This window comes from Ursus americanus, chromosome 15 (assembly GCF_024610735.1).
Source record: "Ursus americanus isolate L20-20 chromosome 15, mUrsAme1.1.p, whole genome shotgun sequence".
NCBI classification, from domain to species: domain Eukaryota; kingdom Metazoa; phylum Chordata; class Mammalia; order Carnivora; family Ursidae; genus Ursus; species Ursus americanus.
The window spans coordinates 13505689-13649867 of record NC_142141.1 but is presented as its reverse complement, the minus strand read 5'-3'; the positions used below and the strand labels follow the sequence as shown (position 1 = coordinate 13649867).

General features: G+C 37.8%; 4 protein-coding genes across 5 annotated transcripts; 3 read left to right on the top strand and 1 right to left on the bottom strand.

Moving 5' to 3' along the window:
* Positions 1 to 24263: 24263 nt before the first annotated feature.
* On the top strand, positions 24264 to 31524 carry CCNG1 (cyclin G1). Its single transcript, XM_045792055.2, has 7 exons — positions 24264 to 24489; positions 25627 to 25890; positions 27498 to 27751; positions 28593 to 28671; positions 28751 to 28849; positions 29270 to 29464; positions 30280 to 31524. Exons 2-6 carry the CDS (start codon positions 25627 to 25629, stop codon positions 29459 to 29461), a joined length of 888 nt encoding a protein of 295 aa, XP_045648011.1. The 5' UTR covers positions 24264 to 24489; the 3' UTR covers positions 29462 to 29464; positions 30280 to 31524.
* Positions 31525 to 40094: 8570 nt separating this feature from the next.
* NUDCD2 (NudC domain containing 2) lies at positions 40095 to 45085 on the bottom strand. The gene is made up of 4 exons (XM_045792056.2): positions 44833 to 45085; positions 42911 to 42959; positions 42541 to 42692; positions 40095 to 40202 (listed from the first exon to the last, which is right to left on the bottom strand). Exons 1-4 carry the CDS (start codon positions 45019 to 45021, stop codon positions 40119 to 40121), a joined length of 474 nt encoding a protein of 157 aa, XP_045648012.1. The 5' UTR covers positions 45022 to 45085; the 3' UTR covers positions 40095 to 40118.
* Positions 45086 to 45588: 503 nt separating this feature from the next.
* Positions 45589 to 85937, top strand: HMMR (hyaluronan mediated motility receptor). Its single transcript, XM_045792057.2, has 18 exons — positions 45589 to 45736; positions 50258 to 50356; positions 50822 to 50901; positions 54477 to 54524; positions 58576 to 58764; positions 59960 to 60046; positions 60137 to 60237; positions 62299 to 62373; positions 62506 to 62681; positions 63093 to 63241; positions 67099 to 67313; positions 69366 to 69482; positions 76428 to 76574; positions 76859 to 77011; positions 77115 to 77214; positions 77895 to 78071; positions 83201 to 83363; positions 84270 to 85937. Exons 1-18 carry the CDS (start codon positions 45691 to 45693, stop codon positions 84287 to 84289), a joined length of 2142 nt encoding a protein of 713 aa, XP_045648013.2. The 5' UTR covers positions 45589 to 45690; the 3' UTR covers positions 84290 to 85937.
* A 16840-nt stretch (positions 85938 to 102777) lies between these two features.
* Positions 102778 to 120786, top strand: MAT2B (methionine adenosyltransferase 2 non-catalytic beta subunit). 2 transcript variants are annotated; one of them, XM_045792061.2, is made up of 7 exons: positions 102778 to 103150; positions 112149 to 112343; positions 114206 to 114320; positions 114508 to 114660; positions 117194 to 117387; positions 118403 to 118516; positions 118857 to 120786. In XM_045792061.2, the coding sequence occupies exons 1-7, from the start codon at positions 103121 to 103123 to the stop codon at positions 119025 to 119027; spliced, it is 972 nt and encodes a 323-aa protein (XP_045648017.1). In that variant the 5' UTR covers positions 102778 to 103120; the 3' UTR covers positions 119028 to 120786. The 2 variants fall into 2 exon arrangements, with proteins under 2 accessions (XP_045648017.1, XP_045648015.1); XM_045792059.2 differs by lacking the exon at positions 102778 to 103150 and adding an exon at positions 105273 to 105555.
* Positions 120787 to 144179: the final 23393 nt, after the last annotated feature.

Sequence of the window (144179 nt, the reverse complement as noted above, 5' to 3'; positions counted from 1 at the left end):
CCTCTTCAGCTATCCAATTTTTCTGAAGCTCATCCCTTGAATTGAGTGCATTAATATTAAAGCTTGCAAAATAGTGACCTTGGGGGAAAAAATGTATGCGCTGACTTTTCCCCTTTCAAAAGTGACTTCATCAGTGGCTGCAGCCCTCTTACGCCCCAACTAGCTGAATCACGATGATGATAATTAATATTTATTGAGTACATGTAATATGCCAAGGCTGTGCTTTACATACATTACTTCATTTAATTTCCACAGCAGTACTATGAGACAGATACTATCTCCATTCTAAAGATGACAGAACTGAGACTCGAAGTCTAAGCAAGCTAGAAAAGTCTCACAACTGGCAAACAGCGCCATCCGCATTGAAAGCCAAGCAGTCTGACCCAAGAGCTATCACTCTTACCCTCCAGACTACAGTTGTTCTTCTCTTAAAGGGATAATTTAATTCAACGGATTATTTAACAGGCCCAGGCAAAATTCTAAAAGAGAATGGAATTTTTCTTCTTTTACTAGACCAACATTCCTGACATGGTGATATAAAAACACTACAGCCTGAATTCCTGAAAACTAAACTGATTCTTTCTTGTTGTCAATTATTCAATAAGATTTAATTGATAGTGAATGCAGACAGAACATTTCTGGGTATGGTGGGGGGGGGGCGGAGGGAGGATCCAGGCATCCTCATATCGACAGCATCAGCTTAAAGGATGTACTCTAAGAAAGCTACAGCTTTTAATCTTCAAAGTAAATATTGATTGACCTCTTTTTTTTCCTCCAACTTTTGAAAAAGATGTGGAAAGAAAATAAAACTGTGAGCTAAGCTGAGAACATGATCAAGGAGGAGAGGGAAAAAAAATACCTCCATTATTGCTCCCTGGCTTCACATTCTTCCAAAGAACTAATCTACCCTGATAGCTATTTGAATAACTCCACTTGACTTGGGCGATTTGTCAGGGAAACCGATAGTCGTAGAACTGGGAATATCCTTTTCAACTTGCAAAGGTCTGCACTATCTTCTTGAAGACTTCTTTTGTGGTCTTTATTAAAGGCAAGCAAGGGAAGCACAAAAAGGTTCACTGGAATTCAGTGGAACTCCTCATTTACCTGGGTGTTAGTTCTTTCAAGCTGCTCTCACAAATACCACAGGCTGGTGCCTTAGCAACAACAGATACTAATTTCTCTTGAGGCTGGAGGTCCGAGGTAGGGTGCCCACGTGGTCAGATTCTGGTGAAGTCCTCTTCTGGTTGCGGATTGCCAACTTCTCACTGTGTCCACACAAGGCAGAAGAGGCAAGCCAGCTCTCGAGAGCCTCCTTTTTAGGGGCATAGATCTCACTCCTGAGGGCAGAGCCCTCCTCACCGAATCCCAAAGGCCCCACCTCCTCATACAATCACAGGGGGCATTAGGATTTCAACATATGAATTTTGGGGGACACAAGCATCAGACCATAGTACTTTCCTAGATAGGTATAATCTCTCTGTCTCTCCCTCTCTCTCTCTCTGTCACACACACGAACACACACACACACAATAACCTTTATTTACTTCACACTTGGAGGCACGCCTCAGCAATTTAAGGGCTTTTATGATCCTAATACATAAACATTTCTACATGCTTTCATCAAACATTTACTGAGCACCTATTATGTCCTAGACACTATGAACAACACCAAGTATACAAACGAATCATTTATAGCTCCTATTGGATTTTGAAGAGTCTTTAGTTAAGGAGACAGACATTGGAGAAAAAGAAAAATAAAGCTAATTTTTTTAAGCACTTACATGTCCAGTGGAGCGATTTCCATTTATTCTCTCACTTAGTCATCCCAAGAGCCTCATGATGTAGATAACTACTATTTTTTTTCCATTTGCCAGTCGAGGTGGTTGAAGCTTGCATAAGGCAAGTGACTACAGGATCACCGTGATGGAACTACTGCCACTATTACTAGTGGAAACTCACGTATGTATTAAGCACTTACTGTGTACCAAGAATTGTTCCAAGCACCTTACATAGATTGTAAAAAAAAAAAAAAATTTACTATTTTTTTAAGGATTTTATTTATTTACTTGAGAGTGCGCGCTCGCGTAAGAGAGCGAAAGAGAGTGCGCGCACGCGCAAAAGAGAGAAAGAGAGCACGCAAGCGCGCGAGAGAGAAAGAGAGCGCGGCACAAGCAGGGGGAGTGACAGAGGAAGAGGGAAATGACATGAGGCTAGATCCCAGGATCATGACCTGAGCGGAAGGCAAACGCTTAACCGACACGGAGCCACCCAGGCACCCCACTTATTTACTCTTATCACCTCCCTTCTACCAATAAGGAATCAGTAGCACAGAGATAGATGTTCAATAAGCTCTCCAGAGTTACCCAATTAGCAGATGGTCAAGCTGGGAGGCAAACCCTCACCTTATGATACCAGTTGTTCTTAATAACTCCCAGACTGAAGTCTGATCATCCCCAAATCCATGCTCAACACCTTATGAAACTGAAAAGCAATGTAGGATGTCCCCAATTACAGTAATGTATTCCTGGTTGAAATACTAATGAAAGAAAAGGACTGAAGGACAACAGTTTACTGCAACACATCAAATATCTTTTGGAATGTTTTCTGATCTCAATCTGCAAACAGTACTCGGAAGTTATAAAATTCAGCAAAAAAACAAAAACCCAGGGCTCCATTAAAGAGCCATTACATGGCTCAGTTTGCCACCTTATTTTCCTGTTTATAACAAAGGAGTGAGTGACTGATAGTCATTTACTATATAATAATGCTTTCCAACTATGAGTGGGGTATTCCATAAGCTCCATGAAAGCAAAATTAGCTCCATTTTTACTCATCATTTTATTAGCTAAGTGGGCATCATGATTAGCACATAGTAGTCACTCAATAAATTTTTTGGGGATATATGTTGAGAAAACCTGTCTGAAAAAGCACTTCAGAGTATTTCCAGGGCTGGGACTAGTGTAGGGCAAGTGAGGCACCCATCTTGACTGCAAAATCCAAGGAGGCACCAAAAAAAACAAAAAAACAACAAAAAAAAACCTTTTGCCTCAGACTCTAAGATGGCTTAGCACGGTATTTAACAGATCTGGTCTTTACAAAAAAGTTTGGTATTTTGTTCATGTGGTTACTTTACATTTATTTTTTTCTCTGCCCTTATTACATTCTATACACACACTCAATAAAGGCAATATAAGGCAAGAATATAAAGAAATGACTGAGACATGGATCCTGTCTTCCTTGAAGCAAAAGGGTTAGAATTCTAACATCTAGTTGGAATGAAAATTTTTTATTTCTGAATCCTAATTAAACTGATTTCTTTTCTGTAATAAATCTAGAAAAGACTCAAATGCCATCCTGCAAATAAAACCAGTGAAAATTCTTTTCTTTCTTCTTTTCAATGAAACTTCTAATGTTGGAATATGGAGAACAGTTATTTTAAACCTTATGTGTGATTCCTATCTTAGAAAACTCGGGGCTGAATCTAGCTGTAATTTACTGAGAATGTAAAAACCCTACTAATTCTCACGGGTTTAGTGAGCATGATTTACCATCCAGTTAAGCTACCCTGGGCTCCAAAATCAGTTCTCCCTTTCAGCTGGGAGGTCTTGAGCTAATTGCTAAACCTCTCTGACCCTCAGTTTTCTCAACGTAAAATGAGAAGTAATAATATTTAGTTCATAGGGGCGTTATGAGAATGAAATGAAACAATTTATGTAGAGTGCTTCGCACGTGGTAGTTACCAAGGCAGTGCCCCCACGGGTTTAATTAAAACTTTGGCTCTCTGCCTCTCAGTGAATAAAAAACTTTGAGTGTCATAATTAATGGAAGAAGTCCAAAAGAATAGAATGTCAAAACCATGCGCCAGATAGAAACGAATGAACTGGCATCCTTTCCAAACTCTTGGCTTTTTTTTTCCCTCCTAAATTTAGACTTTTCTGATTGCTTGAAAAATGGCACGGGTCTGCCATCTAGTGGTACAATGAAGGAAAACCAAACTCTTGTATTTAAGAACGAGAGCCACGAATCTTTCAAAAGGGGCTTTAAAAAAAAAAAAAAAAAACACCTCCTCAACACAAGATTTGATTGGCAGCAAAGTAACAACTTCCTTAAGCACAGCAGCAAAGCTACTGACACAAACACTTCCCTTGAGTTCTCTTCAACTCTGTCCCCCATATTTCCAGCGGTCTTGGCCCCACCATCTTGTCAAAACCTGGGTCAGCCACCTATCATTGTGAAAAGACTGATTAATTTACACTGTTATTTTATTCTAAAAATTCCTAATGCAAGGTCATTCTGTGAGAGATTTGTATTTTAATTTTTATTTAATTTGGATTTTTTTCTATTTTGCATTTCATTTTATTTTACATTCAGTTAAGGACGCAATTGCTTTAAGGCAGTGACTCTCAAACTATGGTAGGCATCATAATCATCCTCAGGGCTTTTTAAAACACAGAATTTTGGACTCCATTGCTACAATTTTGGAAACGTGGGTTTTGTTTTAAAGATTTTATTTATTTATTTATTTATTTATTTATTTATTTATTTATTTATTTGAATGAGAGCATGAGTTGGGGGAAGAAGCAGAGGGAGAGGGAGAAGCAGACTCCCTGCTGAGCAAGGAGTCTGATTGGGGGCTCAATCCCAGGACTCTGTGATCACGACCTGAGCCGAAGGCAGATGCTCAACCGACTGAGCCACCCAGGCACCCCAGAAATGTGGATTTCTAATGAGTTCCCAGATGATACAATGTCATTGGTCTGGGGGGCCAGTTTGGTCCCCAATTTCTTTTTTTTTTTTTTTTTTAAGATTCTGTTTATTCATTTGACAGAGAGAGAAAGCACAAGCAGGGGGAGGGAAAGAAGAAGAGGGAAAAGTAGGCTCCCCACTAAGGACCCTGGGATCATGACCTCAGCTGAAGGCAGACACTTAACTGACTGAGCCACCCAGGTGCCCCTGGTCCTCAATTTCTAATGGCAGAAATTCATAATGGTATACCTGGTGAGGGAGAAAATTTTTAAAGGAGCACCTTTGCAGACTTTACCATGCTGTCTTGTATTTCTGAAATCCATCCATTCTCTCCATCCCCCCAGCCACCTCTGCACTTGTGACCACTGTCTCCTCCATTCTTGAAATAGCCTCCGTCAGTTTTGCCCCCTCCAGTAGATTCTTCATATGTGGACTGAAGTGACCAAAAGTATATCATCATCCAGCCTCATCAAAGGTTTCCAGTGGACCTTAGGACCCAATTCAAACATATCTTTTAAGACCTTTTATAATCTAGACCCTGTTAGATTAATTAATAATTAATTATATTATTATTATATTATTAATCTAGCCCCTGCTAGATTAATTATAATTAATTATAATCCAGCTCCCTCTGGCCAATCCTGCACCTTACTCGTGCTCGTTTTGACCCAGTGGTTCTCGAAGTATGGTCCCCAAGACCATCAGCATCAGCATCAACTCAGAACTTGTTAGAGATGCAAATTCTTCAGCCTTCCCAGACCTGCTGATTCAGAAACTCTCGGGGTAAGTCCCAGCTCTCCGTATTTAACAAGCCTCCAAGGGGATTCTTATGCAGCCAAAGTTTAAGCACCACTGCCCCTGCCATCCTCAACCATTTGTCAAGCATGTCATACCTTCTCTCTCACTGCCAGAGTTTTGCACCTGCCTCTCCCGGAAGACTCCAGCCCTACCCCCTAGCCATGAAAACTCCTCACTGCTCCTCCAGTCTCAGCATTTATATCAATCACTTCTTCTCGGATAATTTCCCCATCCAGCAGTCTAGGCTCATGTTAGGAATTTCACAGCACCCTGCACTTGCCTCAGCACCCAAGTCATTACCATAATAGAATGTAAATTGAGTGTTCACAGGTCCCAATCCTTGTCCAGGTGCTGACTGCTTTTCATCATATGCACATTGTATCTCAATGCGTAGGGCAGGGCCTGGCTCAGGACAGGTGTTCAGTATTTGTCAAATGAGTAAGTATCACATGAACAGTTGCGCTCTCCACTCAGCACCATGTGTAAGACATAAAAGAGATGAGTAGCCATGAGTAAGATATTTTCTCAGAAAAGATATCTAGCCTTCATAGGAGCTCATTGATTTCATAGTGAACCATAAGCAGCTCTGGTCTGAATAACATTTTGTTGTTATAAGTCAGCCTCAGAATAACAATGTGGCATAAGTAATGCTTTGTTTAAGTTCAACACACTGAGATCTTTGAGGTCTTATGATATGTCAGGCACTGAGCTAGGAACACCAAGTCTAAGGAGCACCTAATCTCTCATGTGAGATAGGCACACAAACAGAATAGTGCCACAGGATCACAGAGGAGGTAGAAGCCGTGTGGGCCACTCAGGAAAGCCTTCAGCAAGAAAAGTGAGTTAAGCCATTGTAGTGAGTTGAATAATAGCCCCCCAAAAGATATATTTAAGTCCTAAGTTCCAGTATCAATGAATGTGATACTATTTGGACAAGGGGTCTTTGCAGATATAATTAAGGATCGTGAGATGAGATCACCCTGGATTTAGGGGGGGCCTAAATTCAATGAGTAGTAGTGTCCTTATAAGAGAGATTTGATAAGTGGAAAAACCAGGAGAAGACCATGTGAGGATGGAGGCAGAGATTGGAGCGACAGAGAAAGGAATGGCAAGGATTGTCGGCCACCACCAGAAGCTGGGAGAGGGACTCAGAGTCTCCCTCAGAGTCTCCAAAAGACACCAGTTCTGCCAATATCTTGATTTTGGACTTCTGGCCTCCAGAAAGGTGAGAGCATAAATATCTGTTGTCTTATGCCACCAAGTTTGTGGTAATTTGTTACAGCGGCCCTAGGAAACTAATACAGGCTTGAAGGATGAATTGAAAGTAAGCTGTTAGCCAATGAAAATCAAAAGCACAAAAGTACAATCTCATGAAATCATGTGTTCTGGAGACAGCAAGAGATCTAAAGATAGAACTCAAAAGGTAGGCTATCACCAGGTTGTGCAGGGCTGGGAATCTTGTACTGTGTTAGAAACTGAAATCATATTAAGAGGTATTTGGGGGGCGCCTGGGTGACTCAGTCATTAAGCATCTGCCTTCGGCTCAGGGTGTGATCCCCGAGTCCTGGGATCGAGCCCGGCATCGGGCTCCCTGCTCTGCTGGTAGACTGCTTCTTCCTCTCCCACTCCCCCTGGTTGTGTTCCCTCTCTTGCTGGCTGTCTCTCTCTCTCTGTCAAATAAATAAATAAAATCTTAAAAAAAAAAAAAAAAGAGGTATTTGGATGTCATTATGGCCCGCAAACTCAGGAAGAAGGGAATTATCTTAGCTATTATCATTGCTCTTACCCAGACATAGAAGTAAGGAGCACTTTAATACCAGCCAGGCCTCGAACCCGATCTCAAGAGCAGAAATCTAATAATGAGGTTGAACCAGGTAGAAGCTTTCTTTCTCCTAAGCCTCAAACCAAAACAGATCTGAGGCCCGTTCTCCCTATGCACTCCCCCAACTTCCAGTGCTCTTTACCACCATGTTGCCGTAAAAGCAAACTGTTGAAATCTGCACTGAGGCACATTAACATTTTCAAAAGTTTAGCTGAGCACACACCAACAGGAATCAGGCAGCACCAAACAGTTCGTGGCTAGGAGGGCTCCACCGACCAGCACAAGGAGAGAGGTTTTTAGAGAGACTTGGAAGCAAAGCAAGGAAATTATTTGAATGGTTATAGTTTAAGTGGTTGCCTTATTTGGGAAAGTCTGATCGGCTGTTTGTGATTGTTCTTCCGTTTGATTTTCTCAGATTCCAGGGCATTGGTTCCGGCTGAGGTTTTGGTTTGCTCAGTAGGCTACCAAGCATGAGAGCCATCCCAGTCTAATGGCCTCCTTGCTTAATTACTTTAACAAAAGCAAGCCCACATGCTGTGGCATCACCAGAAATGAAGTTAGAGAGTTCCAGGAGGATTGTGTTTACTCCCCCACACTCAGTGCCTTGCCCTGGGGCACCTGGGCCATTGTTCTGTGACCAGCTTCAAGGTGGAAAAGAGATGGGGCGCCTGGGTGGCACAGCGGTTAAGCGTCTGCCTTCGGCTCAGGGCGTGATCCCGGCGTTATGGGATCAAGCCCCACATCAGGCTCCTCCGCTGGGAGCCTGCTTCTTCCTCTCCCACTCCCCCTGCTTGTGTTCCCTCTCTCACTGGCTGTCTCTATCTCTGTCAAATAAATAAATAAAATCTTTAAAAAAAAAAAAAAAGGTGGAAAAGAGATGGGTAAGAACAGTTACACCCACTCCAGGACAGGTCACTTCCTCTCAAACTTGCCACAGCCTGCCTGTTGTAAATTTTATATAAATAAATAAATAAATAAATAAACAAATAAATAAATATATATATATATACACACCATGTACATACTCACAGATATAAACATACACACATAGATACATATATAAAAAGCAAATACGATTTGCACTAAAGAATTTTTTTATTATTTCCTATTCACCGAAGGGTTCTTTTCTTTTTCTCTTTTTACCTAAAATCACAGTTACTTCATTGCTAGCATGTAGTATGGTATCTAAATGGTTGAATCCCAGGTTTTTGAACACATTCGGTTGTTAGTAAGATACTCTCTGTCTTCTTTGACAGATCCGGTAAAGTACTTAATTGTGAAATGGTGTTTGCTCATAGCATCTTTTCATAAATAACTCTGCAAAATAAGCTATTTCAAATGAAAAGAAAATAAACAGCTATATTTTTAACCCAAAGAACACTTCAGTCTACTTACTTTGAAACACCTGATATGCCTTAGCTAAGATCTAACTTTATTTTGAGGGTGGTCCTTCTCGGTCTCCAAACCACATGCCCCCCCATCATCCTACCCTCAGAAACTTCACACATACTACACTGAGGCCCCAGAACTCGTCAGTCAGGATTTGATCCATTTCCCACGCCAAGTCATGTGGAGCTCACACACCCATGCTCCTTCTTCCTCTGTGACACCTATCAGCACAGCACTTGATCAATACAAGACCTCAGAGGCGAGAGAAGTGGGCCCTGTCTGAGCCAGTTCCTATAATTACAATGTAGAGCCAAACTAAAATGAGTCGCTTGTGTCAGGGAGATCATCAACACAGATGCATAAAGAACAAAACTTAACTTCACCGAACAGGAATTTACAGCTGTCCTCAGAGATCAGCAGAGGATGTCAGCCAGTTCTCAAACACCAAGTCTGTTCACAACATCTCTGGACTTCCTTGTTGCCCTGACTCAGGTCCCTGATCCAAATAAGAAGGCCACTAGGCAACCAATCAGATAAAAAAGCCAAATAGCTTCTGTATTTACCCTATAAAAAACCCTTTGCTTGTGAGCAACTTGGAACTCCCTGCTCTGTAGCCTTGAGTTTCCCAGCTTGCAGGTCAAAACTGTTGCAATAAACTCATCTTTCTGCTTTGTTTTACTCAGTATGCAGAGTTTGGTTTTGCACAATAACCTGATCCCTGGAGAGAGCAGAGACCATAAGGAGAGAGTATGTATTCCATTAGTCTTCGCCTGCCCCATACTAGTCCATATCATCTAGATTCAGCTTGCTCTTACCCCCTTTCCAATTGTGCTGCTTAAACTTACTTCTACTTCTTTATCACTGTAATGTCCCCCCTTAGTTCTAAACATCGAGGGACCTACACACTAAAGTTTTCATAGCAATAGTCTGCATAGTCTTTGCAGCGAAAAAGAGCAAGTCTATTTTAGTCCAACAAGCCTTGAAAACATCCCAGTTGCTTATTAATTTATGTCAGGCCATGGTGAGAGAGTGGGACAACATGTCAAGCACACATAGCATATGTGACACTTAATTCACCAATTCAAGTGTGTAAGAAATTTCACATTTACTTCCCTTTAACCAATTCTGTTATTATTTCCTTCTCCAGAGTTACATGGGGATCTGGGGAGCTTACCAGCACCTGAAAAATCAACGAAAGTCCATCTAATCTGCATCGTGATTGCTGTCACTCTCCTCACTGTCTGCTTTTCAGGGCCCCTTGAAGTGAGCATTCCCACTGTTGCCTTGTCAGTGCAACACAGGGGACTTTGCCTAGCTGAGTCGCCCCAGAATTCAGCTTCCTGGGCACATAGACAGCAGTTCCTTCTGAGATTATTCCATTCTTTACATGGGCACTAGGGTTGCAGCCAAGATTCAAGATTATATCACATCACACCGTTCTCGTACCTTGGCCTCTTACCACTCTAGGAGAGGGGCAAGTGCTTTCCTAATCACGCAGATGGAAGTCTCTCTCATGCAATCTGATGTCTGACTTTGCTAGACCTCTGTACTGCACTAGAATGAATGGACAAAAGGTACCCACCTGCCTCTACTTCTGTCTCTATGAATTTTCTCCAATGAACACTGCTATCTCAGATCCGATGTGTGTGCTCTCCGGTTACCTGCCTTGACTTGCACATCATACACCCTATGCCAGAAAAAGAGAAAAAATGAATCTCTAGATTAAGAATCACTTCATTCTTTTTTTTTTTTTTTTTTTGAGAAAGAGAAAGAGAGCAGGGGTGGGGTGGGGGAGAGAGAGAGAGAGAGAATCTGACCTGAGAGAGAGAAATGACCCTGAGATCATGCCCTGAGCTAAAATTAAGAGTCAGACATTTAGTGGACTAAGCCACCCAGGCTCTCTGAAACTTTTTTAAATTCTGCAAACAGAGTATTAGAGGATCTCTTGGTCGAGAAAATGAATGCCTACCAAGAAGGTCTATAAATAATACTTTTTGAAAAAGACTTGTGGGTATCTCCACATTTGTCTTACTAAGAGCAGAGGTCATTATGCCAAATTACTTTGGTATAATTGACATTTTGGACCATTATGATTCTTTGTTGTGGGACCTGTCCTGGGCATATAGTATGTTTGGCAGTATCCCTGAACTCTACCACTCAAAGACGTAGCTCTTCTCTGGTGGAGACAATCAAACATGTCTCCAGACATTGTCCCGAGGTAAAATCACCCTCGGATGCATGACTGCAGTCCATTTAGAAATATGAAGGTAAAGGCAAGAAGCAGTAGCTACAATGTTAAGTGCTTTGTCTCTAATGAACATAAGTAAGGGATGAGAAGTGGGGTAGGGGATTTGAGTCATAGGGGTAGGTATGGAATTAGCTGTTACTATTAGTGCTAAGAAGAGAAAAGGGGATAACTGCCAAATGTATCAGATAAATAATGTAAAAACTTAGAAAAAATGTTTTTCTTTGGAAAATGGGGAGTTCTTCACTGAAGAAGCTGCGTTTGAAAACTATCTTCAAGAGCCGTAATGATTGAGAAGGGTGGAGAAAGGAGGGGGGAAGACATTTCAGACAGAGGAATCTATGTTTAGGTGAGATCAAACATGCAATCAGGGAAAACCCTAGAGCACAGAGGGCTGCAGAGTGCAGTAGCACCCATATAGTGACCGGATAGTCATGGTAGACCCTAGCATTCTAGGAAACTGCTGGAACTAAAATATTTAAGAAGGGAATGTCAATCCAATATTTGGGATAAGGAAGTGTCTACAGGGTTCTAGTCTTAGAGAGGGAATTAATGTGTTAATGTCCAGGTTTTAGAAAACTACCAAGATGAAGAGTATTGATTTAGGATGTCCTCATTATCTGAGGATAATTAATAACAGGAAAATTAAATCTATTGAAAAAGGGACTATCAGTTCATATTAAATAATGAGAAAAAATTTTATAGGGACATTTATAATGAGAAGAGAAACCAAAGATTATAAAACAATTTTGTTATACTTAAAAGTTAGTTTATAATTACAAATATGTCCTAGTACAACAAACAAAAAATGGATTAAGGGTTGATTTTGTTTTCATTTTGGCATGATTCTTTCGATAAAGTTGATTAGAGTCATAAGTCAGTATTTCCTTCATACTCAATTTTCAGATTTTTGCAAAATATTCTAGAGCTTCATCAGTTTTCCCAAGGGCCTCTCCTTTGATATTCAAATCATTCCCTTCTGAATTATCTATCCTGTCATCATCCTTTTTACAAGGTTTGCAACTTCATTTTGTAATCCATTTGTGTCCTATTTACATTATATATTCTGCCTGACAAAGACATTGACCTGACGGGTGGGCTAGACACAAGTGCTAATGAGGGAAAGAATCTCTGAGATCAGACTAATTTTACAAGTGTTTGGTCCATTAGTGAGTATGTTCATATTATGTCTACTATTGTTAACTGTGGGGTAACTTGCGTCAGCATTTATGTAACAAGAACTCCCAGTACCTACCACAATAGTCTAGAACTTACCTATAAAAAAAAAAAAGCTCTGTTGTCAGGGAGAATGACAAGGGAGAGTTAGTCAAACATTCTGGTTAAGCGATAGTTTTAGGGTTTATTTAACCTTTAACCTAAAACTCATGGGAGTAAACAGGGAAACAACATCTCACTATGACAGCCCATGAATAAGAGAACAAAGCAAAGACTCCTTCTCCAGTCAGAATAACGAACTGTCACAACCCAATAGTCACTTAATGCCCTGTTCCCATGAGTGTCAGCATTTGGTACCAATAATTAGACTAGAGTTTGCAAAAAATATCAAATGTTTCCATTCGTAAAACTTTCTGATTGGCAGGGTGACAAACAATACAATTTTGGGGCAGCTCTTGTTCTCCCAGTTATGAGTAACTTTCTCAACGGGCACATGTAGATCGTGGAAACCACAAGACCTAGTTACCAAATGTAAATCACTCAGACTTTTAGTTCAAAAACAGCATGAATAAGGCACTGCTGATATTCTCAGCACTCAACTGCATCAAAATCACTCTTTCTCCATAGAATTCTAAATGACCTTCAAATCCATGTCCTTTTCTGACTTTCCTTGACATAATACTATTTTCAGCATTCATCTTTCAAATGGCCTAATCTTTATTAATTTTATAATTAGGTGGTTTCAGAGTTTAAAAAAAGAACCCAAACTGATAACATCCTGACCATTCTGGATGACAATATTTCAATACGAGTTTAAGCAGCAACGATAAGGAAACTTATTAGGACATTCCCTCAAATCCTGGGATTAGTGAGTTTTCAAAAATAAATTCTACTTTGCAAGACTTTGCATGAACAGCTTGACTCATTTAATCCTTGGAAAATTTGTTCATTGTTCCCTTTTAGAACTGGCCCGTGCATTGCAGAATATGTGGTTGCCTAATGTTATTATAAGGGCTGTCTAACTGTCCCTGCCAGGGTTGTGTTTTATTGCCCAAAATGCCCACTTTGGCAATCATTTCTTTAGATTTTGATATTGCTTTTTCAAAATTTGTATATTGCCATTGGTAGGTATGAAGATTGTATTTCCAAAAATAGCCACAACAATATTTTTTGGTCTTAAATGCTCTTCCAGAAACTTGCAGCTGTCTGTCAGAAAGTGGAGACTATTTTCCCTGCCCCTGAACTGGACTAGGCTACTTGGCCAATAGAGAACAACAGAAGGAATGTGGCATGACTTCTGAAACCAGTTCGTACGGACCAGATGGCTTCTGCCTGCTCTCTTTCTCTATCTCTCTTTGTACGTGCTTGCCCTTGGAACCCAGCCACCATGCTATAAGAAAGCCCAGCACCCACATGGAAAGGTCACATGCAATAATTCTGGCCACAGCCAAAGCTAAAATCCCAGATAGCATTAAGGCCACACAGGTGAGTGAGTGGGTGAGTGAGTGAGTGAGTGAGTGACCCTTCAGAGAATTCCAGCTACCAGTCTTCAAGCCACTCTAGTCTACTCTCAGTGCGGATTTGTTAGTAAGCAAATGGCATCACTGCTTTATAAGTCACTTGGCTTTGAGGTAGTTGTTGTTGTTGATTTTAATGTAGCCATACATAACCACCAGGAATAACACATTAATATTGGTACAGGTTAATTTCTCAGATTAGCTAGCACTTCGTGGTAGAGATAAGGACCATGAGGGATTACAACACAAAAAGAAAAAGGAAGAAGAGAGATAATGTATCTAAAGCAAAACTGTTTCTGCTTATGTTGGAAACTAAACTTTAAAATTCTTAAAAGAAAACACAGGGGAAAAACTTCATAACATTGGATTTGACAATGACTTCTTAGATATGACACCAAAAGCATAGGCAACAAAAGAAACAAAATAGAAAATTGGATTGCATCAAAATGAAAAACTTTTGTGCACCAAAAGACACTATCAACAGAGTGAAAATGCAACCTATGGAATGGGAGAAAATGTTTGCCAACCATATATATGATAAGGGGTTAATATCCAAAATATATAAAGAATACCTACAACTCAACAACAACAACAACCTGCTTTAAAAATGGGCATAAGATTTGAAGAGATATTTTTCCAAAGAACACACACAAATGTCCAATAAGAATGTGAAAAGACACAATATCCCCATTCAGAACACAACATTCTGAAAAGAATGTTCGCTATTACTTTTAGGCAGAAGAGAGAATGGGTGCTCAGACAAGTTAGTAATGTTCCCAACATCACAAATCTAGAGCTAGTCTGAATCCAAAGAAGTTTAAGCACCAGACTACACTCTGTTAAGAAGAGCTTCTTGAGATCCCAGATCATGTATTTTGTTTCTATGTGCCCAGACCTAGGTCTTAGAAGACACTTAATAAACATCAGTTGAACAAAGAAGAAGAAGAAGAAGAAGAAGAAGAAGAAGAAGAAGAAGAAGAAGAAGAAGAGGAAGAAGAAGAAGAAGAAAAATAACATAAAAAATGCCTAGCATCACTAATCATTAGAAAAATGCAAATTAAAACCACAGAAATAGTATTTCACACCCATTAGGTTGGCTATTATCAAAAAAAGAAAAAGAAATTCACAAGTGTTGGCAAGGATGTGTAGAAATTAGAGCCATTGTGCAATGTTGGTGGAAATGTAAAATGGTGCAACCACTGTAGAAAACAGTATGGCAGTTCCTCAAAAAAATTAAAAATAGAATTATAATATGATCCAGTAATCCCACTTTAGTATACCCAAAATACTTGAAAGCAGAGTCTTAAAGAAACATTTGTGTACCAATGTTCATGGCAGCATTATTCACAATGGCCAAAATATGGAAACAACCCCCGTGTCCTTTGACTGATAAATGGGTAAACAAAATAGAGTACGTACATACAATTACTCACCCTTAAAAAGTAAAGAAATTCTGACACATGCTATAACATGGGTGAACCTTGAGGACATCATGCTATGTGAAATAAGCCAGTCACAAACAAGACAAATACTGCATGATTACATTTTTTTAAAGATGTTATTTATTCATTTGTCAGAGAGAGAAACAGCACAAGCAGGGAGAGTGGCAGGCAGAGGGAGAGGCAGGTTCCCCATGGAGCAGGGAGCCTGATGTGGGGCTGGATCCCAGGACCTTGGGATCACAATCTGAGCCGAAGGCAGACTCTTAACCGATTGAGCCACCCAGGCACCCCTGTATGATTACATTTATATGAAATACCTAGAATAGTCAAATTCATAGACAAAAAGGAAAATAGTAGTTGCCAGGGGCTGAGGATCAAAGGGGACTTATTGTTTAATGGGTACAGAGTTTCAGTTTGGGAAGATGAAAAAGTTCTGGAGATGGATGGTGGCAATGGTTGCACAACAATGTGAATATACTTGATGCCACTGAACTATACACTTAAAAATGGTTACAGTGGTAAATTTTACCTGATAAATATTTTCTACAATTAAAAAAAATGGGCAAAGCATTTTCCAAATAAGATATTAAAATAACCAATAAGCACATGAAAAGATGCTCGATGTTATTGGTCATTACACAAATGCAAAACAAAACCATGAGATAACCACTAGGTTATCATAGCCACTAGGATGGCAATCATCAAAACAACAGATAATTACAAGTGTTGACAAGGATGTGGAGCAATTGGAACCTTCATACATTGTTGGTGGGAAGGTACATGGTGCAGCTACTTTGGAAAACAGCTTGGCAATTACTCAAAATGTTAAATATAGAGCTGCCATATGACCTATCAATTCCACTGCTAAGTAAATACCCCACAGAAATAAAAATATATACCCACACAAAAACATGTGCATGAATATAGCATTATTCATAACAACCAAAAAGTAGAAACAACCTTGCTATGGAGTGAACGTGCCCCCCCCAAATTCATATGTTGAAGCCCTAAACCCCAATGTGATGGGATTTGGAGGTGGGGCGGTCTGTGGGAGATTAGATTTGGATGAGGGTGGGGCCCACCTGATGGGATTAGGGAGCTCTCCTTTCCATCCTCCCACCCGTGGGACCCCCCTCCCCCCCTGCTATATGAAGATAGAGCCAAAAGGTAGCTATATGCACACCAGAAAGAGGGCTCTCACCAGGAACCAAATCCGCCAGCTCCTTAACCTTGGATTCCCCAGCCTCCAGAACTGTGGAGAGAGGACAGACTTTGTTCCACAGTGGATGTGTCATTTGTTTTGATACTCATAAGATGTCCGTATTAATTCCACTGTTTAAAAAAAAATGGAAATCTGGAACAGCAATAATTAATTCATAGCTCAAAAGAGGTTCTTAACATCATATCCCTTGCTAGCAATTTCATAATAGGTTCTTACCCTTTTTTAAGTGCTTATTGTTAAAGGGTTTGTGAGTTAGACAGTAGTACAATAAGCTAGCATTAATTTCTCAAGCTAATCCAAAAGCTATTGTGAAATGACCATCTAAAAATTAAAAATAGTGATGTCTAAGACAGTGAGTTCAGTTGAACAGACCAAAGTATAGTTGAACAATGAAATTCTGAACTTGGGTTTCAGGTGTGGATAAAACATCATTCTTTTGTCCATGAACTTCAAATCATTTCATAAGTACATGCTATCAAGAAAGCATTTCTGGAGGGCCACCTGGGTGGCTCAGTCAGTTAAGCATCCGACTCTTGATCTCAGCTCAGGTCTTGATCTCAGGGTCATGAGTTTCAAGCCCCATATGGGGCTCATGACCAGCATGGAGCCTACTAAACAAACAAAGGAAGGAAGGAAGGAAGGAAGGAAGGAAGGAAGGAAGGAAGGAAGGAAGGAAAGAGAAAAGAAAAGAAAAGAAAAGAAAAGAAAAGAAAAGAAAAGAAAAGAAAAGAAAAAGAAAAGGAAAAGAAAAGAAAGCATTTCTGGAGAAGTAATTTCAGCAGGGAATATGAGATGTGTGATGGGGGAAAACAGAAGAATGAAGAGTTAACCACAAGCCAGGTGACCCTGAAAAATCTCTGGCCTTACTGCCCTCTCCAAGAAAATATGGATCACAACCCATTCTGAACTAAACTGTGTCCCCCTTAAAATTCATATGTTGAAGCCCTAATCCCACTATCACTATATTTAGAAATAGAGCCTTTAAAGAGAGAAAGCTAAATGGGGTCCTAAGGGTATGGCCCTAAACCAATATGACGGTTGTCATTATAAGAAAAGGAAGAGGGGCACCTCTCTGGCTCAGACAGTAGAGCATGTGACTCTGGATCGCAGAGTCATGAGTTTAAGCCCCACATTGGGCCTGGGGCCTATTTAATTAAAAGGAGGAGGAGGTGGAGGTGGAGGTGGAGGAGGAGGAGGAGAAGAGAAGAGAAACCAGCAAGACGCAAGCATACAGAAAAGTCCATGTGAAGACACAGCAAGAAGGTGGCCATCTGTAGACCAAGAAGAGGGCTTAGGAGAGTCCAAACCTACTGACACCTTCATCTTGGATTTCAGCCTCCAGAATATGAGAAAATACGTTTTGGTCATTTAAGCCACTCAGTCTGTGATATTTTATTACGGCAGCCTAGCAAACCAAAACAATTTTTGTCCTGAAAATCTGGCAAGGATTCTAGGAAGAGTGGATGAGAAAATACATATGAAATTCCTTTGTCAATGATGAAGTGTACTAAAAACAGAAGATGCCATTGCCTCTTGATTGGAATCATCTCACACTTTCATATTAAGGGAAGGTTCACTTAAGGAAAAGTTTTAACAGGAGGAAGTCTAAGGAAAAACCTAAAATATTGGTTTATGTTTATTTGATTTGTATTAAGCCAACTCCTCCCAGTTTTTGAGCTCTTTTATCTGGCATATTAGGAAATAAATTCTTAGTTCAAGGTTAAAACAATTGGAAGACTAACTTATTATTGTAAGTAATGAAGGGCAAAGTCTTGATAACATTGCTCAGTTTAAATATACTCAGTCACTGATGTCAGCAGTGCTATGGGTTATAATTTATCTCTCAGAAGGTTACTTATATCTACAGATAATAATATTTAACACTTACTGAACTCTTACATGTTCTCCTTCCATGTATTAGTTCAATTAATCCTCACAACTTTTGACGTACTGTTAAAAAAGTACCAAGGCTATGAACTAGTAAGGAGGGAAACTGAGATCCAGACAGTAGTCTGACCATTGACATCTCAACCAAACCAGTTTTTAATTATTGGAAGTTCTTCTACAGGGCAAGGATTGGCAGGAAATGTCTTTTTTTTTTTTTTTAAGATTTACTTATTTATTTTAGAAAGGAGGGAAGGGGCAGAATGAAAGAGAAAATCTCAAGCAGACTCTGCATGGAACACAGAGCCTGACACAGGGCTCAATCTCACGACCCTGAGATCATGACCTGAGCCGAAATCAAGAGTTGGATGCTCAACCAACTGAACTACCCAGGTGCCCTGGCAGGAAATGTCTTATAGAAAGAGCTGTATCAATGCTATTTGGCAGTATTATTTACCACATCCAATTATTTTCATGCTCACATACACTGTATTTATGGTTACATGATGTAAATATATGCATATTTCCATTAAAAATAGAAACATCCATAATGTCCCTAAAGTCGTTATTCTATTTGAGCTAAATCTATGCATGGGTGGCTTCCAACAAAAAGCTAGCTATTTTAGAAGGCTTAAGCAAATTGAAGCTTTGTTCTATTATATTTTAACTACACATGTGTGCATAGAAATGCATGTTTTTATTTATTACTCTAACTTCAACACTGATATAAAGTTCCTAAACTTGACAAGCCAAAATATTTTAAATCAAGAAGAGTCCTTTAAATAATTTCAAACTGCAAATTATGAACATAAAGTAGCTATAGAAAACATAAACATGCATAAAGCATTTAGTGATCTTTCTTCACATTTAGAGAATTTTAAGCATGCTAAGTATATAGAATCTCTGTTCCTTTGTGTTGTTCCCTTCCATTGTAATCTGTGAGTATTTGACTAGAAGCGTCTATAACAGTACAGCTGACCAAATGTTAGTTGACTAGTGTCATAGGAGGCTTTAGATTGTTCCAGTAGTCAGACGCTTCTTTTTCTCTGCTGGCTTTTTCCTGTCATTATTTAAACATGCGCAAATCTAGCTCAGCTTTGAAAAGCAAAATCTCTCTCTCAATATCATCCACCCCTCACAGTCAAGCTCCCTGAAGGAGTACTTTATATACCCATGGATTTAATTTTCTCTCTTTCTTATTCACACATCATTTTATCCTCTTTACAGCATCAAGTACTGGTGCTCCCTCTGTCCTTGAAACACTTTCTCTTGATTCCTATAACACATCCTCTCCTATATCTCTTGTCTCTAACTGATTTACTTCCACAACTCAAATCCATCCCCCCCTCCCATATTCTGATGAGTCCCAAAGAGATCTACAGCACCAAAGGTTTCTCTAGGTGCCTTTTGCACATCCCTACCTGGAAGTTCCTCAGGCATCACTAGCTCAAAGACTTCCCCCACAAACCTGGTGTTTTTCCTGTATTCCCTGATTTGAGCATATAAACAGAATCTCCATTCAACCTGTTGCTTAAACCAGAAATCTGAACATCATTACTGACTCCTCCTTCTTCCTGATCCCCTAACCAATCAAATCTAATCAGACTCCATAATCCATCAGCTGTACCCTGAAATGTCCCTTGAATCCATCTCCTTCTTTGCATTCCCACACTTAGTCCCTTGATTGAATCTCATCACTTTTTTCCTAGGTTAAGGCAATGGTCTCTCAACTACTCTTCCCAATTCCACTCTTGGCCCCCTCTTCACAGTCTTCATGCGATGCCCAGTAGTCATTCTAAATCACAATCCAATTGTGGCAATCCTTTAAGTTCCATGGTTGGTTCCCTAAAACCTGTAGAATAAAGTCCAAAATAGTATACATGGTCTACGTAGGCCTTTAGGATAAACAAATGCTTCTCTCCCCATCTCACTGTTAGACATCCCCCCCCAACATCCTCCATGCTTTAGCCAGAGTAATCTATATTCCATTTGTAGAAATCAACTCACTCTCCTTTCCTCTGTGCCTTTCCACATACTGTTACTTTTGTCTAGAATGCCCTTTGCACCAGCCTCTTCCGTTGGCTACATCTTTCAAAACTCAGATCAGGAGTTAGAGTGAAGAGGCTAAAGAAACAAGGGGCATGGTGACATAAAGCAAGGAAGGCCCTGGCCAATTTTAGGCTAAGGTAGAAAACAAAAGTTCTGACCTATGACATAACCTTATTCAGTGCAACAGAACAAAAAAGCAAGATTAGAAAATATAATATTACTTCATTTTCCAAATCTCAACTCTGACAAAACCTTTTGTGTAGATGAATATGTGTGTGCGTGCACATGCGCTTTTGGTAAAAAAGGGTAGCAGCCAAGGCAGAAACCTGAATAAGGGAGGGAACTGTTCTTCCTCCCCATTCCCACCTTCTCCTACCAAAGCAGCAGACGACAGAGAACCCCCCAGTGTGGCCTTCAGACTAAAGACATGTACCTGGATGACAATGACCCAGCTTATCCTTCCAACTCCTTATTGTTACAGAGAATAATAACCAACACACCCTCGGCTCAAAAGTTATAATATTTTTCGTCTGGAACACCAACATACAAAATACTTTTAGTCTGGCACTTCCAATGTCCTCAACAAATATTTGTTGAATGGTCAAAGTAAATAGGCAACATGGTCAAAATGTCGATAGCTACTGAAGCTGGGTAAGGAGTTTGAAATGTTCCAAAATAAAAACTTTTTTTTTAATGCAGTAAAATCCAAATTCAAGTTATGTTTAAAGTATATTTAGTTAACAGTAAATGGTAGCTACCAAACAGAAAATATACACTTCCGAATAATAATAATACCAAAGTTCTTAGAGAACTTAGTAAGATCATGTGGGTTTAAGTTCAGCACACGCCCTGCCACGTGGGAAGTACAGAACAAATACAAACTCTTGTTATTATTGGCTGATCTTGGCTTTGAGCCCTGCACTCAACAGAGTCTATGTCGATTGGACTAAATGCTAGCAGATCTTCCCCTAATGTCTCCCAGTGCCTTTATGTGGCAGTGGTTACTTGACAAAGTATAGTTTTGCATTCAATGTAGTAAAACCCCAATTAGCTGGAAGGGGTTACCTTATCTAAGGTAGAATCTCTGAATGGCATGATATACCTGACATTACTAAACTATTTTCTATGTATCCTTCCTCCTGCCTCCCCACCACCACCCAGACTATACACAATTTCTCTCGTACCCAGGAGCTAATAAATACTCGAAAAAGCCACTGCCAAGCAAGCTCTCTTCATATGAATAAGACTGAGCAGAGGCTGTAGTGAACAGCTGGAGAGGTGGAAGGCATTGTATATTAACTAGTTCCAGGAAGGATCAGAAAGCAGAGTGCAAGGTACTTAGCTGAAATCCTTTTGATCCTCACTTCTTGGTCCCTTATCTCAATTGGAAAAATTAGCATACAAAAGTCCCAGACATTTGTCAGGGAGCATAAACAGAGGGTGAGGTGCAAAACCTCCTCCAATCTCCAGGGTGAAGACAGAACCAATGAGGAATTTCCCTGTGAGTCAGGGCAGCATTTGACACAGGACCACTGCTAATACCTGCTTGTTATAATGTTTGTTGCTCAAAGGCACTTCTGCAGTCTACAATGTAGAAAATATGATTAAATCTTCCTGGGACTGCCTGGGATTCTTGCCCAGGCTCAAGGCCATTATTCTGAGCTTTGGTTCTTGCTGCACTTAACTGTTGATGGAGAAGAAAGTATGAAGATGGCAGCTGCATATATCATTGAGCCTCAGAAATCCCTGAGAAGCCAGTCATTTGAAATATTCCTGAAACTCATTACTAAATCTACACATCTTTACAAATAATTTCATAGCTAATGAATGGCTCATTTTCTTTCTTTTATAGGAGTACATAGTTGAATCTTACATTTGCACATTTTTCTAATCAGGTCTCTTCAGTTATTTAAGTTATAGTCTGTATTCTAATATTATGGAATAAAAATGACAGCGGGGGTAAGGGAAAGAAGAGGCAATGAATGTCCACTTGACTTGATTTATATTTAATCAATGTTTCTTCAGAGCTACTGAAACAATTACTTTCATGTAGGGAATTTCAGATTTTAAAAAATAATAACAAGATTCTAACATGAGAGAAACATTTTTATCACGTGAATACTGATACACTACCTAAAGCCTCACGTGAAAATTTCAAGTATAAAAGATGTAGAAATTAATACATGCTATTTAGATACTTTTATTAGTTTTAACTAAACAATTCTAATACTCTGATTCTAGGCTGAGAAGACTAAATGTGACAATTGAGAAACCCAATCAAATGTATGTTTAAGCAAGACATTTCAAAAGAAATGTTAGTAATTTAATACTAAAGGCTGCCATTTAGCAAGTATTTACTGTGTTCTGGGCATAGTGCCTATCTCTTTATGTACTTTGCGGTATTTAATCCTCTCAATAACCCTATGAATAGGGTACTTTGACTTGCCAATTTTGAGAAAAGAATGGAAACCAATGTGATTTAATAACTTGCTAAAAGTCACCTAGCTAGTTGGTAGCCTAAGATTTGAAAATAAGTTTTATTCCAAAGTCTATGTGTTTATAGTGTTCACAAGAGTACACATTCCACCAGGACAGGGACCAATATATTTTGTTCTCCACTGGCACATATTATGTGTTCAATAGATATGAGTAAATGAATGTATGTATGTGAATATATATATATGTGTGTGTGTGTGTGTGTGTGTGTGTGTATTCCTAATTCTGTAACTAAAAGCCGAAACAGAAACATGTACATTTGTAAACTTACGCGTTATTGTAGTGAGTACTTTGTAAATGTTTTAAATTGTCCATTTATACTCATTATGAAAGTTTGTTTTCAAGGAGGACCAAAGCCCCTTCCCCATTTGAAAAGCTGAGTTTTGTCAACTAACCTGATTTTGTGGCTGAGGTGTTATTTTGAGTTATTAACTTTTCTCCCCAGTTTTCCCTCCCCTTTCCTCTCCACAATTCTGCCCCCATTTCAGGGCTTGTTTCTGTGACATTGCCTCAAGAAAATACACCTCAGAGAAAAGAGTAGAGATACCAGCAAATCTTTCAGATTTTCACTTTTCATAGATCAGCCAGCCACTAACCAGGACGAGGTCATAAGAGAGATACCCAAGTACAGTCCATGAGAACTGATAACTGACTCTCTGCTCACCAGTCCTCAAGCCCTTTTAATGTAGGCCCTTCTCATTTGTGACAGTGAGGGAGAGAAAAAGGGAGGGAGTCCAAGAGGCTTTAGGCTAATTATTTTCCCAACATAGCATGGACTCACATTTTCCCATGTACTTTCCACTTGAGTCAACCACACACCTTCCATTTTAAGCCATTCAAAAACTACCAACTTTTCTCTCAGTTTGCTCAAAAATAAAATTCAGAAAATTGGTAAAGACCAAGAATTTACCTAGTCCAACTCCATTCTTCGATAAATTATAAGGCAATAATTAAACTGATATCCAAAGCTCACAAGGAGAAACCCACGGAATACACCACCGCATAGAAAATTCACCACCTCTCAATGCGTAATGAAAAATCAATGCTTTACTTTGTGTTTTGTAACTAGACACTGTATTTTTACAAAGAGGAGGCCGAACAACTCTACTAAACCGCAGGGAACAAAAACTCCCAGTACATTCTGGAATGATATTCTGGCCAATCCGGCTGCCAGAAGAGACCTTAGCCTGGACAGGCTGCCTGCAACGTTCAGTTCGATCTCCTCTTCATTGAAGACACTTTCGGAAATTCTCCAATGAGAGACGCTTAGAGGTAGGGGGCGTGGCTTTAAGGGGCGGAGAATTTGTCTCCGGATAATAGGAAGTGTGTGCTGATTGGCTGGACTTCCTCCCTCCCAAACCAGCCCTCTTTGGACCGCTGGGGCCATCCATCAAAAGAACTACACCAATCAGGAGCTAAAAGCCCCCCTTCCCTTCCCACCAGGGTAAAGCCCCGCCCTCCAATATATTACCCTGGCGCTCAGGCGCGGCCCCTTCGGCTCCGATCTGACCCTGTGGTGGGCAGTGTCGTCTGGGCGGCGCTGCGGACACCTCCACCCAGGACGGCTCCCCCTCCCCGGGCCTCTCCCCTTTTACCCGCGAGTGCCCTCGCCTCGTGGGCCTATCGAATCTGATATCGTGGGGTGAGGTGAGAGCAGGCCCGGGGAGGGTGGTTACCGCTGAAGAGCCGCAGTCGCAGTCAAGGTGAGCTGGGACTTCGGGGTTGACTTCGTGGTGCGGCTTAGGGAGCAGGGTTGGGGGCGTGAGGTGAGGGATAGGTCCGGCCCGGGGTCTTTTCTTCGATTAACTCTCCCGTTGCTGTAAGCAACAAGTCCAGGCTAGTCCGAGCTTGGAGGGGCGGGGCCAGATCCGACCTCTTGAGAGTCTTACTGTCAGGTCGGCCGGGTCCCAGGGACCGGCCCAGGACAAAAAGAGTTGGACCCATAAAGTTAGAGGTTCCTCATCTGCCCACCCCTTCCGTCACACAACTTTAAAGATCCCCTGCCTACCTGTCTTTCATTTGGTGTGGGAGGTATCCATGTATCCAGGGTTTAGCTTGTGGCCGGGACGTAGTAGCTGTGGAATACCGACTCTTAATTAATGACACTCCCAGGTTCATTTTGCAACCTGAATTAGCCTCCCGCCCTCACTATGTGTTCCCGTAGCACCCTTTAAGCTTCCTTTCCTGACACCAATAAAAGTTAACAATTATTGAGCACCGTGTGTCAAGCACTGTGCAAAACTCTACGCGAATCATGTTGTCTAATTTTAGCTGCCATTCAGAGACGTAGAAACATCTACGTCGTTTCACAGATGTAGAAATAAATTCATTATTATTGTCCAGCGTTTCTTAGGTACCTATGTGCTAAGCACTATACCTAAGTGATCTCATTTTTCCACACAAGCCTATGAGGTAGGTAGTAACCTCATACCCACTTTACAGATGAGGAAATAGGGATGAAGTAAAATTAACTAACGTTAACAGTTCATATTGTTAATATATGGCAGAATTACATACTACCATCTAATTTCAAAGTTTTGGCACCCCATCTTACAGCATCTATATTGTTATCTTTTGACAATGAATGACTTGAACAAGTATTTCTTGAGGAGTTGCAATTTCTTAAGGCATGGCTCCTGCCCTCTAGGAATTCAGAATTTAGGATGTGACCAACTGGTGGGATGGGGGGCGGAGGGCCATTGTAACAGATGGCACTTTGCAAGGACTTAGATTCACTAGCAGCATTGGGGAGGGGAGACTTGTGTAATAAAGTACTTGGCATGATACAAGGCAGGAAGGGCTTTTCTTAAACTCCTTTCTGGGCCTTGTTCTATATATAGATGATAGAGGTACTGACAACAACTGACTCTCAGAAACTGCTACACCAGCTGAATGCCCTGTTGGAACAGGAGTCGAGATGTCAGCCAAAGGTCTGCGGCTTGAGACTAATTGAATCTGCACACGATAATGGCCTCAGAATGACTGCAAGGCTAAGGGACTTTGAAGTAAAAGATCTTCTTAGCCTAACTCAGTTCTTTGGCTTCGACTCGGAGACATTTTCTCTAGCTGTGAATTTACTGGACAGATTCCTGTCCAAAATGAAGGTATGTTTGAAGCTACATTACACTGAGTATTTCTTAGTTTTGCTCAGTGTGTTTTGGAGATGGAATTGCTCTAGCTTGGGGCTAGCATTCATAACTTGACCTTTTTTATTTTCTTCAAGTGGCCAAAACATTGTGATGATTCTGTATACTATAGCATTGATGAATACTCTTCCTTATAATCAGGAATAATGCATCATTAGATTTAACTTCTGACACTGAAAAATAGTCTAATAGCAAATAATTGCAGACTCTCCCAATATGAGTTGGCTGTTATTTTTAAAATCTTTCTTGATAGGTTGGGTATTTTTATTTATCTACTGTTGTTTTTAAATTGAAAGAAAGGTGTTAGGTGCAGAATGCTTGACTGTGATTAAGAATTAGAGGTTTGTTTTTTGGTGGGGTATTTTTTCCTTAGATGCCATGAACCAGTTGGTCATTAGAGTGTATTTCTTAATCTCCAGTCATATATAAAGTTCTGTTTTAGCCTTAGGCCTATTCAGATCTTGCTTATGCTTGCCATTTTTAACATCAGTTGGCATACAGTTGAGAAGAGAGTATCTTCTGAAGGAGGAGCATTTATGTAATTATTTCCCTATACTGGATAAGCAGGACATCCACGGAACTTTCAGAGCTTGCTTAACTGTTAAAAATACATCTGCCTTCTCTATGCCCATGGTCATTAGTAGATGAGATGATGTGACAATTGGAATAGAACTCATCTTTTAGTACCTAAGTACCTAACACAACACGTCATATACAGAAGAAACTCCCTATTTGTTGAATTGGATGGTTCAAGAAACTTGCTCAACAACTAATTAAACTATTCTTTAGACACCTGTGCAAGCACTACCTTTGAATCTATACATGTTGCACAGATTAATAATATATATCTGTCCCTTAAGTATATTATAATCTTATATGAAAATAATATTTGTACCAATAACTCAAACAATGCAAGGCATAATATAATTAAACCCCTAAAAAAGAATATGTTGCTGAAGAGGTTCCAAGAAAAGGAGGGTACAAACACTGGTTAAAGCTTCTTAAAGTTTCATTTAACTTGGAACTTAGGATGGATAGAAGTTTGACTCTGTCACATTGTAGACATTCAGGAAATGATATTAAATAAGATTGGTAGTGGATAGAGCTTTACAGGCAGAGTAAACAGTGTGTGCTAAAGTATTTTAAAATGATTTTATGTGTTACTACAAAGGAAACAGCTTGGAAAAACACCACATCCTAGAAAGAAATTTTGTGGATAAGCCGTAAGGAGTTTTAGTCCTTCTATAAGCCTTGGACCAGTTAATTTATTTGGTCCAACTAGAACATAGTGCTTACAGTTCTACAATGATTTAGGAAGAAAAAAAAAATTTTTTTATGGGCTGAAGGCAAACATTATACTAAAACTTAGTCCAGTTTCTCCAAAATTGGTGACAAGTGGGTACCTGGCGTTGACACCCTGCAGTTGAGGTATGATTGGATCTCGTTAAGTCTTTCACCGTTTAGAAATAGACCTCAAAGATACATTTTCATAATGATGGATCTGATTATCCTTTATGTTTTTTTAATTGAAATAAGCTAAAAACATGGGTTTATTGTCTTTTTAGGTACAGCCCAAGCACCTTGGGTGTGTGGGGCTGAGCTGCTTCTATTTGGCTGTTAAATCAGTAGAAGAGGAAAGGAATGTCCCATTGGCAACTGACTTGATCCGAATAAGCCAGTATAGGTTCACGGTTTCAGACTTGATGAGAATGGAAAAGATTGTACTGGAGAAGGTGTGTTGGAAAGTCAAAGCTACTACTGCCTTTCAATTTCTGCAACTCTACTATTCACTCATTCAAGAGAACTTACCAATTGAAAGGTATGTAATCTTTGTTTTGACCAAAAGAGATTTGGAAATCAGAATGGTATTCTGGGTGTTGCATAAAAATCAGTATCTTGGGATAATTCCAATCAAAATAAATAAAATGAGAGAAAAAAAAGTCACAGCTGCAGCTCTTTGGATTTCACTTCACTGTCCAGCAGAACTGAGACTTTCAGTTTTCAACAGCTTTTTGAAGTCTGAAGGCTAATTCTTGGGATTAAAGAACATTTCAACAGTTTTTTTATTACATTTTCCACTTACAGTCTACTTAACTCATAGAACCTAGTAAGTAACCATCTAACAGATTTATGGAAAAAGAACTTTAGTAGCTGCAGAAATAGAATAAAATGAAAAGAAAAAAAGACTTGATAGTTGTGATACAATACTTTTTTGGCGGGGGGGGACAAATTATTTAAAATTCATGTATGGTTATCTTTAAGAAGTTAATGCCCCTGAAGGAAGGGGACTTCTTCAAATAATTTATTTTCTGTGATAAGTGTGCATAAACTTCATTTTATTTATTTATTTATTTATTTTAAAGATTTTATTTATTTATTTATTTATTTGACAGAGAGAGAGACAGCCAGCGAGAGAGGGAACACAAGCAGGGGGAGTGGGAGAGGAAGAAGCAGGCTCCTAGTGGAAGAGCCTGATGTGGGGCTTGATCCCAAAACGCCGGGATCACGCCCTGAGCCGAAGGCAGATGCTTAACGACTGCGCCACCCAGGCGCCCCCATAAACTTCATTTTAAAATGACTTCAGTGTTGTTCTAAACATCTGGCTTTTGACTACATGTAAAATTACCTACATAAAATTAATCTCATTTTCCTTTTTAAAGGAGGAATAGCCTTAATTTTGAAAGACTAGAAGCTCAACTTAAGGCATGCCACTGCAGGATCATATTTTCTAAAGCAAAGGTAAATATTTTATAAAGATTAAACCTATTTATATACCTATTTTCTTTTCAACACTTACTTTAAAATTTATCTCTTTTAGCCTTCTGTGTTGGCATTGTCTATCATTGCACTGGAGATCCAAGCACAGAAGTGTGTAGAGTTAACAGAAGGAATAGAATGTCTTCAGACACATTCCAAGGTACGTCAAGGTCATAGCCTAAATGGTGTTAAGGGCTGTAAAAGAAACTAAACCACTTGTACTATCTCCTAAAGTACAATGAGATGTCATGTGTATTTGAAATTTGAGTAGCTTATCCTCAAATTTATTTAACAAGGAAAGACACATGTTAGTAAGATCACAATTATTGCTGTGGTTAAATACTATAGGACTTTTTATTTTAGAGAGAGAGAGCACAGGTTGGGGGATGGGAGAGGAGAGAGAGAGCATCTCAAGCCAACTCCCCACTGAGCTTGGAGCCTGACATGGGGCTCTATTCCATAACCATGAGATCATGACCTGAGCTGAAATCAAGAGTTGGATCTTTAACCATCTGAGCCACCCAGGCCCCCCATGTAGGACTTTTTATTGACTAATAATTTTTTTTTAATTTGTGTACAGATAAATGGCAGAGATTTGACCTTCTGGCAAGAACTTGTATCCAAGTGTTTAACTGAATATTCATCAAACAAGTGTTCCAAACCAAATGTTCAGAAGTTAAAATGGATTGTTTCTGGACGTACTGCACGGCAACTGAAGCATAGTTACTACAGAATAACCCACCTTCCAACAATTCCTGAAATGGTCCCTTAATTGGTAAATGTGGTTCATAGTTACTCTCCATATAAAGAAAATTTTGTGATGCTATAGTTTTATTCTATAATTCAAGAATTAAAATCTGAATTATTCTCAAAGTAAACAAGATGGAGTTGGAATAGCAATGGGGAAAATGACTTCACTGATCTAGGCAGTTAATATTTTGAGGGCATTTGCTATATTCAAGATACAAAACCCTTAGAGTAAGGAATTATCCAACCTTTGATAGTACATTAGCCATTTCATTAAATTATCAGCTTAGAAAATCACATCCTCCTTAATAACCTAAATTTTAAAAGAAGCACTAAGACACTATTTTTCGCATCATTTTGCTATATGTAGACTCAAGTTCTGGCACATTTAAAGTTAACACAAGCCTGAGCAGGACAACAGGACCAAAAGTTTGAACCATAAATGAACTAATTTGAGACTGTTAGCTTATGAGCAAAATCAGCATGAACTTGGATGTTACACTTAGAGTAAGTTATGGCAGGTGGTCTCCATACTGGGTATCTGCAAACTGCCAGGGTATCTCAACACTATATTTGTATATCATTGCTATAGCAGTTGGAACACGGGAAAGTAGTTAAATGCATAAAAAATGAAAATCTCATCACTAATAATATAGGATATACATTCTCGCCATCTGAATTTAACTGAGTGGTGATTTAACTTTTTCCTTCTCCAAACTAAATGTTAACACATCTACATATGACATGATTATAAATCTTTGATTAAAGAGTTCATTTTTAACAGTTAATAATATTTATATTTGGCAGAATTCTAACAACTTGGTTTTTTGTTTGTTTAAATAGGATTGTTACAGCAACAAAAAGCTCTTCTCTGAAGCCTTTCTTCACAATCCTGAGCTATGGATTCTGTAATGTTACAGTGGATTTAAGCTGTGAAGCCTCAGAATATCACAACTAGATTAGCATTGATGTTCTCAGATTTGGAAAAACTACCTAATTAACAAGCTATAGTGGAATTAAATTCATCTGTGAGGCATACAAATCAAAGCTAAGAGCATAAATGTGAAATGTTAGTAACAAGCCTAGGAAGGTAAACTGTGAATCTTCATTTCTAACACTGGCCTAACCTTCTATATTGGGTCAGTATATTGTATTTAGGTGGTATTAAAAGTGGTAACCTAATTAAATTCTAAATTAGGAGTTATACATCAAAACCGACATTTCACAAATGCACTTTTAAGGCATAACAAGGGTCACTATTCCAGGCAGTGAAAATGGTTTCTTGGTACCTGTAGTGCAAGTAATAGATAATCCAGAGATTGGAGTTTATTGAAATTTGGGAATTACACTTAAATTGGAAGGCATTTTATAAAAGTAAAACTACAGGCCTAGTCATTTTGGCATATTAAGTTATCTTTAATATTTTTTCTAAAAAACAGGTGATATTTGTATCCATGATAAAATTTACACAGTATCTACTGCCTCCATGTAATCCCATCAAGAAAATTTGGTTTTTTGGTGTGTGTTAGTAATTCAAACTAACTTCCCTCCAAAAACTTGCTGATTCAACACTCCAGTTTTTACTAAGGGCTGTTTTATAAAAACTGCTATTGCTTCTAATTTAGAATTTTTAAAGGAAGAGAATATACTTTCACTAATTTCCCCTCCTGTGCCAAAAGAAAGTCTTTAAAAAAGTAAGTAGGCATCTTCATAATTATGAAGTTGCCAAGGTAGTATTCGAGATTTTTCTATTAAGTTAGTGACTATAAGGAGATCTACAGCATTAAAAGTGTTGTAAACAGTTACTCAGTGCAGCAAGTGGCCTGAGTCCATCCACAATGGCTGTACCCAATTTTGACATCATGCTATGGGTAAATGTGCACTGGAAAATAAACCAAAGAACCACAATGTATCTCATACTTTTGTGAACTGTATTTTGTGGATAACTTCAGTTTTCCCAAAAGGCTGATATATTTCAATAATTTGACTACATCGGTGTTAATTCTGAGTTGGCAGAGGTAGCCTAACCAACTACCGTTATGTTTTGGTACTAAGGGATACACCTTTCAATAAAGTTATTGAAATGCATTCTTTTGCTGGGTAGTTTGTTTGTTTCTGTTCTGATTTAACTGGTTTGGCAATATGATACCAGAACTACAATGAAGAGCTATCTCCACTCAGTATATTTAAATTTAGCAGGAAGATGCATGATAGCAGAAACAAAATCTCTATTAATAGTATGGCTATTACCCAATTCATGCTTTACTTTCTAATGGCTTTTCAGAAGACACAAAATTAGGACAAATATGTTTAATGTGCATTAAAAAGTTGGTGTTGATGCAGTATTGGTAACGTGTCATTTAGATTCATCACTACTATGGATATTCTCAATACAAATTCACCCTTGTATTCCACCCACCTGAAGTTCTGTGCAAACTGTCTTACCTTAAATGGCATCCCAGCAAGGTGGTTGGTAATGACAGATAACTACCAGGTATTGTGTTAGTCTGCTTAGATTGGCAATTAGAACTGAAACAGGATTTTGAAGTGTTCATGTTTAATTAAACGAAGAAGGCAAAGTGAACATTGCAAAAAGTTACTGAAACAAAAACTTATAAAGGAAAATCCCTTTTGCCCTTGACTAGGATTAGATACACTTAATAATCCCTCTTTTTAGTGTAATTTTTAAAAAGGGCACTTGAGCCTTAATGTATTTCTAATTATGTAGCACACTATCTAAAACAACAGACAGGTACCTGGATGGCATAGTCAGTTGAGCATCTGACTCTTGGTTTTGGCCCAGGTGGTGATCTCAGGGTTGTGGGATCAAGCCCCGCATCAGGCTCTGCAGGCAGCATGGGGTCTGCTGGAGATTCTCCTCTCCCGTTCCCCCTCCTGTTCGTGCCCTCTCTTTCTCAAATAAATCTTTAAAAACAAAATACAAAACAAAACAAAAAAAAACCCAGACATTTCTGGGGTGCCTAGCTGGCTCAGTCTGAAGAGCATGCAACTCTTGATCTTGGGGGTCTTAAATTTAAGCTCCATGTTGGGCACAGAGCTTACTTAAAAAAAAATAACACATTTCTCATCTAACATTTGTGATTAGCAATAATGATTTTTTACTGTCAGGTACTACTGTCGTGTTTTATATGAATCCTCTCATCTAATCCTCCAAAGTGAATGAGGATATCCAAATTTACAAATGAACTGGATTCACACAGAAGGTGACATTAGCCCAAGGTCACATACCTGGTACTTGGAGTTAGGATTCAAATTCAGGCAAAGGCTTTGTTCTTAGCCACTCTGCACATTACCTTACAAAATAGAAAATTAAATGGATTGATGAAATTGAATAATTTCCAAACAAAAACTATATTCTGGCCACATTAATTTCAGTGCTACCATCATGATCATAAAAGAATAACACCTTGGAATTTATTTTCCCTATTTTATAATAGAATAGTTTTTATAAAATGTGTTATGGCTTACTAAGTATAAAATCTTTAAATTTTCATAAGCCAAAACCAGTAAACATTAGTCAAATGAGATGGATTAAGATAAGCCAATTTTGGTGCCCCTGGCTGGCTCAGCTAGTAGAGCATGCAACTCTATATCAGGGATGTGAGTTTGAATCCCACACTGGGGGTAGAGAATCTGTAAAAAAAAAAATTAAATAAAATCCTAAAGAAAAAAAAAAAAAGATAAGCCAATGTTTTACATTAATTTGACAAAGCAGATTTTGGAGCAATTAAAATGATCAGGAACAAAAAGGGACCATTAAATAATGATAAAAGAATCAATTCACCAGGAATACTTGACAATCCTAAATTTGTATGCATCTAACATCAGAGCTCCAAATACAAGAAGCAGAAACTGACAGCATTGAAAAGAAAAATGGACAAAGCTTCAACTACAGTTGGAGATTTAAATGCTCTTCTCAGTAATCTATAGAACTACTAGGAAATCAGAAAGAACATAGAAAAATTTGAGTAATACTGATAACCAACTGGATCTACTTGACATAAAAAACTTCATCCTAAAACAACAGAATAAGCATTCTTTTAAAATACACATGGAGGGGCGCCTGGGTGGCACAGCGGTTGATCGTCTGCCTTCGGCTCAGGGCGTGATCCCGGCATTATGGGATCGAGCCCCACATCAGGCTCTTCCGCTGTGAGCCTGCTTCTTCCTCTCCCACTCCCCCTGCTTGTGTTCCCTCTCTCGCTGGCTGTCTCTCTCTGTCGAATAAATAAATAAAATCTTTAAAAAAAATAAAAAATAAAAATAAATAAATAAATAAATAAAATAAAATACACATGGAATATTCACCAAGACAGACCATATCCTGGGTCACAAAACAACCCTGAAGAAATTTAAAAGAACTAAAATTATAAAGTGTGTTCTCTGATCATAAGCTAGAAATTAATATCAGATAACAGGAAAATCTATGAACACTTGGAGATAAAATAACAAGACTTCTGAATAATTCAGGGCTCTAAAAGGAATTTTAAGAGTAAAATATTTTTAACTGAATTAAAATATCAAAATGTATGAAATTTAGCTAAACCAGTGCTTAGAGTAATTCACATTATCAATTGGCTTTTACTAAGAGAAAAAAGTCTCAAAGCTTCCACATAAGAAAACTAGAAAAAGAACAGAATAAACCCACAAAGCAAGTAGATGGGAAAAGGTCATAAAAAAAGGGAGGGGTTTAAAAATCAATGAAACTGAAAATAAGGAAAACCAACAAAACCAAAAATTAATTCTTTAAAAAAAGCAATAAAATTGATGAATCTCTACCAAGAATGACAAAAGAAATGACAAATCTCAGGCCTGAAAGGCATAACGCTATGTTAAAAGGACACTAAAGAAACAACACATACAACTATGCACATCAAGTTAAATGAATCAATTCCTTGAAAGACAAGAACTACCAGAACTTAATTAAAATAAACCAAACTAAAAATAAAGTAGGTAATCTGAGTAAGTTCTATTTTTAAAAACTGAATTTATTTAAAATCTTACTGGCGAATCCCATAAAATGCTGAAAGAAGACAACACAAATTCTACACATCTAAGAAGTAGAAGAATCACTTCCCAATTCATTTTATAAGGCTAGCATTACCCTGGTACCAAGCCAAGATAAACATAACACAAAATCTCAACGAATAGGCCTATATTTCAAATGAACCAATGAGACCAATCAATATCTCAAATCAACAGACACAAAAATCTTCAACAAACAAATGCAGAAACATAAATGGCAGTAACATGCCATGACCAAGTTTGGGATGTGTGAAAATATAAGCAGGTTCAAAACTTGAGAATCAATCAAATCAAAATTTGAAAACCAAACAAGACAGACACGGCCACTTCCACCACTTCTATTCTTCTAGCAAGTGCAGTGAAGCAAGAAAAAATAAAGACCTATGGAATAGTACAGACTAAATAAAACCTGTTTGTGGTTTATGAAGAAAATCCCAGGAATTCATAACAAAAAACTCCTAGAATAAACAAGTTTAGGAAGGTCACAGGATACAAGGTCAACAAACAAAAATCAAACATTTCTATGTACTAGCTATGTACAACTGAAAATAAATTTCAAAAAATATATCATTTACAACAGTTCCAGAAAATGAACACTTAGGAATAAATCTAAGAAAAGATATAAATATTCTATAAGCTGAAAATCACAAAATGCTTATAACTGAAATCAAAGAGATCCTAAATAGAGATATGCCCCACGTTCAAGGATTGGAAGACTTAATGCTATTCCAGTGAAAATCCTAGCAGGACTTTTTGTAGATACAGACTGAATATAGCTGATTCTAAACTTTATACAGAAAGGCAAAGAAAGTTAAAACAGCCAAAACAATTTCGAAAAAGAATTAAGTTGAAGCAATCATGCTGTCCAATTTTAAGACGTACCATAAAGCTACAATTATCAATGCAGTGTGGTATCTGTGAAGGGAGAGACACATGGATCAATGGAATAGAACATAAAGACCAAAAACAGACCCATATAAACAACAATTGATTTTTGACAAAAGTGCAAAAGCAACTTAATGAAGAATGGACAGTCTTTTCAACAAATTATTTTGAAACAAATAGACATCCACATGGGAAAAAGTGAAGTTCCACCTATGTTACACAGCTTACACAAAAAATAACTTAAAATGGGTCATAGATCTAAAAGTAAAACATACAATAATAAAACTTTTGGAAGAAAACATTGGAAAAAAATCCTCATAACCTGGGATTACACAGTTCTTAGATATGATACCAAAAGCATGGTCCACCAAAAGCATGATGAACTAGAATACATCAAAATTTAAAACATTTATGCTTGAAAAGACACCATCAAGAAAATGAAAAAGCCTACACAACAGAAGAAAATGTATGCAAATAATATATATGAGACTCGTGTATAGAATATATAAAGAACTCTAACAACTCAATAATAGATAACCCAAAAAAAAATGGGCAAAAGATTTGAATAAACATTTCTCCAAGAAAAATACATAAATGGTCATTAAGCATAAGAAAAGATGCTCAACATAATCAGTGATCAGGGAAACACAAAACAAAACCACAGTGTGATACCACTTCATATCCACTAGAATGGCTAAAATTTAAAATATCATGTAACAAGTGTCAGCAAAGATGTGGAGATACTAGAAATTTCATACACTACTGGTGGGAATGTAAAATGGTGCAGCCACTTTGGAAAACAATCTAGAAATTCTTCAAATGATCAGACATAGTTTCCATATAACTCAAAATTCCATTCCTAGTTAAGAAATAAAAATATACATATACATAAAAACTCGTACTTGAATGTTTATTTTTTTTTAAAGATTTTATTTATTTATTCGACAGAGATAGAGACAGCCAGCGAGAGAGGAAACACAAGCAGGGGGAGTGGGAGAGGAAGAAACAGGCTCATAGCGTAAGAGCCTGATGTGGGGCTCAATCCGATAACGCCGGGATCACGCCCTGAGCCGAAGGCAGATGCTTAACCGCTGTGCCACCCAGGCGCCCCTGAATGTTTATTTTTTTTAAAGATTTTATTTATTTGAGAGACAGAGCTCACGCACAAGCTCATGGAGGGGAGGGGCAGGGAGGGAGAGGGAGAAGCAGGCTCCCTGCTGAGCAGGGAGCCCAACTTGGTGCTTGATCCAGGGACTCCAGGATCATGACCTGAGCCGAAAGCAGACACCCCAGCTGAGCCACCCAGCTGTCCCTACTTGAATGTTTATAGCAGCATTATTCATAATAGCCAAAAGGTAGAAACCTCCCAAATATCCATCAACTGACAAATGGGTGTGTGGCAATTATACAAGGGAATATTATCCAGCCATACAGAAAGAATGAAATACTGACATACTAGAACATGGACGAACCACTAAAACATTGTGCTAAGTGAAAGAAGCCAATAACAAGAAACCACATATTATGATTCAATGTATATGAAATGTCCAGAAGAGGAAAATTTATGATATAGAAAACAAATTAGTGGTTACTTGGTTGGTGGTGTAGGGGGAGGGAGTTGATAGCTAAAATGTACAGGGTTTCTTGAGGTGATGAGAATGAAAACTGACTACGGTGATGGTTGACTAGATGACTATACTAAAAATCTGAATTATATATTTTAAATGAGTAAAATTTATGGCATCTAAATTATATCTCAATAAAAGCTGTTTTTTAAAAAACATAGGGTGCCTGGGTGGCTCAGTCAGTTGGGCATCTGATGCTTGGTTTCCGCTCAGGTCGTGGTCTCATGGGTCAAGGGATTGAGCCCCACGTTGGGCTCCATGCTTGGTAGGGAGTCTGCTTGAGGATTTGCTCCCTCTGCCCCTCCACCCCACCTCCCCACGTTCGCTCGCTCTCTCTCGAGTGGATAAACCTTTAAGAAAAAAAGATTACATATGATTCCACTGATGAACATTCTTGAAAAGACAAAACTATAGGCAGTCTTAATCACTGGTTTCCAGGGTTTGAGGCTAGGAGTGGGATATGACTACAAAGAGAGAGCGTTAAGTTTTTGTAGTGATTAAACTGTTAAATCTCTTGGAGTGCCTGGCTGGCTCAGTTGGTAGAGCAAGCAACACTTGATCTCAGGGTCATGAGTCTGAGCCCAACATGGGATGTAGAGTCCACTTAAAAAAAAAAAAAAAAAAAAAAAAAACTTATCTGTTCAATCTCCTGATTTTGAAAGTGCTTAGAGATACCTTTACGTGTTAAAATTTATAAAACTATGAACAGAATCTACATGCTAAAAATTCACAAAACTATTAACAGAAGAGTTAATTTTACTGTACTTATTCAAAATATGAATTTCTTTGAAAGTCAAGAAGTCAATTAAAAGAAAAAAGCCTCTTCCCCAACAATTTATTCCTAAAGTTATTGGTTAAAGTGAACAAGATAGCCATTTTGCCAAAGGGTATGGCAGGAATTCAGTGGCCCACAATGGGGTGTGTTCGGGTCCAAGCAGGTGAGGATATCCCTGCTTGCCGCAGGGTGTCGGAGCCTGAGCAGAGTAAGAAAGGCATACATGTGAGATGACCTAGAATAGGGAACCAAATATACTGAGGATAATAGGAAGTAGACTTCTCACTGTTGTTATAAATAAAGAAAGGGAGAAAAGAAAAATGAGCCCCATGGGATTAGACATGAAAGTTAAGCATGAGCTCCTGGTTTTCAATATATAGAAATAAATATAGCTGTACATATAAACCTTATAGACATACAACAGCAATTGCTCACTAGCACACAAATCTTGGCTTCTAAATACCATTCTCCATTTAAAAGAACCAGGGCACCTTAAAAACATGGCTTATTCTTGAGCTAGGGCAGGGAAAGCATAAGCCTGGTATAACTTGTGCCGGAAAATAAGAAATTACTTAAATAATGATGGAACATGTCAAAAGGTCATAGAAGCCACCTAAAATGGTTTTCCCCTACCCAAATCAAGAAAAATTGTGAGCATCACAGTAATGCAAATAATAGATTTTAACCCACTGAATAAAGTAGGAATTCATGAGTCAATAAAGATAGCAGCGAATTGAAGTTTGATGAGAAACATAGTACTCTGAAGCTACCTTCCCACAAAATAACTATAAACCTACAAAGAATAGCTTTATTGTGGAGAAGACTGACGGACACTTCAGTGATCAAAGTAAACATCAACAGAAAAAGGATATATCAAAATTACTAACTCACAACAGGATGCAATAAGAACCCAGCATCATTTCTGTAACATCCCTGCCAAAGATGCATAACCTGAATCCAATAATGAAGAAGTATCAGACAAAACTCAAAATGAGGGATGTTGTACGAAACTAGCTTGTAATATTTAAAAGTGCCAAAGTTGTAAAAGCCAAGAAAAAAATGAAGACTTGTTCCAGACTGCAGTAGACCAGACACCTGACATCTAATCTAAAGGCAAGGCATGATTCTGACTGGATCCTTTTGCTGTACAGAACATCAATGAAACAATCAGTTAAACTTGAGTGCAATGAAGATCTGAGGATTAGATGGTCATAGCGTATCAATGCTAATTTCCTGATTTTAATGGTTGTATTGTAGTGACGTAAGATTCCTTTGAAGGAAATACACACTAAGGTACTCAGAGACGACGCAGCGTCATATCATAAACTTACAAACAGTTCAGGAAGAAAACAGTTCTTTGTACTTTATATGTAACTTTACTATACATTTGGGATTGTTAAAAATATTTTTTAGGGGCACCTGGCTGGCTCAGTTGGTGGAGTGTACAACTCTTGATCTCCGGGTTGCAGGTTCAAGTCCCACACTGGGTGTAAAGATTACTTAAAAATAAAATCTTTAAAAAATATAGAGAGATATTTTCAAATTCCAAAGGACATAAAAAGAATGAAATAAAATTTTAAGACAATCCTTCCTTATATGTCTGGATCACTGAAGAGCAAAATTATGTCCCTGACTTATAAACATTAACCATTATTCACTTTTTATCACTGACAAAGGACTCACCCAATGATCACATTCACTTCACTGCTTCTGTTTTGTATTAATTCATTCCTATTGTTAAGTTTCTAACTATTTTTCAATTTCTTGACAAAGTCATCTCCCAAGGAATAATATATTACTCCAGAAATTTTCATTAACTCTTAAAATGAACTTACTCAGGATGTATTTATGGGCTTTTTCCTTTCTTAAAACTTTTTTCAGGAATATAACTCCTTGTGTTAACTGGCATACTTACACAAAGGGATACTCAATTCCTATTTAGAAAAGTTTATTGAACATTATTCCTGCATTACACTTATTGAAAGAAAAATTTAATTGTCCCTGAAGGCACTGGTCATTTCACATGATCTATACCCTAATGTTTTTTGTATTAAAAATACAGGTTAAATATGAAATTAGTAAAATGCAGCATATAAAACTTCATGCTGAGCAAAAAAACAAGTCCAAAAAAAAGTTACTCTATATCAGTAGAATAGTTTCCACGGTATTTAAGATGTTTCCTATGTAAATGATATTTGAATGCAATTTTTAGAACCATAGTTAAATATATTTTGCAATTTGTTAACTGCAGGTATCCACATTTTCCTTCCACCACAAAATCTGTTCCTTTAAGTTGGCAACATGTGCTGGGATCCACAGAATGCAGCAAAAAAAAAAAAAAAAATTAGTAGTTATTTCTCAAGATTTGAGAAATCTGGTCCACCTTTAGTGTAGTTTCCTGAGATTTCTGCTCCACTGAAGTCAAAACCAGGATTCTAAAAGACATGAAAAAAATTATGATAAAATAAACCTTATAAAGAAAAATATAAGTAACTCAAAAGGGAAATGATAAAGATATAAACTAGCAATTGACAAAACAGGAAATCCAAATGGCCAATAAACATGTCAAAAGATGTAATCACCAAAACAGAACTTAAAACTAGTAAGTATATTTCAATTTTCAGATCTACAAATATTTAGAAGATCAATATGTATATTACAAGTTGACAGTGTATGGGCAAACACGTACTTTAGCATGAGTATGAAAACAGATTTTAATAACTAGCATCGTTTGAAAATTTACTACATGCCAGGCACGGTTCTAAGAGCTATGCATTTATCAACATATTCAATCCCAGGAAGTACTATCTCATGCTTTAGTCTTTTTGGAGGGCATTTCATTTATTCAACAAACATTTATTGAGTTCCTACTATTTAGAAGACACCATTAGAGGCATGTGGAATTCAAGAGTGAACAAAACAAAGATCCCTGCATTAGTGGAGCCGACATTCTTACAGGAAGACACAAATAATAAACTGTAAGTTATCTAATGCAGAAGTTGGCAAAGTTTTCTGTAAAGAGCCAAGTAGTTAGATATTTTAGGCTTTGAAGGCCATACAGTCTCTGCCATAACTCCTTAAGTCTGGTGTTGCTGTAGGAAAGACAATGTACAAATGAATGAGCATAGGTGTATTCCACTATAACTTTACTTCAAAAAGAGGCAGCAGGCCACATTTCACCTATGGGCCATAGTTTGCAAGCCCCTGATCCAGAGCGTTGAAAGCTGGTGCAAGTGCTACAGAAAAAGAAGAAAGAAAGAAAAAAGAAAAGAAAGAAAAGCAGGGCAGAGTAAGGAAAATGAGAAGATTATAGTATTTAAATAGGATGACCAAACATAAAGTACGCTTTATTGAGCAATGACTTAAAAACAGTAAAGAAGTTAGCTAAGCTTTGGGAGAAGAAAACTATAGTCAAAAGGACAGATAAAGGAATGGCCTGGAATGTTCAAAAATAACAAAAAGGTCAGTATGGCTAGAGCAGAATGACCAAAGGGGAGATTAGTAGGAGAAGAAATCAGGGAGATGATGGAGGACCAGACTGGGTGGAATGAAAGAGTTCTGAGAAGAGAGGTGATGTGTTCTGACCTGCATTTTAGAAGGACTACTATGCTATTTTGAGAACACTGTAGCTTGGCAAGGGTAAAAGAGAACAATTAGAAGGTTATTAGAGTAATCTAGGCAAGACACTACAGACGGTCCAGATCAGAGTGGTAGTAGAGTTGGTGGTGAGAAGTGGACAAATTCTGAGTATATTTGGAAGGTAGTACCAGTAAGATTTCCTAACAAATTGGACAGGGTGTGTGAGAGAGAGACAGGAGTGGAGGATGATTCCCCATTTTTGTTTTTTGGTCTGATTAAGTAGTTTCCATCAACCAAGATGAGACGACTAGAGGTAGAACATGTGTGGAAGGAAGTTAGGGAGTTCATGTTGAATATGTTGAGTCTGATATGTCTGTCAGACTATCAAGTGGAGATGTTGAATTGGAAATGTGACTCCAATATTTGGGGAAAAAGTCTAGAGACACACATTTGGAAATCATCATCATATAGAAAGAAATTATCCATCAAAACTTTAACAGTGCTTTGATCCAGTAATTCTTCTCCTAGATAAACTAACAACATTGGAATAGTTTTACAGAGATGAAAGCACAAATTTTATTTGAAATAGACACAAATCGAAAATTCCAAATCTTATCAAAAGGGAATACCTAAATAAATAATGTTGATACATTCAAACTAGAACACTCTGAAGCAGTTAAAAGGAATAAGTTTTATCTATATGTACTAGTAGGAAAAGAGACCCAAGATGTGTTATTAAATGAAAAAAAAAAACCATGAACAATAAACATAGTGTGATCCTGTATTTATATTTTTAAAAAAAAGTAGCAAACTAATACATCAGTGAAATAACAATGAGACAGAAGCAAGGAACGGAGAAATGTTGGTGAAAGGGACCTTTCACTTTTTTACACTATGTAAGTCTATATTGATTGAATTTTTATGAGTTCATTTATGCATTACTGGTGTACATTAAATTTAAACTTAGATATCATGACAGTACAAATAAATTCCTCTACAGAAAATATGGAAAAAATAAAATAAAATCCACACAAAGGAAGGCCAGTGATTTTTCTAAAGAATTAACTTAAAAAATTCCTCTAAAGAACTTCTGTAATTTTTTTGTAACCACATTTGAGTTTTAATTTCAAATAATAATTATTCTATGATTTTAAGATGTTTAACAATACATATTCATACATTCATCTGACTTACTTCTTTCTGGAATCTCTCTAATGTGAGTTTTCTCTGCATTTGGTCTTGTACCCAAGGATCAGCTGCATATTCGGACTCTAGAAGAGAAGTCCAGCAATTTGCTGCATCTCTCTTTGTCTTTGTAAGAACAATACGGACCATTTTTCTGTCCTCTAAACAAACAAAAATCACAAATAAATTAGTTCATCATTAAATTTTATATTTTCAAAAATCATTAGGTAATCTTGACATACAATTATTTTCAATACATTTCTATTCTCTTCCAAAGCTGCAAAGACAAAGGACCTAATACAACACAGGGAAACACACTAAGTTCCAAGACAAAATTAATTTTTAAAAAAAGATTCCAAGAATTATAGATTACCCTTACCCAAAGTCCATGTTCCCTCATCAGCTATTGTGGAATCAAAGAGCTTGCCCTGAAAAATAAACATATTAGGCACTAAAAACATAGACTTTCATTAATTTTTATAAGGCTGTTATGATTTAAGACTTTCCTAATTTCCTATCTAATCCACATGTAATTGTCTAATTTGGTTACAGTAAGGAGATAAAACTTTATGCCATTTCAACATATTGATAGGTGCTCAACCCTATCTTTCCTCCTAGAAAGTGAAATGGAACCTAGTTTACATTGTTTGAAATATTTACTAAGACAAAGAACACAGGACTCTCTAAAGAAAGATCAGGGCTCCTTAACTTTTAGAAGATGAATAAATATTACTGATCACTGAGCCAAATGTGAAGTTAATATCTGAAATGCTTTAACTTTACCAATTGAAATGAACTACAAGAAGAGCTTTCCTGCTGAAATTAAGAAATGATGTCTCTTAAACTTTAAAAAACTGGTTCAATCTCTTTGGCAATGTAGCATCAAAAAAATTTTAAAGCACATACTGTAGTTCTGATACAGTTTAGCTGTGACTGATTTTTCAGAAACTGTTGTTTTAAGAAAGAAATCAGCAAAACATTAGTTTAAAAGAGACTGCACCTGCTCAAGTACATTTTGTTTTGTTGCTACTCGCCAAATTTAAGTTTTAGGAAATGAAATAAAAAGGTCACATAAAAAAAGAAAACACATTTTTTTCAATATGTCAATACTAATGAGAAAAAAATCCTACTGGTCTAAATGTATACCCAAAATTCTAAAATTAAAGTTACTGCTAAATTTCCAAAGTTACTGGAATTACTAAGGGAAATTTGAACTGTAATCTTAAACCACTGTTCAAGAAACTATGAATTACACAACCATCCAGAAAAGTCAGTAAGATCCAAGCTGACATAAATCAATGTCTTTCACATGAACCTTCCTTTTCTGAGGCACTTAAAGCATTTCCATATAAATAATAGCTAACATGTAGTGTACACACGTTACATACCAGACACAAGTTTAAGCTCTTAAAACCCCTGGATACCATGCTATCCTCAAAACAATCAGAAAGTTACTATAATTACCACACTTTGTGGGTAAAGGCATAGAGACACTGAATAATCTCTTGCCCAAGGTTACGAAATTATAAAAATGGCACAGCCAGGCATCCTACATCAGGGAATCTCCCTTCACCACTTCACTACACTGTCATCAAACATCTTGAGCATTTACTCTGGGAAAGAAATCTAATTTGCAACATAACTGAATTTAACTATAAAGCTTATGAAGGAAAAAGCGGTTCCCAGATCCAACGGACATGAGAATAAAAGGGGTATTGTTTTCTTCAAACACCTCTCGACTACCTGCATAACCACTCCACAAACATGCAGAATTTTTCTGTTTGATGAAAAAATAAATCACCTGACGTCATCTCTGAATCCTCATCCCGATATCCTTATCCTTAATTTTCTTCTTTACTGTCCTATACCTGCCTGAACATTTATGAGTTTAGCTTTATTATGCCTCCCTGAAAGAACATAACCTATCTGAGTGCAGGAAACTTCTATCTTGTTCACCATTGACCTCTCAACACCTCATCAGTGCCTGGAAGAAAATATATGTACAATAAGTATTTGTTCCTTTAAAGACATATGTGAAGACCCGCAGAGGAACAAAAGCAGCAGCTTCATTTGGTTTAGAAATAAAGGCAGAAAACCGGGCTCCTCAAATTTCTACGTCAACTCAAGGCTAGCCTTCAGAGTGGGGACTCCGACCAGACCAAAACCAGGCCAATGATACCGCTCTTTCGGCTGAAAGAGCATTCGGCCTTTCAACAGTCTTTTCACGGAAACCATGAACCTTAGGACTCGGGGACTTAGAGGCCGGGAAGAAACTGAGAACAAGCCCCGACCTGCCGCTACCTTGAGGATCTCGCGACCACCCACGGCCAGCGCCACATGCCGGCTCTGCAGGCCGCACTGGATATCCTGGGCGCGAGTGCCAGGCGGCACCTGAACTTCAATGAACACCTCCTCCAAGGTCTGGTACCACTGGCCCCACGGCGTTCCGCACGGAACCACCCCACTGCGCTCCTCAAACGGGGCCGACATACTCCAGTAGCCTCCCAGCTGCAGTGGCACGAAGGGAGATGAGCGCACGCGCGAAATCTCCACGCTCAGGCCACGCCCGGGACTCTCCGCTCGGGTCACTGCACATGCGCAGGGACGTAGGCTGCGTCTCAGCATGTTCCTTTTTCCTTTTCGACGGCCATTTAGGACCCTGGCAGTACCCAGTTTGAAAGAAGTGAAATCCGGGGAAGTTTATACCTAAGGAACGGTGGGAGAAGGTTGGAACCAGTGAAACTAGAACTCACTGCACTGCCACCTATATGACGCCAAAAGCGGACTTCCAAAACTTCTCAGCTATGAAATGCGCTTGCGCAAATGTTGCTAGTCTGTAAATTACAATTGAGTAACGCCAGGAATGATTGGACACGGGGTGGGAGTGCAGGAAGAAGGAGGCAATAATAGTCTCCTATTGGCTGGTTACTTAAACTCACAGAAGTCCTAATTGGGCGCGGCGAGGCCAGGTGCGCATGCTCTTTAGGTGTTCCCGTCCTGGATTGGTGTGCCCAGGATTTTGGTTTTCAAATCTGCTGACGTTAGAGGTGGGCGGGGAATAAGCCGGGACGTTTGAATTTGGAGTGAGTAGGCTGTAATAAGCGGCAGGAAATTGCGGGGAAAGATAGTGACCTTCAGTTTGTGGAGCTGGTCGTCAACATGTCTTTTCCTAAGGCGCCCCTGAAACGATTCAATGACCCTTCCGGTGCGTACGGGGAAAGGAGCTGGGGGTCGGGATATGTTGTCACGCACCTTGCCCCTTTTGTTTCCCTTCATCGGAGGCAAATAGGCGATTTTAGGGCTGCGATGGGTCTCATTCAATTGATTAGTTTTTCTAAAATCTATACTAAGCATTTGCTACATGCCTAGTACTATACAGAGTGAGAAGGATACAGCAGCGAATGAAGCAAAGCCCCTGCCTCATGGAGTTTACATTCACCTGGAGAATACAGCCAATAAACAGTGCTGTGGAGAAGCTAAAGCAGAGGGAAGGGGATTGGGATAAGGAAACTATTGGTAGCTATTTGATGGTCAGGTGCGGAAGGCCTCACTGATTAAAAAAAAAAAAAATGACCAGTGGCTTTGGTATGAACTTGTGGATTTCTTTTTGGATATTCCATTCAGGAATAAAAGGATGATTGGTAAAGGCAGTTTATGGGTAAAAGTATGGTGGCAGCACTTACTGAAAACATAATGAAGTAATAACACTACAGTACCCCAGTCACCATACTAAGTATTTACATTGATGATTAGTTCTTTTTTAACTCCCCAGCATCCCTGAGAGAGAATCCTATTGTTCATTATTTTATTGATAAAAAGATTGAGACATAGATTTGCTCAGGGTTACACAACCAAACTAGCAGAACTGGGACATGAAATCAGGCCTCCATGAATCCATCCTGTGCTTTTAACCACTGTGGTTGCATAAGCACACTAACCAGGAAGACTCGGATGTGGTTACTGAGGCACTCATCATTGAATGCATGCAAACTGTATGCTACAGTGTTCCCTATTCTCTCTGGTTCCCTATTCTGTCTATTCCAACAGCCAGGTGAGAAAGGTATTGATATTGTCCTCATTTTATGTATGAGGAAACAGAGGGGTTTTGCCACTGTTCTGAGCAGCCAGTAAAGTGGTAGGGCTCAACATCAAAGCCCATGATTTATCCATTATAAAGCCCCCCTTTTAGTAGTCACTTGTTGCATCTTTAGCTTATTAGCCAACATGCAAATGGAAATAAGAATCTCTGTGCTTACAAAGGAAGGCCAGGTGAGCAAATGGATCAGCACGAGCTTATTTTCTTTCTTTCTCTTTTTTTTTTTACAAGATTATTTTCTTAATTGAAAGATCAAGGAATGTATTGTTTCCTGGATATTCAAAGAACATTCTCTAAGTTCTCTCAGCAGTGTCTCTTTTAAGGAGAATTTTATTTTATTTATAATAGATTAAACTGGCTTTACCAGTGCCACAATATTTCAGATTCACTGTTTCAGTAGTAATAATTATCATTTATTTGATGCTTCGTGCGTATGTGAGGCACTGTAGTGATTTCTCCTATTACTCCAGTAATCCCAACAACTATGAGGTGAATACTCTTTTTTATTCCTGTTTCATAAGTGGAGAATCATAACCTCAAATAAAAATAACTTTCCAGGGGTCTTCAAGCTAGATTAGAAAAGGAGAGAGTATAATGTTCTTATTCATCATCTTCTCCCTCTGACTAAAAAGTACTTGGCACATAGTAATGTCTATTGATTGGCATATAAAGCTGGATTTGAACCCTCATTGGGGTGATTACAAAACCCTATTTCCATTCCCACATCTCCAGTGACTTTCTATGTTTTCCTCCACACCTCCAAACTCAACCATGAGCTAAATACCGGGGGTACAGCATGATCAAGAGAGTCCCTAACTTCAAGCATTTTTGTCTAATATGGAAGATGGATAAATTATCTGAGGTGGGAGATGGATAATTGTATTAAAACCCTTACAAAACTGACAAGTTCTTTGATAAGAACACTACTCATAGGCTGCTATGGAGGGAGATTTCAACCTGATTTGGGGATTCAGAGAAAACTGGAAAAGGCTGAGATCTGAAGGATAAGTGAGAGTTAGCCAGGCAAAATGGAAGGAAGATGGGCTGTCCATCCTAAGTAGAAGAAATAGAAAAGAAAACGATCTGAAAGTTTGACGCATTTATTTAATGTAATGCATAAAATGTTTTGTTTGTGACAAATATTGACTGCCTGTGTTAGCTTCCAGTCATTGTGGATCAAGAAAGAAGTTGCAGAAATCTTGTGGTATTTCCCAGAGCATCCCATTCCATTTGTCTTGATGTTACTTCTCCCCAGATTTCTAACAAGTCATATGTATCTGTGATGTAGTACATTTAAGTGTTAGTAAGGAAAAGACCTGGAGCATGAAAATAGCGTATACTATAGTCTCACAAAGGTCTAGTAGGTATACAGGCTGAATTTCAACCTAGTTCTTCAATCTAAATCCTAAATCTATCAATCAAATTTGACTCTTTCGTCTTTAAGGACATTTTTGTTAAGTATGGTTTTAATTGTTCTAAACTTTCATGATGCTGCTTAGAACTGTCCACCATCCCATCTTTTGCTGGCCCATATCCCCTTTTGAGAGTATAAACCTAATGATGAACCAGAGTATAAGATTTCAACATCATTTTATTTTCTGGCTGCTCTGACAATTCTAGACTGGTGCTTCTCACACTTTCCTACAGAAGCATTCCTAAAAACAGAGAGCTGGGTGCCTGGCTGGCTCAGTTGGTATAACATGTGACTCTTAATCTCAGAATTGTGAGTTCAAGCCCCATGCTGGGCCTAGAGCTTAACTTAAAAAAAAAAAATTAATAAAAATAAAAGCAGAGAGCACAGAATAACCAAAGGCTCTGCATACCCTCATCCCCTTCCCCCAAAAGGCATACCTAACAGTAATGGTGGAAGTCTCTCATTTGCTTTAAAACATAACATGTTCCTCATTGCCTTCCTCGGCCCCTATCCCATATGAGTAAAATAGGTGCTCTAAGATGTGCCACCCTTACACTGACTTTAGGGAAACCCCTGCCAGCCTCCTATTCACCCGAGGTTGTAAACAGTTTCTAAGTGTGACAGATTTGAGCTATCTAAGATTAATGTTTTTTGCTAAGTCTGCCTTTACCTTAGATACCCCATTGAATTCTGTACTTAATTTGGAGACTCTTCTGATTAGAAATCCACTATCTCAATTCCTTATTGACCATGTTTAGATCAAAAAGCTCCCAGGATTCGAATTTTTGTGTCCTTATTTTTGTTACCATTATTCCAGATAGAGGAATGGAAACTTTATTCCATCCTTGGTGTTTTTATGGCCTCTTAAAATTGATGAAACGAGTGACTTTAATACTTTTTAATCGTGTCCCAGAGTGAGAAATAAATTGTGTATCCCTATCCAAGATATATTTTTTTATATTTCTACAGCTATCGCTGAAACAAAAAGTCCCACAAAACAGTGCTTAACCTTGCCACATTTGAGTCACACTGATATTTTCTATTCTGTTTCACTTTTTTTTAATGCTAGTCAAGATGTACCAACAAGTTCTATCTATCATTCCATTTACAAAACACTTATGGGACAGCTGGAGTTGCCTTCAAATGGTCAAACTCCTTGTAGTTCCTATTTATTTGCATGAAACTCTATGCTGAAGTAAATAGCTTTTCAGAGAATAATATGAATCTATTGATTCTCAATCAGTTAAAGCTTTATGCTAATGATATTTTTACCCTTTTTGTTTAAGTAGGTTCTATGTCCAATGTGGGTCTTGAACTCATACCCTGAGATCAAGAGTCATACGCTCTACCGACTGAGCCAGCCAGGTTCCCCTTATGCTAATGATATTTTTATTATTTTAAGTCCTGAGAGCAAGGTCTCAAGTCAACTATGTATAAACACTCTGAAATGCCTTTGGTTTGAGGCTCCAGTTAGTGAGGTTATACTGTATACATTTCTGAATCATAGAAATATTGTCTAGTACAGGGATGCCTGGGTGGCTCAGTCAGTTAAGCGGCTGCCTTCTGCTCAGGTCATGATCCTAGGGTGCTGGGGTCAAGTCCCACATCAGGCTCCTTGCTCAGCCTGGCGCCTGCCTCCCCCTCTGCCTGCTGCTCCCCTGCTTGTGTGTTCTCTCTCTCTCTGTCAAATAAATAAATAAAATCTTTAAAAAAAAAAAAAGAAATATTGTCTAGTACAGTTTGTACTTTGTATAACATGACTTTATAAATTCCCTGAAGTGTCAGTATTAGCCAGAGATGAATTATGACTATAAATTTTTAGTCCAGACTAAACCTGGAAGGCTAGACTTTTAGTTAATTCATTTCTAGAATCTGATGGTAGTTACCTCAGTGACTTTCTTTGAGTAGAGTTGATTCCAAATATTTTTTCTTAATATTCAGTTCTTAATAACAAATCCATGTTGCTTGTTCTTAATGATGTTTATCTCAAGACTGTCTGCTCTTTTGTTCAGTTGCCTGTGTTTCCTTAACTCATTGAAATAAAAAGCATTTGGGAAAATAATGATGTTTTTCATAGAGAGGCCTGTTTTATAATATCAAATGGATGCTATTTTTACATTTGAAAAAAAAGTTTGTGTTACTTTACTATGACATGTTTTTAACTTAAGATCATAAGTAACATTAGATGAGACATTAATGTGCTGTGTTTCCTTTAGGCTGTGCACCATCTCCAGGTGCTTATGATGTTACAACTTCAGAAGTATTGAAAGGACCGGTATCCTTTCAGAAATCACAAAGATTTAAAAAACAAAAAGGTAATGGATTCCAAAATAGAATAATGGTTATATGATCTCATAAGTTTGAAAGTTCTGAATAACAGTATTTAAATTAGAAGATTCTATACTATTTCTAAAAAGGTGAAGCTACAGTTATGTTTAAATTTTCTTATTTGATGAATTTACAAATGAGTCAACTACAGAATAATGCTTTAGTCATTTCACTATTGTATAAACAGAAAAGTTAAGGAAGATACTCATATAGATATATAGTTTCCCTTTTGGTAATCACCTTAAACTCCTGTCAGGGAATATTAGGAAAATCCGAGAAGTGTTGGATGTGAAAATACTGTTGTGCAACTAATTATTTGGACATGTACAATCAATAAAAGAACTTTATATTACTTTACTAATAATTACAATAAGAAATTTGGAAATTGGATTTTGTCTGTGTTTCAAACATGTAAGCACCAACCAAGATCTATACAATTTATTTTATTGTAGAATCTCAACAAAATCTTAATGTTGACAAAGATACTACTCTGCCTGCTTCAGCAAGAAAAGTTAAGACTTTGGGATTAAAGGTGAGGAACTCTGATATTCTAGCTGGTTTATCACCTAAATCATGAAAACATTTCTGGAAGGTATTTTATTTGACTAGAATGGATTATGTGTATAAAGGTTATAAGTAAACCTATAAATTAATAAAAAATACTATTAGGACTCTACCAAGATTTATATTTCTGCCTGCATCATTACTAAATATATTGTTTAAATGTGCCCATAGTTCAGAATTACAAAATGGTCTCCATTTCTCAATCATTTCTCTATCTAGATAAATTGTCTAACACCTTGTAAGCCTTTCAAATGTACGCAATGCTTTGGTTTGGTACTTAATATCATTTGAGTTGTTTTGGTTTTGTTTGTGCAGAAGGGTAAGTATTGGTGAAGAAAAAGGAAAAAAAAAAACCATATTCTAATGCCTAAAAGAGATGTAGAGCTCAAAAACTGCCAAGGAGTGGTGGGAGATTAAATTCTTAACTTCATGTTATGGTTTGTGCAACAACCTACATGTTATTACTGTTTCCATTAGTTCATAAAGCAAGTTGTAGTTTCTTAAGAAGTTGCAAAAAGAGATTTGTTATATGGAAAAGATTCAGAGTTAGGAAACCAAGGCTGCAGGTTAAGCTTAGACTTGTTCATTTGTTCAGCGATTACCTAAGTCTCTTATTTTATAATGTAGGGCTTCATTATCCAATATGGACATGATTAGCCACATGTGGCTATTGAGCACTTGAAGGTGAAGAGCTAAATTTTTAATATTATTTAATTTTAATTAATATACATTTAAAAACTGATACTTGATTCTGTTGTTGGAAAATGCAAATTTTTTTGGAACATATTGGGTGTGTGAATCTACTTCTTCATCTGTACATTTTATGAAATCTGTAGGTAGCTATTTCTCTCTCTCTCTCTCTCTCTCTCTCTCTTTTTTTTTTTTTTTTTTTTTTTTTTTTTGGTAAGTAGGCTCTACACCCAGCGTTACAGCATGGAGCCCAATGCAGGGCTTAAACTCACAACCCTGAGATTAAGACCTGAGCTGGGATCATGAGTCGGATGCTTAAGCAACTGAGCCACCCAGGTGCCCCATAACTAGCTATTTCTGATAAAAATCTAACATCTGAATTGAGATGTGCCATACACAGCAAAGTTTGAAGACCTAGTACAAAACACATAAAATATCTCACTAATAATTTTATACTAATGACATATTGAAATAATACTTCCACATTTAGGGTAAAATAAAATACATTATTAAAATTTTTACTTTTTAAATATGACTACTAAAGGGGTGCCTGACTAGCTCAGTCAGAAGAGCACGTGCCTCTTGATCTTGGGGTCATGAGTTTGAGCCCCACATCAAGCATAGAGATTGCTTAAATAAATAAACTTTAAAACATATAAAATTTGAAAATTTTATGAAATTTTTTTAATGAAAAACAGAAAATTTGAAAATACATATGTAGGGGGCGCCTGGATGGCTCAGTCGGTTAAGCGTCTGCTTTCAGCTCAGGTCATGATCTTGGGGTCCTGGGATCAAGCCCTACATAAGCTCCCTGCTTAGTGGGGAATCTGCTTCCCACTCTGCCCCTCCCCTTCTCGTGCTCTCTCTCACTTGCTCTCTCTGCCTCTCTCAAATAAATAAAGTCTTTAAAAAAATGTATGTATATGGTTTGTGATGTATTATTGGGCGGCACTGATATAGTCTTTTCTTACACATTGATTTAAATATATATACAATGGAATATTCTTCAGCTATAAAAAGGAATGAAATCCTGCTATTTGCAATAACATGGATGAACCTAGAGAGGATAATGCTAAGCGAAATAAGTCAGTTAGAGAAGGACAAATACCATATGATTTCACTCATACGTGGAATTTAAGAAACAAAACAAACAAGTAAAGGGGGGAAAAGAGACAAACCAAAAAACAGTCTCTTAACTCTGGAGAACAAACTGATCGTTACAAGAGGGGAGACAGATGGGAAGATAGGTTAAATAGGTGATAGAGATTAAGGAGTGTTCTTGTCTTGATGAGCACCTGGTGATGTATGGAAATGTCGAATCACTCTATTGTACACCTGAAACTAATATTACACTGTATATTAACTAACTGGAATTACAATTTAAAAAAAAATAATTTTTAAAAAGAAGTTGATTTAAATTTTTTTATTTGAATTTCTCGAAGAAACAATTCTGAAATTTTGAATTAATTACAGAACTCTTAGAAAACTAAATTACATACAGGTTTGTGTAAAACCCCTAAATAATACGCCTTCCTTGATAGAAAATGCCATCGTTTGGGAAATAAATAAATATGAGACTGATGTACCCCCCCCAACTTAGAGCACATAAAACAGGTTGCGTTCGGGGCGCCTGGGTGGCACAGCGGTTGGGCGTCTGCCTTCGGCTCAGGGCGTGATCCCGGCGTTATGGGGTCGAGCCCCACGTCAGGCTCCTCTGCTATGAGCCTGCTTCTTCCTCTCCCACTCCCCCTGCTTGTGTTCCCTCTCTCGCTGGCTGTCTCTACCTCTGTCGAATAAATAAAATAAAATCTTTAAAAAAAAAAAAAAAAAAAAAAACAGGTTGCGTTCAATATGTTTATCCATTTTCTTCCGTTTTAGATGGAAAATATATTCTGTTTAGGGCCATTGTGTCAGAAAAGCTATGGAATATAAAAATACATAGAGCAAAAATTATATGTCCTATTTAGAATAAAGGCAATAAGTGGACTATAATCAGTTTACACAGGGCACCTGGGTAACAGTCAGTTTAACGTCTGCCATCAGCTCAGGTCTAGGTCCCGGGATCCAGCCCCCCATCTGGCTCTGCTCAGCAGGGAGTCGGATTCTTTCTCTGACCCTCCCCTCTCTTGTGCACTCTCTCTCTCCCTCTCAAATAAATAAAATCTAAAAAAAAAAAAAAAAAAATCAGCTTACACCATTTTAATTTTTATCTCTTTGCATGTGTAGTGTTTTTTTTTTTTCCCTCTTTGGGTATCAAAGTTTATGTTTATTTCTGTTTGTAAGATTCTTTTCTTTCTGGGATAGCATAATTAAATATTCAAGATGTATTGATGTTTAACATTAGAAAAAAGGCACTCAGTAGCTTTATTCATGAAGCTCTACCTGTTCTTTTCCCTGGACTTATTAGGAAAAGCCTAATAATCTATTGGGGTGAAAACTTAAACCTGAAATACTTTAAGATTTAAAATACCTTTTCCTTCTTTTACCAGACAGGTCTTTTACAAAATGTTTAATAGGCTCAGTGAAATGTTTAAAATAGAAATTAACTGTTTGGTGAGGAGTTCCCCTCTACTTTCTAGACAGGCTGCTGTCTGATTTATGAATCTCTTAATGAAGCCAATTATATCTTCAAGAAAAAAAAAGGGGGGGCGCCTGGCCGACCCAGTCAGTAGAGCCTATGACTCTTGATCTTGGGGTTGTGAGTTCAAGCTGTACATTGCGGGGCAGAGCTTACTTTAAAAAAAAAAGAAAGAAAGAGTCATTAAACTGTTTAATCTTTTTTTAATAACTGAAAATCAAATTTGTGAAGTTTGTGGCACTGAAACTTATCTCTGTTCTTTGACTTTTAAATAGAAGGAATCTCAAAAGAATGATAAAGATTTGAAGATACTAGAAAAAGAGGTAAGCAATGCTTTCAACTTAATTGAAAAATAAATGTGCTGTAAAATGGAAAGAGTTGGGATGCCTGAGTGACTCAGTCGGTTAAGCATCTGCCTTTGGCTCAAGTCACGATCCAGGGGTCCTGGGATCCAGTCCTGCATCCAGCTCCCTGCTCAGTGGGGAGCCTGCTTCTTCTGCCTGCTGCTCGCCCTGCTTGTGCACTCTCTTTCTCTCTCTGACAAATAAATAAATAAAATCTTTAAAAATAATAATAAAATAAAACGGAAAGAGTTACTTAGAGTTAAGAGACAGGGATTCTGTTGCAGTTTTGTTGCAGATGGGCAAGGCCTATCATCAGGACCAGTGCCTGCCAGGCAACTGTTGTTCCTTAGCTTCTTTAGATACTGTGTTTCAGAGCCTGGTTGTCAGTGTGGTATGCTGGCAAAGTTAATTTCATTAGCATACTAAGGGACAGATTCAAGATAACCCACTTCAGGAAAATTGATAGCTAAAAATTAATGTGTTAATTTATCACAATTATGCATGGGTCAAATATTTACATTTACTTGGTGCATACTCTTCCTGTATGCTAATCTATATGTTAAGGCAGCGACTAGCTAGAGAATTTGTTGATGAGCATGAAATCCTAGCAGGTTAGTGGAATTATGAAAGGTGCTTACCTGACACATCCTCTGCACTATAGGTATATATGTGTCTTATTCAAGGATAAAACGGAGCTGGAGGGTGAACCTGGAACTGTCCTGTCCGATATGATAGCCACTCACCACTGGAGACTTTTGTGTTTTTTTTAAGATTTTCTTTATTTATTTGACAGAGATAGAGACAGCCAACGAGAGAGGGAACACAAGCAGGGGGAGTGGGAGAGGAAGAAGCAGGCTCATAGCAGAGGAGCCTGATGTGGGGCCCGATCCCATAACGCTGGGATCACGCCCTGAGCCGAAGGCAGACGCTTAACCGCTGTGCCACCCAGGCGCCCCACCACTTGAGACTTTTTAATTAAGTAAAAGTAAGAACTCAATTTTTCGATCGCACTAGTCACATTTTAAATGCACAGTAGGCACTGCAGTGAGTGGTTCCATACTAGACAGTACATTTCTACCATGGCAGAAGTCTCTACTGAGCAGAGGCAACCTAAGGAACCCACTTTCGGGGTGCTTGGGTGGCTCAGTCATTTGAGCATCCGACTCTTGATTTTGGCTCAGGTCATGATCTCAGGGTCGTGGGATTGAGCCCCGGGTTGGGCTCTGCGCTGGGTGTTCAGTGTGCTTGGGATTCTCTCCTTCTCCCTCTCCTCTGCCCCTCCCCCTACTCGCTTGCTCGCTTCTCTCTCTCTCTCAAATAAACTCAATAAAATCTTTATTAAAAAAAACAAAACAAAACTATTTACTTCCCTAAGCAAGGGTGAGATAGTCACTGCCAGCTTTGCTTTTCTGACAGTCTTTTTTCTATGTTTCCATTGCCGACCAACTCTTTTTAGTGCACATATTCTTTTGACATATTACAACTTTCCATTGATTATAGTTAAATGTTGGCTTAGGACCAAGAATATGTCAAGATAACTTCACAAATCTCCGCCTTGGTTGCTCTGATTCTTTTAGTATTTAATTATATAGGCCATTATTTTATTGATGACACATGCTTACAATATAGGGGTTGATACTTAGAAATATGATAGCTGAGTCTCAGAGAGATAGCTGGTAAGTGAGTGGCAGTGCCAAGATTAGAAGTGATAATTTGTGTTGGCTTCTTAATCTTTTAGAATGGAGATTTTAGACAAATATAACTCTATTTTAAACCCCACAGTGTTTGTAGTTTGTTCAATTTGAATTAATTATCAACATGTAAAAGTAGAATTTCATGCAAAACAAATTCAGATTTCTGGCCTATGTTGTGAAATCAGAAGATCTGACAACACTGTTTCCACATTCCCCTCCAGGGCAACAATCTGCTAGGGCTATGCAAGACTACCTCCTTTCAACTCCACATTTGCTCTTCAGCCCTCACCTGGCTCTCTGTCATTTATATTATCTGCTTGGCCACATAGGCATGGTGGGTACAAACCCTTTTTTGCAGCTTAAATTTCTTTAACTGCAAAAAGTGTGATATAGATAATCTCAGTGTTCTTATTTCTACTTTATAATACTGTGCTATAAACGTTGGTTATAAATCAATAATAAAAGTATAGAGAATCTTCTGGTAGGGAACCTTAAACCTCATTCAATCCCTAGCATCTAGTTCATAGCCATCTATATATAAATGGTGTTTGATACATTTTTAGTTAAGCAATTTTGGCTTAAAATAATGAGATTAATATCACTGCAAAGCCAGTAAGGAAGAGTAGAAAATACCTCATGTGACTTAATACAGGTGTGCTTTCTTGATACTTTTATACCCAAGAAATAATCTATTTTAGTAATTGTTTTATGTGCACTAGAAAAGAATGTATACGCACTTGTTGGTATAGTTTATATATGTCAGTTCAATATGATTAAAAGTTTTGTTAAATCTTTATCTGTACTGATATTTTTTGTCTGTTTTTTCTATTAGCTAGTGAGAGAGGTACTTTCACATTTCCAGCTCTAAGCATTAGTCCATATCTCTTTCTAATTCTGTCAGTTTTTGCTTTGTATATTTTTAAGTTATGATATTAGGTGCACAACAAATTTAAGAGTATGTCTTCCTCTTGAAATGACCTTTTCATTATAAAATTCCCTCTTTATCACTAGTAATACTTTCTACCTTAAAAGTTTACTTTGTACGATATTAATATAGCCATCCCAGCTTTCTTTTATTTAATATTTACATGGTAAATCTTTCCTGATCCCTTTATTATAAGTCTTTGTTCTTAGAGTGCATATTTTGTAAATATCTGGGATCATTTTTGTTCAGCCTAAGGCACTTCTCTAGTATTTTTTGTTCTGCAGGCCTATTGTTGGCAAATGCTTTCAGCTGTTCCTTTCTCTTAAAACATGTGCATGTCAACTTCAAATTTAAAGGATATTTTCATTGGGAATAGAATTTTAGATTGGCACTTTTCCCCTTATATTTTAAAGAAGTCATTTCATTGTCTCCTGGCTTCCACATTTTCTGTTGTCAGATATGTGGGGGCTTTGGGAGGGGTTGTTTGTTTTTTGGGTATTATTTAAGTAGGCTCTATGCCCAGTACGGAGCCCAACCGGGAGCTTGAACTCATGACTATGAAATTAAGACCAGGAGTCAGACACTTGACCAGCTAAGCCACCCAGGCACCCCAGATATGTCCTTTTGATTTTGGTTTTGGTTTGACCTAGTTATTGCAGCAGGAGTGATGGCTTACTGATCATTCGTACTGGAGTGCTTACTACAGTCTACCCAGAAGCACCATTCTGCCTTCTTGAAATAAAAAAAAAAAATACTTAGCACTAATTTCAAACTATAATTTTTTAAAGATTTTATTTATTTATTTATTTATTTATTTATTTATTTATTTATTAGAGAGAGAGGACAAGCAGGGGGAGGGGGCAGAGGGAGAAGGAGAAGCAGACTCCCCACTGAGTAGGGAGCCCAACTTGGGCTCAATTCCAGGTGATCATGACCTGAGCCACCCAAGTCCCCCTATAACTGTAATTTGAGTTCATATAACTAGAGAAAAGAAGAATTCTTCTAGGTAGAAATACCTTAAGAGTGAATAGTTTAATTATATCTGGAAGTTTACAGCAATTAAAATTCTCTCTTTTGGGGTGCCTGGCTGGCTCAGTCAGAGGAATATGTGACTCTTGATCTCAGGGTTGTGATTTCGAGCCCCACATCAGGTGTAGAGGTTACTTAAAAATAAAATATATTTTTTTTCAAATCCTCTCTTCTTAAAAATGCTTACAGATTTTTTTTAATGCTTATAGATTTTTAAGACCTATCATAAATATGACTTCAAACAGCTAGTAAAATCAGAATATCTAAGAGCATCGTGTCACAGAGGTTTTTCTAGAACTTTAATGTTTTCATTATCAACAGCATATAGTTACGTTGGCACTGTATTGATGATTCATTGATTTATCACCTTGTTTCTGTCCAGATCCGTGTTCTTTTGCAGGAACGTGGTGCTCAGGACAAGCGGATCCAGGATCTGGAAGCTGAGTTGGAGAAGACGGAGGCCAAGCTAAACGCTGCAGTCAGGGAGAAAACCTCTCTCTCTGCAAGTAATGCTTCACTAGAAAAACAGCTTATTGAGTTAACTAGGACTAATGAGCTACTAAAATCAAAGGTATTTGAACCTGATAATATTTACAGTTGAATAAATTATAAACATGTTGGGGTTTTTTCTTATATAGTTGTTTGGGAATTTTAGGCTCTAGGTTAGTCTTTTTCCTTCACCAAATGTACCTTAAATGTTAAGCCACTTCCAAGAAGAATTATCACTGTCTTTTTTATTATGATACCTGACATACAAGAGGTGATAAACAAACAAGTTACTTTTGTTTTAATGTCTGACATTTTCTCACCCTTCTTCAAAGTCACCCCCAGTAAATAAGGCCGTAAATAAAACTTGCAAAATTTACATCTAGAAGTCACTTTAAAGATCTTTCTCTGAAATAAATAATAGCATAACTGCAGGCCTCCATCTCAAATCCTTTTGGAAATGAAGTGGGAAATGAATAAATTTGTGGACTAAATGTGTTTAGCAGATAAATTTTGTTTATTAATATTAACATACTAATAGATCTTAAATGACATAACATGGTCATCTGCTTTTGTCAGAAGTAGAAGGAGGCTGTAAATCACTGTTCAGTTTAATAACAGTCATTTATTCAGGGCCTGTAATGTGCTGAGCTCATTGATTATAAAGGGAGCGAGGATGCATAAGAATCAAGCTTGGGGAAGGGAGCAGATTCTTGGTCCCCACTGAGGGAGAGTCTGATTTGGGACCCTATAGTCTACATATTTCAAAATAGATCAGGCATATCAGATGCATTTTGTTAAGCAAGCACCTTTGACAGAATCCTCTCCAAGAAGCTTGTTGTAGAGGCTTGCAGTGGACTCTCCAGCATGCAGAGGTAGGTGACCACCCAAGCTGCTTTCAAAAATAAACCGAAAGGGGCGCCTGGCTGGCTCAGTCTGAAAGAGCATACAACTCCTGATCTTGGGGTTGTGAGTTCAAGCCCCACATTGGGTGGAGATTACTTAAAAATAAAACCTTCCCAAAAAATTAAATAAATAAACCAGAAAGTCACATTAGTCAAAAACAGGGACAAGAACAGTGATAGTGTAAAAAAAAAATAATAATAATAATAGTAATAGTGTAAAATCAGTTATCCTGGTATGGTCAAAGCCTATTTTCTCTACTAGATTTTAATGTAGGTAAACAATAGTCCCAATAAGAGAAAAGTCAATATTTCTGTTATTTCTATATAGGACCTAATAGAAAATATTTCTGAATTTTTTATGTTTCTTGTACTTAGTTTTCTGAAGATAGTAACCAGAAGACTATGAGAATTCTAAGCCTCGAGTTAATGAAACTTAGAAACAAAAGAGAAACAAAGATGAGGGTGAGTGATATCTTTGGTGAGGTTGCTATGTGTGGATCTGGGTATCTAAACAAACTCTCATTTCCTAAAACAGATATTTCTGTTGTGTAGAGTATGGTGGCTAAACAGGAAGGCATGGAGGTGAAGCTGCAGGTCACTCAGAAGAATCTTGAGGCGTCTCAGGGGAAAATAGCACAACTTGAGGGGAAACTGTGAGTGACTAAAAAAGAAATTATTAAGTGTAACTAATTCTTGACTGACCTTTCACCTTGCTCTTCTTTACTGAGACTGAACCTTCCTCCATGCTTATCTCATTGCTCCCTGCTTGCCCTATTTCTCTTCTTCAACTGAGCCCTGATGATTCCCAAACATTTTATGCCGAAAAGATGTATAAATGTTTTAATTCTGTCCATCTTCTGTATAAAGGATGAGGAAAGGCCTCATAATCTTTGTAGTAGCACCATCTTATGGAGATGGTAGACCAAAATGGAGGAATATTGATATAGGAAGCTGTGATTAATGCACAGTTCTAGCCTTCTTTTTATTGCTGAGCTGTAACTTACATACAAAAAAATATACTGAGCATAAGTATTCAGTTTGATGACTTTTGACAATTATATATCCCTCTGTAATCACCACCCAGACAAGATAGAGAACATTGCCATTCTTCCAGAAAATTCCTTTCTTTCCCTTCCTGCTCCCCTGCCCTTCCCCACTGTGATGTCCCCAACCCCTGAAGCCACTTTCTGACTTCCATCATCATAATTAGCTTGGCCTTTTGGGGGATGTTTATCAGTATGTGTGTGTGTCTTCTTTTGTTTAACATAAGGTTTTGAGATTAATCTACAATGTTGTATTATAATTTGTTCCTCTATTTCTGAGTAGTGTTCCACTACTTAAATATACCTCCACTTGATTACTGTTTTTCTGTTGATCATCATTTGGGTTTCCAGTTTCAGACTATTGTGGATAAGACTGCTATGCATGTCTTTTTGTGGACATAAGTTTTTATTTCTCTTGAATAAACATCTAGGATTAGAATTCCTGGATCGTAGGGTAGTGTAGTATATGTATAATGTGTTAAAAAACTCAAAAAGTGGTTGTAGCATTTTACAGTCCCATTTAACAATGTATGATAGTTCCAGTTGTTCCACTTCCTCTCCAAGGTTTGATATTGTCAGTCTATTTGATTTTGGTCTTTCTAGTAGGTAGGAAGTAGTGTCTCATTTATAATTGTGTTAGTATAAGGGTCAAGCTTCTCTTTCTGTGCTCACTGACCGTTCATATATATCCTTTTATAAGGTGTCTATTTACATTTTTTGCTCATTTTTTAAATTAAATTGTTTGGAGGAGCTAAACACATGAGTAATTGGATTAAAGGCAACCTGAAACAAAGGCTTTATGTTGCTTATTTTGTATGTAGTGGGTAGGGAAGCCAGGAAAGCTACAAGAAAGATAATTTCTAACAGGATGTTATAGGTGATAATTCTCATCATCATAGCCCTTTATCAGAATTTATTTGGAAAGTTAAAAAAAAAAAACTTCAGTTTCCTATTTGTATATTTTAAATTGTCAACTTGAGAGGTCACATAAACTAATGGTTAAGAATTTGGATGCTGGGGCGCCTGGGTGGCGTAGTCGTTGAGCGTCTGCCTTCGGCTCAGGGCATGATCCCGGCGTTCTGGGATCGAGCCCCACGTCAGGCTCCTCTGCTGGCAGCCTGCTTCTTCCTCTCCCACTCCGCCTGCTTGTGTTCCCTCTCTCGCTGGCTGTCTCTGTCAAATAAATAAATAAAATCTTTTAAAAAAAAAAAAAAAGAATTTGGATGCTACATGGGGCGCCTGAGTGGCTCAGTCGTTAAGCGTCTGTCTGCCTTCGGCTCAGGGCCTGATCCCAGGGTTCTGGGATCGAGCCCCACATCAGGGTCCCTGCTCTGCTGGGAGCCTGCTTCTTCCTCTCCCACTCCCCCTGCTTGTGTTCCCTCTCTCGCTGGCTGTCTCTCTCTCTCTGTCAAATAAATAAATAAAATCTTTAAAAAAAAAAAAATTTGGATGCTACAGTATAGCATGCAACTCTTAATCTCAAGGTTGTAAATTTGAGCCCCACATTGGGTGTAGAGATTATCTAAAAATAAAATCTTTTTAAAAACCCCACATACTTTAAAAAAAAAGAATTTGGGCTCTAGAGACAGCATATCTGATATGGCAGTATTTGGTACAGATTAAGCATTATGTGTGATTATTGTATGTATTCACATATGCCATTTTTTTCAGTGTTTCAATAGAGAAGGAAAAGATTGATGAAAAATCCGAAACAGAAAAACTCTTAGAATACATCGAAGAAATTAGGTAATATGAACAGTAGTTTGTAATTAGACCTTATTTTGTTGAATAATGATGAATACATCATTTCATCCTTTTTTCAGTTCATTTTCCCTGTGCCTAAATTATTGCTCTTCAAAATAATTCGTTTTAATGCAGTTGTGCATCAGATCAAGTGGAAAAATACAAGCTAGATATTGCCCAATTAGAGGAAAATCTGAAAGAGAAGAATCATGAAGTTGTAAGCCTTAAGCAGTCTCTTGAGGAAAATGTTTTACTTTCTAAACAAGTAGAAGACCTGAATGCTAAGTGTCAGCTGCTTGAAAAAGAAAGAGGTATTTAGATAAGTAATATGTACAATATATAAGGAACATTTTTTAATAATTATGTAAACAACATAAATATCGTATTCTCTATATGAGAATTTTTATCTTTTACAATGTTTGTTCTCTGTTTATTTCAATGTATTGTTTGTCTTCATTGAAATACATACAGTGGTGCAGTTCTTGACTTCCCCACTGGGTGGCCATTTAAAATGAGAAGATACAGAACCAGGTTTGAAGGGTTTTTTATATACCATAGAATATGTACTGTAATATATATAGTAAATGATACAAACTTCAGAGTTATGTTTTGGCTTTATTTCTTTGGAAATACTTGATCAGTGTACATACTAATAGCAAAAAATATGGAAAATCAGGTTTCTCAAAGTTAGTATCTAATTACAGCATTTTTCACTTTTATAGAAGACCTTGTCAACAGGGCTAGAGTACGGGATGAAACTCTAAATTCTGAAATGCAAAACTTAAAGGAGAAACTTATTCTTGAAAAACAGGAACATGAAAAACTACAACAAAAAGAATTGCAGACTGATTTGCTTCTGCAACAAGAGAAGGTAGCTTACAATGTATAAAAAAAGAAAACAACTTGTACTTATTATATGTCACACATTTCCCCGTGTATCAGAAGACCTTTCAATTGTGTATGTCCTTCACTCCAACAATTCTATTTGTAGACTCTTATCCTGAGTAAATTGTCCTATCTATGATTTATCTGCAGAGATGTTCATGACAGTGTTATTGATAATGTGAAAAAACTATAAGCAGCTGATGAACCAAAATAAGACAATTGTTTAAAAATATTTTCTGGTGGGGCGCCTGGCTGGCTTAGTCAGTAGAGCATATGATTCTTGATCTCAGGGTTCTGAGTTCCAGCCCTACATTGGGTGTAGAGATTACTTAAAAATAAGATCTTAAAAGAACATACTTTTCTGGCACATTTTTGTGTTATATTACTACTTGGGCATTTACAGTTATGTTATAAAATGGTATCTACATGCATGTGAAACAAAAGTGACAATTTTTTAAAAATCTAGATTACATAAAGAATACATATTGGAAAAACAGTTCACTAAAAAAATGGGCATAGGATGGAAATTCATAATTCTCAGAAGAAGAAATCCAGATAATCTGTAAACATGAAAAGATGCTCTACCTTAGTAATAATTAAAGAAATAGAAATAATTGTTTTTCCCTTACAAGATTGGCACAAATTAAAACATTTGATAATATATAACACACGTTAGTGAGAGTGTGGCAAATCGGTACTCAAATGTACTGATGTGAAATATTATTTTGTTGGGCAACCTGCAACTACTGAATGCATTAAGTAGATCTATATATACTGACTTGAAGATCTCAACAACTATTTTTAGGATTTTTTAAAATTAATTTAATTTAATTTTTTTAAAGATTTATTTATTTATTTTATTTGACAGAGAGAGAAGGCACAAGCAGGGGGACAGCAGGCAGAGAGAGAGGGAGAAGCAGGCTTCCTGCTGAGCAGGGAGCCTGACGCAGGGCTTAATCCCAGGACCCTGGGATCCTGACCTGAGCTGAAGGCAGACGCTTCACCGACTGAGCCACCCAGGTGTCACTATTCTTAGGATTTTTTAAATGACCTTTACATATGTAATTATATCATATATATATGATATGTATACATATGTATATATATGTGTATGTGTATACATGTGTGTATATATATATACATACACACACACACACACATACATATATATATGTGTATGTGTATATATATATTTTTTTAAATATATAAAGGTATAGAAAAAGACCAGAAGGCGTGTATACTGAACTAGTGGTTATCTCTACAATAAGAAAACTAAGATTGGGGTGGGGTATAGTCAAAGGCAGTTTTCACTTTATTTGGGTTCTTTTTGGGTTTTGTTATTGTTTCTGCCATCCAGTCTGGCAAACTGCAGTTATTGTTGGCAGACCTTTCAAATGTTTTCTTGTATCTTAGTATCTAAGAGATGTGTCTCCTAAATGCGTTGTTAGGAGTGTAAAGGGTGGAGAGAATGCTTATTTACAGTGACCGTTTTTTTTTAAAGGTAAAGGGCTCTATTTTCTTTCATTAAGTGCTCTGGGCATGTCTACACCAGGTTTTTGTTTTTGACTGAGGTATAAATTGACATACAACAGTATATAAGTTTCCAGTATACAACACAGTGATTCAGTTTTTGTGTATATTGCAAAATTATCACCACAATAAGTATAGTTATAGTTATATAATTATCACTATATATAGCTACAGAATTTTTTTTCTTCTGAGGAGAACATTTAAAATTTGTCTTAGCAACTTTCAAATATGCAATACAGTATTGTTAACTAAAGGCACCACTATACATTATATCCCCATGACTAAAGTGTTTTATAACTGGAAGTTTATACCTTTTGACTCATTCACCCATTTTGCCCACTCCTGCCTCTGGCAACCAGCAATTTGTTCTCTGTACCTGGGTTTTTTATTTGTTTGTTTTAATATTCCATATATTATAAATAAGATCATATAGTATTTGTCTTTCTTTGTCTGACTTACTTCATTTATTACAATACCCTCAAAGTCCATCTACAGCATCACACATAGCAAGATTTCCTTCTTTCTTATGGCTAAATAATATTCAATTGTGTATATACCACATTTACTTTATCCATTCATCCATCAGTAGACTTTTATTTTTTTTCATATCTTAGCTATTATAAATAATGCTGATAGAAACATTGGGTGAATATATCGTTTCAAGTTTGTATTTTCATTTTCTTCAGATGAATACTTAGAAGTGGAAGTGCTGGATTGTATGGCAGTCCTATATTTAATTTTTTGAGGAACATTCATACTGTTTTCCATAGTGACTGTACCAATTGATATTCCCACCAACAGTGCTCAAGGGTTCCCTTTTTCCACATCCTCGCCAACACTTATTATTTCTTGTCCTTTTTTTTTTTCTTTAAGTAATCTCTGTGCCCACCGTGAGGTTTGAACTCATGACTCCAAGATCAAGAGTCACATTCTCTACCAACTGAGCCAGCCAGGCAACCCTGTTTCCTTTCCTTTTGATAATAACCATTCTGAGTCTCATTGTGGTTTTGATTTGCATTTCCCTGATGTTGTGTTGTTGAGCATCTTTTCATGGCCATCTGTATGTCTTTGAAGAAATGTCTATTCACATCTGCTGCCCAATTTTTAATCAGATTGTTTGGGTTTTTTTGCTTTTGAACTGTGTATTTTGGATATTAACCTGTTATCAGATATATGATTTGCAAATATTTTCTCCCATTTAGTAGGCTACATTTTCATTTTCTGGATGGTTTCCTTTCCTATGCAGAAGCTTTCTAGTTTGCTGCAGTCCCACTTGTTTATCTTTGCTTTGGTTGCCTTAGCTTTTGGTGTCATATCCAAAAGATCATCACCAAGATCAATGTCAGTGAGCTTACTGCCTGCTTTCTTCTAGAAGTTTTATGGTTTCAGGTCTTACATTCAAGTCTTTAATCTATTTTGAGTTAATTTTTGTTTATGGTATGAGATAGTGGGTCCACCTTCCTTCTTTTGCTTGTAGTTTTCCAGTTTCCCAATACCATTTATTGAAGAAACTGTTCTTTCCCCATTGTATATTTTTGGCTCTCTTATCATAAATTTATTGACTATATGTGTGGATTTGTTTCTGGGCTCTATTCTATTCTATTGATCGATGTGTCTGTTTTTATGCCAACACCATACTGTTTTGAGTACTATAGATTTATAAGATAGTTTGAAATCAGGGAGCATGATGCCTCCAACTTTGTTCATCTTTCTCAAGATAACTTTAGCTGTTCAGGGTCTTGTGTGCTTCCGTATGAATTTTAGCATTGTTTTATTTCTGTGAAAATTCCCATTTTGATAGGGATTGCATAGAATCTACTGATTGCCATGGTTGTATGGATATTTTAACAATATTAATTTTTCCAATCCATGAGGACAGACTATCTCTCCATTTATTTGTGTCTTCTTCAGTATGTTAGAATTTTTTCACAGTGGTGATTTATTTGTATATTGTATAACTTTAAAATACATTTGTATACTATTGAAATCATAGTATACTTTTTATATAGTATTATCTGAGAAAAATATACGCTGAAAGTCAATTGTAAATTATAATTTTAGTTTTACAAGAAATATATTGTGGGTGTGTGTTGCATAGAAAAAAAGACTGAAATGACATTTACCACAGTGTTAACACGGTATAGGATATAATCCATGACAACATGCAGGTGATATCTGTATTTTTCAAGTTTCTTTGGAGCTCTTAAATTTAGTATTCATACTTTATTATCTGTACATTTTTTTTGTGTGTGCTTAGTAAAAACCTTATGCTGCCATTTCATATTATTTCAGTGGTTTTCTGTTTGGATGTAGGAATTGTCCTCCAGTCTTCAACAGAAGCTATGTTCTTTTCAAGAGGAAATGATGAAAGAGAGGAATCTCTTTGAGGAAGAATTAAAGCAAGCCCTGGATGAGCTAGATAAATTACAGCAAAAGGAGGAACAAGCTGAAAGCCTAGTCAGACAGTTGGAAGAGGAAACAAAATCTCGAGCTGAAGAACTGAAACTCCTAGAAGAAAAGCTGAAAGGGTTTGTATTCATAAGACCTCATGTTTAATATGACTTCGGATGTTAAAAAGATGTTTTCCAGTACATTCTCGCAGGATTCTCATGTCAATCATTCGACTAAGTGAGGTTGGAATTATTTTACAAGTAGGTAGACAGAGGTAAAGTATACCTATAGAATGTGTATGCAAACAAGTATGACAGCCAAAGTCAGAAGCATATAGCATCTTTCTTTTTTTTAAGGCCAGAAGTTTAAAAGGATATTAATAGACAAGTGACCAAAATATGGGATTCCTTTACTGCTTGTATGTTGCCTAAAATTATTGGATGTCAGCATTATAACAATAACACATTTAGGGGGACAAAAAAGGTGAGACTTCTACCCTTGAATAAGAAACATTTCCATTTTTCGCTTATTGTGTACATAGCTTACATAGCGTAAGTTATACCTTTAATTACCTTTTCTGAGGGAGCACAAGCACTCAGAAGTAGCAATCAAAAAAGCAAAATAAAAAAAAAAAACAAATCTGGGAAACATTCAAAAATAAGAAATTTAAGAGATCTCAGACTTTTTTTTTTCTTTTTTTAAAGTAGGCTCCACGCCCATGTGGGGCTTGAACTCATAACCCCAAGATAAAGAGTCACATGCACGACTGCCTGAGCCAGCCAGGCACCCCTTGGACTTTTAATTATAATTCCATATTATTTTTATTACATTATGCAGCCTTCTCCACTGCATTTATTTAAATTAGAATATCCAGGTTGATTCTTGAGTTCAAGTTGTAACTAAAATAATTGTTATTTGAATCCTTGGGATTTCCTTTCTAAAAATATTTCTGACAAGGAACCAAGAACTTATACATGAGTCTACAGAATTGTAATGTATCTTACAACTGTGTATCTCCCGTTGGATATTTTTACTAAAATCTTTTTTCCATTTTCTTATGGTGATCAGTGATAAAAAGGATGTGAAGGTTTTATACATGCCTGCTTTGTGGGGGAGCAGTACCAAAGTGTTAATTAGGGGAATTGTTCTATACTGGAGCCAGTCTCAGGGAACAGGCTCTTTAAGAAACTGAGTAGATGATGTCAGTTTCAGGGAGGAAAGAAAGTTGAGACAATCATTTATTTTAACTCAAGGAATTGGGTACAGAGGTCAGGAGATAAGGATTTTATTGCTGGATCTGCTAACTAGCTCTGTCTGTAATTCTAAGCAAAACAATTCTAATTTCTTTAATTTTCTATTTCATTAGATACAAAATAAAAGAGTTTTAATGACGTGATCTCTAAGGTCCCTTCCAGCCTAGAAATTTTAGGCATAAGAGAAAAACTAAGAAAATTGAAAGTGATATCTCCATGGGGCAGGGAAGAGAATATTTTTGTCATAAATCCTTTACTATTATATGATTGCTTTCAGCTGTTGGTGTGTATATTTTTTAAATCCTCTACTCATTGTAGAAGGAATTTGATTAGTTGTTTATTTTTTCTGTGTCTGACTTAGCCTGTAAGTGAATAATAATCTACCAAATAAGTTATCAAATCTTTGAATAATAATTTATTATCTGGATTACTGAAATAAAATAAATCTACATAGTCCTATAAACTCCTTTTTCAAAAAAATACTAAGTATAGGTGAAGACATTTAGTATTTCTTAAATGTTTAAATGCAGAGACTTTATTCAATCCAAGTGCTTTTTATCTAGTAATTTTTCACATTCTTTAGTTACGGTTGCTACTAGGATTTAGAGTCTTTTTACCCTCCTTCTTCCAAAAAAATGTTTTAACTACCTACATTAGTACATAAATATTGAAAGATAAATTTAGAAATGAGTAAATTAGGATTAAAAAAAAGTAAAATAAGGGCAGGAAAGATAAGATGAAGCCAGCAGAGAAGTTAGTGCATAAATAAACGTGCTATTAGAAGCAGGTCATAAAATTAGATCTAAGCTATCCAGGAGTATATACAAAGATGCAGACATTGGACACATGATTCACGGTGTCAGAAGGTAAATACTAATCCCTTTCTTACAATAATGATTTGTAATTAGTGTTTTTTATCTTTTAACTGTTCCTTAGGAAAGAAGCTGAACTGGAAAAAACTAATGCTGCTCACAGTCAGGCCACCCTGCTTTTGCAGGAGAAGTATCATAGTACAGTGCAAAACCTTGGAGAAGTTACTGCTCAATTTGAAAGGTATTTTTTATTGGGAGCCTGCACTCTTAAATATAATATGAGTGGGGAGGCATGTTTAGTGAAATCTGAAAAAAGTGACACAAATAGAGTGGTTGCTATTACTCTAAATTCCATAATGACCAACCATAAAAGGGCATTTAGGGTTACCTGGTAATCTTACTATGTATACAAATTTCCTTTCCTGCCATCTCCTTCAAATTTCATGCACTCTCAAACCTTTGGCATTCTGTCTTACTCTCCTGACACTATCTTTTTCCTCATGAAGAATTCTAAAGCTTTTCTCTCATTACCAAACCTGTAAGCACACCTGTATTTATGCTCATCCTATCTTCCCACCTGTTACAGGAGAAGCGTTCCAGTCTTTTAGCCTTCAGCAACATTATTCCGTTTGTCCTTTTCAGCCTTTCTACCGGATTTGTTTCAATCAATATCAAAACATGGTAATGTGCTTTATCTTAATGTGCTTTATCTTAAAGCACATAAATTTTAGGGGCACCTGGGTGGCTTAGTCATATAAGTGTCTGACTTGATTTCGGCTCAGGTCATGATCTCAGTGTCATGAAAGGAATCCCCGCTTCGGGCTCCAGACTCAAGATGGAGTCGGCTTGGGATTCTCTCCCTCTTCCTCTTCCTCCCTTTCGGTCTCTTCCTCCCCTCCCCCGCCTGCTCGTGCATGCTCTTTCTCTCTTTCAAATAAATAAGTAAAATCTTTAAAATACATAAATTTTATTAACTGCTTTGACCCCCCCCACTTCCTTCTGCAGCTATCCAGCAACACCTCTCACTCCCAGCACCCCTCTTAATCCAAAATTCTACTCATCCTTATAGCTTGTCTTGATAGAAGACTCTCTATACCTACTGTATCCATTTCCTCACTTCCTATTCCATCTTCATCCCTTTATCTACATTATTTTCCCTTTAAAAAAAAAAGTTTATTTGGGGGGAACTACAAATTGCAGAGGATAATTTAAGAAATTTGTGTGTATCTCACACCAAGAGCATATTGATATAAACATTTTTATTTAGAGATTTTGGGGATGAGGTCTCTTTTTCTTATATCTATTTTATTATATTTAATAAATACAAAAGGTATACAACACATAAATTATAAAGGATAAAGATAAAGTCAACATGCATGAGCCAATAAAAAACAATCAGACCTATAAGCCAAAAGATTTCAAAAACTTGGTATTATATAGGAGTTCCTCTACTATCCCATCTGCCTGCTTTCCACTAACAGATAATACCATTTAAAGCCTACATTATTTCCTCCTTTTTTTCTGTGTATAAATTTATAGCATGTATATCCATAGGAGTATCTTATGTAATTTTGCCTTTTTCCTGAACCTTCCCAATATGTCATTATGCTGTATGCCATTTCCTGAGATTTGTCTTTACACTCTGCATTATGTATGTTTCAAGAATTGAATCACATCGTTGACTGAGGTTATAGTTTGTTCATAGTAACTGCTGTAGAATATTTGATTTTCTTAATATACCAAAATTTACCCATTCTCACTTTGGGCTTTTGGGTGCCGTTTTATTTCTTTTATTTTTTTTTTTCATCATGATAAGTGTATTCTTTAATCCCTATCTCCTATTTCCCCCACCCCCCCCACCCACTTCCCCTCTGGTATCAGTTTATTCTTTATAGTTAAGAGTCTGTTTCTTGGGGGCGCCTGGGTGGCTCAGTCGTTAAGCGTCTGCCTTCGGCTCAGGGCGTGATCCCAGCGTTCTGGGATCGAGCCCCACATCAGGCTCCTTCACTGGGAGCCTGCTTCTTCCTCTCCCACTCCCCCTGCTCGTGTTCCCTCTCTCACTGCCTGTCTCTATCTCTTTCAAATAAATAAATAAAATCTTAAAAAAAAAAAAAAGTCTGTTTCTTGGTTTCTCTCTCTCTGTGTCTCTATTTTTGCTTGTTTGTTTCTTAAATTCCACATGAGTGAAATCATACAGTATTTTTCTTTTTCTGACTTACTGTACTTAGCATTGTATTCTCTGGCTCTATCCATGTTGTTGCAAATTGCAAGATTTTGTTTCTTTTTTATGGCTGAATAATATTCCATTGTATATATCTACCACATCTTCTGTATCCATTCATCTATCAATGGACACTTGAGTCTTTTCCATGGTTTGGCTATTGTTGATAATACTGCTATAAACATACGGGTGTATGTATCCCTTTGAATTAGTGCTTTTGTATTTAGGGGGAGAATACCCAGTAGTGTGATTACTGGGTCATAGGGTATTTCTATTTTTCATTTTTTGAGGAATCTCCAAACTGTTTTCCACAGTTGCTGCACCAGTTTGCATTCCCACCAATAGTGCAAGAGGGTGCCTTTTTCTCCACATCCTCGTCAACACTTGTTTCTTGTGTTTTTGATTTTAGCCATTCTGATTAAGTGTGAAGTAATATCTCATAGGTTTGATTTGCATTTCCCTGACGATGAGTGATATTGAGCATCTTTTCATGTGTCTTTTGGCCATCTGGATCTCTTCTTTGGAGAAATGTCTGTTCATGTCTTCTGCTCATTTTTTAATTGGACTCTTTGTTTTTAGATATTGTATCAGTTCTTTATATATTTTGGATACTAACCCATCACCAGATATGTCATATGCAAATATCTTCTCCACTCAGTAGGTTACCTTTTAGTTTTGTTGTTTGTTTTCTTCACTGTGCCAAAACCTTATATTCTGATGTAGTCCCAATAGTTTATTTTTGCTTTTATTTCCCTTGCCTCAGGAGACCTACCTAGAAAAATATTACTACAACCAATGTCAGATTAATGCCTATACTCTCTTCAAAGACTTTTATGGTTTCAGGTCTTACATTAAGGTTTTTAATGCATTTTCGAGTTTATTTTTGGTGAAAGAAAGTGGTCTAGTTTCATTCCTTTGCATGTAGCTATCCAGTTTTTCCAGCACCATTTGTTGAAGAAATTGTCTTTCTCCCATTGTATATTCCTTCGTCCTATATCCAAGATTAATTGACCATATATTTGTGGATTTATTTCAAGATTTTCTGTTCTGTTTTATTGAGCTATGTGTCTATTTTTGTCTGTACCGTACTCTTTTAATTACTACCACTTTGTAATATAACTTGAAATCTGAAATTGTGGTACTTCGAGTTTTGTTTTTCTTTTTCAAGTTTGCATTGGCTATTCAGGTCTTTGTGGTTCTATACACATTTTGCTATTATTTGTTCCAGTTCTGTGAAAAATGCTGTTGGTATTTTGATAGGGGTGGCATTACATCTGTAGATTGCTTTGGGCAGTTTAGATGTTTTAACAATATTTGTTCTTTCAACCTATGAGCATGGAATGTCTTTCCATTTCTTTGTGTCATCTTGGATTTCTTTCATCAGTGTTTTATAGTTTTCAGAGTACAAATCTTTGACTTCTTTGGTTAAATTTATTCCTAGATATTATTTTTGGTACAATTACAAATAGTATTTTCTTAATTTCTCTTTCTGCTCTTTCATTATTGGTGTATAGGAATACAACACATTTGTGTACATTGGTTTTGTATCCTGTGACTTTACTGAATTCATTTATCAGTTCTAGTAGTTTTTTGGTTGAGTCTTTAGGGTTTTCTATACATAATGTCATGTCATTTGCAAATAGTAAGAGTTTCACTTCCTTACCGATTTGAATGCCTTTTATTTCTTTTTGTTGTCTAATTGCTGTGGCTAGGATTTCCAGTAGTATGTTGAATGAAAGTGGTGGAGTAGATATCCTTGTCTTGTTCCTGACCTTAAGGGAAAAGCTCTCAGTTTTTCACTATTGAGTATGATGTTGGCTGTGGGTTTTTCATATAAGGCCTTTATTATGTTGAGGTATGTTCCCTCTAGACCTTCTTTGCCCAGGGTTTTTATCATGAATGGATGTTGTACTTTGTCAAATATTTTTTCTGCTCCTACTGAAATGGTCATATGTTTTTTATCCTTCTTTTATTGATGTGATGTTGATTGCTTTGTGAATATTGTACCACCCTTGCATCCCGAGAATAAATTCCACTTGATCGTGGTGTTTAATTTTTTTAATGTATTGTTGGATTCAGTTTGCTAATATTTTGTTGAGGATTTTTGCACCTATATTTATGAGCAATAATTCTCTTATGAGCCTGTAGTTCTCTTTTTTGTGTGGGGTCTTTATCTGGTTTTGGTACCCGGGTGATACCGGCCTCACAGAATGAATTTGCAAGTTTTCCTTCCTCTTACATTTTTTGAAATAGTTTGAGAAGAATAGGTATTAATTCTTTAAATGTTTTGTAGAATCTTTCGTTATTATTAATAGTATTCTTAGGAATATTCTGTAGTCTCCTAGTATACATGTATAAGAATTACTCTGAAGTCCTATAAATGTGAATGTTTAACTTTAAAATTTAATGCCCAATTGCTTTACAAAGTGGCAGGGAGAATACACTTTTCACTAGGGGTTGTACTGGCAACCATTGATCTACTTCCTTTCCAAAGCTGTTAGATTTCTTAAAGTTTACCAGTGTACTTAGTGTAAAATGATTTTTTCCTGGGGATAACCCACTTTCCCTTTTCTATAAAAGGCTTATATATGACTTTTATTCATTTCTCTGTAGGATTACTATCTTTTCCTGATTGTAAAGTTTTTATTAGCAATGTGGGTTACAAATATCTTCTACCAAAGTGTGGCTTATCTTTTCATTTTCTTTATGGTTTCTTCTGATGAATGGAAATTCTTGGTTTTAATATTTTTTTTAAGATGTATTTATTTGAGAGAGAGAGTACATGGAAGAGGGAGGGGAGAGGCAGACTCCCCACTGAGCATGGAGCCTCTATCCCACAACCCTGAGATCATGACCCAAGCCATAATCAAGAGTCAGACACTTGGGGCGCCTGGGTGGCGCAGTTGTTAAGCGTCTACCTTTGGCTCAGGGCGTGATCCTGGTGTTCTGGGTTCCAGCCCCGCATCAGGCTCCTCGGCTGGTAGCCTGCTTCTTCCTCTCCCACTCCCTCTGCTTGTGTTCCCTCTGTCTCTGGCTGTCTCTCTCTCTGTCAAATAAATAAATAAAATCTTTAAAAAAAAAAAAAGAGTCAGACACTTAACCAACTGAGCCACTCTGGTGTCCTGATTTTAATGTTGAATTTATAGATTTTTATAAGAACATGTTTGTGGGTAGTTTAAGAATTTCTTTCTATCCGGGGCGCCTGGGTGGCACAGCGGTTAAGCGCCTGCCTTCGGCTCAGGGCGTGATCCCGGCGTTATGGGATCGAGCCCCATATCGGGCTCCTCTGCTGGGAGCCTGCTCTTCCTCTCCCACTCCCCCTGCTTGTGTTCCCTCTCTCGCTGGCTGTCTCTATCTCTGTCAAATAAATAAATAAAATCTTTAAAAAAAAAAAAAAAAAGAATTTCTTTCTATCCAAGAACGTAAAGGTATTTCATTTTTTAAGTTTCATTTTTCCATCTAGAACAGATTTCTGTGTGTGCAGTGATAAAGGGATCAAATTTATTTTTGTTTTTCCATGTGAATAATCTGCATGTAATGTATATGTGTATGTATAATGTATATGTGTATATATATTTCTAATTTATATATCCAAGTATAAATATGAATTATATTTTAATACTGTTTTCAACCCTGTGAAGGGATTGCCTTTCCTGCTACTTTGAAAAATTGTGCCTTGGGAAGTTTTTAGCCATTCCGTGACTTCACTCACCATCAGGATGCTAACAGCATTAAAATTTATTTATTCAAACCAAATCTTTTCTTTCAGCTTTCTACCCATATGTCCAGCTGCCTGCTTGACATCTCCAAGTAGACATCTCCCTACCGTGTAACATTAACCTGTCCGAAACAACTCTTGATTTTCTTTCTGTCTCTTTCTACCTCTCCCTCATTCCTTTTTATTTCAGTCAGTCACATCTCCCTCTTCCCAGCTTCTCATTCCATAAATCTGAGACTCGTCTTTAATCATTTTCTCTCCCTTTCTTCCAACATCCAACCTATTTCATAAAATTTGCAATTCTGCCTTCAAAAGAGATTTCACATCTTTCTATGGCCAAGTCCTTGGTCTAACCGTCCTTTACCACTCACCTGGGCTGATGTGCGTGCACCGCAGTGATGACCGGCCTCATGCCTCTGGCTTCTGCTCCGCATCTCTTCTTCATTACATTCCAGTCTCATCTCTTACTGCACTGTGTTCTACCTGCCTCAGAGCACATATGCAGCTTTTCCCTCTGAAACACTTTCACCTGAACCCTAGCTGACTTTGCTTTACCCATCACATCTCAGCCTAACTATAGGTTCAGAAAGGCCTTTTCTGAATCACCAAAAACAGTACGTTTCCCTGTTTTGCCAGCTTAAGGTGCTCTTTAGTTTTCTTTTCTTTTCTTTTTTTAAGATTTATTTATTTACTTATTTATGAGAGAGAGAGAGAGCGTGGGGGAGGGGCAAAGGAGAGGGCAAAGCAGACTCCTTGCTGAGCGGGGAGCCCTGTTGTGCTCCATCCCAGACTCAGATCATGACCTGAGCCAAAGGCAGGCATTTAACCAACTGAGCCACACAGGCGCCCCTCTAGTTTTCTTCATAACACAAATTTTATTGTACATATATTTTCCCATTTTTTTTGCGAAGACCTGGAGAGGCATTTCCCTGTCTTCCCCACAAGACCATAAATGTGACAGTAGGTGCAGGGATCATATATTTATTTGTTTTGGAGTAATTTTCATGTTTGATATACATAGTACACATAGTAGGCACTCAATTTTTTTTCTTTGAACGAACAGCATATGCCATATAAGCTCATTAATACTGACTTCAGAATACTGAATTTTTACCTGTGTAAATGCATAGTTTATAAGGTTTTGTTTGTGTTACCCTAAACTGTATAAAATATTAACTGAGCTGTATATTTATCATGCTTACGCTAATTAGAAAAATCCTTCAACTTTTTATTTTCCTTTGAATAAGTTATAAAGCATTAACAGCTAGTGAGATAGAAGATCTTAAGCTGGAGAACTCATCACTTCAGGAAAAAGTGGCCAACGCCGAGAAAAGTGCAGAGGACATTCACCATCAGATATTGGCAACTGAGAATGCAAATCAAGAATATGCAAGGTGTGTGGGAGAACTAAAACCTGCCCGTACTTGTAGCCTTAGAACCATTAAGATAACTTAATGTTGTTGAAAGCCAGCTACTAAGTGATGCAGGGAATTGTAATTTCATGACTTGCTTTGGGTGATCTTCAGTTGCAAATTAAGAGTTTACACAGTTAAAAAAAGTACAATTTGTGGAAAGTCCCTTGAGTTGTTTTGTTTCATTTATTTTTTTAAGTAAAAGAAAGGGAGAAAGTTATCAAATGGCTATAAAATATTTAGTGGACTCTTCTCTCAAACTCAAGGATGCTTCTAGATCTGCAGACCAAGTCAGCACTTAAAGAAGCAGAAATTAAAGAAATCACAGTCTCTTCTCATAAAAGAATAACTGATTTGCAGAACCAACTCAAGCAACAAGGTGAAGAGTTAAAGAAACAACTGGAAGAGGAAGAAGCAAGGTAATCTAGGTTTAGAAACTGACTGCCATATAACCTCAGTTATTTTTTCTAATACACTCTTTTCCTAATACACTATGTTTTTAAATTTGATTTCCCCTTACAGAAAAGCTGGAAAAGAAAACACAGTGGCAGAGTTAACTGAGGAAATGAATAAGTGGCGTCTCCTTTATGAAGAACTATATAATAAAACAAAACCTTTTCAGGTTTGTCAGTTGAAACTATACTCACTTGTGTTTGTTTTTGGCATTCACTGTGTTCCCTGTCACAATCACCACAGTGACTTGATTTTTCTGAAAGATCATTTTGCTGTACATTTACAGTGCTAATTTAACTCCCTATTAAAGGAGACTTATAAATTTTTAAAAATTATTATGCATACATTTTTTGTGTAGTCTTTATAGGCTAATAATTACCTTCTAGTAAGAGACTTAATAGTTTAGAAGGCTCTCCTGATAAAATTTTTGATAATTTATGTTAATCCATGATCCTTAATTTTGTTAGGATCTTTCCGTGTTTCTCAAATTAATTTACTGATCTTAAAATAAAAAAGGATAAATGCTGATCTCAGCACTTAAAAAAGTGGGAGGACAGTATTGGTTATAATATGGTGATCCAGCTGATAGACGGATTAGGCTGGCTAGCTGACCTTCTTTCCCTGGTTCTTTCCCTCTGTTTTAGTGATCTGGGAAATGAAATACACAAAAGTTTTTTTAAAGAGTCTCACAGAATTTATGGAGAGCCCTGAGAATATGTCAGCATGATCTGTTTTCATCCATCGTTTGTTTTGTTTTTTTCTTTTTTTGTAATTGAGTTTCCTTTGTAGTTTATATGAGACAAGTAAATTTAACATTTCTAAGTCTATAAAAAAAAAACTCTTTTTCAGCTACAACTGGATGCGTTTGAAGCAGAGAAACAGGCTTTGTTGAATGAACATGGTGCAGCTCAGGAACAACTAAATAAACTAAGAGATTCGTATGCTAAATTACTGGGTCATCAAAATCTAAAGCAAAAAATCAAGCATGTTGTGAAACTGAAAGATGAAAATAGCCAACTCAAATCGGTTTGTAAAATAACACTTTGTTCTATTGAAAGTATTTGGGTGGGGCATTTGTTATTCCAACTACAAAATTTAAGGAAGGACTTTGATATCAGAAAAAACTAAGTTTATAGAGGAACATCCATCTGAGAATTATGGATTTATTTTAGAGCGTTGACCAGATGGCTATTAATGTTCTCAGGTTTCCAACTACCTCATTAGTATATTGGAAATCACTAGTGTAATTGGAAGAGTTCGTAAAGCTTTACACATCCATTTCTATTTGCAAAATAGTAAAGTCCTTGGTATAAATAAATATCATAAAGATAAGCAGCATTCAAAAATAGTTTAAGCATTTAGAGCACCTGGCTGGCTCAGTTGGTAGAATGGGTGATTCTTGATCTCAGGGCCATGAGTTCAAGCCCACATTGGGCATAGAGATTACTTAAGAAAAAGATAGTTAAGCATTTAAGTTTTTCTTTTTAACAGCTTTATTAAGATATAATTCACATACCATACAATTCACCCATTTAAAGTATTCAACTCCGTGGTTTTTAGTACATTCGCAGATACACAATGATCTCCACAGTCAATTTTAGAACATTTTTGTCACCTCAAAATGGAACCCCTTACCTTTTAACTGTCATCTCCCTATCTCCTCATTCACTCCTCCCACCACTAATCTACTTTCTGTCTCTATAAATTTCCCTATTCTTAGATGTTTCCTATTTGTGCACTCAAATGATATGTGGTCTTTTGTGACTAGCTTCTTTTGATTAACAGTGTTTTCAAAGTTCGTCCATGTCATAGCATGTATCAGTATTTCATTCCTCTTTATGACCTAATATTTCATTGTGTGGATATGTCACATTTTATTTATCCATTTGTCAGTGATAGACATTTGACTTGTTTCCACCTTTGGGCTATTATGAATAATGCTACTATAAACATTCATGTACAAGTTTTTGTGTGGACATATGTTTTGGTTTATCTTGGGTTATACTTACAAGCAAAATTGCTTGGTAACTTGGTAACTTTATGTTTAATCATGTGAGGAATTATTTTGCAAAGCAGCTATATCTTTCTGTATTCCACCTGCCATATATGAGGGTTCCAGTTTTTCCACATCCTCACCAACATTTCTTTTTACCTGATTTTTTCATCCTGACCATACTAGTGGATGTGAAGAGATACCTAATTGTGGTTTTTGACTTGCATTTCCCTGATAACTAATTATGTTGACGATCTTTTTATGTGCTTATTGGCCATTTGTATATCTTTCCTGGAAGAACTTTCTATTCATGTCCTTTGCCCATTTTTAATTGGATTACTGTTTGTTTTTTTAATAAATTATGAAAGTTCTTTATATGTGTATGTTCCTTATCAGATGTATTACTTGAAAATATTTTCTCCCACTCTGTACATTTTCGTTTCACTTTCTTAATGATGTTCATTGAAGCACAATAGTTTTCTCCTTTGTTTCCTGTTCTTTGACATTTAACAAACCTTTGCCAAATCCTAGGTCATGAAGATTTATCTCTGTTTTCTTCTAAGAGTTTTACAGTTTTAGCTTTATATTTAGGTCATTGATCCATTTGAGAGTTTTATATACAGTGTGGGGTAAGGGTCCAGCTTTATTCTTTAGCATGTGGGTATCTAGTTGTGCTCATGCCATTTGTAAAGAGACTACTCTTTCTCCAGTGAATGGTCTTGACACCCTTGTTGAAAATCAGTTGACCGTTTATTTATGGTTCATTTCTAGACTCTCAAATGTATTTTTCATTTGATTGCTGTCTTGATTACTGTTGGTTTGTAATAAGTGCTAAAACCAGGAAGCGTGAATTATCCTACTTTCTCCTTTTTCAAGATTGTTTTGGCTATTCTGGGTCCCTTGCAATTCCATATGAATTCCAGAACCAGCTATTCAACTTTTATAAAGAAGTCATTTAAGATTCATATGGGAATTTTGTTGAGTGTGTAGATAAGCTTGGGGTATTGCCATCTTAACTATGTTACATCTTCTGATCCACAAACGTGAGATGTTTTTCCAATTATTTAGATGTTTAATTTCTTTCAACAATGTTTTGGCATTTTCAAAGTGTAAGTTTTGTACTTCTTTTGTTAATTTATTCCTAAGTATTTTATCCTTTTTAGTGTTAATGTATATGAAATTGTTTTCTTAATTTCATTTTTAGGTGGTTCATTGCAAGTGTATAGAAATCAGATTGATTTTTGTATACTGGTCTTGTATTCTCCAGTCTTGCTGAGCTCATTTATTTGTTGTAATAGTTTTTTAGTGGCTTCCTTAGGATTTTCTGTATAGAAGATCATTTGTAAATAGAGAATAGTTTTACTTCTCTTCTGACAATGTATTTGATTACTTTTTCTTGCCTAAGTTCCCTGGGTAGAACTTCCAGACAATGTTGAATAGAAGTGATATGAGTGAACATCCGTGTTTTGGTCCTGATTTGGGGGAAAACATTCATACTTTCACCATTAAGTTTGCTATTAGCTGTGGGTCTATCCTAGACACTCTTTATCAAGTTGAGAAAGTTTCCTTCTATTACTAGTTTTTTTAGTGTTTTTATCATGAAAATGTGTTAATTTTTGTCAAATGCCTTCTCTGTGTCTATGACATAATCACGTGACTTTATTCTATTGATATGATTTCTTGAATTAATTTCTTTTTTAAATTTATTTATTAAATTAACCTTGCATTTCTGATATATTTCACTTGGTCATGGTGTATAATTCCCTTTATATGTTGCTGGATTCACTTTGCTAATATTTGCTGAGGATTTTTTTCATCCATATCTCCAACAGATACTGGTCTATAGGTTTTGTTTTGTTTTTAAAGATTTTATTTATTTATTTGACAGAGAGCGGGAGGGCACAGGCAGGGGGAGCAGCAGAGGGAGAGGGAGAAGCAGGCCCCCCGTTGATCAGGGAGCCTGATGCGGGACTCAGCCCCAGGACCCTGGGATCATGACCTGAGCCAAAGTCAGTCGCTTACACAGTTGAGCCACCCAGGCTCAGAAAATACGTAATATCTTTTCTGGCTTTGGTATCAAGGTAATGCTGACCTTATAAAATTAGTTGGGAAAGATTTTGTCTTTTTTACTTTTTGAAATAGTTTGTGAATAATTGGTATTGCTTCTTCACTGAATGTGCAATAGAATTCAGTATGAAGCCATCCGGACCTCAGTTTTCTTTGCGGGTAGTTTTCAATTACTATTCAATCTTTTCACTTCTTATGAGTCTATTCATATTGACTTTCTTTTTGAGAGAGTTTCAGTAGTTTGTGTCTTTCTAGGAATTTGTCCATTTCATTTAAGTTATCTGATTTATGGGTATATAACTGTTCATAGTACTTTTTTGTAATCTTTATAATTTTGGCAAGGTCAGTCATTATATTCCTCCTTTCATTTCTGATTCTAGTAATTTGAATATTCTTACTTTTTTTTTTTTTTTTGGTTCCTTTAGTTCTGTAAAATATATTTATAATGGCTAGTTTAAAATCTTTTTTGGATAAGTACAATATCTGGTTGTTCTTACAGGCAGTTTTTGTTCCCTACTTTTTTCCAGTGTATAGGTCATGCTTTCCTGTGTATTTGTACATTTTTGTCAGATAGTGGATATTTTAGATTACATATTATAGCACTTCTGGTGACAGCCCTCTCCTAGGCCTGTTGTTTTCTTGTTCATTTGTTGTTATTGGCTGGATTGTGCCAGTGAATTCTATTCCTTCTCTCCACCCCCAGTAGTGTTGTGCCTCTGATGTTGCTAATATGCCCACAGTCTCCCTGGCATGACACTGATTTTGGTAGGGCTGTCTTCCTTTACTTCCCTGATCACTTGTTAAACTCTGCTAGTTGCTAGAGAACTAGTTGCTTATTGTTCTTTTATTTTCATCAGTGCCCTGGAGTTTGCTCTACAAACTCACCCAATTAAATTCTGGCTCTTTCATTGGAATTGTGTCTGAGGTCAGTGATTATATTCTGACTCCAGAAGGGCTGCTCCCAGCTGTCTTATTCACCAGTTTTAAACCTACAGTTCAGCCTATATTTTGAATCACCTCCCAGTTCCCTTACACCACTTGCTCTACTGTTATTCATAGCACCCTTCAGCTTGAACTTCTATCAATTCTGTTCCAAGTGAAATCAGCCCCTTTGGCAAGAAGTTAGGACCTATGCATTTTATAGTCTACTTCGCCCCCCCACCCCTGCCCAATTAAATCTCTGAGACAGGGCTCTGGAGCTGAAGTTGGAGAAAATGGCAAGCTTTTCTCTGAGTGACACATCTGGTCTAGGAACGGAGTGCTTGGCGGACTTGGAGGGAAAGGGGAACAGCCTGAGGTTCTCTAAGCTTGCCTTTCCTGGCATGGTATCATCACCTCATGAGCCAGGGCAAAGGTGATCAGGGTCCCAGCATTTTCAGCACACAGCTCCTAAGTTAGAGCCCTTTGTTCTACGGAAGAAAGGATCCTTCACCTCTCAGCCACATTTACTTGGGACATAGCCTCAGCAACAGGTAGCTGAGGGTGAGATGAGAAATGCTAATGTCCTATTCCTGGCAGGAAAAGCCTCTGAGTGGGTGCTGGGGGAAGAGAGGGCCCCATATTCTTAACTGTAGCTGTCTGGTGTAAGGTTTTCATCTTGCTAAACTGGGAGCTGAGAAAAAGGAGCAGGGTTCCTTTTCAAAGACCACAGACCCTTGCCTTTTTTTACCATATTTTTCTAGAATTGCTTGAGTATATGTTTCTTCATTGACGGTTTTGCCTTAGGACCATTTTTATAGACTTTAAATGGTTGGCTTTTTATAATTTTTAGTTTTACTAGGAAGCCGGTTAGTGGAGCTTTTCCTGCTGTCACGCCAGAGGTTGACTTCTGCATTTAATTTGGAGATGAATTTTTATCAGAAACATAGCTTTGTAACTGTAGAGTGGCAAGAAGATTTAAATGTCTCATTATCTCCTTTGTGACAGCCCTTCAGAGTCATTTTGTAACTTGTAGTCTTAAAGCCTGTATCTAGTAGTGATTTTTGCCTTTTGGTTTGGTACATGAGCAACTTTGGAATTTGTCAGTAACATGGATAACACATTTCGCCAACATGAACTTTAATTATTGTTTATTGTCTATATTTTTCATACACAGGAGGTGTCAAAACTCCGCTCTCAGCTTGCTAAAAGAAAACAAAGTGAGACAAAACTTCAGGAGGAATTGAATAAAGTTCTTGGTATCAAACACTTTGATCCTTCAAAGGCTTTTCTTCATGAAAGCAAAGAAAATTTTGCTCTCAAAACACCATTGAAAGAAGGTAAGAAATTAATAAATGTATAGGTGACATCTTCCTTTGGATTTGCTTTCACAACATTTCACAAGTTATCCATTTTTATGAACTGTGAGAATTCTTTGACAATTTCTGATGTACAAAATCCATACTAATATTTTTGTGTAAAATGCCTTTTCTTTCCTCCTTCCGTACCCTCTATTTTCCACATATCTAGATCCCACCTCCGAGCCCAGTTCAGGTCCCATCTTCCTTGAAGCCTTGTCTGACTTTTTTGCTCCTACCTACCCACCCAACCCCACCCCACCCCCAGAATTGTTCCCTCTATCATACCCTTAAAATTTTAACCTAAATGTCGAATTTGTAGTTGTGGAGAAATAAAGTTTTCTCTTTTGACTATGAATCTTTTTATATTTGACAATAAATCAAAATTGGTTGAGATGGTGAATGAAGAAATATAATTATGTGGGGCACGTGGCTGGCTCAGTTAGAAGAGCAGGCAACTCTTGATCTCAGGGTCATGAGTTCGAGCCCCACATTGGGTATAGAGATTACTTAAATAAATAAAACTTTAAAAAATTTAAGAGGCACCTGTGTGAGTCAGTAGGTTAAGCGTCTGCTTCAACTCAGGTCATGATCACAGGGTCCTGGGATCAAGCCCCCCCCATAGGGCTCCTTGCTCAGCTGGGAGCTTGATTCTCCCTTTCCCTCAGCATGCCGCTCCCCCTACTTGTGCTGTCAAATAAATAAAATATTTTTTTAAAAATATAAAAATTAAAAAAATAATTCGAAATTGAAAAAAAAAGAAATGTGATTATGCTACAGAATGTAACATGCATATAGAAGATAGGAAATGCCTGTTTTTAGTTTATAATGACTGATAGATTCGTTTTAACTTAGAATACTAATACCTCTTTTTAATAATTCTTCCAGGCAATACAAACTGCTGTTGAGCTCCTGTGGAGTTTCAAGAATGAATCAAGTAAACATCTGAAAGACCTGTTAAAGATTATTTCATTCTTATTATTTTTATTATTATTGTTGCTGTTATTATTATGTTTGTAATGAATATTTTTAATGTATTTAATATTAACTTCCTATTTTTAGGTATGTGAAGGGAAGTTCAATATTTTTTACCAGTATGACTTCTGACATTTTATTTTCTATTGTCTGTACCTCCTCCTTGATGCTTACCTTTATCACCTCATTGTAAACCTTCTTGCTGGCTTTCCAACTTACAACTCATCCCATCCAATCAATATTCCTTTAAAAATTTGTCAGATTATTATTTCCCTACTCTGAAACCTTAGATGGTTTCAAGATTCTAATCTATAGGTTTTTTAGTTTGATACCAGAGGGCTATTCTAATCTGAACCTCTTAAGCTAGACTAAAACACCTTGGCTTGTTCTTGCCTCTACTTGGATTGTCTAATAATTTTCATTCTGTCGTATCCATCATCCATTTATCCAGTTCAAATAAGAAATAAGGATATGTCTAACTCCATAGTAATCTCTTTGTCTCCTATCAGAGTCACTGAGTTGGTCAGTAATTTGTAGATTCCTAGATTCCATATCAATCCTACTAAATTAAAATCTGGAGTTTAGCCTGAAAATCTACATTTTTAACAAACTGTGCAGTCAGTTGTTAGATACACTAAAAAATCTGGGAAACTATCCTCAAGAGAATTTGTCTTAGAGTTCTTGGCATCTGACTACTGGCTGGTTGATTGATATTTGTATAATATGAAATAAAACCACACATTAAGTCATTTACCCCATTATTCAAATTGTATTATATTAAGTTATATTAATGGTTCTATTTAAGGTCTATTTCTTATCTCTGCTCTCCTCTCCCTACCTTGTACCCAGAATCACACATGGTAGTATATTATTTAGAAAGTGGTGATTCTTCATCTAAAATAACTGATTTACAAAGTTGGTATGCTATTATAAGCTACAAGTTCAGAAGAAATGTAGAAATTAGAAAAAAATGCACTTCAAATGTAAAGACAAAAATAGGTGAAAAGTAGAGGTGTTTTGTTTTTCGATTTTATTTATTTATTTGAAAAGAGTGAGCAAGAAAGGGGCAGAAGGAGGGGAGAAGCAGGGAGCCCAATGTGAGGCTCAATCCCAGGAACCTGAGATCATGACCTGAGCTGAAGGCAGAAGCCTAACCAACTGAGCTACCCAAGTGCCCCATAAAACAGTGTTAAAAGATATACCATGCTGAGGCATGACATCAGCAAGATGACAGAATAGAAGACTTGGACCCTCCTCCCCACCCATAAACATACCGAGTTAGCAGTAATACACAGACAAATTCCCTTTGTGAGCAATCCAGAAACTAGTTGAGAGTGCCAGGAATATAAGTAGGGATCGGATAGTGTCTTCAACAAATGGTGTTGGGAAAACTGGATATCTAAATGCAAAACAATGAACCATACCCAAAAAAATCATCTCAAAGATCTTAAACTATAAAACAGCTAGAAGAAAATATGATAGGAAAGCTTCATGACATTGGTCTTGGCAGTGATTTCTTGGTTATGATACCAAAAGTCAACAAAAGCAAAACTGGACAAGTGGGGCTTTGTTTTTTTTTTTTTTCTGCATAACAAACTAACAACAGTGAAAAGAACCTGCAGAATTCAAGAAAATAATTGCAAACTGTATATCAAAGGGGTTAATTTCCAAGATGTATAAGGAACTACAACTCAATAGCAAAAAAAAATAATAACCTGATGTAAAATGGGCAAATAATTTGAATAGATACTTCTCCAAAGAAGACACACAAGTGTCAAACAGCTATAGGAAAAGATACTCAGAGTCATTAGTCATCAGGGAATTGCACATCAAAATCAAACAGGTATATCACTTTACCCCTGTTAGGATGGCTATTATCAAAAAAAAAGAGAGAGAGAGAGAGAAAAGTGTTGGCAAGGTCATGGAAGCATTGGAACCCTTGTACATTGTTGGTGAGAATGTAAAATAGTGCAGCCACTGTGGAAAACAGTATAGCGGTTCCTCAAAAAATTTGAAATAGAATTACTATATAATTCAGGAATCCCATTCCTGAGTATTTATCCAAAAGAATTGAAATGAGAATTACAAAGAGATACTTGCACTTCCATATTCATTGCAGCATTATTCACGATAGCCAAGGTGTGGAAACAACTTAAATGTCCCATGACAGATGAATGGATAAAGAAAATACAGTGGAATATTATTTGGCCTTAAAAAAGGAAGGAAATCCTGCCATATGCAACAATATGGGTGAACCCTAAGGATATTATGCTAAGCAAAATAAATCACAGAAAGACAAATACTACATGTGTTTCTACTTACATGAGTTATCTAAAATTGTTAAAATCATAGAAGCAGAGAGCAGAATGGTGGTGGCCAGAGGTTGGGTGGATGGGGAAATGGAGAATGTTTAATCCAGTCATACAAGATGAGTAAGTTCTAAAGATCTGTTCTACAATACAATGCCTATAGTTAAAAACACTGTATCTTGCACTCAAAATTTATTAAGAGTTAATCTGTTACATGGTCTTACCACAAATTAAAAAAAAAAAAAGGCAGGATAATGTAAATTAAAAACAAAAAACTAGAGTGGCTATATTAAGAACAAATAAGACATATTTCAGAGCAAAGAATATAACCAAGGATATAAAGAAGTTCATTTCATAATGATAAATGGGTCATATCATTAGGAGGACAGATCTAAACAAAGCACCCACTAATAGTTTCAAAATACATAAATCAAAAATTGATAGATTTGCGGGGAGAAATAGAAGAATCTGTAATTATAGTTAGAGATATCAATAACCTCCCTCTGGGGCACATAGGAGGCTCAGTTGATTAAGTGTCTGGCTCTAGATCTCAGCTCAGGTTTTGATCTCAGGGTCGTGAGTTCAAGCCCAGTGTTGCGGGGCAGCGGGGGGGGAATAGCCTCCTTCAATAAGTGGCAGAACAAGTATACAGAAAATCAGAAAGGCTATTGAAGATTTGAACAATACTCTGAACCAGCTTAATTAGATTGACATTTATAAAAATACTACCCAACAACAGGAGAATATACATTCTTTTTATGTAAACATACAAAATTTACCATATTAACTATATCCTGGGCCACAAAACAAGTTCTCAGTGTAAATGGATTCCAATCATACCTGATATATTCTCTTACACAATGGAATTAATTTACAAATAACAGATCTCGGGGGGCGCCTGGGTGGCTCAGTCCTTAAGCATCTGCCTTCAGCTCAGGGCATGATCTCAGAGTCCTGGGATCGAGCCCCGCATTGGGCTCATGCTCCGCTGGGAGCCTGCTTCTTCCTCTCCCACTCCCCCTGCTTGTTCCCTCTCTTGCTGGCTGTCTCTCTCTCTAATAAATAAATCTTAAAAAAAAAAAATCTCTGGAAAACCCATAGATAGTTGGGAGATTAAATAATGCATTTCTAAATAAGCCATGGGTCAATGAAAAAGTCAAAAAGCAAATTAGAAACTATTTCAAAGAGAATCAAAATGAAGACACAATGTATCAAAATGTACGGAATGCTGCTAAAGCAGATTAGAGCAAAATATCTCACTGAGTGCCTATATTTCAAAAGAAGAAAGATCGCAAATCAATGCCCTCAGCTTTTAATTTAGGAATAAGAAACAGAAGAGCAACTTAAACCCAAACTAAGTAGAGGAAAAGGAATATTAAAGATCAGAGCAGAAATCAATAAACTAGAAAAACAGAAAAATAATAGAGGAAAGTCAATGAAAGTTTATTTATTGAGATAAATAAAATTGGTAAACCTCTAGCTAGACTGATTAGGAAAAAAGCTACCAATATTAGGAATAAGAGAGTTATTATTTTTGTGATGAATATATTTACTGCCTTAATTATGGTGATGGTTTTATGGGTGTGTGTGTGTGTGTGTGTGTGTGTGTGTGTGTGTGTGTCAAAACATCAAATTGTCTATCTTTAATATATACAGTTTATTTTATGTCACTTATACCTCAATAAAGCTCTTAAGACAAAACAGTTTATTCCCAAACTAAAGTCTTAAATGTTGAGATTATTCTTTGGACTACCGGTTTAAAATGGATTTATTTATGAAGACATGTTTCTTTTTGTGTGTATTATTTTTTTGTTATTTTTATTCATGTTATTTATGTTATTATTATTATTCATTTTAAATGAAGTTAGGTTGCGCTCTTGCACTTTTTTAAAAAAATTTGAGTTTCGTGAGGAGGTTTTCAGAATTTTTTTTAATCATTAATGGAAGAAAATCCTTTAAGGGAAGAAAATATGCCCTTGTTAAAATTGCATTTTCTAAAAAGAATATAAACAATTTGAAGCTAATAATTTCTTCCCTTTTGAGATTATGAAGAAAATGGAACAGCGTATTAGGAGAAATCTTTGGTACCACGTGTGTAATGGCTTCAGACTGAGAAGGTTGAGTCCCAAACTTTATTTTTTGTCCTCTCCTAACCCCCATCATCCCCAGCATTATAATCCTTCAAGTATGATATAAATATCTTTATCTCATTAAATAAAATACCATAGTAGATATTTGAAACAGTTTTAAAATGTATTCCCAGCATTTTGCTAAAACTACCTTAGAGTAGCTTCTGAGAAGTTTCTAATCTTGAAAGGCCACATATTGGAAAGTGTTTATGGTTAAGGCCTAATGAAGATTTACAGATACTCAGCTCCTAAAGACTGGGCTGCTGATCTAGGGCTTAAGTAATCGAGTTGGTCTCAATTTTCCTCCTATTGCAGATAATATTTTTTTTAAGATTTTATTTTTTATTTTTTTTTAAAGATTTTATTTATTTATTCGACAGAGATAGAGACAGCCAGCGAGAAAGGAACACAAGCAGGGGGAGTGGGAGAGGAAGAAGCAGGCCCATAGCAGAGGAGCCTGATGTGGGGCTCAATCCCAGAACGCCGGGATCATGCCCTGAGCCGAAGGCAGACGCTTAACCGCTGTGCCACCCAGGCGCCCCTAAGATTTTATTTATTAGAGAGAGAGAAGGAGCAGGGGGAGAAGGAGAAGGAGAAGCAGACTCCCTCCTGAGCGTCGAGCCTGATACACGGCGCTCAATCCCAAGACCCTGAGATGATGACCTGAGCCAAAGTTAGATGTTTAACTGACTGAACCACCCAGGTACCCCACAGATAATATTTTCTAAAGATGGTCACACTACCCTCTCCCACCCAACATGCTCTTCTTCAATGTGACCTTGACACTTTTCCATTGGGAGCTTATCTGTTCCTCCCGCCCCATGAGGCTGGGAAGGGCCTATAACAACGGTGAAAGTGGCACTACACAACTTCAGTAGCTAACTCATCTCTATTAGTGTTATCGCCGCTATAACAAATTAACACAAATTTAGTGGCTTTCAAGAACGCAAATTTATTATCCAACAATTCTAAGGTCAAAAATCTAAAATGAAGAGTGCCTGGGTGGCTCAGTCAATTGAGCGTCTGCCTTTGGCTCAGGTCATGATACTGGGTCCTGGGATTGAGGTGCGCGTCGGTCTCACTACTAGGCAGGAGCCTGCTTCTCCCTCTCCTCGCCACTTGTGCTCTCTCTCGCTATCTCTGTCCCTATCTGTCTCTTTCTCTCAAATAAATAAAATCTTTTTTTAAAAAAAAAAAGTCTAAAATGAGTGTTATGGGGCTAAAATCTAGGTATTGGTGGGGCTACCTTCCTTCCAGAGGCTCCATGGACAAATCAGTTCTTTTTTTTTTTTTTTAACAATTTTTTAAATTTATTTATTTGAAAGAGAGTGGCGGCAGGGAGTCGGGTGACGGGCAGAGGAAGAAAATCTGAAGCAGCCTCCCCACTGAGCACAGAACCCCGCTCAGGGCTCAATCTCACGAACTTGAGATTGTGACCTGAGCCAAAATCAAGAGTTGGACATTTAACTGACTGAGCCCGCCAGGTGCCCCCTGTCTTTTCTAACTTCCAGTGACCGCCTACATTCCTTGGCCCATAGCCCCTTCCTCCATCTTCAAAGCATATCACTCCAACTTCTGCTTCTGTTGTCACACCTTTCTTATTCTGACCCTCCCCCTTCCCTCTTCCCTTTTGATTATATTGGACCCACACACATCATCAAACTCTCTAATAACATCTGCAAAATTCCTTTTGTCATGTAAGGTAATAGCCACAAATTTCAGAGATTAGGATGCAGACATCTTTGAGGGAGCCATTATTTTGTTAACCACAGTCATCAAAGATGATATAGCATTTCTGTGCTGTTCTTGGACACTCACTCTTGGAATCCAGCCATCTTCAGTTGATTCCCTGCCTTAAAGCCAACTGCCCCAGGTGATGTCGAGCAGCAGTGAATGGCCTGGGCTGAGCCCTGCCCAAATTACAGATTGGTGGGCAAAATAAATAACATCAAATATGACAATAATTGATCCTAAAATTCTTACCAGACCACCTTCTGTTTAATTCACTTTACTACTTAGATGTAATGGTTCACTACTCTATCTTTCCATTTATTTCCTGTCACCTTCCCATTAAAATTCAACACTGCACAAATTCAACTGCCTGCATCTCATGATTTTGTACCAGGCTGTTGAAAAGCACTACATAAAATCCTCTAACATCAAAGTTAGTAGCCATGGCAAGGTCCCGCTTTCTAACCTTAACTAGGCTCTTGAAGTCACCAACAATCCTGTGTTTCTTTTTCGTTCCCACTTTTTTTTTTACGTAGGCTCCATACCAAACATGGGGCTTAAATTCACAACACTGAGAGTCGAATGCTGTACTGACTTGAGTCAGCCAGGGGCCCCTCTTTCCCATTTTTAATTTTTCTCAAACCTCGGACTTCAGCCCCACCTGTAGCCAATGAGAACTACTTCTATTTCACAAAGAAAATAGAAATAATCAATGGTGGGATGTCTACAAAATACAGGTTATTCAATAAGCAGTTTGGGGATAACTGGCATTCCATATGGGGGAAGAATTTGTATCTGTCATCTCACTTTCAAACCAAAAATAAATTACCAATTTAAATTAAAACAAACAAACAAACAGGGGCACCTGCCTGGCTCAGTTGGTTAAGGACCTGCCTTCGGCTCAGGTCGCGATCGCAGGTCCTGGGATCAAGTCCTGCATTGGGCTCCTTGCATAGTGGAGAGTCTGCTTCTCTCTCTCCCTCTACCCTTCCCCCCACTCGTTCTCTCTCTCTCTCTCTCTCTCTCTCTCTCTCAAATAGTTAAATAAAATCTTTTTTAAAAATCCTATAATCATAGTACACAATAATGTGTCTTCATAATTTCAAAATGGGGAGATTTTCTAAAGAAGATTGAAGCCACAAAACATAGCTGTGATTTCATAAAAAGTAAAAGAATCCAAATGGAGAAAAATTCCAGTCAACTGACAAGCACATATGACAGGCAAAGCAAATTTCTTCTGATTAGAGAGTTTTATAAATTAAGGATAACACCAAATGTCCAAAAGTAGGCAAGATCTATGCAGACAGAACCTAGAAGAAACGCAGATGTTCTTTATTTTGGAAAGGATAATCTGACTCGTCATCCAAGAAATGCAAAGTAAAATGAAACACCAACATTTCTATATCAGATTAACAATGATCAGAAACTATGATGATACACTATAGATATATCACTATGTAAAAATCAACTGGACAGTATCTGCTAAAGTAAAAAACCATGGGCCCTTTGATCCAGAAATTTTTCTCCCAGGACTTTGTCTTTCAGGCGTCTGTACAAAGACTTCAGTGTAAGAATGTCCCCTACAAAATTGTTCAGAAGCAAAAGGTGATGCAGGTCCTTGATTAGCTAAGTAGTTAAGATCTTGGTTTGCAAAGTACTTAGTGATCTCGCAGGAGTTTCCAACCCCTTCCAGGTCAGGTCAGGAGGTGAGTACTAAGCTAGGACCTGAAAAAATGGGTAGGAGTGTCAGGTAAAGAGCATCAGGGATATGAGGATTCAGTGGAAATGTATTATCAAATGGGAAGGTAAGAGAGTTTGCCCCATTTGATAAACAACATTCAGTATCACCAGGAGAAAAGTGGCAAGAAGTTCAACTGCAAGGATCAGTAAATCAGATTGTGTGAATGATAAAGAGCAAAATGCATAGTACGAAATTTGGTCTTTAACCTGTGACAATGGTGAGCTGTTAAAGGGCGATGGATCAGCATTAGATGTTTCTGAATGTCACATTGACTGCTGAGTGGAAAATTAATTCTATGGAAATAAACCAGAAGTCAGACTATTTATCCAATAATACTTACCAGTACCTAGTATGCATTAGACACTGTCTAGTTGCTTTAGAAGAAAAAAAGATAATAATCCAGATAAAAACAGAAGATGGCCCATAGCCTGAGGGAGAGTTGAAGGCTTTCTGGCGTAGACAATAGGTGAATGACCTTGCTATTCCCTGAGATAAAGAACTTGGGTGAAAGAGGCCATTTGCAAGTGAAGTGCACACATTCAGTTTGGGACATACTGAGTTTGAGGTGGAGTGGAGATGTCAGGAAAACCTTGCATGTGTAGGTCCTCGGGAGAAGGCTCCGAACAATAGGTACACATCTGGGAATGGTAATTGATTCTTATGGATTGGTGAGATCTTCCAGTGTTAGAGTCATTTAAAAACTACCAAGATTTTTTAAATAACTACTATGCTAGACGCCAAAGAAATGTATAAAGACGGTTCCTATCTTCACAGAGCTTTCAGTCTAGCAAGCAGGACAGTCACACTTTCGCCTACATAAAGTTACAAACTAATTTAATTATGCTGAAGAAAAAGTAGCACAGCTTTAATAATACTGAGGATGGAGATACCAAGGATAATAAATGACCAGCAATGGATTATACATCAAGGACTACATGAGGGAGGGGCTAGTGATGTTAGCTTTCCATTGTGTTGCCAAAAGTCATCATCATCATCATCATCACCGTCACAGTCCCAGCTCTCCCCAAAGGAGGAGGATATCCAGGGGAGAAAGTTCAGACCTTTCAGAAATCAACTGTGAAATGAATGGACTACATTTCTGAGGGAGTGCCAGGCTAGTGTGTACTGAAGGTGTGGATAAGGTCTCTTTAGAAAGAAAGAGCTGAACTTTGGACTTTTTATTAACCCTTCAAGCTTTTGCTTCAAGGTTTTTGGCATGCTGCCTACCAGGAAACATGCAGGACCTGGCCTGTGTGCGCCGAGGCTGACCCAAGTGATAAGAAGCCTGGGCTTGAGAACTGAGGGCCATGTTCAACTCAGGCCCTGCATATCCATGTTAGCCCTTAACCTTGAATACCTGTCCACGTTCACACTACTGACAAGAGACCATTGTCCACAGCTGGGGATGCCCTGCCTCCTTCCTCACCGTCCCTGAAACCCTCACTCCAGATCCTCTCTTCTTGTTGCTGTTCATGACTTTTATGGGAATATCTCCTGGAAATAGGGTGGGGGCCCCAAAGGTAGTGGCAAAGTAAAAGAGAAGGCCCCAGAACCCAAAGATGTGGAGACATTCACTCTCCTTACAAAAGTTTTCGTTGAGACTCCGAGTCTAACATTCCTTCAAATTAGGACTCACCTGAGCCTTAGTCACAAGTCAAATTTTGTCAACTGATTTTCTGGAGACTATTATGATGAGAGGGTGACTCCAATACCCTCTCTTCCCATCTCAGTCACAATAACGTTTATCTCTTCTCACTGAATCAGGGAGAAAGGACTGATCCTCTTGTCACCCCCACCCACATCATAATCCTCATTAGCTTTAGATTCAAGAGAATAACAACAGCAGGACAAATACTTGCTGTATTTGAGTATTTTCACTTGAACCATCCTAATTCTCCTCCTGGCTCTATGGATGCTGCAAAGTGAGTAGGAGAAAATTAAAAGGGTGCTGTAAGAAATTAAAAAATACGAAGATTGATATTTCAAAATCTTATCTCATTACACTGTATTTTAAAACTCATGTTGAGAGAAATGACCAAAGGAAGAGAAATAAGTGTAAAGTTTGTGAAAAACAATATTTATTGACAAGCCTAAGCTAGAGATATTTAAAGCCACGTCTGATCGGTGCCTGGCTCAGGTCATGATCTCAGGGTCCTAGGATGGAGCCCCAAGTGGGGCTCACTGCTCAGTGGGGAGTCATCCCTCTGCCCCTCCCCCACTTGTGCTCGCGCTCTCTCAATAAACAAAATCTTTAAAAAAATAAATAAAGCCACCTCTGAAAAAGGTACATAGTATAGTTTTTTCTCCCTTGTCTTTCTCATTCTAACCCACTGTAGTCTGATTTCTGTCACCAGTCCCCTGCAAAGCTCCTGCCAATTTCCCCAGTGAATTCTATCTTACCAAATCCAACGGGCACTTCTCTAGTTTCATCTTATGCTAACAGAACTTCCTCTTTCTGGAAATGCTCTCTTGTCCAGAGAGCTGATGCCATGCACTTGGTTCTCCTTTCACCTAACTGTTGCTTTCTTCACTCCTTTGCTGCACCATCCTGTACCTGGTTTGTATTTATTGGAGTAAGGAGTTGAACCTGGACTCTCTTCTCTTCTTTAGTTACACTCATTCTCACCCTAGACGACCTCAGTAAGTCTTATGGACTTTGCCCCCTCCAACATAATCACTGACTTAGATGAGGAACACCAGTGGAGGCAATTAGGTGAACATTGTTAGGTTACAGGATACTCACAGGTCCCAAAGTAGGATCCCGAAGATTACTTATTAATTGCAAAGTGTAAAAGAATGTGCCACTAGGGGCACTTGGCTGGCTCAGTCAGTGGAGCATGCGACCCTTGATCATGGGGTCATGAATTGAAGCCCCACACTGGGTGTAGAGATTACTAAAAAAGAAGGAAGGAAAGAAGGAAGCAAGGGAAAGAGGGAGGGAGGGAGGAATAAGAAAGGACCACCATACCAAATGGTAAAACATGACTAATATTAGGATGACCTTTTGTCAGGGGCCTCCTAATATGATACATTATGCATACACAGCACTATCAATCTAATCAAGTTTCAAAAAAAAAAATACAGAAAATACAAAGCTTTGTGGAATATTATATGAATCTCTGAAGAAAATCATCAGGTAACTGTTATTGTCTCTTCAAAAAGCCAATGTGATGGGGGGAGAATGTGAATGTTCACATAAAAACCTGCACACAAATGTTTTTAGCAGCTTTCTTCATAATTGCCAAAACTGGGAAACAGCCAATATGTCCTTGAGTAGGTCAATGTATAAATAAATAGTGGTACATCCAAACAATAGAATATTAATCAGTGCTAAAAAGAATGAGCTCTCAAGCCATGAAAATGCATGGGGGAAACAAATGCATATTACTAAGTGAAAAGAGTCAATCTGGAAAGGCTGTATACTGTGTGATTATAACTATATGACATTGTGGAAAAGGCAAAACCTCGGAGACAAAAAGATCAATGGTTGCCAGGAGATGGTGGGGGAAGGAGAAGGATGAATAGGCAGAGCAACACGGTTTTTAGGGCAGTGAAAAATGCTCTGTATGACACCACAAAGATAGCTATTGGTCCAAGCCCACAGAATGTACACCACCAAGAGTTTACTAATGTAAATTGTGGACTTCGGGTGATTACAATGTGTCAGTGTACGTTCCTCACCGTATCACTCTTGTGGGGGTTGTTGCTAAGGAGGCCGTGCAGGTGTGAGGGGTCTGGGATGACAGGAGGCCATACGAGGAATCACTGTACCTTCCGCTCACTTTTCCTGTGAATTTTAAAACCACTCTTCAAAAAAGGAGATGAAAAGAGTAAATGAAATGTAGGAACCGTGGTGATATATTGATTTTTCTAAAAAGTTATAAAAAATATTCTTGGTAAAATTAGAGAAATTTAAATGTAGATGATATTATGGAATTGTGAATCAATTCTTAAGTATGACAATGGTATTGTAGTCATATGAGAGAATGACCTTATTCTTAGAAAATGAATGCTGATGTTTTTAAAAGTAAAATGTCATGACATTAAAAAAAAAAGGAAAATGTCATGATGTCTACCACTTATTTTGAAATGTTTCAGAACAGCAAATTTAATTTAAAATATATAGAGAGGGGTGCCTGAGTGGCTCAGTCGGTTAAGCTGCCAACTCTTGATTTTGGCGTAAGTCATGGTCTCTGGGTGCTAAGATCGAGCCCCAAGCCCTGTGTCTGGCTCCATGTGCTCAGCGGGAGTCGGCTTGAGATTCTCTTCCTCTCCTTCTGCCCCTCCCCCTGCTTGTGTGCTCTCTCTTTCTAAAATAAATAAATAAATCTTTTTAAAAAATAAAGATACATAGAGAGAAAGCAATTCTAGTAAAATACCAACAATTGTTGAATTTGGGTAGAAAGTATAAGGATATTCATTAAGCTCTTTAAATTTTTCCGTAAGTCTGAACATTTTTATAATAAAAAGTTTTTAAAATTCTCCTTACATTAGCTAAAAAGTTACATATGTACAATTTTAGTTCAGTCCTCTGCTCAAAGTTCTGACTCATGTGTCCCTCCTTCCTCATCACCCTCCGCTGATGGCATTACCACATACTTCACTGAAAATTGACGCAGTCAGCCAGGACTTCCTCATCTTCCCTCTATTAAATTTTCCAATCTGAACACATATGTCCTCATATTCTCTTGCCTTTACTCCTTGTAGTACCTTGTATTATTGTTTGAAGGATAGTAATTTCAGGGGGACGGTTATCCTTCTCCACTCCGTTGATGGCAGGCTGGGCCACGAGACTTGCAGTGTCTCTCCTTTCAGGAGAATTCTATGTTTCTGTCTCTGTAAATGCGAATTGGACAACAGCCCTATTTCTAAACAAGGCCACGTTCTGAGGTGCTGGGAATTAGGGCTTCAACATATCATGGGGGGGGGGCAATTCAACCCATAACTCCTCCAGTTAGTTTAATGAATCTTCCCCACTGTCATACAAACGTGCTCTAGTAGTAGACCTTCTAAAGCTGAACAAAAAACAAGGCAGAGCAAAACTCCCAGTACTCCTTGGATCTTATAGCACCCTCCACACTTCCACACCTTTACCTCTTCACAGAAACAGTGTTTGGAAGAGTTTTCTACAATACTGAGTTCTATATCCTTATTTTCCAGTCCTTTCTTTTACCCTTCAGCTGAACTTCTGTACCCTTCCTCCACTAACCTGCCAATTCCAGTGGCCACTTCAAAAACTTTAGCCGTGTCCCTTGGATAGTGGTGATGGTTGCACAACTCTGAAATACTGAAAACCATTAAATTCTACACTTTAAAAGGCTGAATTGTAAGGGTTATTTTTTCCCGATTGGTTTTCAAATTTCCTTATAAAGCATGGTAATTAGCTCTTGATTTCTCGTGCATCATATATATTTTCTCCCAGTTTGTCTTTTGCTTTTGGTTAATTATCACTATTATTGTTGCTATTGTTGGCATGCAGATATTTAAAAAATCTATATAGTCCATGTTGTTGATATTTTCACTTTTGGTTTCTGAATTTCATGATATGCTCATAAAAGGCTACCTCACTCCAAGATTATTGTACACACTTTCCTCTAGTACTTTTTCCGTACATCTTAAAATTTTAAATCTGTCGAGAACTTATTTAAGTGAAGTAGGAATCCAGTTTGTTAATTTTAATGATTCATTTTTAATTTATCTTTATTCCCTAATAAATTCCCAAATGTATATTTGAGTCTATGAGTTAATTAGTATAAAAGTATCTTTCTCAGGGTGCCTGGGTGGCTCAGTTGTTAAGCGGCTACCTTCAGCTCAGGGTGTGATCCCAGAGTCCTGGGATCGAGCCCCACATCAGGCTCCTCCGCTGGGAGCCTGCTTCTTCCTCTCCCACTCCCCCTGCTTGTGTTCGTGTTCCCTCTCTCGCTGGCTGTCTCTCTCTCTGTCAGATAAATAAATAAAATCTTAAAAAAAAAAAAATCTTTCTCACAAACCTGGGCGGGGTTAAGAAGAAGATCAGGTTTTGGGGACAAGATGATGAATTCATATTAAATTTACTTTTAGTTTCTTGGACCTGTGAGTTTGATATACCAGAGGAATATATAGGTAAAGATGCCTTTTAGGTATCTGGAAATGGGAAACCATAGCTTGAGAGAGAGTTTGGGACAGAGCCATTCATGTGAGCATAGGAGTCACAGAAATAGGAACAGCCAGGATGGTGGAATCAAAGGCAATTTTAAAAATGGATAGGAATATAGAGGTGAGAGGAGGTTGTAAAAAAAGAAGAAACAAAAACCGTTTTCTTGCTCTTGGGGTATCATTATAACTTAGAGATACAGTTCTTAAACTTGAAAAATGTGTGCATCCCCTATCAAAGAAAAATATTTTGATTTTAAGGCCCTAATGAGTTTAGAAATTTAAATACTGTCCATTTAATTCATCATTTATACCTTAACTGAATTCAAGGGGTTCACCTCTAGGGGTGCACTAAATTGAACAAAACCCAAGGCAGTGCTGAAAGCAAAGAACATTTTATTACTTTTAGGACAGGGATAACTTTCGAAGCACTATCTCTCCATAGGGCTAGTAAAGGAAGCTTTTATTCAGTATATTGGGGGCAGGGAGCTTGCATGTATATTAAGGAACTTATTCTATTATTTAGGCACTTTGGTTCAATCACACAAGCCTAGCACATCAACATGCTAGTGCATACATTGTATGTTCAAAAAATGGCAGAAAATCCACCCATTGTTGGAGATCTTCGTATTATAATGAGCTAGAGGTAACTTCAGGACAGCTCAGGGGGACTTCTGTGCAAGTCCTCAGCTCCAAATTTGTTCAGAATGGCTCCTGCAAGGTGCTATCAGGAAAATACCTAGCCAGGTGTCTCCTTGGCAGGAAGTACAGGTCTAGCAAAACAAAACACATTCCTTCCCTGCTTTTGTCCCTACTCCCCCTCCTTCCTTCTGGTAAAAGCTTTCAGCCCTTTGATCTGAGTAACTTCCCACTGCATCCTAGCTAACAGTACCAGTGCAATGGTTAACACTACCTCAAACTTGTATCCTGGGAATCGTTGACTGAGTCTAAGGTTGTGACCCAAATGATCCAAAATATGACTGTGTTATGTTTTAAAACTGAGTTATAAATTACATATAGTAATATAGACAGTGAGATGAACAGATCTTAATTCTTTTTAAAAAAAAATCAATTGTTGGGGCGTCTGGGTGGCGCAGCGGTTAAGCGTCTGCCTTCGGCTCAGGGCGTGATCCCAGCGTTCTGCGATCGAGCCCCACATCAGGCTCTTCCACTATGAGCCTGCTTCTTCCTCTCCCATTCCCCGTGCTCGTGTTCCCTCTCTCGCTGGCTGTCTCTATCTCTGTCGAATAAATAAATAAAATCTTTTAAAAAAAAATTCAATTGCAACTTATATAATTTTTTAAAATATTTATTATTTTTTTAAGTAACCTATATATCCAATGTGATCTTGCATGACCCTGAGATCAAGAGCTGCATGCTGTACCGAGCCAGCCAGCCACCCCCAGATATTAACTCTTATAGCTTGATAAGCATATATATCCTTGTTACCCATACCCTTATCAAGATATAAAACTAAAAAAATATATATATAAAATATTTCCATTACCTCAGAAAGTTCATTTATGGCATTAACAATCAATCCCTCCCCCTCCCCAAGCTAGTTTCTTTCACCATAGATTAGTTTCAACTGTTTCAGAATTTCACATAAATGGAATCACACTCTTTTGTGTTTAGTTTCCTTAACTCAGCATAATGATTTTGAGTTTCATTCATACAGTTCATTTCTTTGTATAGCTAAGTAATATTCCGATACTATGAATATACCACAATCTATCCATTCATCTATTAATGGATATTTGGCTTATTTCCAGTTTTAGGTTATTTTGAATTAAGCTGCGATGAATATTCTTGCACAAGTCTTTACATACATATGCGTTCATTTCCCTTGGGTAATCATCCAGAAATGAAATTACTGAGTCAGGGTTTCAACTTTATAATAAATTGCCCAGCAGTCTTCTACAGTGGTTGTGTCATTTTATATTCCCACTGGCAATGAATGAGCAATCTAGTTGCCAAAAATGCTCCTTAGCATATGATGTTATCAGTGTTTTAAATTTTAGCTATTCTGTTAGGTATGTAATGGTATTGTAACTGAACTAACATAAATTCCCTCTTTGGTAAGTTACAGATAGGAACTACACCAGGTGGAGTTGTCGCACAAAGTAAACGTGATTCGCAGCAATTAAGGAGATCACATGGAATAACTTCCGGAGCCGTGAGTCCCCAAGCAAGGCTGAATGGGGTTCCTTTTATTTAGGGTCAGGATGAATATTTAGAAGGGAGCCTGGTCATCACATATAGAGGCAGGCATAAGGTCGCACATGCACCTAAAGGAAACATGCCTGTACATACATTATATGTTATGTAAATGAGGCTTGTGTTCCCCCTTCCTTGGGTGGAGATTTTATATAGTATTATATAATAATAGAGTATTATAATGAGGGAAAGGTAACTGTCCGTCACTCCACAGGTCACTCCATGGTCCATCTGTGCAGGTGTGAGCCAGGGTTTGAGCTCAAACTGCTCTGGGTGGTACTCAGGGAAACTCTGCCCAGTCATAGTTATTGCTGGAAGGGTAGTTTCAGTTTCCATCACCGGGTGGGTGCTATGCTGTTCCTCAGGTCTTTTGCCCGAGTTGAGATAAGCAGGAAAGAAGAGCTTAAGGGAAAATGTGAGACAAAAGTTGGTGGGTAGGCATAGGTGAGCAGTAAAGATCAAGTCTTGTGGTCTGGCTGATGACAATGTTTCAATATGATTTTAGTTTGCATTTCCCAGATGTTGAGCATCTTTTTATGTGATTATTGGCCATTCTTGTATCTTTGTGAAGTTATCTGTTGAAAATGTGTCCATTTTTAAAATGATTTTTAAAATTGAGTTGTGGTGTTGTTGATAACTGACCTCTGTGCTTCGGAGCCAAAATAAAACACCAAGACAGAGTTTGGAATAAAAAGGAACAGTAGCTTTATTGCTTTGTCAGGCAAAGGAAGCTGCAGCAGCCTATGGCCTTCAAAAACTGCAAGCCCCCCATAGAGAAAGGGGCTGGGGGCTTTATAGGGAAAAAGAGGATCTAGCCAGTTTTGACAGGAGTTGTGAATGTGCTGCCAGCTTCTGTAGTAGTTTTCAGGGTGGCACTGAGTTCCTGAAACAAAAGGCTAAGAACAGAAGAGGGGAGGTTTGCAGAAGGGAGGAGGGAGGTTTGCGGAAGAGAGGGAAAAGGATACTCAGTTTAAAATCAGGCTTCAGGAAAGCATTAGTGCAGCCATTTGATTTTTGCTCAACTTTATGCTTTAATTTTTTTTTAATTTTAATTTTTTTAAAGATTTCACTTATTTATTTAAGAGAGAGAGTGTGAGAGCAGAGGGAAGAGCAGAGAAGAGTGAGAGGGAGAGACTCTCAAGCATACACCCTACTGAGCATTGAGACCCTAAGATCATGCCCTGCGCAGAAACTAAGAGTGGGTCACTTAACCACTGAGCCACCCAGGTGCCCATGATGCATTTTTTAAAAAAAGTTATTTATTTATTTAAATAATCTCCATGCCCAACGTGGGGCTTGAACTCACCACTTGGAAATCAAGAGTCACATGCTCCACCAACTGAGCCAGCCAGGGCCCCCTCAACTTTGTGATTTTAAACAGTTTCAGTATGGGTTCTTTAAATATTCTGACTATAAGTCCTTTTCAGATATATGTATAAAGATTTTGCCCCTGCCTCCCAGTTTGTGATTTGCTTATTCATTTTCTTAATATTGTTGATGGATATGTTATTTTGATAAAATGTATCATTTTAACATTGCATAGTTCTCCATGACTACAGACCTTCTGCTTGTCTCATAGAGTTTACTATGTGCTGTGTGCTCAAAGTGTCTAGAATATAGAGTTAAGTGGGGTTTTTTTTTAACTCTATCTAAATAGCATTTTGTTGTTGTTGTTCTTAAATTGTTATAAATCCATAGTCCAGAACAGTGGTTCAAAATTTAATTGGGTATAATCATTGTCCTTGAAATTGTTAAAAATAAGATTACTGGGCTTAACTCCTACAGAATGATTTTGTTTCGTAAGTTCTGTGGTACAGGCAGATTTGTGAATCATTCATCTAGAACTCCTTAATGCTTGGCCAAACTTAAAGCTACTCCACCTACCATTTTCTCAGTCCGAAGGCAGCATAATGTTAATAGAAATGACCTGTTGCATTTTAACTGTTGGGTGCTGTTACCACCAGTGCCTTTTACTGTCCTTTAAAATAGTTAATTAGGAGGCACTGGGCAGAAAAAGGACTGAAAAACTTTACTAAGATTCTGTTGCAATTAAGGCATAACTGAATAAAATATTTCAGAACATGAATCAGTTGCATGATCTGCATGCTTTCCAACTGTGAGCTCTTGCTTTTCTTCTGCAAGAGAAAATTGCAGCAAGTCTTCACAGGAAGTTTTTTGTTTCTTTGTTTCTTCTTCTTTTTAAAATAAATTGGTTCTCCTAATGGTTTTGCTAATGGACCCTAACTTGACATGCAATTAAACATGAAACTTCTCATTGGGTATTTTCAAGACTGCCAGGGGGAATCAGCTGCCAGTTTACTGCAATGTGGAAAACGGCATGAGATTCTGGGATTGGAATCAAAATGCTAATTTAAAAGGTCGAGTGAAGCTGAGGCTCACGTTTTTGCGTGCCTGCGCTCTCTTCAGGCAGAACAAAGACCCAGGCAGAAGAGGCAGAGGCTGAGACTCATCCCAAATCTGTTTTCCTGAGATAATTTTGGAATCATGCCTGAAATGCCGGAGGACATGGAACAGGTAAGAGCTAGCTTTTCCAGAAATGAAGCAGTCTGGAGTTAGTTTCTTTAAAAAGCATCCCAGTGAATGTCTGGTAAAAACCACAAGGGTGTGTTAAAAAAAGAAAAAAAAGAAGCGGGTGTCATTCATTTCTGTAAAACATGTAACTTTGGAATATGGAAGAATAAACCAACTTAATTATTGACCCTGGGAACCATGTTTTGAAGAGCTCAGCTAAGTCTCATTAATTGACAAAAATAAAATGCAAAACAGAACAGTGGTTTCATTTACCAGATTAAATGCAATGATGTAGGTGAAGGTTCTATATAAGTAAGGATTTTATCTATAATTGTGTGCTCCAGCCTTTCTTTGTCTAAGCATGAACTGAATCTGCTAACATAACTTTAGCTCCAGACTGCTCTCTCCGAATTTATACTTAGCCACCACAGGAACTTGGATATTGTCTGTACAACGATGGCATTTTTGTGCACAAACTTTCATCTTTAAAGAGAATGAATAAAAACTATACATGAACATATGCCTCTAGAACTATACTGTTTACCTGGGAGGTATCAAACCAGATTCTCAAAGGTAGACAAGAAAACTCTTGTTCCTAACTCTGGACAAGGCTGCTCTGAGAAGAAAAAAATTAGTAATTGCATATGCATGTCCTTAAATCTTCGCACTGTACACTTAATTTTTTCTTCTTACCAGAACGATCAGGTTGCCTCAGCCATTGCATCTAGAAATTAACAACACCAACAAAAATCCCAGTTTTTAAACCGGAGGATTAGGAAGATCTGGAATTTGCCTCCCCTACCCACCCACCCACACTCACCTTTTCTTTGTCTGCAGATTATGAATGTTTAATGCTGGGGCAGTCCTCTCAAGGACTCTCTGAATAATGCTAAACTGACTAACAGTAAACAGAGTAAAAATAAACATCGGAAAGTGAGGGGCTTCAGGCTCTCTTCCCCCACCGTTCCAAAGAAAGATTGTTTACTCGAATAAAGAAATGAATTCCTGTTGGGGGGTGGGGTAGAAAGGAAATTCACGGGGGCTCAGACAAAGAAAAACTTTTTCAAAAGGCTGCTTAGTCTTTGGCTCTGAAATAAACCAAAAGGGATTATAAAAATAAGGCCTTTTAAGAAAAATCCAATACGCGGTCACGCCTGTGGGCGACTTTTAAGTCTTGTCTCCGGCGTGTCTGGGTGAGAACACTCGGGACTGTTGGGTGCAATGCTGGCGAACCCTACACGTTCCATGGCGGGTTTTTTCCTGAGTAAATTTCACAGGCGTCCCGGCCGACAGGAATTTTGCTGTTTCGAGCTGGGAAGGAAACCAGTTGCCTGCGAGGTCTTTCTCCGCACTCAGGGTTGTTCTGATTCGCTACTTTTAAGAAGCCATGCAAGTGGTGGAGAGTCTAGCATTACTCTCCCGGCTTGGCTTCTTATTTAATTTGCAGTGGTTGTGGAGGCCAAGCTCGCGGAGCCCGACGGGGAAGTTCCTGATGGGATTGCTTCTCAAAGGGGGTCGGATGGGCTCTGGACTCCTGTTCATTCCGCTAAAATGTAGAGTCCCTGGCTCTATTACCAGATTCTCGTTTTGTATTTATGGGTACAGTCCGAGAATCTGTGTTTTGAAGAGGCACCCGGATAATTCCTCCCCCTACCGGCCCCCTTTTTATTTTTAACTAGTTAAAAATAGTTTGACTTATTTTGAATTTCACACGTACCACTTTTTAGCATCCCAGAAAGACAAATGGCTTGTTGAGGTGTTAATGACTCAGATGCCAACACTTGTATTTTTATTCTTTGTCTTTCTAATACTCTGAAAAAAACACTCCTAATGCTGCAGAGATAGATGTCCACTGTCCTCCCTCCTCTCCGTCTTCCCCAAACCCACCTCCTGGCTTTAAAATGTGTTCTCCTACTTTATGTATTACATGCCCAGTTGATTCTTATGCACTGCGCAGTCTGGAAACTTGAAACTCTAGGCGATCCAATTCAATCCTTCCCTAGTCTAGAACAAAGACAGAGAGAGAAAAAAGTACATAAAATAGACAACCCCTCCCCAAACAAAACTTGAATTCACTGCGTAAGGCCAAGGCCTTTGTTTTATGTATCCCTTTAAGAGTTGGCGAGTGGGCTGGGAGCGTACCGAACGCGCCCGCCCCCTTTCTGGGGCATCGGCTGAGCGTGGCCAATCAACGGTCCAGGCCTTGGCGGCGGAAGCCGGAAGCGGAGAGCGGGGGCCGGCCCGGACCTAGGGAGGCGGGCCGAGGGCGAAGGAGCTGCGGCCCGTGGCGATCCTGGGCTGGAGGAAGTGGCGGTCGCTGCGGCGGCGGCGCGAAGACGGCGGGCATGGTGGGGCGGGAGAACGAGCTCTCCATCCACTTTGTTCCCGGGAGCTGCCGGCTGGTGGAGGTGAGGGAGTCGGCCTGGGGGTCTCGTAGGAACCGGGAATGCAGAGGGGAACGAGCGTGGGGGTTCGATTTACCCTGCGCATTCTGCAGGAATCCGAGCCCACGGCTCTGAGTCGCCCTAGCACCTCCTTCCCAGCTCTGGGAGGAGAGGGCGGCGCCACCGAGTTTGTTTACCCCCGTGCTCACCCGTCAGTGTTTGCTCTTCCAGTCCTGCGGCAGGAAACGAGTAGGTCTGGTTTCACTCTGGTTCTTCTGTCTCCCCTCCCAGGAACGAAGAAGGGCTTTTCAGAGTTCTTTCGGTTTTGTTTTATCTCTGAATTTTTTTCATTCTTTGTTCGTATCTCTCAATCTTACCAGTTCTTATCTAAGAAGGAGAAAGTGTTTTTTTAGAAATAGCAGATTTGGAGATGACAACTTACTGAACTCTTATCTTAGTGCAAGGCACTATGTTATGCACTTTACATGCATTATTAATCGTCATAACTGTGAGATACTGTTTTTGCTCCATTTTGCAGATGAGAAGATTGAGGTTTACATGATGAGTTCTTCGTCCAAGTTAATTCAGTAAGCTTGGAGCCGAGATTCAGATACAAATCTCTTTCACTTTCTCAGGCTTCGAACCGCCATGGAGGTTACGTAAAGAAAGATTGTTACTGTGGGAGAGCTATTCCAGACATCCCCCTCCTCCATTCTTTCTTGTATTTCATTCTAGGCCTCCCAGCCTTCAATCCACGGGATATATCTAGCAATGGGGAAAAGAAGAATGTTAATGCCTAGACCGATGTGTCTTGACGGAAATAAGAAAAGATAGGGGAGATGACTGTTCTTGATATTGCAGAATTTTTATGCTTCCGAGATGTAGTATATTTAGTGTTTCTAATCACTTTGCGGTTTGGGGGGTAAAGTTAGGCTAAATGGACTATTTAAACTTCTGTGTTGTTCCTATGTGCTCCCCAAAGTACTGAATGCATAATAATGTTACACGTTGTTTACATATATGCCTCGGTGTGTGTAAAGCTTAATCTTTTTTCACAGTAGGAGTTCAGTAGACTGAGAATAGGTTTTCATGATTTCCTTCACTAAAAATGATGCACCCTAAATCTTTTTTTTTTTTTTTTTTTAGATTTTTTTATTTTAAAATAATCTGTACACCCATCGTGGGGCTCAAACTCACAGCGCTGAGATCAAGAGTCTAAAGCTGTACAGACTGAGCTGGCCAGGGGTCCCCATCCTAAATCTTGACACATATTTACAGCTCTCTCAAAACATGTAGAATTAAAATTGACTTGTGAGAAGGAGGATGCATTACAGCTTACATCGGAGAAGGCGACTGTAGTGGTACCTGTTAAGACGGTCTTGTAGGGTAGAAATAGGGTGACAGTAGCAGTTAGACCAGTGTCACCTAGGTAGTCACAGAATCTTGAGTTTTTTAGAGTCCAGTAATGTTGCTCAGAGATCTGCTTCCTGGGGAATGTTGTATGAGGATCAGTTAAAGAAATGAATAGGAAACTGCCGAATTTAAGAGGTTCTAAAAATAGCAAAGTATTGTATTTACCACTAAAATTTAAGAAGATCTCTATTTAGATGTTAGTGGTGTCTCATTCTTTTTTTAGGACATTTTTTAGTAGAAGATAATGTAAGTGTGCTAAGGAGAAATCACTGTCCCGAAGTAGTGTTAGATCATTTTGAAAGAGCCGTTTATCCCTTTACCTGTAGTTTGGTATTATTTGATTAGGTAACGTAATAAAAGTGGTACCTCTACATTTATTTATATGTTTTTAATTTTTTGAGAATTCTTTTGGTGTCTATAAATCTGGTCACTTGTAGTTCTGTACTTTTTTTTTTTTTTTTTTTTTTTTTTAGTATTTCCTTCAAGATTTTATTTATTTGACAGAGAAAAAGCACAAGCAGGGGGAGCAGCAGGAAGAGGCAGAGGGAGAAGCAGGCTCCATCCCAGGACCCTGGGATCATGACCCAAGCCAAAGGCTTAACCAGCTGAACCACCCAGGCGCCCCTAGTTCTGTACTTCTGAGTGTTTATGTAGTTAGAGGCAAATACATTCAGAGTAACTTAAAGTGATGCTTGATACTTTACATATAATAGAAATTAAGAAAGTCGACTTTTCAGGCAGATAATATTTTCAACTCTGTTGTGATTTGGGTTAACTACAGCTTCTTCATTCTGAGTTCTTTGAAGTGGATGGACATTCCAGTGTCTTGCAGGACTAAAATATTTTATGGAGTAACAGTCCAAAGTAATTTTTTAGAGGACTTTCATTCCTTTTCTTTAAAAAAAAAAAAAATCATGGGCGCCTGGGTAGTGCAGTCGTTAGGCGTCTGCCTTCGGTTCAGGGCATGATCCTGGCGTTCGGGGATCGAGTCCCACATCAGGCTCTTCCTCTGGGAGCCTGCTTCTTCCTTTGGGGCGCCTGGGTGGCTCAGTCGTTAAGCGTCTGCCTTCAGCTCAGGGCGTGATCCCAGAGTCCTGGGATCGAGCCCCGCATCGGGCTCCCTGCTCTGCTGGGAGCCTGCTTCTTCCTCTCCCACTCCCCCTGCTTATGTTCCTTCTCTCGCTGGCTGTCTCTCTCTCTCAAATAAATAAATAAAATCTTAAAAAAATAAAAAAATAAAATAAAAAAATAAAAAATAAAAACTGTGCTTTTAAAAAGCTTCAGGTGGATTTTTGTTTATATATAGAAAGTCAAAAATAGATATTTTTGTTTGGCATCTTTTAATTTTAGAGTGAGGCATATTTTATTTGCCAACCACCAATAAACTTGCAGTTTATGACAAAAATCTTGTCTTGGCTCCTATGGTGGTGACAGAAGGTGCTCATTGAGTCTCTAGAGAGAACTCTGTGAGAAGAGGAAAAATTACTTTAAGTAAATGAAGCTCCTTTCACTCTTTTCAGTTGCCTCTGTGTTAAGGATAATATGGAAAATGTTAGAATTGTAGAACTGTAAAGCTGGAAGAGCCTTAGTCATCTTGTCCACATGCCTCATTTTACTAATAAGGAATTTGATCAATAGAGCTTTCAGTAACTTCTCAAAACCACATTTTGTGGCAGAATAGTTAAAATTTAATCATTATGAAATCAAATAGAAGGTCAGAGGTTTAAGACAAAACTCAGTATGTGTTTGGCTGGACCATAGAAGCTAGAAAAAGTTCTGGGCCCAACCTTTTCCATTTATTGTCGGTAAAGCCTTTAACATCTCTGGACTTCAGATTCCTCGGTTTGGAAATATTTGCCCTGCTTGTCTAACAAGGCTATTCTTATGATCAGAAGGTATGATGTAGGCTTACACATAACAGTCGATAGTTTTCAAATATAAGATTGTGCAGTATCATTTCCGTTTTAGGAAATGCTTGCATTTCAGATCTCTGTTCTCTTTAATAAAGAAAATTCTTGAGCATTGACGTCTGACCATTGGGTACCATGGACTGTTTCCTCTTTTCTTCTAGGGACCTTACAAATTACCCCAGGCTATAAGGACATAAGATTGTATTTTTTCCACGCAACCTCATCCTTTTTTAAAGTTAAGTATATTAAATTCCCTAAGAGCCTTGCTGTCCTTGTAATTTAATACTGTATTTTATCAAGTCTAAGATGTACTTGATTATAAGATCATCTGGGCTCTGATTTTAAGATGCACTAAAAAGCAAAAGACACTGCCAGACTATGACACAGTAATAAGATGCATCTCTTTCATTCAACAGGGATGTTAAAATGAGGGAAAAGTGTGCTTCACAGAATCAGTGAAGTACGCAGAGATCTGAATCCAATGTTAGTAACCTTTGTGGAATACATATAGTTGTTCTTTGACTTTGTTTTTGTTTTCCTTTTTTTAACGGGAGAAGAGGGAAGGAAAGATGTTGCTACTAGAAAGGTAGATAACAATTTTTTGGTTTCTTTGTATAAGTTAAATTTTTCTTTAGGAAAACCTTGGACTTTTCCTGGAGTTCAAGATTATGCTTCTCAAAGGGCAGTTCCCAAATCGCTGTCTTCAGCACATTACTGGGAACTTGTTAGAAATGCAGATTATCAGGACTTATCCCGGATGTACCAGATCTGAAAGCCTTGAGCATGATTCTTATACATAGTGAAGCCTAAGAACCGCCAACTAAGAACTGTTATATATTCCTTTCCTTCATTACTGTGAAGTAATAAAAAGTGAGAAACTCAGAAGAAACCAAATCATAGCTCTCTTACATTTTCCCAGGGATCTTTATGGTATTTATCCTGTGTAAATTGTTTTCTGATTGTATCTACTAGACTTGGCATGTTTTCTCTTCTTTACAAATCAGTCTTTGTAGAGCTATTTTCTTGCCAAAATTCAAAGAAAATATTTTGCTGGCTGAAATCCTTGTTTTCATAGATCAATTGGCTTAGAGCCAACTTTTACAACAGACAGCCTAGACGATTTTTCCTTCAATTTTTAAAATGTTTTAAAACTAAGGAAAAAATACCTTTAAGAGTTTACCATCATGTGGTTTCTTTCTTTTTTTTTTTTTAAGATTCTATTTATTTTAGAGAGAGCGAGAGAGCACGTGTGCAAGTGGGGGGAGGGAGAGGGACAAGCAGGCTCCACCAGAGGCCCAGCCTGGGGCTCGATCACACTACTTGCAGATCATGACCTGATCAGAAACCAAGAGTTGGATGCCTAATCGACTGAGCCACCCTGGGGCCCCCCCTTTATGCTATTGCTGTCAGCCCCTTTCATTTCAAATTTTCCTGTGGTAGGTATACCTACCTTGGGTGGCTTTTTTCTTTTCTTATCTTTTCTTTCTTTTTTTTTTGGCTTTTTTCTTTTTAAAGATTTATTTATTTCAGAGAATGCGTGCGAATAGGCGCGCACATGCAAACTGGAGGGGCAGAGGGAGCAGGAGAGAGAATCTCAAGCAGACTCCCTGCTGAGTGTGGAGCTCAACACTGGGCTCAGTCTCACGACTCTGAGATCAGGACCTGAGCTGAAACAAAGCATCAGACATCTAACTGACTGTGCCACCCAGGCACCCTGTGGTGGCCTTCTTTAAAAAAAAAAAAAAAAAAAGCATAGTTCTAAATTATTCTGCTGAACTAAGGACTAGCAAAGAAAGTTTATCTTTAGTTATTGTATGCTTGTTTAAAATTTTTTTTTTAAAGACTTTATTTATTTGAGAGAGAGGGAGCAAGAGAGAGCATGAGCTGGGGGAGAGGCAGAGGGAGAGGGAGAAGCAGATTCCCCCCTGAGCAGGGAGCCTGATACAGGACTGGGTACCAGGACCCTGGGATCATGACCTGAGCCAAAGGCAGATGCTTAACCGACTGAGCCATCCAGGCACTGTACTTGTTTAAAGTTTTTGACAGCCCAGAATAGGTGACTATAACAACACTTGAAATAAAAAGACCCCAAATTGAAAAAATATAATACATCTTTTTTTTAAGTAGGCTCCACACCCAACTTGGGCTTGAACTCATGACCCTGAGATCAAGAGTCACACGTTGTACCAACTCAGCCAGCCAAGTGCCCCTAATAAAACTTTTTATTGGTGGTTTTTAAAATTGTAAATGTTGGTTTTTTCAGAGTTTGGGACATTTGGTGTTACCCATCTTGGGAAGAAAGGAAGTATTTAAACTGCTTTGGAAACAACTTTTTTTTCCTAAATTGTAGTTCCTTTTAATTTCATTGTCTAAGGAATTTTTTCTTTTTCATATAAGAACACAGAGTAGTTTAAAATATTTTAGTTTTTTTCTTTTTTTCCCTTTTTTTTTTTGTGTGTGTTAGGGTCCCTCTCCTGCTCTGCGTTAGTTTTAACTGGTTAGTTTTTTAAAACTGTTATTTTAAACTGGTCACTTGGGTAAATTTAGAGTTAACTCAGGAACATTTACCAGTTTGCTTAAACTTGGAATATTATTACTGTAAGGACCACATGTATTTTTCCTCCACATTAATTCCTGTGAAATGTGAGTTCTCTAACTCAGACCTATCAGAATATGATAAATCAATGAGATTTGAAAAAAACTTGGGATTTCAAACTGAAGACTAAAATTGTCAACTTGTGAATATATTGATGGAATACAGCCAAATAGTTAATCAGGGCATTAAAAATTAGTAAGCTTCACACTAATTGTGCATTTTCATAAACTGGAGAATGTAATTAAAATTGCTGTTTATTCATTTGGACATCATTGATCATTACAATAAGATTTTCTGTTATTAACAGGAAATCGGGGCACCTGGCTAGCTCAGTCAGTGGAGCATGTGAGTCTTAATCTCGGGGTTGTAAGTTAGAGCCCCATGTTGGGTGTAGAGTTACTTAAAAATAAAATATTTATTTAAAAAAAACAGGAAATCTAAATCTGTTTGATTAGGTATATCCTTAAAATATCATCTTATGTTCTTTTTCATGGATAGGATTAATAAAACCTTCTCTTAAGTGGTATAATTATTGCTGTAGCTTGATCTTCATTCTAACTTAAGAATTGTCTAGTAGATCTGGGATATGAAGCAAACTACTTAGACTTGAAGTACTTAGTGAACAATGATGATAACTAATTTTGTAGAGAGAATATTTTCGAAGTAAGTAATCCTTTTTTCTCCCACTCACCTTTTAGGAGGAAGTTAACGTCCCCAGTAGGCGGGTTCTGATTACTGGTGCAACTGGACTTCTTGGCAGAGCTGTGTATAAAGAATTTAAGCAGAATAATTGGCATGCCTTTGGCTGTGGTTTTAGAAGAGCAAGACCAAAATTTGAACAGGTTAATCTTTTGGATTCTGAAGCGGTTCATCACATCATTCATGATTTTCAGGTATGGTTGAGTCTGTTTATTTTAACACAGAAATAAACTATACTAAGATTTGTCTATAAACTCTATTAAGAATTGTCTGGATGATTTAGACAATGTTCTTGCTCTCAAGGAAATTACAGTACTTAAGCTCTAACCTATAAAGCAGCAAGAGTACGTAGTTGGCCCTTGAACAGTGCAGGGTTTAGGAGTGCTGACCCCTGCACAGCTGAACATGTACGTATGACTTTTTACTTCCCCAGAACTTAACTACTAAGAGCCTACTATTGACTGGAGCCTTAGCAATAACATACATAGTTGATTAACACATATTTTGTATACGTGTTATATATTGTATTCTCACGATAAAGTAAGCTAGGGAAAAGAAAATGTTACTGAGAAAATATATTTACAGTATTCTATTTATTTTTAAAAAATCAGAATGTAAGTAAACTGATGTAATTCAAACCCATGTTCTCCGGTCAATGGTACAGTGCACTTTCTTTTGTTGTTGTTTTTTCTGTAAGCATGGCAAAGTATATGCAGTCCTTAAAAAGACTGGGTTGAAACATAGGTTTACAAAACTTGGAAATTTTATAAAAAGTATTTTATGAAAAGCTTATGTTTGTGAGGTTCTCTTGTTAAGTATGACTTTCTATGCAAATGCCTTTTTAATATTACTGTAAACCTTACAACACTGCAAAGTAGATATTATCATTTCCATGTTAGAGATGACAAAGGCTCAGGTTAAATAACTTGTTGACCGTTGCTGCAGAAAAGTTACTGAAAAATTTAGGTTCTTTTCTGTCTCTGATCAAATTGAGAGTTAAAGTTCTTTTCAGTAATGTCCAAGGGACACCTGCATCAGAATCACTTGGGGAACTTGTTCTTTAGGTCTCACTCCCAGAGATTTTAATTCAGTTAGTCTGTGTGGGGCCCAGGACATTTAAAGATGTACCCCAGATTATGCACATTCAAATTTTAAAACAACTCTAAGATTATGCTTCCTCAATAGTTGTTAAGGAAGGAGTTAGTTTGGTGTGTTTGTACATTAGCCCTGCCTGTCAGTGGTTTTACCAAATATTCACCTTGCCTCATCTCTGGGAAGTAGATGCCCTTTCTTTACAAAGGACCCTGTGCATTCCTCTAGCTTCAATCTTTTTTCTTTTTTTCCTTTTTTTTTTTTTTTTTTAAAGTAAGCTCTAGGCGCAACATGAGGCTCACTACCCCAAGATCAAGAATCGCATGCTCTACTGACTGAGCCAGCCAGGTGCTCCCATTCCTATATCTTGATGTCTGTCACATAGTCCTGAAACAATCTCTTTACACATCCTTCTTTTCCAGTAGGTTATGAAATCCTTGCTCCTTGCACAGTGGCTTCGTATATAGCTGACATACTAAATACTCAACTGGGAGTAGTTTTTATGGATGGTTGACATTCTTTAAATGATTGGTCTAAGAGATTTGAATTTATGAACTTAATTTGTAATTGGTATTCTTTTAACATAGATTAATTAAATATTTAGGTCCTGTTAATTACATAAATGTTAGCTCTTTTCTCCCATCCAAATTAGAGAACAAAGCTTATTTTGAGAAATAATAGTTGTTGACTCTTGAGTTTGTCTGGTTTTGCCTAGGGATTACTAAATTGCTCTTTCCTTTTCAGGGCCTACATTTATTTTAAGGAAGTTTGAAACTTGAAAAAAGGAAGCATGACAAAACTATTACAGCAATTCTAAAAAAAAAAAAAAAAATTACAGCAATTCTTTAGTTGAAGGAATGTCAATTTAACAAACCTTTTTTATGAATTGAGTTACTGTTGGAAGGCTGTAGCTCCCCTGTTTTACTCCTTTTGGGTTAACAATACATCAATGTTTAACTTCCAGCCCCATGTCGTAGTACATTGTGCAGCAGAGAGAAGGCCAGATGTTGTCGAAAATCAGCCAGATGCTGCTTCTCAACTTAATGTGGATGCTTCTGGGAATTTAGCAAAGGAAGCAGGTAATGATGACTTTATAAAATCTTCATAAAATATTAAATAATTGCTGAGTTTATAAAGATTAAAGTTTTCTAGGTCACTTATAAGGATTTGTTTATATATAATGAATAAGCTATCATAAATGCCATTACAGAGTGACGTTATGTAATAATTTAATAGATTCTTTTCTTTTATGTCTGTCTTTTTTAGCTTCGATTGGAGCATTTCTAATCTACATTAGCTCAGATTATGTATTTGATGGAACAAATCCACCTTATAGAGAGGAAGACGTACCAAGTCCCCTAAATCTGTATGGCAAAACAAAATTAGAAGGAGAAAAGGCTGTCCTAGAGAACAATTTAGGTAAGACACAATTTCTGTAGCTCCTGATAGTTTTGACTGCTGAGGATTCCTTTTATATACATATATATCTATATCTATATATATCTATATCTGTGGAGATACATCATATATATATATATATATGTGGTATGCTATATATAAAACGTATAAAATTTTGAAAAAATCAAGGAGCATAAATCATTGGAGAAAAATTAGAGAATATAGTTAATAAAAAAGAAAAATAAGAATTTTAGAAATCATGAAGAATTCACAAATCCTTCCAGACTTCTTCCAGTATCAGTATATACATGAATGCGTTGTATAGGCGCACCTGGCTGTCTCAGTCAGTAGAGCACGTAACTCTTGATGATTTTGGGGTCATGAGTTCAATCCCTATATTGGATATAGAACTTACATTAAAAAATGTTACTGTATAAAGAAAAGAAATCTTATAAATATTTATAATGAACTTTCAAAAAACAGGTCCATATAATTTTTCCTAGATTGAGGCATTTGTTATTTTTTGTACAGTTTTTAAATTTCTTTTTTTTGAAGGTAGGGAGAAAGGGAGAGGTTGGGAGGGAGGGACAGATGGAGAGGGAGAGAGAGAATCTCAGGTTGGCTTCATACCCATTGTGGAGCCCAACGCAGGGCTTGATCTCACAACCCTGTGATCATGACCTGAGCCGAAATCAAGAGTCAGATGCTTAACTGACTGAGCCACCCAGGTGCCCCGGGTTTTTAAATTTCTATTTGTATGGCTCTTCTTTTCCCCATGTGTGTTTGTGTATACATACACATACATATGTGCTGAATATAAGAAGTATACCCTTATTGAAAAAAGTTAAAAAGAAATCAAAATTGTAAAGGGTAGAAGTTCTTTTATAATGCTGGCTCCAAGAAGCACCAGATGTGGTTAGGTATGGAAGCATTTTTTGTGAATTTTTAAAAATGGTGGATTTGGTTTTATAACCTGGTCCCCCCATATTTGTATTTTAATACATATTGAGTCATCTCTGGATTATCTTTTTCCTATCAGTGGCTGCATAGTACTTGATTTAATAATTCCTTGCACTGCTTTATACTATACAGTCTTTGAGAAGCATCCTGTAGTATAGACACCATATTTAGAGGCACTTAGATTTCCACATTTTGTTTTTTTGGGTTTTTTTTGTTGTTGTTGTTGTTATTATTAATTATCCTGTAGGAATCATCCTTGAATACATACCTATATATGGTTATCCAGTATGCTAATTTAATTAAAAAGTTAATTTTCAGGGGCGCCTGGGTGGCACAGCGGTTAAGCGTCTGCCTTCGGCTCAGGGCGTGATCCCGGCGTTGTGGGATCCTCCTCCGCTATGAGCCTGCTTCTTCCTGTCCCACTTCCCCTGCTTGTGTTCCCTCTCTTGCTGGCTGTCTCTATCTCTGTCGAATAAATAAATAAAAAATCTTAAAAAAAAAAAAAAGTTAATTTTCAGTTAAAGTGTTAATTATCCAAAGTCTGTTGTAATTGCTCAGTAGGGACCAACATAAAATCTGAATGCTAATAATTCCTTAATGAATGATTTCAAGAATTACGTGGTGAAACACTCACATAACTTTTATAGAGATTCACCACTTGTGAATGTGTTGTGTGTGTGTGTGTGTGTGCGTTTTCACCAAACTTGTTGAGAATTAGTTGAAGTTCACCCCAGAATCTTTCACCATGCTGTTTATCTTTTTTTATCTTTTCTTTTTTCCCCCTAAGATTTATTTATTTCTTTATTTTGGGGTGGGGGAAGGAGCAAAGGGAGAGAATCTTCCCACTGAGCACAGAGCCCTGTCCCAGGCTTGATCTCACAACCCTGAGATCATGACCTGAACCGAAACCAGGGGCAGACACTCAACCGACTGAGCCACCCAGGCCGCCCCTGTGCTATTTATCTTCTAACAAGAATGTTCTTTACATAATTACAGTGTAGTTATCACACTCAGGAAATTTAACATTAATATGATGTTATACTATAATATATCATCTATGTAGGAATTTTCCCACTTGTCTCGATAGTGTCCTTCATTGCATTTTATTTTTTAATCTAGGATTCAAAGATCCCTCATTGCATTTAGTTGTCGTGATCAGTTTAATTTCTTTATTGTTACGATTGTTAAAAGTAATATATAAGAAGACCCCAAATGACAGAGACCTTTAAAAATATTCAGTATAATATTTGTTAAATGGGCATTATTATAGGTGAACTGTGTCATTTTGGTATGTTGCAAGTTTTCTACAACAGTATTTTTTTTTTAAGATTTTTATTTATTTATTTGAGAGAGAGCGTGCATGCGTGCACAAGCAGAGGGAGCAGCAGAGGGAGAGGGAGAAGCAGGTTCCCTGATGTGGTGGGTCTCGATCCCAGGATGCTGGATCATGACCTGAGCTGAAGGCAGACGCTTAACTGACTGAGCCACCTAGGCGTCCATCTGTAACTGTTATTTAAATCCACATACTTTAATTTTATATCAAGACTTAGAACCAGTCAGCTTTAAAAAATTTCCTGTTTTTACTAATTCCTAGGAGCTGCTGTTTTGAGAATTCCTGTTCTGTATGGAGAAGTTGAAAAGCTTGAAGAAAGTGCTGTGACTGTTATGTTTGATAAAGTGCAGTTCAGTAACAAGTCTGCTAACATGGACCACTGGCAGCAGAGGTTCCCCACACATGTCAAAGATGTAGCCACTGTGTGTCGCCAGTTAGCAGAGAAGAGAATGCTGGTGAGAATCTTTGGAAGGAAGAGTTCTTAACTTCTATCAACAAGTGACAAAGTGTTTTTGCTTTCTTTATTATTATATATAATAACATATAGCTTTATAATAATATAATAATATAAATAAGTAACTACAAGTTTTTATTTAAAACTTTTTTTAAACTACAAGGTGACCGAACAAAAGTAGTTCGCACAAACAAAAGAAGCTTGCACATAGTAGGCTATGTTTATGAATAGTAAAAATACTATGCTCTTGTGTTTGAATTTTTTCTCATATACTATGGACCCTGTCATTCTTTTATTGCAAGATGACTAAAATCTTGTATTTTTTCTTCGGATGACAAAATATGTCTAAGAAATCATTCTGTTTAAGATTTATGTAGTGCCAGTGAAGAGTCTCCATATGAATTTATAATTTCAGCCATTTTAAGAATGATTTGCAATTTTTTGTTTATAGATATTTGAATAGGAGTTAATTTCAGACATTTGAGAGGGTTGCAACTAACTAGAATATTAATAGAGAAATGAGAGTGATTTATTTTAGAATGTTAATAGTTTTCTATAGTTTTTTAACACACAAATTTATATTTTAAATATGTACTATGGGAACTGTTTAAGGATGTCATGTCTTATTAGCTCATACTGCAAAATGATTCTGTTATGTTTTGGTTTTAGCTTAGGATAATTGGAAATACTCATTAAATTGGACTGTGTTTCCATAAAAATCTGTAATCATTCTTAGGATTTCCACCAAGTAAAATTTGGAGCCATTTATATTTTTATTTAAAAAAAAAATCTTGAACCTAAATTCTAGAAATTGCTTCTCATATTTAGCTGGGTATATTTATAGGAATTTGATCTTAGGTATCTCATGGGGAGCATTCATTCCAGAAAGGAGTGATGGATTTTAATTCCTGGACTTTTAAATTTGCTTTTTTGTCCTATTATTCCTATATTTTGTCCCTATTATTCTTCTCAATTCAAAAAGTTGAAACTATTTTGAATTTTTATGTCCTTATTAGGATCCATCAATTAAGGGAACCTTTCACTGGTCTGGCAACGAACAGATGACTAAGTATGAAATGGCTTGTGCAATTGCAGATGCCTTCAACCTCCCCAGCAGTCACTTAAGACCTGTAAGTACATGGTGTTTAAAACCTCACTTGTTGAAAGCCCAGATTGATAAAAATTTTTCGTTGCTTTGAAAATATTGGATGACTTCATTTTTTGGTACTAATTAAATTGAACTTTGTATGTTGGTGGTTTATATTGTTACTTATCTCTAAATTATCGTGGACAAGGAAGCCCATGAGTATTGGTGAAGTTTATAGGAAAGGTATTGTCTTGATTATTTATTTGTGTATTTTTCAAGGGATCAAGTCAGATTTTCAGTAAGGGCAAAGTGAAATAAGAGACTATAAAACTGCAACATAGGCTTTTCATTTATTTTTAATTTGTTTTTATTTTTCTTTAAAGATAACTGACAGTCCTGTCTTAGGAGCACAACGTCCAAGAAATGCTCAGCTTGACTGCACCAAATTAGAGACCTTGGGCATTGGCCAGAGAACACCATTTCGAATTGGAATCAAAGAATCACTCTGGCCTTTCCTCATTGACAAGAGATGGAGACAAACGGTCTTTCATTAGTGTATGTGCAGGTTTTTTGTTTTTTTTTTTTAATTGAGAAGTATAGTATGTGGCACTTTTTAAAGAAAAAAAGGAAATAGTTTTGTATGAGTGCTCTTTAATTGTGACTCATGATCTTTCAGGTAAATGATGCTCTTGCACTAGTGAAATCGTCTAAAGAAACTAAGGGCAATAATGCCTCATTTGAAGTAATGATTTTTCTTTTTATCATTTTGTTCTGGCTTAACTTTGTTTGAGTATAGTAAATTATGATTCTTAAATACTTACGAGCCAGGATGAGACAGATCTACTGTAGACTTTTTCTTGGATGAAATGCATTATTCATTCCTATAACCTCTACATTTTCAGGACTTTTGCAACTGTTGACCTTTTTATGTTTTAAAGTGAGTTAAGTAGTATGAAAATCATCGGTGTTCATTATTTGCATTGCTTGAGCTCTGATCAAAATGTTTGAAGAAAGAAACTTTATTTTTGCAACTTACGTGCAGTTTTTAAGCTTGAGATATTTCAACGTGTTATGTATATTGGAACTCCTGTAGCTTGGTGCCTCCTGCTTTTGTAGCAGTGTATGGTGAGCACTTGGCAGAGAGCGTATGTATGTATGTGTATGTATTTTTTTAATATGTGTAAAACTATCCTTTTCACTCCATGTCACTAAGTGATATTTCATATCTGTGGTTATACTAATAATGATGGGCCCTGTAAGTCTTTTGGCCATTCAAGAATAATAATAAATATGTACTGCTGGCATGGTAATGCTTAGTTTTCTTTTATTTACTTTTTTTTTTTTTTTTTTTTAAAGATTTTATTTATTTATTTGACAGAGATAGAGACAGCCAGCGAGAGAGGGAACACAAGCAGGGGGATTGGGAGAGGAAGAAGCAGGCTCATAGAGGAGGAGCCTGACGTGGGGCTCGATCCCGGAACGCCGGGACCACGCCCTGAGCCGAAGGCAGACGCTTTAACCGCTGTGCCACCCAGGCGCCCCTCTTTTATTTACTTTTTAAATGTAAGGACCAAACATCTAAACTCACTGTTATTTTTTTGCTTTATTTTTTAAAAATTACGTTCTTAAATAACATCTGATGCGTATAAGACAATATACTTAATATGAGATATAAATAATAAAATAAACCCTGGTGAACTCTGCTTGAGACCTAGAATGTTACAGATATTGTATCTACTTGTGGCAACTGATTGTTTTTTAACTAAAGATAACTATGTAATCTTGCAACATATTTACATAGAATGTTCCTTTCGAAGAATGCAGAGTATTTGAACGTATTATCTATACAGAGTAACATTGAGGTGACCTTAGCCTCAAGGATATTTTTTGGTCCTTAATAAGGAATCAGCATGGTGGAATGAAGTGTATGACTTGGCTTCTATTCAGGGGTCACTGAGAACCCTGGTTTTAGATTTTCTGATTTCACTTCCAGGGTATCCTTTCCCTAGGTTATGATTTTATCCTCCATTGGACAAAAAGTATTTTCTAAATTCCTAATTTACTTAGAGTTTTAGGTTTAGAGAGAATCAGGTTTGGATGATTTGTTTAAAGCACCAATTCCCAAACCATGTTATATTTTGTAATTAGGGAAATTTTAGTGGTACCTGACCCCTAACCTGCACTCACTGAAATAGAATTTCTGGAATTGAGAACTGCTAATCTAGTTTTAAATTTTTCCCTGGATGCTTCTAAAGTAGCCAGCCTGGCACTTGCGTTTGGCAACAACTGGATTAAAGCTTTTTTTTTTTTTAAGTTACTTCATTGCACATAGTACAAAATCAAAAATCAGAGTAAAAAAACCTTTCTCATTCTTCTCTAGCTACTGATTTTCCATCTGTGGAAGAAACCAATGTAGATCAGATCCTGGTATGTTTCTGCAGGTACTCTGTATAATAAGAATACACTCATTACATATGTGTGTGTACATACATGTATGTCACTATCCCTTCTTTATACAAATAGTATCATAATATACATTTTTCTGTACTTAAATTAATAATATGCTTCAGAGTTTATTCTGTATTAGTTATAAAGAATGTCTATATTCGTTTTTATTTTACTTTTCACTTTGAAATTTCAATCCTCTTTTTTTTTTTTTTAAGATTTTATTTTTAAGTAATCTCTACATCCAACATGGGGCTCAAACTCATGACCCCAAGATCAAGAGTCGCGTGCTCCACCGACTGAGCCAGCCAGGAGCCCCTGAAATGTCAGTCTTAACAGAAAAGTTATCATAATATCACAAGAATGTCTGTATTCCCACTTATCAACATTTAGCCACATTTATCCTGTCATTTTCCCTTTCTCTTTACATACACACACAAAGTATGGGTTTTTTCCTGAGCCATTTAAGAGTAAATTGCAGGCATGATTCCTAATCCCCCACCTACTATGCGTCCGTGTGTAATGTCTAAAGATCAGGATGCTCTTCCACGTAACCCCATAATCTAACCATCAGAGTCAAGAGATTAACATTGATACAGTAATTATCCACTCCAGACCCCGTTCACGTAAGCTGTGCCAGTAATGTCCTTTATAAGTCTATCCAGTCCAGGATTTACTTGGGGCATTTCTTATCATTTTGTTTCAGCTTCAACCTGCAGCAGTTATTCAGTGTTTTCTCTTTTGTGATCCTGACTTTTCTGACATCTCTCTTATAAAAGAAACAAATTCACATTGGTACTTCCAATGCCCGTATTGCTCCATTCTTTTCTGTGTAGCTCCATTCTCTGACAGAAATCTAGCTCCCATTATTCTTAATATGCTCACTAATTGGCTCAAGTCATCTATAAAAACCATTCTGATCACACAGTTTTCCTGCCGCCGTCATCACAGACGTCCACGAGCCAGTTGAGCATCCCTGACCCCCAGGCCATGGCCCTGATGACGGTGACCATATCAGTCACTGTACCTAGTTGAAGCCACCCTTCCCCTCCCCCAGCCCATGAGGTGTACTTCACCAACAGCCACAGAAGCTACTACATAGTACCTGCAGAGCACCAAAGAGGAGGAACTAGGTATTCTTTTATGGCAGTATACCTTCCATTGTATCAGTGAATGAACCACAATTTATTTGTTCCTTGATGCAGTTTAGGTTGTGTGGAATTTTAGAGAATGCTTTTAATGAGCCCAATGTATAAAATATTGAAGTTTGTGAGGCTTTCTGTTCTGTATATCCACAGATTATACCTATAAGCTCACAGGTTTATATTCCACAGATCTTGGATGTAGCAGTCTGTGGCGTAAGAATGAATTTAGGAAAAATTCATTACCAAAATGGGAAAAGAGTTTGATATGTATACCTAATGTATGAAGAATAGAATGTATCTTAAATATTTCTCAGACTATTTTTGTTATATGTTTTAAACGCTGTCGTATTTAGTTAAAGGTTTTTGCTTATTTTGGGTTTTAATACAAAATAGTGATCATTTCAGCCACTTTCAGATGGAAATAGGAAACATTCAACTGTCCAATAAAACCTTTGGGAGAAATTATTGTTGGAGTCTAAATTCTCTTTGCAAACCGAATCATATCATTAGCAGTAAATAAGGCAGATTTTATTCAACTGTAGAGGTTAGTCAAGAGAGAATTTTCTGACTTGAGGGGCAGTATTACATATAGCGATAAACAGTCAAATCTGGATTCAAATGTAGTTCCACCACTTGCTTCTGCAAGTTATTTTTCCTTTGAGTTTCAGTTTCTTTTTAGGGTCAAGTGGGAGTAATACTACCTATTTCACAGGTCTATTGTGGAAATGCCTAGAGCACAGATAATTAGCCAGAAGTAGCAGTGGACTTACCAAGTACTTAGGGGAAGGGCTTGGGGGTGTGTGGAGAAGCCTGTGCTTATACCCTCTACAGCTAGCTCCACTTCTGACATAAGACAATAGAGTTTTCCTCCATAAGTAGAATTATAAGTGGGTTTCTTCTTTGTGGTTTTTTTTATATTTTCCAAATTTTCTACAATGGGCATACATTTAATATTTTGGAAATTTTAGAAGATTTTTATTTATTTATTAGAGAGCATAAGTGGGGGAGGAACAGAGGAAAAGGGGTAAGTTGACTCTGTGCTGACTCCCACAACGCGGAGATCATGACCCCAGCTAAAATCAAGAGTCAGATGTTTAACTGACTGAGCCACCCAGAAGCCCTTAAAAGATTTTAAAGAGGATAAATTATAAAAACCTCTTTAGCCTAACTGCTTCTGCAGTTCTATATTTTGCCACACAAATGGCAAAATACTTGAATTTGTATGTACCTAATTGTATCTCAAGAAATTGGATGTTAAATTCCTGTCTTTGCAATTGATTTAATTTGTTTATTTTTAAATTTTTATTTTTTTAAGTAGGCTCTACACCCAACATGGGGCATGAACTCCACCCTCAGACCAAGACTTGCATGCTCTACCAACTGAGCCAGCTGGGTGTCTCCCCACCGCTTTTTAAAAATATTGTAGGTTTTTGTTTTTTTTTTAACAATTGATTTAATATCAAAAGATGGCCATGAAATTGCTTAGCTCATTCCCGCAGTTGTTTTGTTTTCTGTGGACCCCATCTTCATTCTGATTTTTGACATACAACATTGAATAATTTTAATTTTTCCCCGGTTTGTTACAGAACTTGAAAAATGTTGCCTTTGAAATGTAAACTTGTTATAGAGGTTTCAAAAAGTTTTCTTAAAAGTGTGTTTATGTAAGTAATCTCTATACCCAATGTGGAGCTTGAACTCATGACCCCCAAGAGCAAGAGTCTCATGCTCTTTTGACTGAGCCAGTGAGTCTCCCGGTTTCAAAAAAAAATTTTTTTTTTAAGATTTTATTTATTTGTCAGAGAGAGTGAAGGAGAGAGAGAGAGAGCACAAGCAGTGGGAGCAGCAGGCAGAGGGAGAAGCAGACTCCCGCTGAACAGGGAGCCTGATGTGGGATTCGATCCCAGGACCCTGAGATCATGACCCGAGCCAAAGGCAGCCACTTAACCTACTGCGCCACCTAGGCGGCCCTCAAAATGTTTTAATGTGAGATGCCAGAAGTTACCCAGGGTAAGTCAAACACTTGGGCATGTTGGAGGGCTGGGAGTAATTTTTTATTCTCACCCCCAGGCTTTACGTGCTTAGTACCTATTAGGTTGTTGGATAGTTGAATTGAAAGAGTGATGAGGGGGGCGCCTGGGTGGCACAGCGGTTAAGCGTCTGCCTTCAGCTCAGGGCGTGATCCCGGCTTTCTGGGATCGAGCCCCACATCAGGCTCTTCCGCTATGAGCCTGCTTCTTCCTCTCCCACTCCCCCTGCTTGTGTTCCCTCTCTCGCTGGCTGTCTCTATCTCTGTCAAATAAATAAAATCTTTAAAAAAAAAAAGAAAGAGTGATGAGGGTTCTGGCCTTCAGAAATGTTTTATAGTTAGAATTCACCTTGAAACTATAGGACAAGGATGGATGATGGAAAAAATACATGCTATGTGAGATAACACCGTATGGAACAGCGCTTTTGTCTGTGTAGTTTGATTACGTGTCTCTCAGCAACATGAGGGATAGCCATCTTTAATAATGTCAACCTCAAAACATTCCTAAGTTCTCTTAGTGATTCTTTGCAGATGAATCACCCCTGATCCACTTAAGTCAGCTAAACCAAGTTAAAACCTGTCTCCAGCTACAGATGAGCATAGCAGGCCCATCTGGTTACCTACTTAAAAACTGGAAGATTAGAAATCTAACTGAACTTTAGAGAATAAATTGGTTTCATCCCAATCTTAGAAGTAAAAAAAAATGTTTTTAATTGTCGTATGTAGAAAAGTACATAAGATGTATATACAGTTTAAAGAGTAATGATAAACACCATGTACATACACCATGTACAACCCAGGTTAAGAAATAGAACATTATAGGTACTTCAGAAGATCTCTATACAGTAGTCCCCCCTTATCTGCGGTTTCACTTTCTGTGGTTTCAGTGACCTGTGGTCAACTGCAGTCCGGGAGCAGATGATCCCCCTTCTGACATATCGTCAGAAGGATAGTAGTAGTCTAATGCTACATCACAATGCCTACATCATTCATCTCACTTCTCATCACATAGGCATTTTCTCATATCATTGTAAGAAGTGAGTATGGAACAATAAGATATTTTGAGAGAGAAACTACATTCACATAACTTTTCTTTTACAGTATATTATTATAGTGCTAGTGTTAACCTCTTACACTGCCTATTTATTAATTAAACTTTATCAAAGGTATGTATGTATAGGGGAAATAGTATACCTGGGTTCAGTACTATCTGCTGTTTCAGGCATCCACTGGGAGGTCTTGGAACGTATCCCACATAGATAAGGGAGACTACTGTATGCCTTTCCCCTAGTCTACCTGTATTGGGCATCTCCAGAGAAACAACCAATAAGGTGTGTATATATGTTGGCAGAAATTTATTATAAGAAATTGGCTCATGTGATTATGAAGGCTGGCAAATCAAAAACTTGCAGGTTGGACCGACAGGCTAGAGACCCAGGAGAGCCAGTCTTCCTGGTTTGAATCCAAATGCAATCTGCTGCAGAACTAGGAAGAGCTGATGTTGCAAATAAAGTGTGAAGGCAGTATGCTGGTCAGTTGATTGAATTGAGGCCTGCCCACACACATTATGGAGGGCAATCTGCTTTACTTAATACCCACTGATTTAAATGTTAATCTCATCTAAAATACCCTCACAGAAACACCTAGAATAATGTTTGACCAAATATCTCGGCTCCCTGTGGCCTAGCCAAATTGTCACAAAATTCACCACTGTAGTGCCACTTCTCCCTCCAGAGTCAACCATTAACCTCACTTAAAAAAAATTTTTTTAAACATTATTTGAGAGAGAGCAGGAGTGGGAGGGGCAGAGGAAGAGGGAGAGAGTGTCGCAAGCAGACCACGCTAACTGCGGAGCTGGATGTGGCATTCGATCTCGCGACCCTGAGATCATGACCTGAGCTTAAACCAAGAGTTGGACACTTAACTGCGCCGCCCCCAAATTTTTTTAATTGTGGTAGAATACACATAACATAAAGTTTGCCATTTTAACCATTCTAAAGTGTATAGTTAGTGTTAATTATATGCACCAACAAATTTCCAGAACTCTTTCCATCTTGTAAAACTGAAATTCTGTGTCGGTTAAACACCTTCCTATTTCCTTCCTCCCCCTCCACGGGCCCTTGGCACTACCATTCTACCTTCTCTCTTTATGAATTAGACTATTCCAGGTACTTAATATAAGTGGAACATGCAGTATTTGTCTTTTTGTGACCAACTTATTTCACTTGGCATAATGTCCTCAACGTTCGTCCATGTTGTGACGTGTCAGAATTTTTCATTTTTAAGGTTTTTAAAATATTTTTCATATTCCCTTGTATATGCCAAATTTTGTTCATCCATTGATGCTTCCATCTGTTGGCTATTGTGAATAATGCTGCAGCGAACATGGTTGTCAAGTATCTCTTTGAGACCGCGCTTTCAGTTCTTTTGAGTATATACTGAGAAGTGAAATTGCTGGATCATATGGTAATTCTATTTTTCAAAAAAAATTTTTTTAAAGATTTTATTTATTTATTTGACAGAGAGACAGCCAGCGAGAGAGGGAACACAAGCAGGGGGAGTGGGAGAGGAAGAAGCAGGCTCCCAGCGGAGGAGCCTGATGTGGGGCTCGATCGCAGAACGCTGGGATCACGCCCTGAGCCGAAGGCAGACGCTTAACGACTGCACCACCCAGGCACCCCTGTTTTTCAATTTTTTGAGAAGCTGCCATACTGCTTTCCATAGTGGCTGCATCGTTTTACATTCCCGCCAACAGTGCACAGGATTTTCAATTTCTCATTTTTGCCTATACTTATTTTCTGTTTTTTTAATAGTAGTTGTCGTACCGTCCTTCTGAGGTAGTATTCTGACCTTTGTATTTGTCACCATCTTGATTATTTTTATGGTTTTTTCAATTTGTGTATGTATCTCTAGCTATACATTATTTCATTTTCAAAAATGGATAATAAGCATACAGCTAGCCAGGGAAGAAAAGGGTAATATTGCCATAGCCGAGTGACAGCTCCCAGGAGATGATGAACAGAATGCCTCTGGCTTCACCTTTCCCGGATATGTACAGAGCTCCTGGGAATTCAGTGGATAAAATTGTAAGGAGAAGGAAAATTGGTCCCACTGTAGAATAACACTATGAGCCATGGACTGGATGGCCAGTAGGAATGTGGTGAGGGGGACTGCTTCGAAGCTCATCATGGTCTACCTCTGGCTCTCAGACATTTTTGGGGGGAGGAAGAAGAGGATACCCACCTATTGCAGGCATCACAGCGTGAAGGACAGAGTAGGAATAGATAACATTTTGCTCAGACTCATCTGGCATTCTCAGGTTTTAAAAAAAGGTGGTACAATTGCAGAAGCATCTTGGTGGGAACAGCCCTCAACTAACTGTCTTTAGTCATAATCTTGACGCCTTGCCTTGTATTTTCTAATCTCCCTTCACTCCCTTCACTGTTGTCCTGTAATTTCCCTTGTTCTTTCTGTGTTGGGTCTCCTGTTTTCCTGTATTTCAATTATCTCAGTTTCAGTAGCTTCCTGAGAAAGAGTCCGTAAGAGAGAATGTTAAACTTGACTGACTGCCTGGGTACAAAATTTTAACTGGGGAATAATTTTTCCCAAATTTTTAAAGACCATTTTCCATTACGTTTGTGCTTCCAGTGCTGGTATCAAGTTCAGAGCCATTGTGATCTTTTGCTTTTTGTTATGTTTCTTTCCCCTTCTCTGGAAGCTTGTTGAATCTTCTTTATGTTTTTGGCATTGTGAAATTTTACGGTGGCATGCCTTATTGTGGGTCTGTTTCCATCCATATCGCTTAGCACTGAGCCCCTCCACCTTTAAACTTAAATCCTTCACTGTTGCATTGCTATCTCTCCTCCATTTTCTTGTTCATTCTACTTTACGGTTGTTGTACCTCACAATTTGATTGTGGTAGGCTGAGTAGTGTCCCCGACCCCAAGATGTCCATGTGCTAATCTCCAGAACCTGTGAGTGTTACTTTATATGACAAAGAGACTTTGCATATGTAATTAAATTAAGAATCATAAGATGAAGTTATCCTGAATTGTCCTAGTGAGTCCAGTATTGTCACAGAGATCCTTTTAAGAGGGAGGCAGGTAAGCAGAGAAGTAGGACATAAGATAATGGAAGCAAGAGGTTGGAGTGATGCAAGGAAGAGATCACAAGCCAAGAAATGCAGCAGCCTTCACTAGCTAGAAGGAGCAAGGAAACATTCTCCCCTAGAGCTTCTGGAGGGAAGACCCTGCCAACACCTTGGTTTTGGCCCAGAGAAACCCATTTCAGACTAATGACGTCCCAAACTGTAAGATAATAAATTGTTGTTTAAGACACCAAGTTGATGGTAATAACTTACAGCAGCAATAGGAAATAATACAGTTGACCCTTGAACAATTGGGCATTAGAGGTGCTGATCCCCTGTGCAGTTGATAATCTCTGTCAAACTTTTGGACACCCCTCCCCCAAATTGGACTACTGATAACATATTTTTGACTAGAAACTTTATTGATAACACAATTAACATATTTTGTATGCTATATGTATTATATACTGAATTCTTTTTTTTTTTTAAAGATTTTATTTGTCAGAGAGTGTGAGCACGAGCAGGGAGAGCTGCAGGCAGAGGGCAAAGCAGGCTCCCCACTGAGCAGAGAGCCCGGTGCTGGACTCGATCCCAGGATCCTGAGATCATGACCTGAGCCGAAGGCAGATGCTTAACCAACTGAGCCACCCAGGCACGCTTACATACTGGATTCTTAAAATACAGTATGCTAGAGTAAACAAGTGTTTAGAAAATAATAAGGAAAATATATTTACAGGGGTGCCTGGGTGGCTCATTCTGTTGGGCATCCGGCTCTTGGTTTTGGCTTGAGTTGAGCCCCGTGTTGGGCTCTGAGCTCAGCATGGAGTCTGCTTCAGGTTCTCTCTCCTTCTCCTTCCCACTCACTCTCTCTCTCAAATAAATAAAATCTTTAAAAAAAAACCCACATGTATAGCACTGTACTTTAAAACTGAGTTAACTATACACTGATCCTCTGACTTTTATTTTCTTTCCTATTTTTTAGCTCTTTTTACATGTGGGAGATTGCCCTAAATTTTAAAAAATTTTTCCTCAGTTTTTCTCCTAGATTATTCTTTTTTCTTTCTTTCTTTTTCTTTCTTTCTTTCTTTCTTTCTTTCTTTCTTTCTTTCTTTCTTTCTTTCTTTCTTTCTTTCTTTCTCTTTCTTTCTTTCTTTCTTTCTTTCTTTTTGTTACCACCTTAGTTTCCAAGAGCTTTTTTCGTTTTTTCAAAGTTGTCTTTTTGTAAAAATAATACTGTCATCATGTTTCATGGAAGAGTCCATAGACTCTCATCTTTCTGAATTATTAGTGATAGTTTTGTTTTTGTTTTTGTGTTTCTGGCTGCAAGATCTCTCTTTCCTCCAAACTGCTTGTGTTTCTTTGTGCTTTGTCTCTTTCTTCTTTGCTGTTAGAGGCTTCGCTAAGCTGTCCGGTAATCTTTGGCTGTCTGATCATGATTGGGAGTGAGACTCCAAAAGGCTTATTGGAATTGCAGAATATCTGTGTGCAGAGGGCAGTCCTGTGGATTGTACAGTGATCAGCAGCATCCTTGGCCTGGGCTCACTAGGTACCAGCCACAGCCCTCTAGTCAAGATAGTCAAAAATGTTTCCAGAAATTGCCAAATGTTCCCTGGGAACAAAGTCATCCCAACTGAGAACACCTGTTCTAGGACTGTGTGAGTGGTTCCCTTTAATTGGGGAACTCCCACTGTCATTATTTTTAGTTTTTTTTTCCTTTTGGACAGATCAGATTCCTCAGAAAAGGGTCTTCCTGTTTGTTGCTGACTGCCTGGGACTTTGTGGTTGGGTGGGAGATGAAGCCTGGGATCTGTGCTGTCAAGCTATTTCTGTGGTAGTTACCACAAAAAAAAAAAGTGTTGCAGTGGGAGGAGGTGGGTAAGCCTGTCAGCACATCACTGTCATACCTTTAAGCTATCTTGAGAGGCTGGAGTTAGAGGGGCCAGAAGGGAAACCAGCCTTGGGGGCTGGTGACACTCATAGCACCCAGGGATTCTCTCACACCATCTTCTTCCTACTTACGTTAATTCCATCTTAGAGATCCCATAGTTAGTAATTGTTGAGGGCCATTGTTACAACCAAGCTCACTGTTATATATAATAGGCTTTCTTAAGATTGTGTAGTTCACCCAATAGAGACCTAGTCCCAAGATACAGGGTAGGCAGTTTTGGGTTCTTTGCTAGTTTACTTGAGTGTTCCCACACAGTTGAAAATTCCTGCAGTTAGCATTTAGCTTTCATATGATCATTTAATCCTCCCCTTTTCGGTGCAGTACCTCCATCCTCACATTCCTTGCAGTTCCGGGTCTCTATAGAATAAAAGTCCAAGAATCTGGGCGGGTTGGTGGAGGGGATCAGGGAATTTCAGAGTAAATTATTTTTGTTCTCCGCTCTCCTAGCCATTGGCTATAATTCAGCTTTTTGAGATTGGTCAAATCATTTATATTAGTCCTCTTTGCCTTCCAGCTTCCAAAATTTTGTCATATTGTCTGCTTTCCTGTTCTCCCTGTTCTTGTTATTTTGTCTTTTGTTCAAAAGGATTTTTCACTGGGGTTTTGGGAAGAAAACAAACTTGATACATATCTCCCATCCACCATCTTAAAATGGAATGCCATACTTTTATTGATTTTCATAGACTTGGATCATGAATCTCTTCTTGATCTACTTTGTGAGCTGGACACTCTCTGTTTTCTTAGTTTAATGCCTTCCATAGCAAATTTTGTAATGTCCTGACTCACTTGAATGGCTACCCTTTGCCATTGTGTATTTGGGAAAGTTGATTACACCTGGAACATAAGTATCTTAGATGAGGTCACCCATCACTTAATACAAATGAAGCACCAAACTAACCATTATATTTTTGGTTATTAATATTGTCTGCATTCACCTAGAAAAAGTGATGCTGTTATTAGTCATGATTCCTATTGTTTTGGAGTGGTTTTTAGTTGAAAAGATCTAATATTCCTTGAATGCCTGTGGACCTCTTGTTACAGACTGTCAAGCCTAAGCTTTAAAATTGAGAAGAATCAGTTCTATTCCTTCCAAGAACAATTCTTGGGAGATGATTAAGGGTCAGCATGACATATTAATAATGATAATATAAAACAAAGCTAATGATTTTCATCTTTTACCCAAAGTCCCAGTTAGTGTCCTTAAGTTAATAATGGCAGCTTCCTGAAAGGACTCTAGATTCTTTATGTTTTCCATTTGTCTGATACAATTTAATTTGATTTTAGCAAGCGTTATTTGAATTTTCATTGCACAGGGTGGTACTAAATGCTATATGATAATACAATTAATATTAAATCTCTTGTATTTGGGCACTTCAAGGATGGTATAGATATATAAATATGGTACGAAGGTGATCTAGGTATATAACTAGGATATTACAGGGATGTCTGGCTGGCTCAGTCATTAGAGCATGTGACTCTTGGTCTTGGGGCCATGAGTCCAAGCCCCACAATGGGCATAGAGCTTACTTTAAAAAAATAGGATATTATACTATAGACGGTGAGTTGATTTTCTATGCAGCTTTAACACATTACTGCCTATGTAGTAGCTTAAACAGCTCAAATGTATTATCTCTTAGTTTTGTGGTCAGAAGTCTGACACAGCTCTCCCTGGGCTAAAATCAGGGTGTCCTCAGTATTCCTTTCTGTGGAGGCTCTAGGGAAGAATAAGTTTCCTGCTGTCCTGGGTTGTTGATAGAAATTAGTCCCTTCTTGCTAATTGTAAGCTGAGGACTCTTCCCAACTTCTAGAGGCCACCACATGCCTTGGTTTGTGGCCCCCTTCCTCCATCTTCAAAGCCTGCAGCAGTGGATTGACTCTTCTCAATCCACCCTCTGTCTCATCTTTCTCTGACCACAGCTGAGAAAGGTTCTCCAAATTTAGGGAGGCGTATGATTAGATTGTACATCCCTGATAATCCAAGATAGTCTCCCCATCTTAAGGTCATTCACCTTAGTCACATCTACAAAGTCTATTTTGTCATTTAAGCTCTGGGGACTAGGGCGTGGACATCCGTGGGTGACCACAATCCCGCCTGCCATTAAATGTAGTTTTGTAACTAAAAAATAAAATTACTTAGAATTGGCAGCTTGAAAACACAAGTAAAAATGTTCCCTTAAAGTAAATAAGTCTTCCATCATTTACTTAAATCTGTGAAAGGAGGGTAGCAGAAACAACCACCTTTTGACAGTATTCCTTCTTCCTCCCCAAATTTTGTTATTTTATTTTTGCTGCAATCTTCATTTATTTATTATTTATTTTTATTTATTTTTTAAAATATTGTTTATTTATTTTATTTCTTTATTTTCTTTATTTATTTGAGGGAGAGAGAGAGCAGGAGCAGGGGGAGGGGCGGAGGGAGAAGCAGACTCCTAGCTAAGAAGGGCATTCCACACAGAGCTCCATCCCTGGACCCCAGGATCATGACCTGAGCCAAAGGCAGAGGCTTACCTGACTGAGCCACTGAGGCACCCGGCTGCAATCTGTACGTAATCTTTGGTTAAGATTCCTCGTGGAGCACCTGGGTGGCTTAGTCGGTTAGGTGTCTGCCTTTGGCTCAGGTCATGATCCTGGGGTCCTGGGATCAAACCCCACTTCGGGCTCCCTGCTCAGTGGGGAGTCTGCTTCTCTCTCTGCCTCTGTCTGCTGCTCCCTCTGCTTGTGTTCACTCTCTCTCTGTGTCTCTCAAATAAATAAAATCTTAAAAAAAAAAAAAAGATTCTTCAGAATAACACAGGCTATCCTTTTGTCCTTCCGTAAATATTGGCTGTATCTACCCTCAAAGTGACAGCCATTGTGATGGGGCAGATAAAAATGGTGGGGACATTTTCTTTTTTTTTGTATTCTTAGACACTGTCATTTAAAGGGAAGCCAAATTAAAAAGGAGATACCGAATAGTTTAGGAGGCAAATGTTGCCTTTCTTTGCTTTTACCCAAAAACTTCAGCCTGTGATCCTAAGACAGACTGGCAATATTGTCTAGTCTTTTATCATGCTCCAAAAAGCAGTTGATTATCTTGGAAGGGCTTCAAAAGCAATTAAGAAAATCCCTTATGTCAAGTTATATTTCAGACAGGACAAATTAGATGTATGGGGAAATGTCCTGATAAAGTACTTGAGAAATAATGAATCTGTGTACAATTTGTAATTGCTCCTGCAAAAAATTTACAACATAAAAGAGGCTGTTAACCTGAGACTGAAGCTCAGAGATGTATTTTTTTTCATTACAAATGCAAATGCCTTATGAAATTGAGCCCAGAGCATTTTAAAATGTCCAAAATGTAATTCAAAACATTGTTTATTACATCTTTGTCTGGGCTCTTCACTGCATCACAAGATCAGCTTTGTAAACACTGATTTTTAAGGCAGCAGGTCTGCAATGAAAAAATGGCCAATTTGACTCACTAATGGGGCACAGGTCCTAAAGGGCCACTCTGCGCCAGAATAAAGGGTCAGGGTTAGCACCAATGCCACAAAAGGGTGGTGATGGATGGTGATTGAAAAGACATTTAGTTATGTGTCTGTGAGATTGTTGCATTTGGTTTCTACTTTATGCATTAAAGATAGATGATCTTCGATCTGCATAACCCTATCCCTGTGACTAAGGACCAGCTCCATGGATGACCAATAATGAATTAGTAGGGTCAGAGGTTGGTGGGTTGGGTGCTGGAGGCTAGGGATAGTCAGTGAGAAATGGGTATCATCTAGATAGAGTACTTTTATCACAATGCTGAGAAATTCAAACGCAATTTCCTTCCCTTATGAACTCCTATTCCCCTCTGAGTAAAATGATTTCAACTCTTCCAAACTGCTTGGATTTTATCCTCAATTTCCTAACTTTTGAAGTATGAGTGTGCCCATTGCTAATTTTTCCCCAGTGATAAACATTAGCAAGTGGGAAGTTATTCTAGGGTTATTATACAATATTTATAGACCACTTTTTATTTGTGAAGTGTTTGAAGGTCTCTTAAATATGAACTGTTTCCAAATAACCTTGGGCTCATTTTTCATCTTGATCCAAATCCCATGGAAGCAAACCAATCATGAAGCTCTCTAAAAAGTCATTGGGAGCCCCAGGCTCAGAACGCAGCTGTGGAGCGCGAACTGTTAGGATCTGTGCTGCCAGAAGCTTTGAGTAACTGAGCCACAGGGACTGATGCTCATTTAGGAATCAAAGTTGGTGCTTTGTTTCTGGAAGCCTTTGCCTGAGCTGAGGAAGGTGCACTAAATCCCTCATAGGAGCTCAACTTGTGTAGACTTTACTCTTTACACAATTGCTTTTGAGATTGTTCAACAAAGTGATGTCTCTTCTGTTTAAAGAACAGCGAACAGGAACAACAAACCAATGGAAAACAAACTTCAGGGTATTCCAATCTGCAGGATGACTCTGATTTCTAAGTTTGTCTTCATTAATGTTCTATCTCACTTTCATCGGTTCATGTTTTCTCCTGGTGAGCTTTTCCCCACCCCCATCCATCCTCAAATACCATCACAGGTACGTACCTCATTATTTCTTACTTTGATCTGCCTTCTCCTGACAACTTGATCATGTTAATTCCCATCTCTCATCAAAATATGTTTGTCCTGCTTCTCTCCAGAGTCGGCATTTGACATAATAACAGTAATAATGCTAAGTACATTTCTAAGTACAAATCCATTTGTGCTCAGAATAACCCTCTGGGGTATTTACTCCCCGTGCTCATCTTATACATGGCGGAATGGGAGACACAATGATGCAAAGCATATTGTTTAGGCCTTGTAGCTGGCAGTTGGTAGAATCGGGGTTCGTGCCCAGGTGATCTGGCCCCAGAGCCCATACTGTTCATCTTTGCTTTTCATCGGCTCTTAGAGTGGGGAGAACATCAGCAGTAGGTAAGATAGACCTGGGCTTAAAGGCAGATCCTGATATCTTTACTGGCTGTTTTGCCTTGGCAAAATGAAGTAACTTCTCTGGGCTTTAGTCTCCTCAGCAGTGAGTATCTATTTGTGTGCAAAACCCAGGTAACCCTGATAGTTTGCATGGCTACAGTAGGTGCTTGAGAATGTTAAAGTGTAGCTAACCCTTTGTCTTCCTCAGTGTTCTCTCCTCACTACATAATTTGCAAATGATACTGGTTGGTTTCTGTATGTTGCCGGGGAATCTGTATGTTGCCGGGGAAAGTGGTTCAATATGTTTCCTCTCTCTGAGGTAACCTGAGGCATCCAGACTTTTCAGACTGGTAGACTGTTCACCCCTTTAGTCCACTTAGGCAAGGGCATCTCTGAAGTTGTACCAAGTTACATGTTCTGAGGTGTATTGGTTTTTGATCTGAAACTTTAATATTTCACATTACATGTGCTCTTGGATATGGTCTTCAGAAAATGTTTTGAATGAAGAAATGAAGTGGAGGTACGACCACCTGCTTGCGGGTTTTCTGTCATATCAGGAAGAGCTGGTGGGCTGGTCTAGTGCTCCAGGAATGGCAATGACCCATGGCAAATGCTTTGGCAGCAGTCAGCATATTCCCTGGCCGTGGGGCCAGCTGTTTCTAACTGTCCACTGTGTGGTGGGAAGTTCCCTCTCCAAGCTGGACCCTTTCTGGGAACCACACGGGCTATTAATTTCACAGTGGCAAATCTAACTGCAGATGTCTGGGTGCGAGACTGGGTTGCAGAATAAACCTGATGAGTTATCCAGTTTCTGGGGACAAAATAGAATTTTATCTGTTCTGTGACTTGCCTCAATAGCAAGTAGAATGCATAGGCTCTTGTCAGTTATACTTACTTATGTGAGATAAGGAGGATATGAGAAGGGGGTTGTATTGTATTGAGTACTATGTAATCTCCTGTGCATGTGGGCATATCAAGAGGAATGAGGCATAATTCTTGTCCTAAAGGATCTTGAAATCTAATAAGAGCTAAGAGTCAAATGTAAAGATGCGACTCAAGCATATTAATATTTTTGGAACAACAGCTATTTGTAAACTACCAATTATGTAGGTATCCTCCCAGAGATAGCCCGTGCATTAAGCATATATGTCTATACATACTTCTTTTTTTAAAATGTAGTTAAAAGCATGCTGTAATCTTCTTAGGTTCCTGGCTGTTTTTTCATTGAACGATATATTTTGTAGGTCATTTCATAGCTGCACATCTATCTGTCTGTCTGTCTATGCTTCATTATTTTTGATAGCTTCATCGTATCTCATTACATGGAAACCAGTTCTTTTCTTTCATTATTGCCTTATTGTTTTTAACTCCAAACGTGTACATCAAACTTGCCCACTCACCTGAGTCTTGGATTTAAATGAATTTTAATTGATTGCAAAAAGTCTGCTCTTTTTTTCCTTAATTCAATTAGCCAGTATATAAATACATCATTAGTTTTTGATGTAGTGTTCAAAAAATTCTACTCTTAAGGAAAAAAAATTTAGATACAGAAATTTGGAACTTCATTAAAACAAATTTATATCTTTATTTTGAAGGTGAAAATTTTAATTTGGATTTATATTCTGGCTTATTTGCTTAAGAAAAACCACCTCATTAAATCATAGTCATGTCAACATACCAGATGAATGTTAAGAAAATGTTAAAGGGATGGGGCGCCTGGGTAGCGCAGTGGTTAAGCAACTGCCTTCGGCTCAGGGCGTGATTCCAGCGTTCTGGGTTCGAGCCCCACATTAGGCTCCTCCACTAAGAGCCTGCTTCTTCCTCTCCCACTCCCCCTGCTTGTGTTCTCTCTCTCGCTGGCTGTCTCTCTCTGTCAAATAAATAAAATAAATAAAATCTTAAAAAAAAAAAGAAAGAAAATGTTAAGGGGGTTCTGTGTATGGAGAAATTGTCGGGGTAATTTGTAATAAAGTGGCGCCCTCGTGTATCATGGCCGCCAGTAACAGTAGACGTATATGCACTGCTCTACCCACATTTGAAAGTGGGGGTTTGGCTTCCTCCGTCACTGTAGGTTTAAAATTTTATTTTACTGTGGTAAGAACACTTAGCATGAGATCTACCTTCTTGATAAAGTTTTAAGTGTACATTATTGTTGATGTTGCACAGTGGTTGTACAGCCGATCTCTAGAACATACCAATTTTGCATAACTGAGACTTTATGCCTATTGATTAGCAATTCCCCATTTCCGCTGCGCCCTCTCATTCCCAGTCCCCGGCACCCACCATTTTACTCTGCTTCTAGGAGTCTGATTATTTTAGATACCTCATACAAGTGGAATCATGCAGTATTTGTCCCGTAACTGGCTTATTTTCCTTAGCATAATGTCTTCAAGGTCATCTGTTTCATATTGCAGGATTTCCGTCCTATCTATCTCTCTATCATCTATCTATCTATCTCTCTATCATCTATCTATCATCTATCTATCTATCTATCTATCTATCTATCTATCTATCTATCTATCATCTATCTATCTATCTATCTATCTCTCTATCATCTATCTATCATCTATCTATCTATCATCTATCTATCATCTATCTCTCTATCATCTATCTATCTATCTATCTATCTATCTATCTATCTATCATCTATCTATCTATCTATCTATCTATCTCTCTATCATCTCTCTATCATCTATCTATCTATCTATCTATCTATCTATCTATCTATCTATCTCTCTATCATCTATCTATCTATCTATCTATCTCTCTATCATCTATCTATCATCTATCTATCTATCTATCTATCTATCTATCTATCTATCATCTATCTATCTATCATCTATCTATTTTTAAAGGAGATAGGCTGCTGAAGGCCCGAAAAGAGAATGGAGAGAAGGGAGGGAAGGATCCCTCCAAAGGGCAAAAAGGGATATCCTTCACCCTTTCAGGCAAGAGAGATCTGGCGGGTTCTGCCTGGGGCTTTGGATCCTCACTGAGGAGTAACCTTGGCTGGAGGTGGTCAGTTCCCCAAGGAGTCCTAGAGTCAGTCCACTGAGGGAAAGTCCTGAGAAATTCCCAGAGAATCTGGGGAGAACCCTGGCTGGCAAAGGCCCCCAGTGTGGGGTCCACCAAATTGGGGTGGGGGAAGCCCACAAAGGCTCCTGTACAGGCCACCAAGAGTGTTGTCTCTCCTGATCAGATGGGGGGGGCCACCAAATGTGGGGTGACAAATTGGTTAGAAGCTGGCAGCGTGGGCAGGGAAAGAATTCACCCAAGGCAGAACAAAAGAAATAGAAGTTTATTAAATATACAGCAAGGAAGCTGCTGGCAGGGCAGCAGAGACTGTCTGCCCCTTCTTTTTTTTTTTTTTTTTAAAGATTTTATTTATTTATTCGACAGGATAGAGACAGCCAGCGAAAGAGGGAACATAAGCAGGGGGAGTGGGAGAGGAAGAAGCAGGCTCCCACCGGAGGAGCCTGATGTGGGGCTCGATCCCATAACGCCGAGATCACGCCCTGAGCCTAAGGCAGACGCTTAACCGCTGTGCCACCCAGGCGCCCCACCCCTTCTTTTTTTAAAGCTAAGTACTATTCCATTGCATGTATATACCACATCTTCTTTATTGATTCATTGATGGAAGCTTAGGATGTTTCCATACCTTGCCTATTGTGAGAAATGCTTCACTGAATACGGGAGTGCAGATTATCTCTTTCAGATCCTCATTTCATTCTTATGGATAAATTCGTTAATTTTTTGAGGAATTTCCATACTGTTTTGCATAGTGACTACACCATTTTACATTCCAACAGTAATGTTCTAATTTCTCCACATCCTTGTCAACACTTATTTTTGTTAGTATGATGGTCACCCTAACAGGTGGGAGATGATCTCATTATGGTTTTGATTTGCATTTCTCTGATTATTGGTGACGGGGAACATCTTTTCATATACCTGTTGGCTAGTTCTTTGGAGAAATGACTATATAAGTCTTTAGCCCATTTTTAAGTTGGATTATTAGGTTTTTTTTGCTGTTGAGTTGTATGAGCTCCTTATATATTTTGGAAGTGAAATCCTTATCTCGTATATGGTTTACAGATATTTTCTCCCATTTTACCTTTTGCCTTTTCACTCTCTTGTTTCTTTTTCCTCACTCTAGTTTTTGGTGGTGTTATTTTTTGTTTGCTTGTTTGTTTTAGGGAAACATAAAAGGAGGTAGAGCATGCTCAGCAAAATTTAACCAGTAATTTTCACATTTTTATTCAATAATAGCTGATGTTTATGATGTTTTAGAAATGCCAAGATGCCGGTATAATTGTTGAAAAAAGATGAAATTCATGCTAGTTTTTTCCCTATATATTTTTTCTATATATTTCCTTTATTTTTACTTATATTTTTCTTCTAAATTTTTCTTGTGCACTTACTGCTGTGCTCAGTGCTTTACATACATTATGTCATTGAATTCTCACATCCGGTGAGGTATGTATTATTCCATAGTACAGATGAGAAAAGCTCAAGGAGACTAAGTCACTCACCCAAGATCATAGAGCAGGTGGCAGAGCTGGAAGTGAGGTCTGCTTGTATCCAGAGGCCTAGTATTTCTGTTCCGCCCCACTACCTCTACACCTTCGACAACTGGATCTCATTGTCAGACACCTGAGTGCACTCGTATATGTGCATACCTCCCCACTGTGTTAATTAGAATAGTACCCAGCCATTCCAGGTAGCTTTTTGTTGTAGACAGAGGGTTTAGACCCCCACAGTGTAACATTATACTCCTCTTTTCACTTTGAAAATCTTTGGCCAGCACTTCCAACAGTTAACCAATTTGATTTATATGAATTTTATCTCATCTCAGATTTGCCTGTTTGGGGATGGAAGTGACGAAATGAAGCAGAAGAGTGAGTTGATGGAAAAGGCATTGTATAATATTCACTATGTTTTTCACGAAGCAAAGAACTTTGTAGTTGGGGTGCGTGGTAGAAGCCTATCTGTATCATATCAGAGTCCACTTTTCTTGGGGAAAACCCATTGTGTGTGGTTCTCATGAGACTAGAGTCCTTCCTCTTCCCTGCCTGGCAAGAAGTGGTCATTTGATCAGTACATAGGCAGAGTACCCCATTTCCTTGGCCAAAGGGATTAGATCAGAAATGGGCATATGACCTAATTTGTGTTAATTTAACCTCTTCGTGGGATTTTTGCTGTGACTATCAAAAGTTCTCTCTTTTTTCCTAGGAAAAATAGTTGCAAGGGTAAAGGTTAGCGTCCTTCTTAGCCGCCATGTGTAGGCTACAGTGTAGTCTAGGAATGAAGGTGAGAAAAGCAGAGCCAAAAGTTTGAGAGAAATATTGGAATTCCTAATGACATCAGTTGAGCCCTTTGATTCAGCTGTGCTCAAAGCCGGCCTCATTGCCTTGAACTTTCTTTTTCTTTTTTTTTTTTTTAAGATTTTATTTATTTATTTGACAGAGAGAGAGAGACAGCCAGTGAGAGAAGGAACACAAGCAGGGGAAGTGGGAGAGGAAGAAGCAGGCTTCCAGCAGAGCATGGAGCCCGATGCGGGGCTCAATCCCAGGGACCTGGCATCAGTCCCTGAGCTGAAGGCAGACACTTAACGACTGAGCCACCCAGGTGCCCCTGCCTTGAGCTTTCTAATGACATGAGACTCCTTGGAGCAATGGCATATTCCAGGGCTGGAATTATGAGGTGCACAAGGTGCCAGAAAATAAGGAAGTGATCAAAAATAACGAGGGCATGTCAAAAGGACACAGGAACCAGTGTGAAGACTCTCCTAATAGCCACATCTGGGACAATTTTAGCATAATAATAATAATAAAATAAAGTATTTTATATATAATAAATATATGAGTCCATACCGATTTACATAAATCATGGAATAAACAAATAAATCTGGGAAATGGGACAGCTCTTCCTTAACAGTAGAATTCCAGTTGGTAAGTATAAGATGCATGCTGGAAACAGAATCTTATCATTTGCCAAACACCACATTAATAATTGTTGCAGGCAATAATCATTGGTGGGTGCTAAAATGAGTGAATGAAAGTATGATGAGAAAAAGCCTATTTGCACAGTCCCAAGGGATCACCTTACAAAATACTTATTTACAAAAGAGAAACTTGTAACTCTACAGTGGAGAAAACTTGTAGACACTACTTGACGAAGTAATCAAAGTTAATATCCCAGCAATGAGACATTGACATGTGGCTCCTGATACAATACCCTAAGAAGGACACAATGTCACTTCTGTGGTATTCTTATCAAAAATACATAACCTGAATCTAAATCATGAGAAAATTTGAGACAAACTTAAGTTGAGGGACTTATTTAAAATAACTGGCTAGTATTCTTCAAACTTGTCAAAGTCAAAAAGATAAAGAAAGACTGAGGAACTTTCCCAGACTGGTGGAGACCAAGGAGATAGGAAGCCTCGAAGCAATGTGGGATCCTGGTCCAGAAAAAGACAATTGTCAATATTTGAATCAGGTTTGTAGATCAAGGTATTTTTATAAATATTAATTTCCTGGTTTTAATAGTTTATGGCAGAGGCGCCTGGGTGGCTCAGTCTGTTAAGCGTCTGCCTTCACCTCAGGTCATGATCTCCAGGTCCTGGGATTGAGCCCTGCAATCAGGCTCCCTGCTCCATGGGGGAGTCTGCTTCTTCCTCTACCCCTGCCCTCCCCAACCGCCACTTATGCATGGTCTCTCTCTTTCTCTCAAAAATCAATAAAATCTTTAAAAAAATAGTTTATGGCAGTTAATTTGTTTATCTTTTGGGAAAGCTGGGTGAAGGGTATATGGAAATTGAGTAATGTTTTTATAATTATTTTGGAAATCTAAAATTATTCTAAATAAAAGTTATTTCCCCTCTTTTGTTGTCATTTTAAGTTATTTTATGTTAGGTTTCTCTCATCTGAAACCAAAAATGCTGTAATTTAATAAAATATACTTATTTTGTTGAATTTTCACAATAGCCCCATAAAGCTTTAGGTAGTTTAAATAATTTTCCCAAGATCACATAGTAAATGACAGAGCCGGGATTTGAATCTACATCTGCTTGACTTCAAAATTTTATGCATATTATAAAAATAACCAACTGGATAAGCAGTCCAGCTTATGTTAAAATTTCCGTATTTTCAAAAACTCTATCATGTTCCAGAGCCTTGAAGCAGAATACTTGAGATTTGAGTACAGGTTAGGAGAAATACTGGCAAAATATTAGAAAATATTTTGGTGTTTGTGTTTTCTAAGCATACAATAAAACTCTCTAATTATGTGGTACAGGAGGGCATACCAATTAGCCTCAATATGGACTTCCTCTGAAAATAATTAACATTTGACAGACAGTATGATCTCATAAACCAGATGACTGAGGCATTTTCCAATGGGATACATACTTGGTTTAAGCCTTATTTGATAAACTGTTTTTTTTTTTTTATATATGGTAGTAGTTTAAATTTAAGAAAAAGCAAACAGTAGGGCATGTTAAAATATCTATTAACTAAACACCCCGAAAGGGTATAAAATGCCTCCAGCTGCCAAAAAACAATTAGGCTGCAAATATGCCTTTGGTTACCTAACTACACATTCCCTAAACATTTAGTTCTAATTAATTTTCTTCATTACACAACAATGCCTCTCCTAATTACACTAGAGAAATTCTATAAACCTACTAGCTATTCGAAGTCTTTATTGCACAAATTATTCTGGTAGGCCCCTATTAGAAGCAAATCCGCACTCTCTAATTTATACATACCTCATCTCAGCAGACATGGGCTCCTTAGTAAACCCTTGACAGCCCAGCAAACTAATCCTGTATGTGACCGTTTTCCAAATTAGTAATTTTAGCGTGATGGAACGTCGAGGCTGAATAATTTAAAACATACCAAGGTAAAGGTGAAAAGTACAAACACAAGAACCGTGTAGCATCCGAATTCATACACATGTTGCCAAAGCTTGTGATCCCTGGATCGGCAAGAGAGGCTGACTCAGGAACAAAACGCCTGTGCTTTCAGTGAACTGGTAAGTACAAAGGGTAGGTTGCGGCGGTCTTCAGGCACCAGAAACAATACAGCGAGTATAGTAAGTTGAAAGGACTGAATGGGTCACAGAATCATAGACTTTTAAGGGTAGGCAAAGACCCCAAACCCCTCACTCAATAACCGAGGACATCAAGGCCCATTGAAGTGCCGTGGGCTGGTACCACTCTTCAAGGTCCCGACAGAGCCGGCTACACAACACAGCGTCACTCCAGAGAGGGTCAGTACATTTTATCGGAGCCTATTAGCTGCTTGAAAGTTGGGGCAAAGCAGAGTTTGATTCCTGCAAAGCTATTTGTGGCTTCCTTTCCCAGACACATAAAAATTGGTGAACTAAATTGTCATGGTTTTGGAGGATGGCTTGTAGGCCCATCAGTACAAATGCATCCTCAGTATTCAAAACTCAGAGCCAACAGATGGTGATCTAGCAGCTGCCCTTTCTATGCCTGGCATGTGCTGATTAACCAAGCATTTCAGCCCAGGCCTAAGGACCTGCTTCTGACCTTTTTTTTTTTTTGTTTTGTTTTGTTTTCTGTTTTTTGTTGGACATAGGAATTTTCTCTCATGACATTAGATGAAAAGTAACCTAGAGTTTTGCTACTCAAAGTGTGGTCTGTGAACCGGCAGCATCAACATCACTTGGGAGATTATTAGTTTCCAAACCTACCGACACAATTTGCATTTTAACAAGATCCCCAGATAATTCATGTGCTCACTGAAGTTTGAGCAGCACGGGTCTAGAGCAGTAATCCTCAAATGTTAGCATGCTTCCGCTCATCCAGAGGGTACCTCAGCCCCAGAGTGTCTGTTCCAGTAGGTCTAGGCTGAGGCCTAGAACTGGCATCTCTAACAAGGGTATCAGGAGACTTCTGAGACAAAAGCTCGGATTCTGGCATAGACTCTTCTTTGCCAGATCTTTGGGGGTTTTGGAGATTCCATTGCTGGAGTTCTTGGTAGCCAAGGGCTCTTTATTGTTCCTGAAGTGCGGATTCATGCAGTCCTTTTGGTGATTGGAAATTCTACACATTTGGAGATAGCAGGAAGTCAGTGGTTTTAGAGGTAGGTGGTTAACAATG

Coding starts and splice junctions, on each gene's coding strand:
- CCNG1 (XM_045792055.2), top strand. CDS start 25,627: ATGATAGAGGTACTGACAACAACTGACTCTCAGAAACTGCTACACCAG. Junction 27,752..28,592: donor GAGAACTTACCAATTGAAAG/GTATGTAATCTT, acceptor TCCTTTTTAAAG/GAGGAATAGCCTTAATTTTG. Junction 28,672..28,750: donor TCATATTTTCTAAAGCAAAG/GTAAATATTTTA, acceptor TATCTCTTTTAG/CCTTCTGTGTTGGCATTGTC.
- NUDCD2 (XM_045792056.2), bottom strand. CDS start 45,021: ATGTCGGCCCCGTTTGAGGAGCGCAGTGGGGTGGTTCCGTGCGGAACG. Junction 42,960..44,832: donor GTGGTCGCGAGATCCTCAAG/GTAGCGGCAGGT, acceptor TTTATTTTTCAG/GGCAAGCTCTTTGATTCCAC. Junction 42,693..42,910: donor TGAGGGAACATGGACTTTGG/GTAAGGGTAATC, acceptor TTGTTTGTTTAG/AGGACAGAAAAATGGTCCGT.
- HMMR (XM_045792057.2), top strand. CDS start 45,691: ATGTCTTTTCCTAAGGCGCCCCTGAAACGATTCAATGACCCTTCCG. Junction 63,242..67,098: donor TGCTTCTGCAACAAGAGAAG/GTAGCTTACAAT, acceptor GTTTGGATGTAG/GAATTGTCCTCCAGTCTTCA. Junction 77,215..77,894: donor ATAAAACAAAACCTTTTCAG/GTTTGTCAGTTG, acceptor ACTCTTTTTCAG/CTACAACTGGATGCGTTTGA.
- MAT2B (XM_045792059.2), top strand. CDS start 105,493: ATGGTGGGGCGGGAGAACGAGCTCTCCATCCACTTTGTTCCCGGGAGC. Junction 112,344..114,205: donor ACATCATTCATGATTTTCAG/GTATGGTTGAGT, acceptor TTTAACTTCCAG/CCCCATGTCGTAGTACATTG. Junction 117,388..118,402: donor TAGCAGAGAAGAGAATGCTG/GTGAGAATCTTT, acceptor TGTCCTTATTAG/GATCCATCAATTAAGGGAAC.